The sequence below is a fragment of the Phascolarctos cinereus genome, unplaced genomic scaffold (assembly GCF_003287225.1).
Source record: "Phascolarctos cinereus isolate Bilbo 61053 unplaced genomic scaffold, phaCin_HiC Scaffold_3;HRSCAF=262, whole genome shotgun sequence".
Classification (NCBI taxonomy): Eukaryota; Metazoa; Chordata; class Mammalia; order Diprotodontia; family Phascolarctidae; genus Phascolarctos; species Phascolarctos cinereus.
In genome coordinates, this window is record NW_027555736.1 from 149264952 (window position 1) to 149409130 (window position 144179).

The window sequence follows — 144179 nt, forward strand, 5'->3', positions numbered from 1 at the left end:
TTTTATAATGCCATACATTTCTGCAAATTGGGAACAAAGGTTCCCTTTTATCTATGAGTCTTCCCTGTCTTCTAAATTGGGCAGAATTAAAAGACAGAGAGAGAAACTTTCTTTCTGAAAGATTTTTTTCTTTACTATTTCTTCTTCTCCTTCAGCTGACCAGGCCCTAGGAAAAATCTAGTTTGATTCATAAACATAAATAATATGACAGGACAAACACAAGAACATTTAAAAATCACTGTGCACAAGTAGAAGTCCCTTTTCAGGCCAAATTTATTGGTAAAGCTAGCGAGTCTTTATCTCCTCTGCAAGCAAAAAGACCCTGAATGAAGGCACACAGATCATTTTTTTATGACAAAAGTAGAAGCATCCAAAAGCTAAAAGGCAGCATCATAGATGTGAAAACTATATGACTGTCTGGAAGTTTGGAATGTAGGGCTAGCAACAACCCCTCCTCCATCTTGTTGCTATGGAAAACTCATGGCTAGTCAATGTCACAATGATGACAAATCAGACTTTCTTGAAGGCTAGTTAGTGTTGCAGAGATAACACAGCCGACTTCCTGGCATCCATCTGCATCCTTCAAGGATAAAAGATTTCCTTAACACAAGAATAGAACAATGATTAGTGGGAGAACTGGACCTCTAAACTTAGTTCAGAGAGGAAAGCTGAACTTGAGAACTTAACTCAGAGACAAAAAAACATGACTTAGTATACAAAATGTTGGTGGTGATACAGAACAGAATCAATTACAAAAATGGCGACAATATCAATTTAATTTTCTCACTTTTGAAACTTTTTTAGAGAAAGATCCTTGCCCTATATCAAAGTAATTATACTTCTGGCTGGTTTGTTTTAAATAGTAATTAGTAAATAATACTAGCAATGAAGATGATATTCCTTGTGGAATACATTAGGGGTTGAAGAAGATATCACCAAAGTAGGTCTACAATGATGTGATGTGAGGGTGGAGGGGGAAAATGAGAAGTAGAGTATAATAAAGGAAGCCCCAAATATCAGCTGGTTTCAGAAGCCAGCCCAGCCAAGCAAGTTGGGGAAGGAATGTGAAAAGGACAAGAAAAATTTAAGCTTCAAAAGAGAATCCTAGATCATAGCTTTAGAGCTGGAAGGGATGCTAGAGGTGGATTGTCAAGTCTAAACCTCTTGCATTACAGATAGAGTAGGACATGATTTGCCGTAGACAACATAGAGTATGGCAGAGCTTGTATTAGAATTGTTCCTTTGACTCAAAAACAGAACTTTCCTTAGACATTAAGCCAGGCAAGGATGATCTGTGGGTGCTTGGAGGAGTGGCATCAAAAGTAGGCCTTGCCTTTTAGAATTTTAAGCTGAAATCCTGGAATTTAAACCCAAGCCCTAACCATAGGGTTCAGGGAACTGAATGACCTGAGAATTCAGAGGGGTGCTATCAGCCTCTGAGAGGTGGTGCTTGATATTTGACCTAAATAGCAAAAAGACCAGAAGAAGGAAGGAAGAAAAACATTTCAGCTCACATAAGGGCTACACTGAATGCAGATCTGTGCTAGCAGGGGTATCTCCAGCATTGACTCAGGGCCAAAGCCAGGATAATTTCAGAGGCCTTGGGTAGAGTCCTTGAACCTTCCCCATCTACTAGCTGAATTTCAGCCAAGGAACAGACTTTTATTCCCTGAGCCCAGACCAGGCAAAATGCCCACTGGGATTGGAACTCTCAGTGTATATAAATAGTCTTTCCTGAGAAGAGATATTGGGATGGTGAGAAGGGACAGGCCACAAGCCATTTGGCCACTCCAGACTGGTGGTGATGGGGGCCAGTGGTAGAAAGGATATTCTAAAGTGGAGAAAAGGCCACCAGGGATGAACTTCACATTTTTTGAGAACAGTCTTCTCCAATGTGGGTCATGGAAGATAGTGTTGATTCTTTCCATTTCCCTGGTATAATGATAACTCAGGTTTATAAAGTACATCGAGATTTACAAAGCACTTTTCATACAACAACTCTGAAATAAGGAGGAAAGAAATTTTTCCCAGACTGTATTTTTTGTTTTGTTTTGCAGCAGATGAGGAAGCTAGGCCCAAGAGAGGTTAGGTGGCTTGCCCAAGATGTCAGAGCTAGTAAGTGTCAAAGCTAGGCCTCAAAGCCAGGGCCTCTGGGCTGGAATCCAATGAATCCTCCATCACCCCATCATATCTCACAACAATGACTCAAGTTTACATAGTGTTTCTAGTTTTCAGAATTGATTCGTCATGGCTCATTTTCTGAAGTGATTAGTATGATATGAAACCTCACTAAATTCCTAGATCTTTTCTTCCCTCCTAAAATTTTTGCTTTCAGAGTGGAAGTCAGCTCTTAGTTGGCCCAGAGTATGACTGGAGACCTAATTTCCACTAATTGTGATTAGGCACCAAGTTCTTAGTTTCCTCTGTTCAGCCCAAAGAACCTTGGAGCTCCCAAAGCTACTTTATGTAGGGCTGTTCAACTAATCAGTATTCTGCCCTCCATAATGCTTTAGCTCTGACATGGGTTTTATTGAAATACGTTACTATGTATTTATCAGTGTCATGTTGTAAAAAGAGGATGGGGACCTGGAGACCTGACGACCTTGGGTAAGTAACAATCACTCTGGGTTTCTACTTCCTTAGCTGTTAAAGGTGGTGATTGCTAAGATTCTCTCAAGATCAAACAGCCAATGATTCTGTTGCATGAAATTTAGACATCATTTTGACTAGCTAACACCACTAAACCAACACAATTCAGCACACGAGTTTTCTTACACTCAGAGTGTATGTGATATACTCCACTAGCTGGTGATAGGAGTATGGAACTTTCACAATTCAGCTAGTGGTATTTATACACTGAATGAAACAAAGAAAAAAAGATGACTGTTCATTATGCAAAGAAATAAAGTATACTTGTTAAGGAGAACGTATGTCATTAGCATCAGGAGATAGATAAGAGATGTGTCCTTGCTGGGATAGCTGATTTCACCAAATCAAAGAGATTGAATGTCTCTCTCTTTTTTTTTCTTTTACCAATTTAGTCTTTTTGTATTGATTAGAGGAGTGAAGAAAGCCACTGAAGAGAACCAGCTGTTCCAATTGGTCCTGCAATTCATGGAGGGGTTATACACAACAAAATGGTGACTATAGAACAAAATGGGGTCCATTATGTTCTCCCCAAAATTCACTTTTGACTAAGGTTAAGCCAGAAATTCTCTCATGACAACTTTAGATACAAAACAGTTGTTTCCTGATTTGGAATCAGAAGACCTGAGTTTGAATCCTATCTCAGACACTTATTAGTTGTATGATCTTGGGCAAGTCACTTAATTTTTCTCAGCCTCAGTTTCCTTACTTTACCTGTAAAATACATAGAATAAATAGGTCATTGTGAGTATTAAATGAGATGACATATAAACTGCTTTGCAAACTTTAAAGGGGTATATAAGTTATATATATATATATATATATATATATATATATATATAGTATATCATTATTATTATTATTATTTTCATTATTGTCATTATTATTTCTGTCACTTCTAAACCAGTGGCCTAGGAGCTGAGCTGAGCTGTCTTTGTTCTCTTATTTCTGGGATTGACCTTCCTGTGGCAACTGACTCCACTTCCTGGCCCTTCTAATGGCCCTTGATGTCACACTCTCCTTTAATTCTCTTCTTCCACGCCCCACGCCCACCACTTTGCTACCAAAGAGCAGCAGCTGCAGTTTGGGGTCTCCACAAGGTGAAAGGAGGGGCCAGAAGAAATTGGTGCCTGTCCCCATGTGTTTCTGATGACTGGAAAATAGGACAAACCAAAAAAATTCCTCCTGGCTCTAACTTTAATGGCTGGAGGTGACAGGGCATCATGTGTGATCCCTTTATCTTTCCTGCTTGGATGGGGCAGGGAAGGGAAAGGTTCTTCCCTGGGAGCATTGCTAAATAACAAAACCTTTATGCTGCCACTTTCTCTGTCCTATCAAAAAACAGGACTACCAGAAGAAGGAAGCACATAGGAATGCTGAAGATGGGGAAAAGTCACCTCATTCATTCTTATAAACCTCAAAAGGAGCCTGGTCCTGCCATCTGAGTTTCCCAACCATTGGCAATTGCCATTGCTACTAGATGGCATAGTGGATAGAGCCCTGGGTCAGGAATCAGCAAGACTGGAGTTCAAATTTAGCCTCAGATACTTACTAGCTGTGCGACCCTGAGCAATTCACTTGACATCTTTTTGCCTCAGCTTCCTCATCATTAAGATGGGGATCATAATAACACCTACCACTCAGGGTTCTTATGAGAACCCTGAGAGAAAATTGTACAGAGCTTAGCACGGTGTCTAGCACATTTTAAATGCTATATAAATGTTAGCTGCTACAGCTATTACTACTACTACTACAACTACTATGTAATAATAATGATAATAAATAACCAATAAATAATGATAATTAATAATAATCCATAATAGCGATAATAAATTATATAATAAGTGATGGTGAATAATGTCAATAATGGTAGTGATAAATAATAATAATAAATGATAACTAACATTTACATTGCATTTTAAGATTTATACAGTGGTTTACAAATATTATCTCATTTTATTCTTACCCCAGCTCTGGGAGATATGTATCCTTATTATCCCCATTTTACAAATGAGGAAACTGGGGTTAAGTGCCTTGTGCAGGATCATACAGCTAGTAAGTGCCTGGGGTAGGATCTGAACTCAAATCTTCCTGACGCTAGCTCCAATGCTCAATCTTCTGCCACCTAACTGCCAGTGATACTACAAGACATTTGGAAATGTCATAAGTGTCAAATGGACAGTGTAAATGCTAAGTACTATGAGAATTCAGAGGAGGGGGAAAGCTTAGTGGGTTCAGCTGGTCAGAAAAGTCTTATTGGAGGAGGTGGATATGATCCGGGCCCTGAAGAATGGAAGAGATGTTGATGCGAAGACATTCTAGGTAGAGCCAGCAAAATGAGCAAAGGCATGAAGGAAGAAGATTCTCAAGCTGGGCTTGGGGGATAGTGAAGAAAAGTCATTTTGGCTAACACAGTGAGCTTATATGGGAGAGTAAGGAAGTCACAGGGTGATATCTCTCAAGCTGAAGAGATCTTAGAGGCCATTTTATCCAATCTCATCATTGGAAAGAGGAAGAAACTGAGAAAAGTTGAATCAATCTGGTTCTCTGAACTTTTTTCCTATTGCTTTATTTTTAATTGGTCTCCCAAAGACATTTTAAGTCTCTTCAAAATGGGAACCATTTCTCCTATTCTTTCTATTTCTTCCAACATTGCCTACCACAGGTCTCTGTAGATAGGTCCCCAAATTAATGAGATAGGCTGAAGGACAACAGTTTCCGCCCTAAGTGACTGTCCAAGTACAAAGAGCAACAAGTAGAAGATTGGGGGCAGAGCCAAGATGGGGGAGTGAAAGCAGTGACTTGCTTGAGCTCTCCCCCAAACCCCTCCAAATACCTGTAAAAAAATGGCTCTAAACAAATTCTAAAGCTGCAGAACCCAGAAAAAGCCAGAGTGAAGCAAATTTCCAGCCCAAGACAACCTGGATGGTGGATCAGAAAGTTATATCTTGCTGGGCTAGGAGAGGAGCGTAGGCTGGCGTGGGTGCACAGGCCACAGCGAAGCTAGAGCAGGCCTCAGGGGACTGAATCGCGGGCAGCTGTGGCGGTTTCCAGACTTCTCAATCCACGAATGCCAAAGACAACTTAGAAGGTCAGTGGGAAAAGTCTGTTTCTGTCGGTGCTGAGACAGGAAGGTGGGGTTTCAGCTCCATTCCCCAAGAGCGTGGCCCGGGGGGGGCAGCTACTTCCCGAGCTTCCGGCCCATAGACTGAGGGGGAATCCGGTGGCTGATCAGAGAGGAACTGCAGGGATCTCTTTGCCAGTGCTGAGGCAGGAATCTATTGCTTTGCCCGTGTTTGGATCTGGGCCACAGTTCTGGGTGGCCGTGCTGGGGTGAGGAGGAGCACTGGCATGGTAGAGCTTGGAGTGGCTGTGGAAAGGAATCCTCCCTCACAGTTACAGGACAGAAAGGAATACTTGTGGTCACAGGCCAGGAAAGGAGTAAACACCTCGCCCCTTATCATACTACCTTGGAAGAACTGAAAATTTACAGGTCCCTACAAGTATCTCTGAAAACAGCCATACAAACCCTTGAAGCTTGGGACAATACATTCTCCACATTGGAAGCAGACTCTTACCTTAACAAAGAGTTTAAAACTCAAGTAATTGGCTGGGATCATGAGCAAGCAGCACAAAAAGAGTCAGACCATAGAATCTTACTTTGGTGAAAAAGAAGATCAAAATATACAACCAGAAGAAGACAACAAAGTCAAAGCTCCTACATCCAAAGCCTCCAAGAAAAATATGAATCAGTCCCAGGCCTTGGAAGAGCTCAAAAGGGATTTTGAGAAGCAAGTAAGGGAAGTAGAGGAAAAACTGGGAAGAGAAATGAGAGTGATGCAAGAAAATCATGAAAAACAAGTCAACAGCTTGCTAAAGGAGACCCAAAAAAATACTGAAGAAAATAACCTTAAAAAATAGCCTAACCCAAATGGCAAAAGAGGTCCAAAAAGCCAATGAGGAGAAGAATGCCCTAAAAAGCAAAATTGGCCAAATGGAAAAGGAAGTCCAAAAGCTTACTGAAGAAAATACTTCCTTAAAAATTAGAATAGAGCAATTGGAAGCTAGTGACTTTATGAGAAATCACGACACAGTAGAACAAATCCAAAAGAATGAAAAATTAGAAAACAATGTGAAATATCTCATTGGAAAAACAACTGACCTGGAAAATAGATCCAGGGAGAGAATTTAAAAATTATTGGACTATCTGAAAGCCATGATCAAAAAGAGAGCCTAGACATCATCTTTCAAGAAACTATCAAAGAAAACTGCCCTGGTATATTAGAACCAGAGGGCAAAATAGGAATTGAAAGAATCCACAGACCTCCTCCTGAAAGAGATCTCCAAAGGAAAACTCCTAGGAATATTATAGCCAAATTCCAGAGTTCCCAGGTCAAGGAGAAAATATTACAAGCTGCCAGAAGGAAACAGTTCAAGTACTGTGGAAACACAATCAGGATAACACAAGATTTAGCAGCTTCTACATTAAAGGACCACAGGGCATGGAATATAATATTCTGGAGGGCAAAGGAGATAGGATTACAACCAAGAATCACCTACCCAGCAAAACTGAGTATAATCCTTCAGGGCAAAAATGGTCATTCAGTGAAATAGAGGACTTTCAATCATTCTTGATGAAAAGACCAGAGCTGAATAGAAAATGGCTTTCAGATACAGGACTTAAGTGGAACATGAAGAGGTAAGCAGGAAAGAGAAATCATAAGAGACTTATTAAGATTGAACTGTTTACATTCCTGCATGGAAATATGATATTTATAACTCATGAGACCTTTGTCAGTATTAGGATAGTTCGAGGAAAAAAATTGTATGTATGTATATGTAGATAGATAGATAGAGGGCACAGGGTGAGTTGAAGATGAAGGGATCATATCTGGAGAATAAAATTAAGGGATGAGAGAGGATTATATTTGGAGAAGAAGAAAGGGAGAGGTAGAATGGGGTAAATTATCTCACAAAAAACAGAAAAGAAAAGGCTCTTACAGTGGAGGGGAAACAGGGGAAGGTGAGAGGGAATGAGTGAATCTTATTCTCATAGGATTTTGTTTAAGGAGGGAAAAACATAGACACTCACTTGGGTATGGAAATCTGTCTTACCTACAGGAAAAAGGGGGGAGAAGGGGACAAGAGAGCACGGGGATGACAGAGAGGAGGGCAGATTGGGAAAGGGGGTAATCAGAAGCAAATACTTCTCAGGAGGGACAGGGTCAAAATAATGAATAGAAGAAATGGGGGGGGCAGGATAGGATTAAAGGAAATAGTATAACCTCTCTCTGCCTCAGTTGCCTCAACTGCAAAATGAGGATAATAATAGCACCTAACTTTCAGGGTTCTGGGAGGATTAAGTGAGATGATATTTGTAAAGCACTTAGCACAAAGTACCTGGCACAGAGCAGGCACACTGTAAATGCTTATTCCCTTCCCTATCACCTCTGGGTGCAAGAGTGAATTCAAAGATGAATGAGACACAGCCAAACCCTTCAAAGAGCTTATAGCCTCATGGGGAGACATAGACAGATGCAAAAATTAAGTAACATTTTAAAAATCTAAATAATTATTCAAGGTAGCTATAAAACTAGAGACAGTGTTGTGAACTTGGTTATGGGAATTTCCTTGTTTTGCTCCATGGATGTTGTCCCAACATTCTAAAGAAACAGACTAAATTTCATCTCAGATGTTACTGCCTTTTAGAGGAAAACATATCTTCTTGACTCTTGGAGATTGTAAATTGGGGGAGGGAAGGGCAGCTGGAGGAGATGAGTGTTAGAACATGAATAAAATCATCAGAAAACATATCTGCAAATTCCTTTCCTTTTACATAGCAATGAAAACAATACCTTTCAAGCTTAGAGCATTTTTTCTTTTATCAAAAATACTTTACCTTATCTGCTCATACTCCCCTTGCATGCATAATTTCCTAAGAATTTCCTAAGAATTAGAACTGTCCAAAACTGGACTTACTCATGACTAAATTAAACTTTGTATCTCCCACAGTGCCTAGCATGATGCTATACAAATAGTAGATACTTAACTGGCACTTGCCAAATTAAATTGTTTTGCTATATTCTCTTCTTTTGCTATATTCTCACATGACCTCTGTGAGTGAAATGGGATGGAGACTATTATTCTTATTTACAGGTGAGGAAACTGAAGCCCAGAGATGTTGAATGTCCCATCGCCATTTAGGGGCAGAATCAGGGAATAGAACAAAAATCTCCTGACTTCTGATCCAGAGCTTTTGGTCTCTTCCCCCTTTCGTAGTGCCTGGAAGCCACTCTTACAACTGGAACTGGGGGTATTGTGGGTCACTGGCTGGGGATATGGACATTTCTCTTTGTGGACTCTCATGTAGGCAACTTGACCTTTAGAATCATCCTAGGGCAGTAACTCTTACCCTCTTTTGTAGGTCATGGATTCACTTGGTGAAAACTGGTGGTCTCTGAACTCCTCAAAATGTTTTTAAATTCACAAAATAAAAAAAAATAGAATTACAAAGGAAACCAATTATATTAAAATACAGTTATCAAAATATTTTATTTTTTAAAAAGGACATGATCTCAGGTTAAGACAGAGTCTGCAAGAGTCTCATACAAGGTCATACATGGAATTCAGTGTTTATTTGTGAGACCAAGATCTTTCTACCTAACAAGTACCATACTACTTCCTAACAAACACATGTTGTTGTATCCTAAGGTCCTCTCTGTTGACTCAAAACAATTCAATTTGGCAAGTGCCAGTTAAGTATCTACTATTTGTATAGCACCATGCTAGGCACTGTGAGAGATACAAAGTTTAATTAAGTCATGAGTAAGTCCAGTTTTGGACAGTTCTAATTCTTAGGAAATTCTTAGGAAATTATGCATGCAGGGTGGACTATGAGCAGATAAGGTAGAAGATACTCCTAAAAATTTGTAGTCCTACAAGCATAATTTTAAAAATTATATGCATCTTATTTTTACATCACATTTATTTCCAGGTATATACCTCCCTATTGCCCTATTCAACATGAAATGAAGAAGAAAAAAAAGAAAAAATCAATTCAACTGACCAATATATTAACCAAATCTGATAGTACATGTGATATTCCATACCCAAAGACCCCAGCTCCATAAATAAGCCCTATTTATCCCAGTTCTTTCAATTGTTAAAAGAAACTCTTTGTTTGGGCTTTTGCCCTCAATAATGAAACAAACCCAGGTAGAGAAAATTAAAAGTTTATCGTAGCACTCAAGGCAAAAGTACATTGAATGCAACCAGGAGACAAAACAATCCTGAAAGGTACATGTTTCTAAAAGGGGAGTAGCTCCTTCCTTAATACCACATCATAGAGAAATGAGACTTGAAATGAGGGGATGGGATGAAAGCACGTGGGCTTCCTGGGGACTAGTAGATATTATAGAGGACTAGGGATTGGATCAAAGTATGTGTGGCCCTTTCCTACACAGTGGCTGCTTCTACTCTAGAAGATAAGCAAGACTGGAAAAATAGAATAGCTCAGATTCCGAACAAATTTCATCACAACCTCTTCGAAAGCCTGCCTCTGTTTCTTGATACACTTATAGAATCTCTTGTAATCATTCAATTTGCTTATACTATTTGGGTAAAGGTCATGAGGCTCCGAGTCCTTTCTTCCAAGAGCCAATCTGCTTAGTAATAGAGTATACCTGCAGCTGGCCTAGGGCCTCCCACCAGGACCATCCAGCTGGGTGGGCTTAGTTAGGAGAGGGTCAGGGCAAAGAGTATGTGTGCATGGGTCTTTATGTCCATGAGAAAAGTTTGGTGGGGATGCGGGGGTGGAGAATAACAGGAAAGAGTAGAAAATTCCATGGTTCTGAGCCAACATAAATGTTTTGGTGTCATCTCTACTACATAATTATTTTTGCACTGGGGCCTTTCTCCTCTCTCTAAAGCCAGCAATGGAAGGGCCACTGAAGAATTGCCTTTTCCGTTAGGGAGACAGTGAGGCAGAGTGTTGGAGACAGCAGCCTTAGTTCAGATCCTCACCTCGTCCATCACTAGCTATGCGACCTTGGGGAAAATCTCTCCATCTCTCTTCAGGCTCCTCACCTGGACAAGGTGCTGAACAAACCAAGGGGGCCTCAAAGACCACTCCCTAAGTCAAGGAGCAGCAAAAGCTCAAACCTCAGTCTGGAAGAGCAAACCTGGACTGTGTCCCTCATTAGCACAGAGAATATAAGGAAGAAGATTTCGGGAAGTAAGCAGAGGAATCTGAAGACTGTGAGGGAACTCAAGCTGGGGGAACAAGAGGAGCAGTGGTGACAGACACAATTACAAATGGGGCCTCTTGAAAGGAAGAGCAAGTTGTGCATAGTATATTTGCAGCTTCATGTACAATCATCTTTTTTTTATTGTGCTGTGTAATGGAAATGCTCGTTTTATTCCATAAATTAAAAATAAAGTAAAATAAAAAAAGAAATGGGGCCTCTAAACTATACGTAAGGATCCTTGTAGGCATATATTGACTTAGGAACCCACATAGTAACATTATTGTTTATTTGTTTCAGTCCTGTCCAAATCTTTGTGACCTCAATTTTGGTGTTTTCTTTGCAAAAATACTGGAGTGGTTTACCATTTCCTTCTCCAGCTCATTTGACAAATAAAGAAACTGAGGCAAACAGGGTTAAGTGACTTGCCCAGGGTCATACAGCTAATAAGTGTCTGAGGCCAGATGTGAACTAAGGAAGATGAGTCTTCCTGACTCCAGGCCTGAAACGGTATCCACTGTGCCACCTAACATTATCTATGTTCTCCTGTAGTTTTATTTATTTTGTGAGTACTTCCCAATTACATTTTAATCTGATTCCTGATGTTGTCTAAGTAGAGGAACAAACTGGCATCTTGCTCTTCATTAGTACTGCCCTTGGAGTCAGGAAAACCCAGCCTCAAATCCTACCTACTTACTAGTCATGTGACCCTAGGCAAGTTATTTAACTTCTCTCAATCTCAGTCTCCTCATCTGTTAAATGTGGAAAATATTAGGAAAACCTCATGGGGTTGTTGTGAGGATCTAATAAGACTGTATGCATAAAGTACTTTGTAAACTTTAAACTGCCATCTAAATATCATTGATCACGATTATGATTATTAGAAGTTTATATACACTAACAGGTCTGGGGAAGTCAAAGCTAATAACACCAATCTTTCATCTTCTGGAGAAGCTTCAACCTTTGAGTAATACTATAAGTCTGGAGGACCATATAGATCTCTGGGGAGAAATAGGGTTCATTGGAAGGCAGCATGGTCAGTGTAAAAAGTTATAAGACATGTAGTTGATGGACCTGAGTTCAAATATGGCTCTGCTCCTTACTATCTGTATGACTCTGGGCAAATCACTTAACTTCTCTGGTACTTATTTTCTCCATCTTTAAAATGAGGAGGATGAAAAAAAAATAAATAGAGAAATAAATAAATAAATAAATAAATAGAGAAATAAAAATTTTAAAAAATGAGGTGGATGGACCTCAGATGACTTCTAAGATCCCTTCCAGCTCTAGCTTTGTGAGTCTATAAGGGAGAATTGCCTTAAAAATTCATGGGTTTGGCTGTGTGTCTTTTTGTGTTTTGCATTTCTGGCTGGCAAAATCAAGGCCATCCTGTATTTGATGCATTGTTAGCCTGAGTGCTTTCTTGGAAGCTAAGGACTTCTTTGTTTTCTTTAGAGAACTACATATGAACTCTGTTTGTCTATCTGTTTCTGTCTTTTTCTGTCTCTTTCAGTCTCTATCTCTTTCTCTCTCTGTCTCTATGTCTGTTTCTCTGCCTCTGTCTCTTGTCTGCCTCTCTCTATTTCCGTGTCTGTCTCTCTCTGTCTCTCCTCTCTGTCCCTGTCTCTCAATGAGATTTGGGCAACAGTTTACAGATGGGAAAAAAGATAAATGACCAGATGTCTTCCATCCCAATGAGAGTCCTCTTCCAACTCCATCTCCACTCCATCTCCACCCCATTCCCAAACAACAAACTGGACTTCTCTGGAAGCAGAAGCCAAGCCATTTCCTAGCCAGTAGATATCTAAAGAAAAGGAGGGTGTGTCAGTTGGCAAGAAAATTTGGTTCCTGAGATCAGCAGAACACCTTTCTTATTTGTCATAAAAATATACAAACTCACAGATATAATTTGGGCAGAGCTTAGTCCAGAGACAGAGAGAGAAAACGAGCATGGATACAAAACTGGGCCAGCCGGAACCAGAACCCATGGAGAGCAGAAAGTAAGTTAGATGCATGTTCTTTGATGCAGGTAAGCTAGGGATTTGGGGAAACCTGGTGAATGAGGAAAAGAGGAAATTTACCAAATGTATATGTGTTTGTGTGTGCATTTATGTATATATGTATGTATGTCCAGAATTAATCCTCAGAAAAATTTCAAAATTGTCAAACTCTTTCTTGAATACCTTCCTACTTCTCTTTCTAGTCCCTTTTGTGGCTCCTGATACCCAAAAGTCCACCCAGAAGAAGGGAAAGAACATGGAGTCATAAGACTTGGGTTGAATACTAGCTCTGTTACTTAGTACCTGTGTGGCCTTAGGCAAGTCACATTGCCTCTCTGGGTCTCCATTTTCTCTTTGTCAAATAAGGGGGTTGGACTTGATCTCTGAGATCCTCTCCAACTCTAGACCCCCACGACCCACCTTCTCTCACTGTATTCCCTTACCCAACATTACTTTTCCCTACTTCCCCATTCCCATCAAAACTCTCATATCCTCAGTGGAGGAAGATGTGATTTGACTAAAAACCCCTTTGTCACCTTAACCCTCTTGGTTTTTGTTGTTGTTGATTTTAATTTGGGGGGTTTGGGCATTCTGCAAGAGTGTAGCTGATTCAAAGGAATTATTCAAAGGAAAAATTGATAGAATGCCAGACATTATGATAGGGAGAAGTTAATAAAGAATTTCTAGAGAGCAATGAAGGAGAGATTTGGGGCCAAGGGGACTTCTTGACCCCTTAAATCATATCAAATAGGTAGGTCACTTACTCTATTTTACAGTTGGGAATCTGGTATGTGTGTGAAGGGGATGCAACTGGGTGCAACTGGGAACAATAAGGGCTTTGGCCCCTGGGCACTCTACCCCATGGACTAGTCTCTAGACTCCAGAGTGGCACTGCCAACTCTGGCTGCTCATTTTCTCCCATTATCTGTCAGAAGACCTGGAACTGAATTTCATCTCTACCACTCAGTTACCTGCGCAATCTTGAGCAAATCCCTCCACCCCTCTGAGTTTTAATTTCATCATCTATAAGATAAAGGAGGTTGAGCCAGGGGATAAGGACCACTGGATTTGGACCAAATTGAGGCTCTAGCACTTGTTATCTGGCTCTTCCTCTCTCTGGGCCATAGTCTGTAAAATAAAGATGGTTGAAGTAGATGACCTCTGAGATCCCTCCCAGCACTAGACAGAAGATCCTGGGGTCCCATAATCATTATAGACTACTTCCAGTTCTAAATTCTATAGTATAGTACTATGAAGAATGTTAGCAGTATCTGAAAAACTTCCTGGGATAATATTTTTATATTTTTATTTATTTCATTACATATTTCCCAACTACAAGTAGAAAAAATTTTTAACATTCATTTCAAAAAAATGAGTTCTAAATACTCTCCCTCCCACTCCTTTAGAAGGCAAGCAATATAATACTAATTATACATGTGAAGTCATGTAGAACATATTTCAGCATTGATGATATTGCAAAAGTAAACACACACACACATGCAAGAAAAATAAAATTTAGAAGTTTGCTTCAAGTTACACTCAGAATACATCTCTTCTCTCTCTGGAAGTGGATAGCATTTTTCATCATGGGTACTTCAGAGTTGTCTTGGATCACTGTCTTAATCAGAGTAACCAAGTCTTTCATAGTTGATCATCCTTACAATATTGCTGTTACTGTGTGCAGTGTTCTCTTGGTTCTGCTCACTTCCTTTTGCATAACTTCATTCAGTCTTCCCAGGTTTTTCTGAAACCATTTTGTTCACCATTTCTTGTAGCATAATAGTATTCTATCACAATCACACACCACAACTTGTTTAGCCATTCCATAGCTGATGGGTATATCCTCAATTTCCAATTCTTTGCTACCACAAAGAGTTGCTATAAATATCTTAGTACAAATAGGTTCTTTTCCCTTTTCTTTGATCTCTTTGGGATACAGATCTATTAGTGGTATTACTGGGTCAAAGGGTATGCACAGTTTTATAGCCCTTTGGGCATAGTTCCAAATTGTTCTCCAGAATGCTTGGACAACTTCACAATTCCACCAGCAGTGCTTTAGTGCCCCAATTTTCCACATCCGCTTCAGCATTTGTCATTTTACTTTTCTGTCATTTTAGCCAAACTGATAGATGTGAGGTGGTGTCTCCAAGTTGTTTTAATATACATTTCCCTAATAAATAGTGATTTCAAGCATTTTTTAATGTGACTATTGATAGCTTTGATTTTTTCTTCTGAAAACTGCCTGTTCATGGAAGGATGGTGGTGCCTCCAGTAGAAATTGGAAAGTTCAGAAGAAAGACGGGTTGGGGGTGAGAAGGACATGTTATATTTGAAATGCTTATGGCATATATCCTAGAAGTAGTTGGTGTTGCAAAATTGAAGTACATAAGACTGGGGCTGAATATATAGATCTGGGAGTCATCAGCATAAAGATGATAATTAAACTCATGGGGAATGTTGTGGTCACCAGATGAAAGTATGAAAAAAGAGAAGACCCAGGATATAACCTTGGGGACACCCATAGTTAAGCATGATATGAATGATGATCCACAGAGGAGCAATCAGAGAGGTAGGAGTAGAAACAAGAGAGAAGAAGATATCCATGAGGAGAGGGTGGTCAACAGTGTCAAAGGCTACCTGAAGAGGGATAAAGACTGAGAACAAGCTATTAGATATCTCTCTTTGGAGAGAGCAGCTTTGGTTGAGTGATTCGGTCAGAAAAAAAGTGAGTTAGAGGAAAGGAAGTGCAGGCAAAAATTATAGAAAACTTTCCCTAGAAATTTGGCTGTGAAAGAGAGGATGCTAACAACAATAACACAAGAGTAGGACCTAGTGAGGTTTTATTTAAAGTTGGTGGGATGGGGCATAAGAGGAGAACTTGAACATGTTTATAGGTAAAAGAGAAAGAAGCAATAGACAGGGAGAGATTAGGGAGAGAAGAAATAATTCTGGCAGAGAAAACATGAGGAGATGGGATCAAGAGTACACATGGAGGGGCAGCTAGGTGGCCCAGTGGATGAAGTGCTGGCCCTGGAGTCAGAAGGACCTGAGTTCAAATCTGGCCTCAGACACATGACACTTACTAGCTGTGTGACCCTAGGGAAGTCACTTAACCCCAATTGCCTCACAAAAAAAAAGAGTACATATGGAAAGGTTGGCTTCAGCAAGGAGAAAAGTCACCTTTGAACCAGAGATTGTAGCAAAGGAAAAAAGAATGGGGAATAATGTGAAGGGGTTTGGAGATCTAGACAGGAACAGGGAAAGAAGGAACTCATCTTGAATGGCCTCAATTTTCTCTCTGAAGTAAGAGACAATATCCACAGCTGAAGAGGATGGTGTGGGAAGCTTGGGGAGAGCAGAGAAGATTTAGAATGGCCTCTGTGGGGACTATGATAGAGTTAATTAAGGAAGAATGAAAGGATTGCTGTATTCTGGTGAGGGTCCAGCTGGGTTTACATAGCATGAATTTGCAGTGCACCTATGGTTGTATGACTTCTTCCAACTCCATTCCACATTACATGATTAATAGCTGTTTCTACTAGTAATTTTTTTTTTCTTTTTTAAGTGTTTCCTTGGGATATATTTCTGATAATAAGATTATTAGGTCAAAGGGTATGGCTATTTTTACTACCATTTATATTGCCAGATGGTTCAGGGTTTATAAGTCAGAAAGTCAATTTGTTTTTTTAAAATTGGTAGGAGTTATTTGACCTTTCTACCTTGTGAAAAATTATTTCTCTAAGTAATCTGTGTCTTGGAGACTCAGAGCTCCCCCCTGTACTCTTCTGTTCAAAGTTCTTCAGAAGGACATTTCTGATAATGAGATTGCATTGAATCTTCTTATCTTGGTCAAACTCCAAATCCAGGCCTGAATTGATTTTATCCTCCTCAGATTTGGGTAGGGACAGATTCCCAAGACTAGGGGTGGTATTTCTTTTGCCTGGATGGTGGGTGATAACAACTCTGTTGACCAAGATTGAGTGACCTGGGTCACATATTCAGAGACCCTCATTTTAATATAACCCCCACCCCTCAGTGTGGCGACCAATCATAGATGATTGGCACCCTTTAGAAACAACTACCCTTCAAAGGGCATAGAACTCTGTACCCCAAAATTCAAAATCAAGCCAGCTCTGAACTGGCCTCCTTAGGAGGGCCCAATTTTGAACTGAACTCCCATGCAATGCATGTCAAGCCAGCTTGAGAGAAATTAAACTGAGGACACATGCATCCTAATCTCATTTGTCTCTTTCTTAGAATAGACTATGTAATAAATTGGAGTTTGACAACCTCCTACCCTCTCCTAACTGAAAAAAAAAATAATCCCCCTATAACAAACATGTATAATCAAGCAAAATATAACACCATATTGGCCATGCCCAGTCATGCATGTTTTACTTTGGATGCCTAGTCTATCACCTTTCTACCAGGAGGTAGACAGCATTCTAACTCTGGAAGCATAGCTGACTATTGTGTCAATCAAAGTTCTTAAGACTTTCACAATTATTCATTTGTATAATGTTATTGTTACAGTAGATTTCCCCTCCTCTTGGTTCTTCTCACTTCACTGTGAATCATTCAAGGTGAGGTTCAAGTGATACATGTTACCCCTACCCCTTTTTCAATTGTATAGTCTTCTATTTGTACCCCTGATTATCTGAGATAAGTCCCAGTCCTCTCCCTTTCCCCCTTAATGTATCTTTTTTCCCCTCTCCCTTTCTTTTCTCTTTTTAAGATCATCAAAATATAACAAAAAATTACTCCAAGGCTCTCCATTTTATTTTACTCCCTCTGTGACCCCTGCTGACATCACCATTTTTAAAGGATGCTTGTATCGTCACTCCCCAATTAAAATGCAAAAACTTTATAATTGCAAAGTCTTTTCTGATTGCTCACTTTCATTTATCTTTTGTGTTTCTCTTTATTCCCATATTTGTATTTTAGTTTTATTAAATTCTAGTCTTTTCTTTAGAGGTGATTGAAAGTCTTCCACTTCATTAAAGATCCATTTTTGTCTCCTGTAAGATTGTATTTAGCTTTTCTGGATAATAATTCTTAATTGTATTCTTGATAGTAAGCCTGTATCTTTTGCCTTTTGGAATATTGTATTCCATGTTCTCTTCCTTTATAGTGGTAGCAACTAAATCTTGTGTGATCCTAATTATTGTTCTTTGCTACCTAGAATCTTTCCTTTAGGACTGTTGCAGTATTTTTTCTTTGACCTGCAACCTTTGGATTTTGGCCATTACATTTCCAGGAGTTTTCAATTTCTTTTAGGCAGTAGCTGGTAAACACTTCACATTGAAATTTTCTCTCTGGTTCTAAGAAATGTGAGCAGTTTTCTTTCATGATTTCTAGGCTTTTTTTTCAGACATCACTTTAAGTTAGTACAATGATTCTTAAATCATCTGTCTTTGATCTGTTTTTGGCATGGGACACCTTGGCTTTGTTTTAATATTTCTTTTTTCTTCCACATTGTCATTAATTCTGATTTTGTCCATTTTAATTTTCAGTGAGTCTATTACTTGGGTAAGGTTTTGTAACTCTTGTTCTAAGCTGTTAGTTCTCTTTCAGGTCTTTTCCCATAGTTCTAATTTCTTTTCCAATTCTTTTCAATTTTTCCTAGTAATTCTAATTGATCTTGTGGGCAACCTGGGTTTGCTTTTCTTGTGAGCATTTTGGAGTTTTCCTCTTCTTGGTTTATGTCTTGGGCATCCCTAATCTCATAATGGTTTTTTATCTTTTTTTTAGTCATTCTTCCAGTAATCAGCATTTCTGGGCTAGCTAAGAATTCTTTTGGATCTAAGTCTATGATCCCAAACCCTTTGGGAGATCCCTCCTGAGCTGCTGGCCCAGCTCCAAGATCAGTTGTGGGCATCTCTGTGCTATAGGCCTAGCTCGCAGTTCTGGGTAATGAGTCTGTAATCCCGGTCCAAACTGCCTCCATAATTTCTCCCTTGATCACTTGCAAATGGGCCAAATTTGTGATCTTGGGCTATAGACATGACCCACTATAATTTCTTCTTTGAAGTCCTGCTTAGTCTGGTGTTCTTTTTAGATCATTGTTGGAGTAGTTTTGGAGGGAGCTAGGCAGTACTATTTCCTCCTACTCTGACATCTTGGCTAGTCTCCCAGTCAATTTATTATCCCAGCAGTAATACTTGACCTGATGTCCAGCATTGGTATTCTGGAAAAACAGCTACCTCCCTGGAGGGGAAATTTCTTTATTTTTTTAGGGGACCAGATTACAGAGTAAGAGGCTTTTTGTCACGTATAGGATAAGTCTAACAAAGATGGCATGACCTGATCAAATGTCCTTATCCACCCAAACATTGTTTCTGTCTAAGGAACCAGTCACATAGAATTAGAGCCTCTCTCCCCAGTCAGTCCTGGAAATAGGCTGCAATTCAATAAGCATCTATTGTCTTCTATGTTCCAAGCACTTGGGAGGCTTAATAAATAATTAAAAAAAATCCCTGTCCTAAAAGAATTTGCAGTTGAGGGGATGGGAGAAGGGAATTCTATTGGAACTGGTCTGGAGAAAGGCCAGCTGCCATCTTCATATATATACATATATATATATATATATATATATATATATATATATACACACACACACACACACACACACACATATATATATATATATATATATGTGGGTGTGGGTGTATTTATATGTATATTTTATATGTATATTTGTATATATGTGTATTGCATATATGTATATTTGTATATGTGTATGTGCATGTGTATGTATATGTATGTATACATATATGTGTGTATACATATGTGTATATATACTTCTCAGGCATATATATATACACACAAGTATGTAAGCAGGTATGTATTCCACAGGGACCTTCATTTTTCTACATGTACTTATCATTACAGTGTTCCTCATCTTACCACCATGACCCTTAATTCATTTCAGCAACATTTCATGTCAGGCTACAGTCCCAAGATTGCAAATTATTTCCCACTGTTTCCATTTGAAGTTGTCTCTTTCCTGCCAACATAGAGAAAGAATATTAATCTTATCAGGAGATGCCTTCATTTCAATCATAGAATGATTTGCTTTGAGTGAGGTTTCCTGTAAATTGATAATCCTATATATAATTTGTTCAGTTTTTTGCTTGTCATAAGTCCCAGAGGATTGTTCTCCTGACTTTTTCTCTGGATTCTGGCATCTATTTTTACCAGGACCCTGTTACACTGGAGTCATAATATAAATGCTTTTGTATTTGAGGGGAGGTCTCTGGTATGCTATATAGGTCTAGGTGTGCAACAGTTCTAGTCCGAGGGATCTACTAAGGCATGGTGATAGGTACAATGGATCTGGAAGTGATAAAAAAAATTCAGAAGATCAGAAAGAATGAGCAAAATCAGTAATTGACACCAAAGGTAAGCTGTCTTCTCAGGACAGAAGCTATTTTCACTTAATTGGATTTCATATTTCTTGCTTAATTCAATGCTTGGTGCATAATAGGTGCTTAATAAAGAATCTTTTCTTTCCTTCCTTCCCTCCTTCCTTCCTTCCTTCCTTCCTTCCTTCCTTCCTTCCTTCCTTCCTTCCTTCCTTCCTTCCTTCCTTCCTTCCTTCCTTCCTTCCTTCCTTCCTTCCTTCCTTCCCTCCCTCCTTCCTTCCTTCCTTCTTTCCTTCCTTCCTTCCTTCCTTTATTTCTTCCTTCCTTCCTTCCTTCTAGCCCTGAGTCCACAAGTATTCATTGTAACCAGAAAGTCAAAGAGCAATGTCCAAGTCATAGGTTTCAAATGAAACCTGCCCCTAATTGGGGCAGGAGCAAAAGTACTTGGATCATTTGGGACCTTCTTTCTGGCTCCTGGTCCTCTTTCCATTGACAAGCCAGAAATTTCCCTTTGGTTCCTCAGTGCCATGAATGCTGATGATGATGCTAAGTGGCTGGAGTGGGTGTCACGCCAGTTTGAGACCATTGCTGGAGAAGACCGGGAAATTGACTTGCAAGAATTCAAGACAGCATTGAAAGTGAAAGAGGCAAGTGCTTATTCATAAGCCCAAGATGGAGCTTATATTCCACCCAAAGAAAAAGTAATAAAGGACTTAAGAAATGAAGGATTGGTCTGTTCACTGCTTCCAAGAAAGCTGAGGGCCCCACCAATGAAAATCTGGTGATCTTTTTTTCCTTTATGAAATGTTCCCCTTTAGGGAAGATAGATGGTGCAGTGGATAGAGTACTAGGCTTGGAGTCAGGAAGACCTGAGTTTAAATCCAGCCTCAGACACTTATCAGCTGTGTGACCCTGGGCAATCACCTCACTGCTGTCTGCCTCAGTTTCCTCAACTGTAAAATGGAGATAATAGTTGCACCTACCCCCCAGGGTGGTTGTGAGGATCAGATAAGAGTAATTTATAAAGCACTTAGTAAGCACTATATAAATGTTAGTTATTATTATTAGGTGGGAGCAGTACTAATATTCCACTTGCTTCACCTGGAAGTGTCAGGAATAGCTTGATCCTGACCTGATATATTCATCCACAGCTTTTTAGGGTAGGGAATCTGTGGCCTTGAGGCCACATGTGGCCTTCTAGGTCCTTGGTGCAGCTTGTTGACTGAGTCCAAGTTTTACAGGACAATCCTTTTATTAAGGGGATTTGTTCTGTGAAGTTTGGATTTAGTCAGAGGGCCACACGTGGCCTTGAGGCTGCAGGTTCCCCACCCCTGGTTTAGACCATGACTGGCTATGTTCCAAGTCTTTTCAATTCTTCTTTTCAACATTTTTGTTCAGCATTCCCTTCCTTCCATTCAAATTGCCTTAAGTACTTCCACATGCATTTCCTGTTTTTATCAGGCTTGATTCCTTGCTGGCTCAAGGCTTACCTAAAAAATGTCTCACATATAGAGAGTTCCTCCACAACAGTGTAATTGCTGTCACTAGTATATTACTTCTCTCCAGGCTACCATATTATCAGAAAGAACCAGAAGAAGAGATTAATTTTTTGCTGGTAACCATGTGATCAAAGTCAGTCCTGCTGGGCTTTCCATATATATTATTTGCTGTGGAGTTGCTGCAACTCGTCGGTATTAGGGGAACTTGACTTTGCATTCTGGAGAAATCCCTAGTATCTAGCAATGACCTTTTTAGGTAGTCATTTTGTGGTGGGTCACATGCAGAGATATGCTGAGCTAGCTCTAAACCTGCTACTTAAATTTTCAGTATGAGAATTTATTCCTCCAAATTCAGCAAGATAAATCAGGACTTGATTTTATTTTATTGATTGTCTAGACTTATGAAAGTGATGGAGAAAATATGAATAATGCAGATTAAACTCAAAAGTGTGTCCTGAGTACATTTTTTCAGAGCTGATTGTTAAATATTTACCAGCAGGCATGTCTCCTTAGTAGCCTATGTCACTGATCCTGAGTCTTAAACAGATTGTCCCAGTACTCTGTGTATATATATGTACATATATGTGCATATATGTGTGTACATATACATATGTATGTATAAGTATATACTCATATATATACTGTATATACTGTATGTTTTATATATATATATAAAATGTTCAGGCCTGTAAGGGCAGAATTCCCCCAAAGTCCAATAAATTATTTTCATTTATAAACAAGAGTGAGAGTCTCAGTTAGCCTTGATTCCCTAGGATGTGAGACAGTGATCTGATAAGATGTTTCTGAGGTGTCCACTGTTTTCCTTGAAATATATGCCTGGGCAAGTGAGCATTCTCTCACACAGGGATCTGAATTGAATTGAATTGAAAGGATATAATCCCAAAAATTCTGGCCAGCTGTGAGCAGAGCATCTCCACCCTGCTTATTCTAACATCTCCCTGCAGAAGGCAGGCATACCCAGTGAAAGGAAGAAAATAAAAATCAGTGTTGCCTGGGTCCTGATTGTGGACCTCACAGTTTGTTTCCTGAAGGGCTACCATATGAAACAGAGATAAAGTTTATTCTCTGTAGTTCCAGAAGACAGAGCTAGGCCTAAAATAGAAGCCACAGGGAGGCAAATTGCCTATGCTGAGAATTTTCTCATAATTGTACCTATTTCCTGTAGGAGTTGACCTCCCATTGATAGGAAGTATTCATTGATACAAGTATTCAAGCAGATTTTGACAATGGTCTAGGAGATTCTTGTATCAGTTAGGAGGACTAGGTGTTAGATAGTACAGTGGTTAGAGTACTGGCCTTGAAGTCCAGAGTTCAAATCTAGTCTCAGGCATTTACTAGCTATATGACCCTGGGAAAGTCACTTAACCACTTTCTGCTTCAGTTTCTTCATTAGTAAAATTGGGATAGCATCTATCTTCAAGTGTGTGGATAAAATTAGATAATATTTGTAATGCACTTTGCAAATGTTAAAATATTCTGTAAATGCTCACTTTAAAATGGCATGATAATGATGATGATGATGATGACGAAGATGATGTGACTTCTAAGGTTCTAACACTTTGTGATTCCCACAGTCCTTCTTTGCAGAGAGGTTTTTTGCCCTGTTTGACTCTGATGGAAGCGGCACCATCACCCTACAAGAGCTTCTGGGGGCTCTGAATCTACTCATCCACGGGAACACGACGGACAAACTCAAATTCCTCTTCCAGGTGTATGATTTGGATGGTAAGGGGCTGGCCACAGTGGCAGAATCTGATGACTACAATGGAATGATGGAAATTTTAGGGAAGAGGAAAGAAGGGTGAAATATTTTTCTCTCCCAAGGCTTTTTGTTGTTTTGTCATTTTCAGTCATTTCTGACTCTATGTAACCCCATTTGGGGTTTTCTTGCAAGTGAAGTGGTTTGCCATTTCCTTCTCCAACTCATTTGACAGATAAGGAAATGGAGGCAAACAGACTTGAGTGACTTGCCCAGGGTCACACAGCTAGTAAGTATTTGAGGTCGGATTTGAACTCAGGAAGACAGGTTTTTCTACTCTATCCACTTTGCCACTAGATCCCAGGCTACTTCCACTGTAAGCTCGATCTTTCTCTGGAGAATGAGTAACTTTGTCTTTTGGTAGAGGAATGTCAGGCAAGAGGGAGGTGGCTGGAGAATTTTGGGGCAAGTAGGGGGATTCTGTTTTCTGTGCCCTAGTACTTTTCCTTTGAGATTATTTTGTGTTGTTTGCATGTTGTCTCTCACCATTAAAGTGTGTAAGAATCACGTTTTTGCTTTTGTTTGTATTCGCAGCATCCGAGAAAGAGTAAGAACTTGATACTTGTTGACTGACTTACTGATGGTTACCTATTCTGCTTACCTATGACCAGCCCTGAGCTCCAAATGGGAGACCTTAGATGGCCACCAGGCACTTAGTAGAAGGTTCATCAAAATGCATAGGAAAGGGAGCTAATGGTGGGAGGACAGAGACCCTTCAAACAAATTTCATCTACTTCAGGATAGTCAGGAAATCTGGTCAAAATGGGTCAGGTCCACCCAGACCCCTAGGTGGAAATGGGTCCACAAAACCAGATATAGGATTCTTATTTGGGTCAAACAGGACCGCACATCATGAGGAGGGAGTGAGGAGCCTGAACCTGGGGACTGGGGCTGATTTATTCTAGTGGGGAGTAAAAGGGGGAGGAGAGGGGAGATTCCTGGGAATTGACAGGTAGTTGATATTCAAACTCTTCCATGGCAGGGAAAAGGGTTTTGAGCTGTTACTGCTAGTCTTATTCTGTCTGAGTGACTCAGGGGTTTTGAACTTCCCAAGGGCTTTATTCAGTGGTGTGAGGAGGCTAATGAGATCATTACAGATGCCCATTAGTTAACGGGAGCCAAGTCTAGCACTATCTAGAAGGCATATATACAAGTAGCAACCACTGGGCTATAAAAAGAGTCATAATTCTTATTATCTAATTATCTAATCTTAACCTCTACTGCCTCAGTTTCCTCAACTGTAATACTGGGAATAATCATAGTACTACCTCCCAGCATTGTTGTGAAGGTCAAGTGAGATACTATTTATAAAGCACTTAACACAGTGCCTGATACATAGTAGGCACTTAATAAATGTTCCCTTTGTACCCTTGTTCCCTTTTCCCCTAATTCCTGCTACCTCTTTGTGATTCTGTTTCATTAAGTGCTTTCTGTTTGACATTATGAGTCTACTGGCTTGGCCTGGGAAAATCATGGAGAAGTGAACTCAGAGCTATAATGTGAATAGGTGGCAGACCCTAACAGAACTGTGACTCTCCATACACACACTCCATACACCCAGTAAACTACTTAAGAGCAAAGTGCCATCAAAAAAAAATCTTTGTATCCTCAGCATCTAGCATAATACCTTGAACATTTTGTTGTTGAGTCATTCCAGTTGTTTCCAACTCTCTGTGACCCCTTTTGGGGTTTTCTTGGCAGAGATACTGGAGTGGTTTGCCATTTCCTTCTCCAGTTCATTTTACAGATGAGGAAACTGAAATAAACAGAGTTAAGTGATTTGCCTAGGGTCACATGGCTAGGAAGTGTCTAAGGTCAGATTTGACGTTACAAAGATGAGCCTTCCTGATTCCAAGACTGGGCTCTATCCTCTGTGCTATCTAGCTGCCCTACCTTAAACATAGTAGACATTTAATAAATGGTTGTTAAGTCGATGTTTTTTTATCAGAGAAGGTTACATGATGCCCTTTATCTGCACCTCATTCTATCAACTATCCCCTGGATAGATTATGGGATATCTATGGGAAAAGGAAGAGGGTGATAAACTTGGATTCAGGTAGAACTGGTGAATCCAGGTATAAATCAGCATTCTTCTCATTGTACCACTCTGTTCCCTTAGAAGGGAGTTGTGCCTGGCCATAGTCATTCATTTTCTTTTTGGAAGGACATCATCTAGGAAGCTGTGGGAATTTACATTGTGAGAAGCCTCCAAGTGTGAGGGTTTTAAAAATAGTGAGTACCTTGGGCACTCACTATCTATGTGACCCTGGCCAATTCCATTTTCTCATTTGTGAAATTATAATATTGGACTTGATAGACTCTTAAGAACCCTTCTGGATCTAAATTTATGTTTCTGTGGTGTCAAGAGGGACCACTCCTCCCCATGACAATTCCTACTTCTCCATGCCAGGCAGTGGGTCCATTGATCCAGATGAGCTTCGCACCGTGCTGCAGTCTTGTCTGAAGGAGAGCTCCATCTCCCTGCCAGAAGAGAAGCTGGATGACCTTACCCTGGCCCTTTTTGAATCAGCTGACAAAGACCATAATGGCTCTATCACCTTTGAGGAGCTCCGGGAGGAATTAGACAATTTTCCTGAGGTCATGGAAAATTTAACCATCAGGTACTATTGACTTCGAGCAGATGCATCCATGTTGGACCAACTGTCCGTCACCAAACGCCCTCACCCTAGCCTGAATTTGATGCTAACCCATCACTCACTGTCTACATTTCAGTTCAGTTACTATTTCTCTTTGGCTTTCTGTATATATTGTACTATGTTTATGCACGTCATTCTATCTTAGACCAATCAATCAAAAATCTCTTATTAGGCACTTAGCATGTGCCAAGCACTGTGCTAGGCACTAGGGATATTGATACAAAAGTAAGATAGCCCCTTCCCTTCAAGGAGCTTATACTCTACTGACTGGGGACCCAACAAGTAAATATGAGATACGTACAATATAAATACATAGTGACTACACAGTAGTCATACTAAGAACTGAGTCAGGAAAGGCCTTTTGAAGGAGGTCCTCATCTAGGAGTTTAGTTTAAGTGCTAAGCTTAGGGGAGGCTAATAGGGTCATTACAGAAGACCAGCAGTTAATTGGAACCAAGTCTAGCACTCCCTAAAAGGCACATGTGTAAGTGGTAGCCACTGGGCCATATAAACATCAGAATTCTTACTATCTGATGCTTATCTTAACTTCTATCCACCTCAGTTTCCTCGACTGTAAAATGGGAAGAAGAAAAATAGTGGCTACCTCCCAAGATTGTTGTGAGGATCAAATGAAATAATATTTGTAAAGCACTTAGCACAGTGCCCAGCACATAGTAGGCACTTAATAAATGTTTATTGACTGACTGATTAAGCTCCTTCACAGCAGGTACATCACACTTTAGACAGCTGTTGAACTATCAGGCCAAATACAATCAGGTTCGTAAATGAAGACTTCCTGACAATGGTGATGATCATGATCTATTCTCTTTGGATCCTCTCCCTTGGTATTTGGTAGATCATCCCTTTCATGGATTTGTGAGCTTTGTAGATTATCTGCCCCAACATTTACTAATCTTATAAATAATCTATTTTGTATTTTTCCCAATTTGTGGGTTATCTATTATGTAGACACAGTGGATAGAGTAATAACACTACAATCAGAAAGACCTGAGTTCAGATCTCACCTCAGACACTTACTGGTTGTGACCCTGAGCAAGTCACTTCACCTCTATTGCCTCAGTTTCTTCAACTGTAAAATTGAAATAATAATAACATCTATCTCCCAAGGTTGTTGTGAGGATCAAATGAAATAATATTTGTAAAGTTCTTGGCATATAATAGGATTTTAAAATATTCCCTTCATTTATTCCTTCCTTTCTTCCTTCAGCTTTTCCCTTACATGTAGACAATGCATTGTATAGATTATCCATTTTGCAGTTTACCCATTTTGTTGTTTGTTCACTTTGGTTGTTATTCATGGTATGCCAAGGTTTTCTTTCTCTTTCTCTCTTATTCCCTAAACTCACTTATCAGCCTTTCCCCCATAAGTAGGTGCCCTCTCCATTGAATGGAAACTACTTTTCCTTTTCACAGTGCAGCCAGTTGGCTAAAGCCTCCATCCTCCAAGAAAAGGCCACAGATGCCCCGCTTCCTGACCTCAGCATACTGGCATAACAACACTGGCAAGCTGGCCGTTCTGGCAGCCTACATTGGGGTCAACATCCTGCTCTTCACCCTGGCAGCCCTGAAGTACCAGGCCTCAGGAGCCAGTCTCATGGTGGCCAGAGGTGGTGGCCAATGTCTGAACTTCAACTGCAGTTTCATTGTGGTGAGGACTACGTGGACTTTCCTTCAGGGCATCATGGGAAGGTTAGATGGGAAGGAATGGAGAGGAAAGAAGAGGGAAGGTCTCAGATACAGCCTTAGAACTCCAGGATTGCTCAGCTCCCAGAGCTGAGGTCTTTTCCTTACTTTGGAGAAGTACACAGAGTCATTTACTCAAGGATGAAGGGCTGGGGATGGTAGAAAGTGAAGGGAAGATGGGGAAGTACCCCCCTAAATACAGATAATTCTCAATTATCTATGGTCACTAGAGACAGTAAATTAAGTTTTCAAAAAAATCTAACTTTAATTTGGTCAGTAGCCTCACCTCCTGTCTCAGGTATGTCTTCGTTTTGTTTATTTTTTAAAAAATTTTCCTTTGTTATTATTATGAATTTAACATGCATCAAGCAATGTTATTTCCTTATGTAATGTACAGAAAAAGAGGGTTGTATATGACACCATGAACCTGTATTATATGCAATTTTTTAACAAGTACATGTTAAATTTAACTTGATAATTCCATCACTGTCCTGCTTATCTATGTCCTCTTCTGAACTTCTTTCTATTCTTTTCTGGGTTTTTTAATGTTTCATTGATACTGTTCTGGGTTTTTTTCTTTTCTTCTCTTTTGTGCATCATTATTACTATCTACCCTCTCCCTAGGACTTCTTGTTGTTGTTCGATCATTTTGGTCAGGCCTGACCCTGTTTTGAGTTTCCTTGGCAAAAACACTGAAGGGGTTTGCCATATTTTTCTCTAGCTCATTTTACAGATGAGGAAACTGAGGCAAACAGGCTTGAGAGATTTGCCCAAGTTCAGAAAGCTAATAAATGTCTGAAAACTCAGAAAGATGTCTTCATGATTCCAGGCCCAGTGTTCTACCCACTGCTTCACCTAATTGCCTATCCCGACTAGGATTTTCCACCTCAAAACACACAAAAACAAAAAACCTCCCTTGTAACAAATAGGTATAGTCAACAAAACAAATTAACACACTGGCCACAATTGAGAAGCAAGCCTTGTTTTGTGCCTCTAGTTTTATCTCCTTTCAGCCAAGACAGTCTTCATTTTGGAAGGTGAGGTGAAATCAGGGGTAACCATATTATGGAAAAACTGTACTTCAGATGTTATAAAACAGGTTTGGGCCTGTTTCCATCTCTGCTACTTTCAGGATGACTTTGGGAAAGTCTCAAGGAATCAGTGTTCTCACCTGCAAATGAAGGGGTTGGACGAGTGGCCTCTGGGGTTCCTTATAGCTCTAAAGCTGTGATTATATGTGTGCATATTTGCAAGTTGCCTGATAACATGAATTTCTAAGATTCATATATCTTCTGAGTAAAATTTGAGTAGATGGAGAAGAGCCTTGGAAGGCATCCCAAGGAAGCAGGGTGACATGAGCAATGGTCCAAGTTGTCAGGCAGCAGTTAGGAGACCATCTTGGCTAGAATAGACATTTCATGTTGGAGAATAATGGGGTGGGGGGGGTATGGTTGGGAAGGTAGAGTGAGTTCATACCACCTGCATAGGATGAAGAAAAGCTAAGGAATTTTGAATGTCAAGCAGAATCATTTGAGTTTTATCTTGTAGATTCTGGAGACTTTGTGTCAGTCCCTGAGCAGGGGACAGAAGTAACAAAAAACAGTACTTTCAGAACCTGGCTGGCCTAGGAAGATGCAATAAGTCTATTTCCAGAGAGAATTGCAAATGGAACAGAAAGAGGCACAGGTGTGGAGCCGTCACTGATCCTTTTCTTTTTCTCTCCCCTCACCACCTCATGGCCTTCCTAGGTGCTGATGCTGCGGCGTTGTCTCACGTGGCTAAGGGCCACATGGTTGGCCCGAGTTTTCCCATTGGACCAGAACGTTGAGTTCCACCAGCTCGTAGGCTATGTGGTGTTTGGATTTACACTCATACACACCATTGCCCATGTGGTCAACTTTGGTAAGTTTCTGCTCCTAAGAACTCAACCCACCCAACCAAAACCACCCAGAATCTCATCATGAACCTCTCCTTCCCCCTCACTTTACTCTGTTTTTAAAATGAAGGTGTAACTACGTCACTGTTCCACTGAATAAACTTTGGGGCTCCTTGTTACCTCTAAGAGCAAATGTGAAGGCCTCTCTTTTGACATTTAAAACCCTTATGACCTGCTCCAAATCTGCTTCTTCAGCTTTATTACACATTATATCTACTCTGTGGTCCATTTGAACTGGCCTTATCAATATTCCCTATATACAACATTTGATTTCCTTTCTGTGTTCCTTTGCATTGGCTTTCCTCTATGCCTGAAATGAACTCACTCTGTCTTTCAGAATCCCTACTTTTCTTCAAGTGTACTTCCTTGTGAGGCTTTACTGATCTTCTCCCTTAGCTGTGCGAGCCATCCCCTCCCATCACCTTGTAGATATTCTGTACAGGCCTAAAGCCAAGTCTCACAATGACCAAGTGGGGTTTGGCTTGAGAGCAAGAGTGATTTTGATTTAAGTTATGTAAAAATGTAGCCTGGTCATTGTTTGGGCCCATATTGACTCAGAGTGAATGTAAATAAGAATTGTTTCTGTTTCCTCCAGAAACCCTCAGAATATTCCCCTCCCAGTTTGATTTTTCTTATTTTGGACTAGGTTAGAAAGGCCATTCTTTGCTTCATTTTTTTTAACCTAGCCTTAATCACTGAATGGGCATTGCCTCAGTCAAACTGAGAGCTGCTAAAGAACTTAGCTTTAAAAGGCCAAGGTCTTCCACTGCATCCTGATGTGTATCTGGTCACTGGACCCAGATGGCTCTGGAGAAGAAAGTGAGGCTAGTGACTTTGCACATCCCTCTCTCACTTCAATCCAATTCACTTGCAAGTTACGGCATCACCTCCCTGATGTCACGGTCCTCTTTGAGAAGGAAGGACAAATAATAACAAGGGGGTAGGTGATGAGCCATAGCGCATCTCCTAAGGGATGAGGCAGAGGGACTTTTCTGCATTTCTGTTATCATTATTCTTGAACAAGCTGACAGAATGCCCTGGCAGCACAATATAGCCTCAATGTAGGGTGGCATGGGCTGGGATATTTATGGAGGAGAAGAGTTATCACTGATTGCTAGCAGAGATCTCGATAGGGGTAGCCCACCCACCTTGGCTGACCTGCTTGGGAAGAAATCACAAAATTGTGACTTAGTCAAGTAAAAGTACAAAGATTAGCTGAAGGAACAGGAGAGTGATTAGCCTAGAGAAGATTGAGGAGAGAAAGGTGGATTTGGGGTGTCTTCAAGAGTGTGAAAGCTTATTATGTGGAAGCGGGGTTAATATGTTTCTGTTAGGTCCAGGGGGGTAGAACTAGGGGCAATGGGTTGATATGGCAGGGAGATTAAGCATTAAGTGTTTTTTAAAAAAAAAGCTTTGTAACAGTCAGATCTACCCAAAAATGAAATGGGCTTTATCAGAGGGGAGTGAATTCTCTAACACCGGAGGTTATCAAGGAAGTGATGACTGCTAGTCAGGGTTTTGAAGGAGGGGTGGGGGAGGGGGGTCCTGTTCAGCTGCAGGACAGACAAAATGGTTCCTGAAGTCTTTTCCAAATCTGAGACTCTATGAATCTAAGTCTGTTTTGATGCTGTCTGCCTCCCCTTTTTCTTTTGGTTGCCTTTCCTTCTGCTTTCATCTCTCATTTCCTCCCCAATGACTAGTGCCCCTGTGCTGCCCAAATCTACCCAGTCAAGATGCTAATGACTTCATGTATTCCCCTCCATTGAGGAAGGGGAGAGAATCATTTTAAAAAAGGAATCTAGAGATTGCAAGGTATTGCCAAACCCTGAAAGTGGTACAATGAAAACAGTGCTAGTTCTGGAGGCAGAGGATCGGGGTCCAAATCTAGCCTCAGACACTTATTGCCTGTTTGAACTGAGTAGTTCTTTTACCATACATACATACATACACACGTACATATATATACATATATATGTACGTATGTATGTATATATATGTGTGTGTATATAATTTCATTAAATACTGCCCAGTTACACATAAAATATTTTTTATTTTTTAATATTTTAATATTTCCCTCTGTCCCTTCCCTCCTCCATGCCCTGAGAAGGCAAGCAATAGGATATTGATTATACATTAGAAGTCATGCAAAACATACTTCCGTATTAGCTATGTTGCAAAAGAAAACACACACACACACACACACACACACACACACACACACACACACACACCCCAACACCAACACCAATACCAACAAGAAAAATTAAGAAAGTAAAAAAAAGCTTGCTACACATTGTGTGAGGATCAACTTTGATACACTTAGCTTTTCTCAGCAATATCATGATCTAAGACTATACCAAGACTCATGATGAAAAATACTGTCCACATCCAGAGAAAGAACTATGGAGTCTGAATGAAGATCAAAGCATACTATTTTCTCTCTCTCTCTCCCCCCCCCCTCTCTCTCTCTCTCTCTCTCTCTCTCTCTCTCTCTCACTCTCTTTCTTTTTCCTGTGGTTTTTCCCTTTTGTTCTGATTCTTCTTTACAACATGACTAACGCAGAAATATGTTTAATATGATTGTACATGTATAGCCTACATCAGATTGCATGCCATCTTGGGGGGGGGAAGGAGGGAGAAAAAAATTGGAACTCAAACTCTTACAAATGTGAATGTGAAAACTAAAAATAAATCTTAAAAAACATTAATTTTTTTTTTTAAAAAAAGCTTTCTTTACCCTGTACTCAGAGTTCATCACTTCTCTCTCTGGAGGTGGATAACACTTTTCATCATGAGTCCTTTGGAATTGTCTTGAATCATTATCTTGATCAGAATAGCTAAGTCTTTTACAGTTGATCATCCTTACAATATTGCTGTTTACTGTGTACAGTGTTCTCCTGGTTCTGCTCACTTCACTTTGCATCAGTCCATGTAAGCTTTCCCAGGTTTTCCTGAAACCATCCTGCTCATCATTTCTTATTGCACAATAGTGTTCTATCACAATCATGTGCCACACTTTGTTCAGCCATTCCAAAATTGAAGAACATATTCTCAAATTCTGGTTGTTTGCCAGTACAAAATGAGTAGTTATACATATTTTTGTACATGTAGGTCCTTTTCCTTTCCAAAGAGTGGTATCTTTGTACAGAGAGAGCATGTCCTTTGGTCATACCATTGAGGTGGCAACATCCTTTGCCTCTGGTCAAGGCTGGTTCAGCATCTACAGAACATTAAGAATTGTAGACGATAGACAGCCAAGGAGAACACGCGTCCTGCACATACAATGATATTTACCAGGAGGATTTGTCAACCCTTTCTGCAAGTTTCTCCTGCTTCCTCCAGCTTTAATGACATGAACTGTGTATAATCACATCTAGGATGTAGATTTTCAATAAACTTATCATCATTGTGAAGGCCTGTATTACTTTAGAAGGTGAGTCCTGTTGCTGGTAACTATATTGAGGCTCCAACAAGGGCGACCATATTTTAAAAATCTCTTTCCATTGCACTGATATGTAAGGATGCCAGCCCTGAGCTGTGCTGGAGAGAGAATGAGCCTGGACTCTGCCTTTCCCAATTTATAGGGATATTCTAGGGATTCTTGGGTGTGGTATAAACGGCCAGTGGCCACACATACTATTGGCCAAACAACCCTGCAGGTGAAAGTTAGTTTGTTTGTGTTTTCAATTCCATTTTTTTTGGCCTACAATTTCCTTTTAATCCTATTTTCTTGATAGGTTTTGCTTTTATACTACCTTCCTCTCTAAATATCTCTGTGAGATAGTGAGCTTTTCCTTGTAACAAAGAATGAAAAAGGAAGAGGTGGGAAAAATATTTCAGCAAAACTAACCAAGTCTCACACTTATTATAATACCCATGCCCGTAACATCTTCTGCAAAGAAAGGGGAGTAGCATGTTTTCTCAGCTCTTCACTGGAAGTGTGTGGTCATTATAATTATCCAATTAATTAATTAATTAATTAATTTCCATTTACATTGTTATAGCCATTGTATACATTCATAGACAATAGGATCTTAGATTTGGAGCTGAAGAGAACCTTAGAGACCATCAATGTCCTTATTTTACAAATTGGGAAACTGAGACCCAAGGAGATTACTTAAATGAGGTCATAGAGATATCAGAGGTAGAACTTGAGCCCTAGTCCTCAGATTCCAAATCCATTGTTCTTTCCACTATATCTTTCCACTAAATCTTAAAACTTTTTTATGTTGTGGGCCCTTTGGGCAGTCTGATGAAGCCTATGGATTCCTTGAAACAATGTTCTGAAATAATTGAAGGAAATGCTAAACTTCAGTCAGTCAAGAAATATTTGTTAAGTGCCTACTATGTGATAGGCACTGTACTGGGGACTTTTTTAAAAGAGTCAAAAGATGATGTCTTTGTCTTATAATCTAATGGGGTAGACAGCAAGCAAGCAAATATGTACAAACAAGCAACATACAGAATAAATTGGAAATAATTAACAGAGGGAAGGCACTAGAATTAAGAGGTTTGGGGAAAGGCTTCCTATAGAAGATGGAATTTTAAATGGAACTTAAAGGAATCCAAGGAAGCCAAGAGAGGGAAGGGAGTAGGAAAAGCATTCCACACACAGAGTACAGGGGTACAGAGAAAATGTTCAGCGCCTAGAGATGAAGTGTCTTATTCATGGAACAACCAGGAGACTAATGTCACTGGATCAAAGAGTACATGTTGGGGAATAAAATATAAGAAAACTGAAAGGTAGCAGGGAGCTGGGTTATGAAGAGCTTTGAATGTCAAACAGATTTTTGTGTTTGATCTTGAAAGAGATAGGAAGAGTTTACTGAGTTGGTGAATGACATGGTCAGATCTGCACTTTAGGAAAATCCCTTTGGTAGCTGAATAAAGGATGGGAAGAGATTTGAAGCAGGTTGATGGGAGAAAAAATATGTAATTTTTTCCCCATCCAAGTTCACATAGCCCTTAAAATCTGTTCAAGGACCTCAGGCTCAGAACCCTTGAAAACATGAAATATTTTGCTGGTTATGCTTCCCTTACTTGGTAACAATTCATATTGGCCTTCCCATGTGTCTCTTAATGTGTCAAGTTTGTCGTTTCTTATGGTGAAGTAATATTCCATCCCATTCACATACCACAAGTTGTTTGGCCATTCCCTCATTGATAGGCAATTTTTCTGTTTCCAGTCTTTTGCTACCACAGAAAGGTCCCATTATGAATATGATGGTGTAATACAGGATCTTCTTGTCTTTGACTTCTTTTGAATATATGCTTAGGAGTGGGATTATTGGCTCAAAAGATATGGACATTTTGGCACTTTTGTGTTTTAGCATAATTTGACCTAGCTTTCTGGAATGATGAGACTAATTTTCAGCCCCATCTATCTGCAGGCTTATTTTCAAAAGCAGAAAGGACAGTTGCTCATTACCGCTTGTCCCTTCTTACAGAGTTGCTGCCCCCTGCATCATGATTATTTGCTATAGTATTTTTTCTTCCAGCTCTGCTTAAAAGCAGCATTGTAGGCAGGGCCTGTAAAGAGCTAAGCACGATCAGAGTTCTTAAAAATCAGTGCTATCTAAACTGGGATGTCCCGGGCAATAGTACATTTGCCCTAATTGATGCTCTTCAAGCAGAAGCTGAACTCGGTGGGCATGTTATAATAGGAGTATGGATTCCAGTATAGATTGGACTTGCTCCAGCTATCACTCAGTGAAGATGCACTAAGAGCCTTCTTCTAAGAGGAAAACAGTGTGCTAGGCACTGGAGATACAAAGATAGCAACAGTAACAAAACAATCTTTACTCTAAAGTCGCTTACATCATATAGAGCAAGTCAACATGTACAATGTAATTATATACAAAACAAATGCATACAAAATTGTGTAGATCATTACATTCAGTTCTGGAAACCACAGGCCCCATGTGCCTTATAGGACATGCAATCAGGGCAGAAGTGAATAGCAAATCAACAGACTATGGTTACAGCCCACATTTCAAGTGAGTATGGTTTCATTCCTCCTTTTTGCCAGAGTAGTTCAGGGGCAGCAAGGTGGCACAGTGGATAGACTGTCAGGCCTAGAGTCAGAAAGATTCATCTTCTTGAGTTGAAATCTAGCTGTGTGACCCTGGGCAAGTCACTTAATCCTGTTTACCTCAATTTCCTCATCTGTCAAATAAGCTGGAGAAGAAAATGGCAAACCACTCCAGTACCTTTGCCAAGAAAACCCCAAATGGAGTCATGGAGACTCAGACATGTCAGAAAAATGACTGAACAACAAAAACACTCCTAATTCTGATAGGAAAGGCTTGGACAAAGTTTCTCTGCAGTACGGGTGGGAGGATTGAGAACTTCAACAAAGATGCCATCTGCCTGCTCAGGTTGGATCTCTTCAGCTTGCCATGGCTGGGATGCCTCCTCTTCCTGTCCTACTGTCCCCCAGATCACTCCGTGGCTGGCTGGACAGCCAAAATCCTTGCAGCTACTGGACTCTGCTACTGTAGACTTTCCATCCCTTGGGGCTGGCCTCTTTCTCCTTCCAAGCAACAGCTGCGCCATCAGCAACCAGCCTTGCAGAAAACAGAATTCTTACTCTCCTCCAATGAGCACTTGTACTCTGGGGTCCCATATCCTGAGAAATGTAGTTCTTTTTTCTCTTGGATATTACTGCTACATGTAGATAGGGAAACTGAGACTCAAGAGTTTATTCATCTTGCTCATGTTCACATAGCTATTATCAATTTTTTAATTAACTAATTTATTTAATTTTTGACTAGGTAAAGAGGCCATTCTCCAATTCAATTCTTATTAAGCCTCAGTCACTGAATGGACATTGCCTCAGTCAAATTGAGACCTGTTAAAGGTCTTAGCTTGAAAAGACCAAGGTCCCCCAGTGCATCCAGGGCCATCTCCAGTCATCCTGATCTATATCTTGCCGCTGGACCCGGATGGCTTGGGAGGAGAAAGTGTGGCTGGTGACTTTGCACAGCCTCCCTCACTTAAATCCAATTTACTTGCAAGTTATGGTATCACCTACCTGATGTCATGGTCTTCTTTCAGAACGAAAGACAGACAAGTCACATAGTTATCAAGTACCAGAGGTAAGATATGGCCTCATGCAGAAGCAATCATAGGATGAAGAGCACTGGTTAGTAGAGGTAGATGGTCTCAACCTGAGCAATGGACAGCATTCTACCAACATGCTTCTGATGTGCCCAACTGCGTTCTATGTTTTGTGAGGGATAGAAAAGAGAGCCATACTCTTTGCCCTTCAGGAGTTAGCATTCTAGTTGTGGAAATGATGTTAATACTTGTGGAACAATTAGAATATGGAAAGACAGTGCATAACGAGGTGCTAAATTAAATATAACTAAATGGAGAAGCATTTAAGTGCGTACTATGCATCAAGCACTTTGCTGAGCACTCAAGGTGCAATTGAGACAATCATTGCTCTATGTGGTCACATTCTAATTAGAGGAGATGACACAAAAAGGAAAGCTTGTGTTTATGTTCAGTTCATGGAAAATGGAAAAGTCAAGTAGAACTTAAGAAGGTTAAGTTGCAGAGCAGATAGCAAGGTCCAGATGATCTTGGAGGCAAATGGTTGTTTCACTACAGAAAGAATAGTGAGTCCCAGAGTGCTCTGGGTTATCTCTAGCACAAGTAGGGATGTAGGGGTCAGCTTCCAGTTGGCAGTGGGTGTCCTGCACCTAGCAGGAACTGGGCAGGAGGGCAGCGAGGGTTGTCTGGGGAAAGAAAAAGTCAGTGACTCCCTTCAGTGGCAGCAGGTATTGCTGGTCTTTCTTCTTGTCACCCATTGGTGGGATGGAGGCCAGGTTGGGAAACAAAATGACAACATTTTCAAGATATCCTTTTAAATATCTAAGGCAAGCCAATATATATGATAATTGGGTGATCTTGAGGAACTCGTCTTCTTCAGGTTTCCATTTTCTCACTGTAGGATTCAAGAGCATAGGCAAATGGAGGGCAGGAGGTGACCCTGTACATGCCTGAATGGTTCTTAATGGAAAAAATTCAACAAACATGTCTATAGTGTGCCAAGCTCTGAGCTGGATACTATGAGGGATAGAAGAGAGACACGTTCTAGACTACAAGATCTCCACAGTCCCTTTCCAATATTAGCATTCTATGACCAGGAATCTAAATGTTGTGTAGGAGGAAGAAAGCTCAGTGGTTTAGAAAACTGATGAGTCTACTGGTAGCTGCTGGCCCCCGGATTCCAGAAGAAACTACCTTAAGATTTTGCCTTTGATGTGCTATCCATAGTTGTCCTAGGTCCCCAGAGGGATCATCTATCTGTCTTTTTTCTCTATTCTGGGATTATTTTTTTTGTCTAGTGCGCCTTTCTCAATTGGAGGACAGCCCCTTCCAGTTCTGGGAATATCTCCTCACCACCCGGCCTGGCATTGGCTGGGTCCATGGCACAGCTTCCCTCACAGGCATTGTTCTGCAGCTTCTCATCCTCATCATGCTTGTATGTTCCTGCTCCTTTGTCCGGAGGAGAGGGCACTTTGAGGTATGACGTCCCTCTATAGCTTTCTTTCCCATTCCCCTGTAATTTACCTTCTCAGGACCATATCTGAGGCTATCTGCCTCCCCATCCCCATCCCATTCTATATCCTTTATTCTAGTTATCTCCCTTTTGCTCTTCTCTAGGGTTGTATTCCAGTGAACAAAAGACTCATGAGTATGTTTATGTGTTATTTACATGCAATTTGCATGTACTACTTTGAACAGCACTATTTTTGTGTTCAAGTAAAAATGCTTGGCTTTGGCTAGATTCTCAATTTTCTCAATCTCCCTCATCCACTCAAAATCACTGTCAGGTCCTTTCTACCTATGATAGGCAATAAAACCAAAAAAAGATTTGCAGGGCCCGAGAAGGAAAGGAAGGACAGTGAGGGTCTTTTTGGAGAGTCTCTGGTTACTTCCAGGTCAGGGCTCCCTTCTCTAGTCAGCCAGTACTATCCCCAAGAGGCCAGATAGTAGATAGGAACTGTTTCTACCCTACTGAGAAAGACAGATTGGATAGGGTCCCCAACAAGCCTTGAGCCCTCTGGCTCGTTGTGGGGATCCTCACCCTACTCCAGGCAACAAGTCAAAGAAACACTGTCTCTATTGCTACTCCTTTGGCTGAAATTATTGCTCCTAGTAATGAATGGCCCTACTGGCCATAGCTGTCCTGATTCTGGCAACCCATCAGCAAAAAGAAGTCATTGGCACTGAATAGCTGCCTGTCCAAGCTTCCCCAACCCCAACAGGGCAGTACAGGGCAGTTCATTGCTGAATTTGAAGCCAACTCCCAGTCACTATCTCTCTCTGTGTTCTTACAGGTGTTCTACTGGACCCACCTGTCCTACATCTGGGTCTGGGTGCTGCTCATTATACATGGGCCCCATTTCTGGAAGTGGCTGCTGGCCCCTGGTCTCTTATTCTTCCTGGAGAAAGTTGTAGGGTTGGTGTTGTCCCGCATGGCGACCCTATGCATTGTGGAAGTCAACCTCCTCTCCTCCAAGGTGGATTGGTCCTCCTCTGCTATACCTCTAGTCTTTTACGTACTACATCCCCACCCATCACCATAAAGATTTAAGGGAACAGAGGTTGGAAGAGGAAAGTTCAAGTGGGTTGGACTCAATGACCTCTAGGGTCTCTTCTAGCCCTAAATCTATGATATAATCATTCTATAAATAAGAGAAAGATATCGGTCATTACATAATTAAGTATTTGATTATAAGGCACAGACTACAAATGATACAGGGGTTCTCATAATACTAATAGTTTGCATTTGATAGACCTCTACAGAATTTGTGAAGTTTGTTACATACATTGTCATATCAGGTCCTCACAATAACTTGATGATGTAGCTGTTATTATTATCCCTATTTTATAGATGAAGAAACTGAGGCTCTGAGATTTCAGGGCCTTGCCCAGGGTTATGTAGCTAGAAAGTGTCTGGGAGCACATAGTAGGCACTTAACATATACCTGTTGATTATCCAGGGCAGGATTTGGATCTGAGTTTCCTGATGCCAGGTCCAACACTATCCACTTCACCATGCTCCTATCTAAGAAGAGAGAGATCAGCTCAAGCTATGGTAGTCAGAGTCTGGTTCACGAAGGAAGCATATGTTAAAAGATAGTGAAATAGTTTCAAGTCTTTCCTGAAAGGAAGTGAGATGGTGTTCTTTGTCACCATGCCCCACCTCAGTTTCTGCCCTGATCCCTTACTGTCCTTGCTCCCCATGTTTGCTTTCTCCCAGTTAATAGATTAGCATTCTCCATAACTAATATAGCACAATAGATAGAGCCTTAGATCTAGAATCAAGAAGACCTGAATTAAAATCTGGCCTTTGATACTTACTAGCTATGGGACCTTGGGCAAGTCATTTAACCTCTGTTTTCCTCAGTTTCCTCAACTGTAAAATGAAAGGATTGGGCTCAATGGCCTCTAACACCCCAAAAGTCTTCAATTAGAACACCCTCTCTACTTTCACTACTAGAAACCTCCCTTGCTTCTGTGGAATGCTTGTCTGACCTAATTTGTTTCCTCTATCCCCAGGTCACTCACCTCGTGATCAGTCGACCCTCTTTTTTCCACTACAAGCCTGGAGATTACATATACTTGAACATCCCAGCTATTGCCAAGTATGAATGGCATCCTTTCACCATCAGTAGTGCTCCAGAGCAGGAAGGTAGGACGGGGCTGTGTCAGGGACATTTGACCAGCCTGTCACCAGCAAGACTGAGACTATGCACACCAAACTTTTACCTTAAAACATTGGTGTGATTGTTTCCCTAATATGCTCACTCTGCCAATGGGAAGTTGTGAAAACAAAAAGCTTTCTTCCTTCTTAGTTGCCACTGCCTATAGAGCTTAGGGTTCCTTCTCATGGTGACCACTCTCCTCTTATCTTCCATCTCTCTTCTTCGGGCTAGCCATCTGGAGTGAGACCAGAACCACCTGATTATAGGCAGAGCCAGGTTCATGGGTAGACAGAACAGGCATCTGCCTATAGAAGGTGGTTTCAGGGACTCTGGGAAGACCTCTATGCTCTCCAGATATCTCACCTACCCATTGACTGATGTCTAAAATTAGAGCTTCATTCCTTCAACTTGAACCTAGTGGTTGTTCTCATGGAATCCTCCATTTGGGATCATAGGTATCACATACCTAGAACTTGTCCAATCTCCTCATTTATAAGCTGAGGCCCATGGAGGACTTGACTAATGTCACACAGATAATGTCAGAGGTGGTTTCTCCTAATCCAGAGCCATTGTTCATTCCATCCCATTTGGTCAGGATGCCATTTAAATTGCAAATGCCCTCTAAGAGAAGAAGCGCATTAGGCACTTAGGGCAGTGTCTAGTTCTCAAGTGCAGCCCTTTCACTGAATCCAAACTTCACAGAACAAATCCCCTTAATAAAAGGATTTGTTCTGTAAGACTTGGACTCAGTCAGAAGGCTGCACCCAAGGACCTAGAGGGCCACATGTGGCCTTGAGGCCACAGGTTCCCCACCTCTGGAACATAGTCAGTACTTAATGAATGTTTGTTGTTGTCATTCAGTCCAGCTCTTCAGTCATGTCCAACTCTACATGACCCCATGGTTTTCTTGGCAAAGATACTTCTCCAGTGTGTCCCCATTTTATAGATGAGGAATTGAGGCAAACAGGGATAAGTGACTTACCCAGGCTCATACAGCTGGTAAGTGTTGGAGGCTGAATTTGAGCTTGGATCTTCCTGACTCCAGGCCTAATGCACTATCCACTGTGCCACCTTGCTGTTCCAATGAATGCTAGTTGACTATTAATCAATATGGTAGGAAGAGGCAGACAAACCAAAATGAAGACCAGCTGTCTCCAACTACATTGTGAGGATTGAACTGGAAACAAATACTGGTCAGGATACAAATATTATGCATATAGGCAATCAGAAGGACACAGAGCAGGTTCGGCATACTATTTTGTAGACAACTCTTAATTAGCCGGCACTTAGAGATCTCTTGGTTCTAGGTCTCTCTATCTAGGTCAATTCTAGCCCAAATTCTTCCTTCCCTCGCTGTCTAAAATGTCACAGAATCACAATATTTGAGAGATAGAAGGGACCTCAGTGGCCACCTGATATAACCCATATGCCAAAGGATGCCCACTATAACTTACCTTACAAGGGGTCATCCAGCCTTTGCTTGAAGACCTCCAAAAAAGAAGACAAAACCCCTCGCAAGGCAGCCCTGTCTACTTTTGTTGTTATTGTTGTTGTTTGGTCATTTCAGTCACTTTGTGACCCCATTTGGGGTTTTCTTGGCAAAGATACTCAAGTGGTTTGCCATTTCCTTCTCCAGCTCATGTGACAGGTGAGGACACTGAGGCAAACAGGCTTAAATGACTTGCCCAGCTAGTAAGTGTCTTAGGCCATATTTGAGCTCAGAAAGATGAGTCTTCCTGACTCCAGGTTTGGTACTACCACCTGCCCCTGTCTACTTTTGGATAGTTCTAGTTGTTAGGAAGCTTTTTCCTGTCATCGAACTTAAATTGGCTTCTTTGTGACTTCTACCCATTACTCTTGGCTCTGTTCTAAGGGGCCAAACAGAAGAAGTTTAATTTCTCCAACATATAGCAGTCTTTCAAAAACTTGAAGACAGCTGTCAGTTATGTCCTCCTGGCGTCTTCTCCAGGCTAAACATGCCCAGTTCATTCAAATCATCCTTCAATGGCTTTCAGCCAATATAGCTCACCTCCTTTGGACTCTTTCCAGCTTGCCTATGCCCTTCTTAAATGGTGACATACTAAACTGATCACATTACTCCTGAGGAGGTCTGATGAGAGCAGAGTACGATGAGATGACATAACACTTCCCTATTCCTAAAAGTGAATAATGTCTGTTTTCTCTTTCTTGGTTGGGGAGCCCCTCGGATTTATTCTTCATACTTCAATATTTCAAGCATCCATGGTTTGATTGGAATTTGTTCCTCCCTTCAGTAATGCAGATCATCACTTCTCACATCTTACTAAGATGGTCCTTATGACTTGCTTTGGATGAAAATTTTCACTACCTGGCTTTTGGTGGTTGTCCTTGGACAGAAGACATTCATTCTATCTGTAGCTGTACTCAGAGCCTTTCTAGCCTGGTAGAACCTGCCAAGGCTTATGATCCATTAGAATAGCCTCAGACAAGCCCAGGCCACCTCCCCATCCTGATAAGACTTTAGAGTAGGACTTCAGTGACAACAATTTGTATTTCAATATAACTTTGTGACTTAAAAAAAAGACTTTTTCTTACAACAATCCTGTGAGGTGAGGAGAAAAGACAGTTTGAGCGAACCACTAAGATAGCTAGCTCCCTCTCTCCTTTCTCCATTTATCCTTGGTTTCCCAGCTGGATTCCCTCATTCACTCCTATTGGTACTGGAGCCTGGAATAATGATGATGATGATGATGATGATGATGATGATGATGATGATGATGATGCTGTTGATAACAGCTAATATAAATATAGTGCTTTAAGATTTTCAAAGTACTTTATGTGTATTATCTCACTCATTTTTCACAACAACTTTGTGAGGTGGGTGCTATTATTATCTCCATTTTATAGGTGCAAAAACAGATGTTAAGTAACATGCCCAGGTAAGGTAGAAAAAGCACTCACTCTGAAGTCGGGAAGACTTGAGTTCAAAACCTGCCTCAGACTCTAAACTGCTTAAATCATTGAATAGCTCTAAGCTTCAGTTTTTTCTATCCATAAAAAAATAGATAATGATGGGGTTTTTTTAAGTTCAATTTTATCGTGAGTCTTTTGGAATTGTGGTGGGTCATTGGGCTGATCAGTTACTAAGTCTTTCATAGTGAATTATCTTTATAATTTTTTGGTTACTGTGTAGATTGTTCTCCTAGTTCTGTTCACTTCATTTTGCATCATTTCGTATGTTTTCCCAGTTATTTCTGAAACCATATCCTTCATCATTTCATATAGCACAATAGTATTCCATCACATTTATATACCATGACTTTTTCAGCCATTCCCCAATTGATGGACATCCCCTCAGTTTCCAATTTTTGCCACCACAAAAAGAGCTACTATATTTTTGTACACATGAGCCCCTTTCCTTTGATTTCTTTAGGATATAGGACTAGTATTACAGGGTTAAAGGGTATGCATAGTTTAATAGTTTCTTGTTCATAGTTCCAAATTGTTTTCCAGGTTAGACTAGTTCACAACTCCACCAATAATGCATTAATATATCTGTTTTCTCAACTCCCCTCTAGCATTTTTAATTTTCCTTTTCTTCATCTTAGCCAATGTTATAGATGTGAGAGTACCTCAGAGTTATTTTAATTTTTGTTTCTCTATTAGTGACTTAGAGCATTTTTTCATATGATTATTGATAGTTTTTATTTCTTCCTCTGAAAGCTACCTGTTCATATCCCTTGACCATTTATCAACTGGGGAATGTTCTTATTCTCATAAATCTGACTCAGTTCCCTATATATTTGAGTAATCAGACCTTTATCAGGGAAAATTACTGCAAAGATTTTTCCCAGTTTTCTAATTTTCTTCTAATTTTAGCTGCATTTGTTTTGTTTGTGCATAAACTTTTAAATTTTGGGCAAACAAAATTATCCATTTTGCCTTCTGTGAATCTCTCTAACTCTTGTTTAATCATGAACTCATCCCTTATCCACAGATCTGACAGGCAATTTCTTATGTGCTTCACTAATTTACTTATGATGTTATCCTTTATGTCTATATCATGTACCCATCTTGACCTTATCTTGGTATACTGTGTGAGATGGTATATACCTAGTTTCCACTAGACTCCTTTCCAGGATTTTTTGTCAAATAGTGAGTTCTTGACCCAATAGCTGAGATCTTTTGGTTTATCTCAAACAGGGATAATAATAATATCTATATGACAGGGTTGTGGTAAGGGTGAACCAATACAGTATATAAAGGCAGGTAGATGATACAGTGGATATATTACTGAGCCTGGAGTCAGGAAAATCTGAGTTCAAATCCAGCCTCAAACACTTACTAGCTATTTGACTCTGGACAGGTCACTTAACATATTTTGCCTCAGTTTCCTCAATAGGGATAATAATAGCACTACCCCTCAGATTTGTTGTGAGGATCAAATAGATAATATTGTCAAATATTTAGCACAGTGCCTGACAAGTAGTAGACACTATATAAATTCTAGTTTATTACTATTATTATTGTATAAGGTGATTTACAAACCTGAAAGTACTATATAAATACTACTTATCATTATCAGTATCATCATTTTTATTATCTACAACATCAGATTATTTCTCAAGTTGCTGGAAATCCAACTGTCCTTTTTAACAGATATTGGAGGCCTATTTACCCATTACTAGAACAGTGACTTCAATCTAAATGGTACTAAATAGAAGTAGATTGAGGAATAATGCATGCATGCATGAAAGAGTGAATAGCCACTTAACATTTAGCACTAGGCACCATTTCTATAGTATATGGTAGTCTGACTAGCATCACCACACTGCCTTCCTACTCCCTGTCATACAGTGGGAAGCCATATAGTTATCCCTTCCACATCACATGGAATAGGGGCGCAGTGCCCCCATGATCTGGAAAATGCATGCAACATGTTTTGGTCTTCCCTGCATACCAGAGAAGAGGTCTGATTTTTTTTTCTTTTTCTTTTATGGGGTATTTACTGTACCTTCTTACAAATTTTGGTTTGATATTATATGATACTATACATATATTTTATGCATTTCTGAGTTTCTAACTTTTTCTGTGTCATCTGCTGGTCTTCACATGCTATCTGCAGCTTCCACAAAACTCCCCCCAAATTCCCATTTAATTTCTTATGCTGACCCACAATATATCAAAGCCATGATTGCAATGTGGAAGGAATTACTGTACTTTATAGTCACACTTTCAGGCCTGCCTACTTCCAGTCAATATGGTCAAAGATATTTGGGATAGTTAAAAGATGAGTTAAGGAAACTGAAGGATGGGCCAACGTGTAGTATTCCTTTGCAAAGCTGACTTTCTAGGAGTCATTGTGGTACCCAGAGTAACATCAAGATTGACCAGGGGGATAATGTAAGTTTCCTTATCTCTGTTCAGTCTCTGGACCTAGGTGAAATAAGTGACACACCTCATTTACCTCCCCAGGGCAAGAATCAGTTAGTCCACAATATGGATTGATCATGTGTTTTACGTAGAACCTTGGCCTGGGTTGAGAAATAAACATACAAAGAAGGGGAAAAAAAAACAGAGTCCACTCTGTTCTAAGGAAGGGAAACAGCTCCCAGTTTTAGGGCCCTTCTGGTCTTATTGGATAGAATCAAGAATAGGGCAGCCAAGAAAGTGAAGAGTGTTGAATCCATGTCATATGAAGATGGAATGAAGGAGTTAGATGTATTTAGCCTGGAGAAAAGAAAACTCAAGGGGCAGCTAAGTCAGGAGGACCTGAGTTCAAATCCGGCCTCAGGCCAAGCACTTGACACTTACTAGCTGTGTGACCCTGAGCAAGTCACTTAACACCAATTGCCTTAACAAAAAAAAAGAAAAAAAGAAAAGAACAATTAGGGGTAACATGACGGCTCTCTTCAAGTATTTGAAAGGCTGCTATATAGAGAAGGGATTAGATTTGTTCTTGGTTCCAGAGAATAGAACCAGGAGTAATGGGTGAATGTTGCAAAGAGACCAATTTAGGCTTGATGATATCATCATCATCATCATCAACATCATCAACAACAACAACAACAACAACAACAACAACAATGACAATAATGAGAACAACAACTTACTAACAATTAGAGCTGTCCCAAAATAGACTGGGCTATCTTGAGAGGTAGCGGTCCCTTTTTTATGATCTCTTTGAAATACAGACCTAGTAATGGTATTGCTGGGTCAAAGGGTATGCACAGTTTTATTGTCCTTTGGGCATAGCTCTAAATTATTCTCCAGAATGGTTGGACTAATTCAATCAGTAGTGATTTAGAGCATATTTTCAGGTGACTATAGATAGCTCTAATTTCTTCTTCTGAAAACTGCCTGCTCATATTCTTTGACCATTTGTCATCTGGGGAATGGCTTTTATTGTTATAAATTTATCTCAGTTCCCTATATATTCAAGAAATGAGACATTTATCAGAGCAACTTTCTGTAAATTTTTTCCTAGTTTCCTGGTTTCCTTCTAATTTTGTCTGCGTTGCTTTTGTTTATGTAAAACTTTTTTTTTCATTTGATGTAATCAAAATTATCCATTTTATATCTCATATGCTCTTTACTACTTGCTTGGTCATAAATTTTTCCCTTATTCATAAATCTGACACGTAAAATATTCCCTGGTTCTTTATTTATGATGTCACCCTTTATTTCTAAATTAGGTATCCATTTTGACCTTATTTTAGTATATAGTGTGAGGTGTTAATCTATACCAAGTTTCTGCCAAACTGCTTTCCAATTTTCCCAGAAATTTTTGTCAAATAGTGATTTATTCTACCACAATCTTGGATCTTTGTGTTTGTTAAACACTGGATTACTAGATATTGTGTACCTAATATATACATTGATCCACCACTCTATTTCTTAGCCAATACCAGGTTATTTTCATGATTACTGCTTTGCAATACTGCTTGAGATTTGGTATGGCTAGACCACCTTCCTTCACATTATTTTTCATTGATTCCCTTGATATTCTTGATCTTTTGTTCTTCCAGATGAATTTTGTTATCATTTTTTCTAGCCCTATAAAATAATTTTTTGGTGATTTGATTGGTGTGGCACTGAATATGTAAGTTGATTTAAGTAGAATTGTCATTTTTGTTATATTTGCTCCTCCTACACATGAGAAATTAATATTTCTCCAATTAGTTAGATCGGACTTTATTTGTGTGAAAAGTGTTTTTTTAACTGTATTCATATAGTTCCTGGGTTTGTCTTAGCAGGTAGACTTCCAGGTATTTCATATTGTCTGTAATTATTTTAAATGGAATTTCTCTTTCTATTTCTTGCTGCTAGACTATGTTGATAATATATAGAAATGCTAATGACTTATGTGAGTTTTTTTTATGTCCTGCAACTTTGCTGAAATTGTTAATTATTTCAACTAGTTTCTTTTTTTAGTTGATTCCCTAGGATTCTCTAAATATACCATAAAATCGTCTGCAAAGAGCAATGGTTTTATTTCTTCATTACCAATTTTTATTCCTCCAATTGTTTTTCTTGTCTTATTGCTATAGCTAGTATTTCTAGAACAATATTGAATAATAGTGGTAATAGTGGATATCCTTGCTTCATCCTGATCTTATTGGGAAGGCTTTTAGCTTATACCCATTACAGACAATGGTTGCTATTGGTTTCAAATAGATACTATTTATCATTTTAAGGAAGGCTCCATGTATTCCTATGCTTTCTAAATAGGAATGAGTGTTGCATTTTGTCAAAAAAAATTTTCTGCATCTATTGAGATAATATGATTTTTATTGGTTTCATTATTGATAAGGTTAATTATGCTGATAATTTTCCTAATATTGAACCAGCCCTGCATTAAATAATAAATCCCACCTGGTAATAGTGTATTTTCTTTGTGATATTGCTGTCATCTCCTGCTAGTATTTTATTTAAGATTTTTGCACTAATATTCATTAGGGAAATTGGTTCATAATTTTCTTTTTCTCTTTTTGCTCTCCCTGGTTTAGGTATTGGAACCATACTTGTGTTATAAAAGGAATTTGGTAGAACTCCTTTGCCTATCTTTCCAAATAATCTATATAATATTGGTATTAATTATTCTTTAAATGTTAAGTACAATTCACTTGTGAATCCATCTGGTCCTGGGGATTTTTTCTTAGTGAGCACATTTATGAGTTATTTGATTTCCTTTTCTAAGATAGAGTTATTTAAGTTTTTTATTTCTACTTCTGTTAATCTGGTTAGTTAATATTTTGTAAATATTCATCCACTTCACTTAGGTGGTATATAAATGGGCAAAATAATGCCTAATAATTGCTTTAATTTCATCTTCATCAGTGGCACATTCATTTTCATTTCATTTTATTTTAGGTGAGGCAATTGGGGTTAAGAGACTTGTGCAGGGTCACACAGCTAGCAAGTAAACTCAGGAGCTCCTGACTCCAGGGCTGGTGCTCTATCCACTGTACCACCTACCTGCCCAATACTATTTTCATTTTAGATACTGATAATTTTATTTTCTTCTTTCTTTTTAAAAATAAAATTAACCAATATTTTATGTATTTTTTCATAATAACAGCTCCTCATTTTATTTGTTAGTTTAGTGATTTTCTTACTTTCAATTTTATTTATCTCTACCTTCATTTTCAGGATTTTCAATTTGGTGCTTAATTGGGGTTTTTTAAATTTTTCCTTTTTCCAGTTTTTTTTTTAAATTGCATGCCCAATTCACTGATATGTTCATTTTCTATTTTATTGATGTAAGCATTTAACGATGTACATTTTCCCCTAAGTACTATTTTGGCTGCATCTCATAAGTTTTGGTATATTGTCTCATTGTTGTCATTCTCTTTAATGAAATTATTGATTGTTTCTGTGATTTGTTCTTTGACTCACTCATTCTTTAGGTTTAGATTATTTAGTTTCCAAATAATTTTTAATCTATGTTTTTATGGCCTTTTATTGAATATAATTTATTGTATTATGGTCTGAAAAGGATGCATTTAATATTTGGGTTTCTGCATTTGGTTGTAAGGTTTTTATTCCCTAATATATGGTCAATTTTGTGATGGTGTCTTTACAGCTCAGAAGAAGGTATACTCTTTTCTATTGCCATTCAGTTTTCTCCAGAAGTCGATCATATCTAACTTTTCTAAAATTTTATCCATCTCCTTAAATTCTTTCTTGTTTATTTTATGGTTAGACTTGTCTAGTTCTGAGAAGATAAAGTTGAGGTCCTCCACTAGTACAGATTTTGTTTTATTGTTTGTTTTTTGATGTCTCATGGAATTATTAGCTTCTATTTACCAATTCTAAATCTTCAGTGAGCTTTTGTGCCTCTTTTTCCATTTGGCCAATTCTGCTTTTTAAGGAGCTGTCTTCAGTGGATTTTTGTGCCTTTTAAAAAAAAACTATATGACTTTTTCTATTTTTTAAGATTTTATTTTCTTCACTATTTTTGTGCCCCTTTTACCAAACTGTTGACTTTCTTTTCATAATTTTCCTCATCACTCTCATTTCTTTTCCCAGTTTTCCCCCTACCTCTCTTATTTGATTTTTAAAATGTCTTTTTTAGCTCTTCCAGGAGTTCTTGTTAGGCTTGTATCCAATTTACATTTTTCTTTGAGGCTTTGCTTGTAGCCACTTTGATATTGTTATCTTTTTCTGGGTTTGTGTCTTGTTCTTCCTTGTCACCAGAGTAACTTTTTGTGGTTAGGTTCTTTTGTTGTTGTTGTTGTTGTTTGCTCACTTTTCTAGCCTTTTTCTGGACATTTAACTTTATGTTAAAATTGGGCTCTGCTCTCAGGGCGGAGACAGCATTGTTCTAAGCTTCAGGCCTTTCTTGCTGCTGTTTTCAGAGCTAGCTTTTGGTTTTTGGTGTTTCCAAGGTGGCATGATCTAGGGAGGTGTGATCACTGCTGTCCTGGCTTGTGCTATGGCTTTTACCCAGAAAGAGACCTTGTTCCTCTGTGGCTACCACTAGCATTCCTCCTGGCCTTGGGGCTGTTACCAGGCCCCTCACTCTCCTACAGCTTCAGTTGTTAGTGTTCCCTTCTGTCTTAGAACTGAGATCAGAGTCCCTACTCCCCCATAAGTAACCACAAGGACTCCTCTCCACCCTGGAACCATGACCCAGGGCCCTTCAACAGCTATAAGTCCTATTGTCCCTAGGACTGCAACCTGGAACTACATATGGGCAATACAATAGGGTCTTGAACTCAGTGCCAGTAAAGGGTTCCCTGAAATTTCCTTCCAACCAGTTGTCTGATCCCTTCACTGTCCATTGGCTGACAGCTCCTAAAGCTGCTGCTACCACCAATGCAGTCACCTCCAGAGAGCATCCTGAGCTGTGTGGTCTACCCTGAGCTCCAGGCCTGTCTGACCTCCCCTGGTGAGACAGAACTTTCCTGGTGACCTCCTAAGTTGTCTTGTGCTGGAAAATTGTTTCACTTGAACTTTTGTTAGTTCTGTTCATCCAGTATTTTGCTTGAGGCATTATCTCAGAGTTATTTTTAAGGGAATTTGGGGGAGCTCAGCTGAGTACTTCTCTACTCTGCCATCTTGGCTCCTTAAAATTTTCTATAGCATTTATCACAGTGCCTATCACAGAGAAAATCCTTAATAGATATGTGTTTATTTTATTTCTTCTTTTCTGTGACATTCAACTTGTCCTCTCTTCCCTACTGATTTCATTCCCTTCACAGGCACCATCTGGCTGCACATCAGATCTCAGGGACAGTGGACAAATAGGTTGTACAATTACTTCAAGGCTTCTGACCCTATTTGTTTTGGTGTCAAGAGGCTGACACAGAGCCTGAAGTTCAGAAGGAGTCAGAGAAAGCTCCAGGTAGGCGGCTGAAGGATAATGGAAGCTTTCCTCAAAAGCCATGGGTCCCATCCAGAAGTGTGCTGGTACCAGCTCTCTGGGCCAAAAAACAAATGAACTTATGAACACTTTCAGAATTTAATCTACATCATTAACACTTCCCATCACTTTCTTAAGCCCAGACAATCAACAAAACAATAAACCAAGCCCTGGTTTATAATGTTTGCAGATTTCCAAGGTATAAATGCTTACACTGAACATTTAAGGAGCAGGTTAGAGCTAACTCAGCACTCCTAGGCCTAGGGCAGTGACCTGAGTACTCCCGCTTCAGTCAGTTGATATCATTTGCTGAACAACAGAAGTCTGCACAGGTCTAGACTTATATAAGCTGCCTATGATGTGTGATTTCATTAGCGTTCAGAATATTCTTTGGATGATGTCTGAAATCCCATTGGTTAAAGCTTACCTCTTTGTATTAAGTCTTTATTCTCAGTTAGAAGGCAAATACCTGGGAAAGATAAGATAAACCGTTCTCAGACCCTGACACCTTAGAGGAAAGTGAAGGATCTGAAAGCATCTCCTGATGGTGAGGAGAGGAGGAAAAGAAATCATTAGGACATGGAAGGGGAGTAGTAAGAGGATGTGGAGGCCTAAGGCAGTGTGGCCCAGTGAAAAGCATGCTGGATTTGGGATCAGAGGAGCTGGGTTCAAATCCCAGCTCTGCCCCTTGGTATATGTATAACTATGGGGAAATCATGTAGCCTCTCTGGGCCTCAGTTTCCTCATCTGGTAAGTGAGGAGTTTGGGGAGGAGGACAATTCGTCTCTAAGGTCCCTTCCAATTCTTAAATCTGTGTTCCTCTGATCCTATGGCTTATGTATACAGAGGCTTATAAAATAACAGACAAAGGAGACCAGACCCTATTCCTGCCTCCCTGGGGAGTTTATAATGTTGTAACAGGGATCAGAGACATCCCATGGCCAATTCCATATCGATCATTCACACCTGAACAAATGCCCAGTAGCGTAAGATAAAACAACACCTTGTGGCTGAGGGGAAGGGGAAAGAAGGAACCAGAGCTGGACATGTCCAACCAGTCAAGGCAACCCAAAGGAGGTGACCTTCTAAGCAGGAAAGCAAATCAGAACATCCTATGCTGAAAACTCTTGTTTCCAGGAAACCAAGATCCATGTCTTGGGTGCTCATTCTGCTAATACAGCTCAAGGAGTAGTGGCCACTAGCACGGAGAACACCGTGCAACTGATGAACTACACATCTGAGAAACTGCCCCAGCAAAACAAGGAAGACCTTATTGACTATGGAAAGGAGAGAGAAGAAAAGGTTCAGCCAAGAAGTGTGAGGCTCTGGGACTTGGAGGAGGTTGGGGGGGTGGGGAGGAAGGAGACAGAGGGGCTAGGAGTAGAGAGTGATTACTTTTCTTTCCCTGGTGACTACATTCTTATACTGAGCTCTACTCCAGGAACCGCTAAGGGTCAGCTTCCTGCTAAATTGATATGCTTAAAAGTCCTCAAGATATAGGATGTAGTCCTTCATCCATTTATGGAGAAGAAGGGCATAATCCTGCCCTTTTTTTCAGCCAAGAATAAACATGGTATGGCATACCCAGGTGATAGTGAATGGGGAGGCCTGTCTATCTCGCAGGGGTAGAAGAAGAGTGGGCATCCATAGTGGAGATAAAAGTGTGTGTGTAATCCATATCACTCATGATGCAGCAAAAATCCATGTCCCCTTGTTCGTGCTAGCTTCCTGAAAAAGCGTTGCTCCCAAAGGGAATAGATGCAGTACCCCACAGCAACCCGAGTGTCCAGTGTTTGAATTTTAAAAAATCTGACCTTTTAAAAAAATACTGCTAGGACTACTCTAGCCTCCTCCCAAGTCTGCATTAGGAAAAGATTTGTGGTGGCCAAGAACAGGGAAAACAGCTAATGCGGCTCCCTGGACCAGCCCAACTTTCTGTTCCTTATAGGTCTTTCCTCAGTTAAATGAAAACCACCGATTCTGTAACATCAAGGTAAGAGACTCCAAGTGAAGAGGATATGGTGGGGAAGAGGGAGGTTGGGGAGAAGTCTTTAAAGAAGTGGTGAGCCATGTGCCCCAGGGAAGACCTACATTATCATTCTTTCCTTTTCTCTTTTCTTTGTTTCTTTCTTTCTTTTTTTGTGAGGCAATTGGGGTTAAGTGACTTGCCCAGGGTCACAATGCTAGTAAGTTTCAAGTGTCTGAGGCTGGATTTGAAGTCATGTCCCCCGACTCCAAGGCCAGAGCTCTATCTCCTGTGTCACCGAACTGCCCTCTTGTCCTTCTTTTCTAAGGATGGGGAAGACCAAAGCTATGATGGAGAGTCTATTTGGAAGGTTTGTCCCCATGGGTGAAGGAGCACTCGGTGGAGGATTAAAAGACTTGAGTTCGAATTTGAGCTCATCACTTACTCAACCTACGCAGTCTTGGGCAAGTAATAACCTCTCTGGGCCTCAGTTTCTTCATCAGAGTGAAACAGTAGAAAGATAGCTGGTTGTGAAGTCAGTAAACAGATCCAAATTCCACCTCGGTCACTTACTGTTTGTGTGACCTCAGGCTAGTCGTGTCTCTAGATATCCAGTGTCTCATCTGTGAAATGAAGGGGGTACACTGGATGATTTCTAAGGTCCCACCCAGCACTACATCTGTGATTTTATGACATTATGCCCCACTGACATTACAAATGGAAGCTGTCCATTAGGCCATGCTGCTGGATGACAGGATTATAGCTTGGAGGCATCTCAGCCCAATTTCCTCACTTTACAGATGAGGAAACCGACACCTAGAAAAATTGTGAATTTCCCAACCTCATAAGCTAGTAAATGGCAGAGCTCATATTGAAGCCAGTCCAATAATCTTTCTACTGTACTATGTATATACCCATCCGAGAGAATCCATTTTCTAGTCTCTACTTTGCCATGCATTTTAATAGTAGCTAATAGGAACTAACATTTATATAGCGCTACATAGCACCTCCTACATGCCAGGCACTGTTAGGTGCTTTACAGATATGCTCTCGTTTGATCCTTACAAAACCCTGAATAAGTGAAATTTTTATCCCCACTTTACAGTTGAAGAAACTGAGGCAAAGAGAGGTTAAATAAATGACTTGCTCAGGGTGACACAGAAAAGTGTCAGAGTCTGGCTTTGAACTCAGCCCTTCCTAATTCCAAGTCCGAAACCCTATCCACTGCATGACCTAGCTACCATAGACAAAGCACTCCCTAACTCTTAATCTGTATCTGTAAAGTGAGGGGGTTGGGCAAGGTGGATTCTCCCAGATCTAAGCTTCTGTGATACTGTGGTTGTATGACTTCTCCAAAGAGACCTTTTCTCCCCAGGAGAGTTTGGGGGGGTGGGTTTGGGGTAGGGCAGGGAAGAGGAGTCTCTGAGACCTAGGCCAGGGCTGCTCAGCAACCCAGAGGTTCAAATGTTCTCAGAGCCAGAAGAAGCATGAAATTCTACCCCTTCCCTCCTCTCATTCCAGTGCTACCTGGATGGTCCCTATGGAACTCCAACCCGACGGATCTTTGCTTCTGAACATGCAGTACTGATTGGGGCTGGTATTGGCATCACCCCTTTTGCCTCCATCCTGCAGAGCATTATGTACAGGTCAGTAGGGGATCTGTGACTGACTTGCCAGTGGGGGAATTGTGTGTACCAAATTGCTTCTGTCTTGTAAAACTGACTCTGTTTTATGACTTCAGCTTCACTTTCCTATAAATTCCACCTGCTTGCTAATCATGGAAACTGAATAACATCCTGTTTCATATCTGGCAAAGTCCACTTGCTCACTCTCCCCAGCCCAACTCCCCAAAACTCACTCATTCCTCTTCCAACTTGGAAATTCCTTAATCTCTCCTCCAATAGAAATCAGATTACTTAGTCTTGTATCCTGGTTTATATCCTGTTGACTGTTTTCTTTCAATGCATAAAAATCTGTTGCTCCCTATATTTGAGGTCCAATGCCAAGCAGAGGAGACTTGGTCCTGATTTGTTATACAATTGGCACACACTATTTAATAAATCAATATGCTCAGAAGCTTGAACCTTTGTTTCCTCAGTTATTTCAGATTTCACCCATCATACCAGACCCTGATCTGCTGAAGTCCAGAGAGAGTCTTGCCTGCTTCTCCTCTTTCTTTTTTCTTACTCCAAGCCAATCCTTGTTGGGGTTCCACTTCTGATGTTCTGGATCTCTCACTGCCTTAGGGGTCAAATAAACTTCCTGGTTAATTAAAACATATTCTAATATCCAAGGGGTACAAGTAGTTTCCAAGACAATTAAAAGCAGTTTAGGAAAATAAAAGTGGCAACAAGAAAATTAAAAGCAGAGAGCAAGGAGGTTCCCTAGGGTCTCAGGAGCTCATCGCCAAAGTCCTAAAAACTGATTTTGTGTGTACCCAAAGATTCCATAGCCAGTCCCAGGTCAAGTTACCTGGAGCCAAAGGTAACCCCAACCGTCCCAGGTCTGCCCGTTCTTCCTTGCTCATGATAGTTACAGCTGCCATTGTGGGAGTGTAGGGGGTTAACTTAAAACAACAACAACAGCTAATTCCTTCAGTATCTTGGTCCACTACACCCTCTTTCTTCCCTTCCCTTTTCTTCATTTCCCTTGTTACTCTTTCCTCCATTTTTCATACCCCGGTTTCCAATATCTCTCATTGGCCCTCTTTGTCTGATTTTACTCAGGCACCAAAAGAGAAAGCGAAGCTGCCCCAACTGCCATTACTCATGGTGTGAGAATGTCAAGGGTGATGAGATGAAGCTAAAGAAGGTAAGTGGTGGTTTTCTAAGGGTAGGGTGGCCGGGACCATATCGTTCTCTAATTATGTATAGCAACCCAAGAGACAATATCTTTCACAGAGGAAGGGGGACGAATAAGATGACTTTTTTACCTGGTGGAACCCTTGATTACTTTCCCACACCTTCCCCCAAAGCCTCTCCCAACCCTGCCTCCCCCATCCTCTTTTCCCAGATGCCCAATGTTCCATGCTGCCTTATCCCTGAGGACCTGCTCTCCCTGTCCTCTATTCCATCCACCCTTTCTGGGAGAGGATCTTCATTACCTATCAGGAAGAAACCATCTAATTAAATTAATCAAAATAGATGGGAAAGGCTGTCGTATGGAAGAAGGATCAGACTTATTCTGTATAGTTTCTGAGGGAAAAATTAGGACTGGCAGGTGTGTATGATTCGGGGAGGCAGAGAGGCAGATTTAGATTATGCATAGCAATTAGAGTTGTTATAAAACAAAATGAGGGCTTGGCTTTCACAGGATGAGTTCTCTGGCATGAGAAATATTTGAATCTTTGTCAAGGACACTGCAGAGAGGGTTCTTGCATTGAGTGAGAGGCTCTATTAGATTTCGAAGAGTCAATGATTCTAATGCCTCCTAAGTTTACATTTAAATAAAAAAATTATGTGTCTCATTTTGAAAGCTAGAAATTCATCAACATGAAGAAATGAATTTCTAGTAGGGAAAATGTGTCTAGTTCTGTGGGAGTAGGGATGGAGGGAAAGATAGTATTTCTTGGCCATTCAAATAACATTGAGTATGTGATCACCTACCCCATCTCCTTGGAGAGCAGGTCCTATTGGCTTTGGTGGTACTGGTAGGAATGCTATGGCTCCCATAATCTTTTTTGAAACTCCCTCTACTAGAGATTCTTTGGGAAGTCCATGTACTTGGATAGGAAAAAAAATTCCCCATTCTCACTAGTTTTTGGCCTTTTTTATATTTTATTTTATTTCATACCTTTAAAAACATTATTCCAAGAAGGAATCCATAGGCTTCACCAGACTTCCAAAGAGTCTGTGTCACCAAAAACGTTAAGAATCCTTGCTCTAATTCTTCCATTTTTGCAAAAGGGTTTATTCCACCACCACCCCTCACCCCTCCACATCTCTTTTGAAAAAGCCTGGACAGAGAGTATTCTTAAGTGCTGGGCTATGCCAAGGATGCAAGGTATATGGCCACGCTTTGAGCTGAGTGCAGAGGGTGGCAAGCCCAGAAGACTGGGAGCTTTGGGACATGGACAAGGACCTCCTCCAAAGTCACTCACTGCACCCACAGCAGTTTAAGATACCCTCTTTATTAAGCATCTAGGTCAGAAAGGAAACTGTATAGAGAGTTAGGAGAGACCTCATGGTGATGTGGTAAAGTTGCAGAGGTTGAAGTCAAAAGGCCTGAGTTTGAATCCTGATTCTGTCACCCACAGCCTCTCTGGGCCTCAGGTTTCTCATGTGTAGAATGAGGAGGTTCAACTTGATGGCTTTTAAAAGCCCCTTCTGGATGTAGATTTGTGACTTTTGACATTGGTTCCAGACTCAGTTCTGCTGCCAAACCAGCTGTGTGACCTTAGATAGGTTACTTCTCTTTGGGCCCTAGTTTCCTCCACTGCCAAATGAGAGGGTCCAACTACATGATTTCTGACTTTCAGAAGCCATGAATCCTATTTGCTGGCTCTGAAAGAGAATGGTCACTGACATGGCCCCATTCTACTAACAATAATAACAGCTTACATTTAGATAGCACTTTAAGATTCACAAAGCCCTTTCCTGACAACTTCTCAGTGGTTGCCAAGTATTATACTCCTGATTTTAATTCAATTTAATAAACATTTATTAAGAGCCTACTATGTGCTAGGCACTGTGCTAAGCCCTGGGGATACAAAAGGACAGCCCTGCCCTCAAGGAGCTTACAATCTAATAGGGGAGACAACCAGGCTTCCCACCCAGCTCTCCATAGTTCAAGTCTGGCACATAATACTACACCTGCAACAGATCAAATGGGCTGATCCTTACACAGAAAATCAGCCTGAGTTTCATGATGAAACAGGGCATCCAGTCCTAGATATTCCAAGGGAAGGGTGGAGAGCCAGGACATCCAGGTTTGTGTACTGGCTGTCTATTTAAGCTTGAACAAAGCACTTAATTTTCTCAACCTCACTTCGCTTATCTGCAAAATGAGCAGGTTGGGTTTGTTGATGTCCAAGGTCCTTTCTGGCTCAAAATATATGATTTTATGATCTTATGACTTATTTGGGTCTCTGTTTCTCATCTGAAAAATAAGCATAATAATCATAGATCAATGAATGTAAAGGAATCCTAGCATCTAGGTGCAGCACAGAAGCTGGAGTCAGGAAGACCTGAATTTACATTGGTCATCAGGCACTTACTAGCTGTGTAACCCTGGGCAACTCATTAGCCTCCCTTTGTCTTAGTTTCCTCAATTGTAAAATGAGGATACAAATACCTCTTGAGGTTGTGAGGATAAAATGAAATAATATTTGTAAAGCACTTTGCAAACCTTGAAGTGCTGTATAAATGCTAGCCAGCTAGCTAGATAGTAGTAGTAGCAGCAGCAGCAGCAGCAGCAGCAGCAGCAGCAGCAGTAGTAGTAGTAGGACAAGTCATAAGGAGAAAATGTGAGAATAAATGTGAAATTCTCTTCACCCAGAGCCTTGTGGGTAGTAGGTACTCAGATAATCAGCTGAACTGAAAGTACCTTAAAAAAGTTAATGAAAAAAGTTGATGGTATATTTACTAACTTGATGGATTAATATCACTAGGTGGACTTCATCTGGATCAACCGAGACCAGAGGTCATTTGAGTGGTTTGTGAGTTTGCTGACCAAGCTTGAGATGGATCAGGCGGAAGAGGAACCAGGAGGTAAGTTAAGTTGAGTCTCAGAGCTTCATATGGCCCACAAAGGAGGTAGCACTCATGTGTACCCTAATAAACAAAAATTGGGAATGGGGTAGGAACAGAAGAGGTCAAGGAAGGTACTAAGGGAATTGTGATCTGTTTTGGGGAATGCCCATACTTGTAAAACCATAAATATTTTCAAGTACTGAATTATAAGTTGATTAAATAAATTAATTTCAGAGCCTTTTCATCACTATCTGAAACCCTAGAAGGGGTAGAACTGGATCATGTCCTACCTCAGATGAACTGGACTCTCCTTAAAGTATTCTCTCTCTTCTCTTGCCCCCAGCCCATTTCCTGGAGTTGCACATGTACATGACTTCTGCCCTGGGCAAGAATGACATGAAAGCTATTGGCCTACAGATGGCACTTGATCTCCTGGCCAAGAAAGAAAATAAAGACTCCATCACTGGACTGAAGACAAGGACCCAGCCAGGGAGACCAGACTGGGGCAAAGTAAGGGCCTGGTGGCATCATAGAATTATAATACAGTTTAAAGTGATCAAACACATTAGTACTTTCATATTATCCTGTGGTTCTCCTTCCCATCTAGGAACTTACCCATAGAGCCACACCTCCTCTCTCCCAGGGAAAATAGGGATCATCCTTTCCATTTCTAAGATGGGGAAACTAAGGACCATGCATAGGACTCATAGCAAGCCTTTGGCTATAATTTAAGATCATGGGGAGAAACGCCATGGTCCCTATAAGCTCTACAGCACATGGTGGAGAAAGGAGACTATTCCAGTAGAGGAAGAAGGAGAAGACCCAGGGGTTAAAGTTATGTGCCTTGTTTGAGGGGCATGGAGTTAGTGACAGAGACTTGGTTTAATTTCTGTCTTCAACCAAGATTTCCTACCTATTTTAATCCACTTCACTTTTCTGGACCACAATTTCCTCATCTATAAAATGAGGAGGTTGAAGTAGATTATTTCTAAGTTCTCTTCACTCTAAATCTGTGACCAGTGTCCTCTGTCCCTTTCTCTTCTTTCTCCTCCTCTGCTTCAGGTGTTCGGAAAGGTGGCTGCTGAAAACAAGGGCAAAGTCCAGGTGTTCTTCTGTGGATCTCCAGCTCTGGCCAAGGTGCTGAAGAGTCACTGTGAACAGCTCAACTTCAGATTCTTCAAAGAGAATTTCTAATCCCAACTCTGTAAGCTCTTTCTTACTAGGATTTGGGAAACTGTTATTCTTGGAGGAGGAACTGAATGGTGATGTATTGTTGTTGTGAGATTTCAAAACCTGCCACCTGTGATCAAATTCTTAGTCACACAGGCTACCTGGAAGCACCAAGACAAGAGCAGAGGTATTAATGCTCATCTCCAAATTTTATCTTGTCCTGATGGAGCTGAAGAGACCAATACCAGATAGATTTCATTTGGAACACAATGTAGTAGAAAATATATTGTTGAATGTTTGTATTCTAGAACTTTGAAGGGCTGCCATATGTTTTTCAACCATCTCAGGCTGAAGGCTGACTGGGATGGGAAGGGTATATGACATATTGGTAAAAACAGTTGCAGGAAGAATCTCAGGTCAATTTTACCTTTTAAAGTAGTCTTCAGAGAGACCCTCCCCCCAAATCCTAAGTGTGTGCTTTCTAAATCTATGCTCTCTCAGAGACAGACAAGTGGAAAGATGTTTTTCAATTCGTGTGGAGAAAATCTCTCCACTTATCTGCATGTTGTTTGCTATCTTTTTCCTCTGCATCTTCCCATTTATTTCTTTCTGTCTCTGTCTCTCAATATCTTTGTATCTGTCTCTCTCCTCTTCTCTTTCTTGAGCGACAATATCATAGTGTGGGAAGCCTTTTGGACTTTCCGTCAGGAATACCTGGGTTTGAATCGCACTTTTGAAAAAGACTAGTGGTGTGACTCTGGGCAAGGAGAACAACCTAAGTCTCTGTCTCCTCATTGCAAAATGAGGAACCTCTCTTACAGGGCATTGTGAGGATCAAATGAGATATTGTATAGAAAGCCCTTTGCAAAACTTAAAACATTATATAGTCACTTCTCTTTGTCTCTCTTTCTCATTTTACTGATTGGGAAACTGAGTCCCAAAGGCTCAAAGTGACTAGCCCAAGGTCACACACCTAGTGAAATTCTGGGAATGTCCATGACCACAACATTCAGGAAAATACAAAGCAAAACTTGAAAAGCATTCTCAGAGGAGCAAATTCTGAGGGCTTTTTTTTCTGGAATTCTTTTTTTGGGGATTTTCAGATAGATGGAAGAGTCCCCAGGAAGAGTCTTAGCAGGAGAAGCTCCACCTACAGCATATCAGCACATGTGTGTACATACTTTTAAAAATCTTTTTCCTTTTTTGACAGGACCTGTGATTTAATTGGGAGTAGAGAGTTCCCCATAAGGTCCCCTACTAATGCAGTTCAGTAGCTGTTCTATAACCTAGAGTCTTAGAGGGCTACCTAGGGGCACTGAGTGATTTGCCTAAGGTCACATAGCCTATATGATTCTGAGGTGAGATTTGAACCCAGGTCTTCCTGGCTCCTTTGTAGCTCTCTCTTCACTATATCATGCTTTGTATGCCTAGATAGATAGATAGATAGATAGATAGATAGATAGATAGATAGATACATAGATAGAAAGATAGAAAGATATTTACTAGGGAGATTGAAAAGTTATTGCCTAATATTCTATCACATGTATCACAGTGTCCTTCATACATTAGATCTGAGTTCAGAACATGGGATGGAATCTGATAAAATAGCTCAAAGGGACAAAAAGACAAAAAGGCAATGGTATATAGAGAATAGAGCCTTGGATTCAGAGTAAGATGACCTGAGTTCTAGTCCTGGCTGCCATTCACTGGATATGTGTGACCTTGTGTGAGTCCTTTATCATCTCTCAGCTTTATCTGTTAATTGGTGATAATATTATGTGCCCTGCTTGCCTCACAAAGGGTTGTGAAGATCAGATGAGATACTCTATGTGAAAGTGCTTTGTAAACAATAAAGCTCTATATACGTAGGTAAAGGAAGAAAGAAAGAAAAGATGGAGGGAAGAAGGAAGGAAAAAGAAGGAAGGAGGAAAAAAGGAACAAAGGAAGGAGGAAAGAAGGAAGAAGGAAAAAAGAAGAAAAGAAGGAAGGAGAAAGGAAAGAAGGAAAGAAGGAAAATGATGCACATATCTAGGATGTGTTATATTGGGCATTTGTCAAGGTCTGTTGTAGTAAGGATTTCTTTTCTATGTGATTGGACTATATGACCACTGAGGTTCCTTCCAAACCTCAAATTCTGTGATTCTGTGGAAGCATTAAGGTTATCTCTTCTAGGCCAACACAGTGGTAGATAATGGGACTCTAGGAATTCCTAGGTCCATAGTCAGCAGTAAAAAAGATGGTTGAAATGTTGTAGTACTGATGAAAAACTAGAGAGGTAAACTCTGAGCCCAAATGGTTGAGGACCTTTCTCATCTGGAGACTAGAAAGGGACCTAAGAAAGAAACTTAGTTCAGGAGAGCAGATTATAGAGTGGGGATTGGGGGGGGGAGGTGAGTAGGAGGCTGATATCATAGGATCATGGAGAGAGCAGAAGGAATAGAGGTATTATCTAGTCCAACCTCTTCATATTACAAGTGAGGAAACTGAGGCACAGAAAGGTTAAGCAACTTATCTAGGATCACACACCAAGTAAGTGAGGTGGGTTTAGTTTTGCCTGTTTCCCAGTCCAGTGCCCTATCTATTATATTATACTTCCTTCTGGAGGGGACAGAAAAGAAAATCCTCCTGTAATAATTTATTTAGTCCCATCAGTGTAGCTATTGATTTCGTATTTTGTTGTTATATTTTTTTCCTGGTTGAGAAAAAAAACCACATTGATAATTCACTTCTTAATACTCTAAACCTACCCCCACCTCATTTAATCCTAGATTTCCATCTACAAGTTTAGCTGAAGTCCCTTCAGCTTTTAACATTGGCAGCACCAGTGTCATCTAGTGTTGGAAGGATGCAACTGCAGGCAGACGGTGTCCCAAAGATATGTGATGGAGCTGGATAGGCAATGATGCCCACTTTTCCACCTTCTGTTTTACAATGAGGTTCCCAGGAACATATTTCAGCAAAAATTAGAAAGCATCTGTCTTTGGGAACATGAAGCACCAGCTACAGTCGGCGGTGTTAGCCTGTGAGTGCTTGTAAGCTTGAGTTGAGCTAAGCTGACTAGCCAGTAAGAATGTCTATCAGTGGTCATTTTCAACTGTATGTAGCTTGTGCCCTGAAATTCCCTTACATTGTAATAAAACTTAACTGTGCTCCAAAGTCATTTATGTCTGCTAGACTACATTTGCCTACCTTCAGAGGAGAAGGGAAACTGTGTGGGTTAAAGATGCCAGAATCATGATGAAGCTTCTGTGACAGAAATCCACCTTTCTTACCTTATTGTTGAGTTTATTCTGGAGTGATCATGATGTCCAGTGGATGGTAACATGGAATGCTTCCCTTCTGGGAGCACCCTTCCATTTTTGTCCTAGCATCTGGCAGGCTTTTATTTGCTGAGTCTCAGAAATACAGGAATACTCCATTTTTTTGTGCAGGCTTATAATTTCATTGATATAGGAGATTCCCAGTACAGAAACACCCTTCCAATACAGACTAGTGATTGCTTTGTAGCTTATAGTCTTAGAGAGTGTCCTTGAGCCCTGAGGGGTACTGTCACAGACATATACATGCCTAGGGCCAATATGTCTCAGAGGGGGGACCTGAATCCAGGATATGGTGGCTCAGAGGCTGATCCTCTCTATTCCATCATGGTGCCTCTCTAAATGTTGTTGATTACTCATTTTTAAAAAATAAAGAAAAAAACAGAACTTTTGGTGAAAGAACATTGTAAGGGAGACTTGTTTCAAAGGAACTACAAATGGCAGATGTGTTCTTGGGTGGACAAAAGAGTCTTTAAAGAGACCTGAAGAAATAATGGGGAAACATGGGAATATGGCTGGGCTGGGCAGGTGCAATCATCCAGACTGCTATCAAGAGCTGAGACCAGACATAGGCAGAGACCAGAGACCCCAAGTTGGGCTTCTCACCCATTATTTAGCTCCAAATCCATTCTCCATCTGAAGTATTACACAATGTCTCACCAGTCCAAAAGCCTCATCTTACGTATGAGGAAACTGAAGTCCACAGAGGCAAAATGACTGAGATCACATGTGTAGTAATTAGCAGAGCTGCAATGAAGACAGACCCCTTTTACTCTAGCTTGGCATACAAATGAGTTTGAGTCAGAACAAGAACCAAGCAGAATAGGCTAGATCCTTGAGCTTCACTCTCCTGGCCTCCATCCTGCCTTTCTCATGTAAATCTGTCAGTAGCAAGACCAGCTGGCTTTGATGCTGGATTTTAGCCATCAGAAAACCTCATGGTCTCTCTAAGGCAGAGAGATTCTTAACCTTTTGTGTCGTCGACTCCTTTGGCAGACTGATGAAGCCTAAAGACCTAGCCACAGAATAATTTTTTGGTATCTGCTTACATTGAAGAAAATGCTAATTTTCAAATAGAGATTAGTGAAAATAAAGATGCATTTTCCTCCATCCAAGTTCATAGATCTGCTGAAATATATCCTCAGTGGTGGACTGCAGTTTAAGAACCTTTGCTCTAAAATAAATTTGGGTAGAATCATCACCAAATGAGGAACTGAGAACTGCGGAAAAGAGAATGGGGCAGGACACAGTGAGGTGGGGGTGGGATGGTTGTGCAGAACTCCCCTATGTCTGAAGGAAAGAACCCAACACCCATCTGGGTTCATTTCTGTCTGCCAAAGTCATTTGGGGCAGAAATACATGCTGTGAACTATGAACTGCTTAACATGGGAGGAGACTGAGATGCTTTGAGATCTAGCCCAGGGAAAACCACCATCAGAAAGAAGGGAGTCAGAAAAAGAGCAGTAGAGAAAAAACAAGAGGGAGAAGACTAAAATTACCAAAAACCTCATGAAGAAGAAAACTTAAAGACCAACAATGGTAACAGATAAATCAATAGGGAAAATATTAACTATAGAAGGAAATATGGCCTCCAGATCTAACAGATGAGTTCAGGCATCTATGAATAAATACTGAAAAACAAAAGAAAACAATCTGACACTTGATGAGACAGAGGAACTTGTTGAATTTGAAGATAACATGGAACTACTACAATGTGTTCCTTAGTGGTTTAAAAGAGAAATGAGAATTTTGAGGGCAAAATGTATGATCTCACAGCAAAAATAAGTGACAGAATAGAAAAACTTGAATCTGTGATGGCGAATCTCACTAAAGAAACAAAAAAAGGGGAGGGGAACAATTGATTGGAAATGCAAATATCCAGAAGTAAAGGACAATCTATAAGAACAGAAGCAAAAAAAAAAACATTAATAGAAAATAAGCTCTCTGTTGAATTAAAACACCCTTATATCAAAGACAGGATGCATAGAGACAACCCAAGAATTAGCAATCTCCCAGAAGAACATAAATCAAAAAACCTGAAAACAACAAAGCAAAAAATAATACAAGAAAACTTTCCAGAACTTCTGAATGTAGAAAATGAAATACTAATTGGAAGAAAGTCTAGATTGTCTCTAGTGGAAAAAAGTAAGACTGCAAAAAAAAAAAACAACAACAAAAGAAAAAAGTAAGACTGTGAACTCTAAAACATATAGTGGTTAAATTTAACAATTCAATTCAGAAGCAAGAATTTCTACAAACAAGTAGAAGAAAGACCTGTGAATACAAAGGAAAGAAAATTCATACAACATAAGACTATTCTGCACCCACCAGAAAATGTAGGAGGGAATGGAATAATGTATTCTGAAGATCAGCAAAGCTCAGAATATAGTCCAGGGTGACCTGACAGTTTGAAATTAATCATAAATGAAAAAAGATGGACATTCAATAACAAAAAGGTATTTGAAACATTCTTATAAAGAAAAACAGATCTGATGAGATTTTTTATTTCTTAAACACCCCAAATAAACAAAAATGCAGGGGGGAGTGAATAAATGCAGCATCCAAGGACAGCAACAATAATAGAGGGGCAACAGAGAGAACAGTAAGAGACTTCTTTCTAAATGTACACAATGAGACAGGGGTGAAAGCAGAAATCAGGGTAAGGTGACAGTGGAGAGGTAGGCCTGGGGCAATATAGACAGAATCTTATGACATCTTGACTGTAGGTGAATCAATGTTTTTTGTGGGACTATATTACAAAATGTGAGGATACATGAAAGTGGGGATTGGATCAGGAAAACAGAGAAGAGTATGTGATGTGCCCAAGTCAAATTAAGGGCTAGCAATGAGGGGGAAATGACCCTCTGTGGTCTCAAAAAAAGAAAAGTCTACAGGGAGTAAGGAGGTGGGAGGATTAGAAAGGGGTGTAGGAGGAGAAGGAGGTCTTCTTTGGTTGTAGAAGGGAAGGTGATGAATGTTCCTATAGAAAAAGAGAGGTGTTCTATGAAGGGAGATGGGGATCCTGTGCTGGATATTGTCAGGGGAATTTTTGATACTTGAAAAGGCCACTTCTCTTACGTTGGGGTGAAGATGGGAGTTGGAGCTCCTGGGGGTAACTGGCACCTTGGGGAATGGGAAAGCATAGATCTAGGGAGAAGATTTTAAGGCAAATGGGGAAAGATCACCAGGGGTAGGGTATAGATCAGTGGTGGTCTGCATAATCAGGGCTATGGAGCACGAAATATCCTACCATATGGCAGTATCCTCTCTGTCACCTACAGGAATTGGCATTGTTTTGGGATTAAGGCACAATTGTAAAGGGGAATCTGTAGGGCAAGCTCTACTAGGCAGTAACAGAAACTGCCGAGAGAGAAGAAAGCTCAAAATGGATACCTTGGAAGTTCTGACTACATGAGGAATACAGAGAATAGAGAGTGACCAGACAATTATGGAGGTCATGAACCAGAGAATGAGGATCTGGAATAGACAGAAAGAAAGGTTAGATAATGAAGAGAATAAGAGAAATCCTCTCAGTAAATGGATGCAAAAGATGGAATTAAAAACAACTAATGAACAAGACTTGAGTTGAAGGGAAAGAGAAGTGGGAATCTACTTGACTGAGGGAAAAAAGAGGGAGAAAATTAATAAACAGATAAAATCAGGAAAGAAGGAATTAATGATCAAAACTCCAAAGAGAAAGGGATGACAAATGGGAGGGAGTTTGGGGGGTAAGGGGAAGAGAGCCAATAGGAATAGGGCCACCTTAAAAAAAAAGATTAAAATAAGGTCACTGAAGGAATCATGGAAGAGAAGGGAAAGGATAACTTGAAAAAAACAACATTAGAGACAAATAAAGAAAATATAAATCTCTCAGAACTTTAGATATGAATGGGTTGAATAATCTAATAAAATAAAAAAGAGTGACAGATTGGCTAAGAAAACAAAACCCTACAATCTGTTTCTTATAAGAAACATTTAAAAAAATGAAGACATAAAATAAATCTGAGGGGATAGATTTTTTTTACTATATTCTAAATGAATCCAAAAAAGCAGGATTTGCAATCATGCTATTTCACAAAACTAAAACAAACATTCAAAAAATAAAAAGGGATAAACAAAGAAACCATATTATATCAAAAGGAGCCATAGACAAGAAACAAATATCAATAATAAACTTAAACACTCTAAATAACTTAGCATCCAAATTCATAAAGAAAATATTATATGAGCCACAAGAAGACATAAACAGTAACCCAATAGTGAGAGAAGACTTTAATATGCTTCTCTCAGTTTCATATAAGTTTGACAGAAAGATAAACAAAAGGGAAAGTATAGAAATGAACAAATTGATGGAGAAACTAGGTCTAAAAGACTTGTGATATCTCCTAAATGGACTGCAAAAGAACACACATTTCTTAGAAGCACATGGAACTTTTGCAAAAATTGACCATGTATTAGGGCAGAGATACTGCAAACAAATGTAAAAGGTCAGAGATAGTAAATACATCCTTTACAAACTATAAAGCAATAAAATATAGTCATTGGTTCATGGACCACAAACAAAAGACACAGACCCAAATGGAGACTTAACAATGAAATCTTAAATAATGAGTGGGTCAAAGAACAAATAATAGAAACAATGAATGATTATGTAAAAGAAAATGATATGATGAAACAATATACCAAAATTTCTGGGATATAGCTAAAGCAGTTCTCAGGGGAAAATCACATCCCTACAGTTATACATTAACTAAATAGAAAAAGAGAGGATTGATGTACTAAATGTGTATTTTTAAAAATTAGAAAGCAAACAAATAAGCAAGCACAAATAAACACAAAAGATGAAATATTACAAATTAGGAGAGAATTGCATAAATTGGAAACAAAATACCCTCAGAAATGATAAATAAAACTAAAATCTGTTTTTTGACTAATTTAGCTATTTTGATTAAAAATAAAAGGGCAGACAAATAAAAAATAGCAAATGAGCAAGGTGAAATAACAACAAAACTGGAAGAAATAAAAAGAATAAGGACATATTATATACAATTATATGCTAAGAAAACAGAGAACATCAAAGAAATAGCAGAATACCTTCAAAAATACAAAATTCCCAAATTATCAGAAGACCAAGTAGAGATTTTAGATGGCCTAAACTCAGAGAAGGAAATAGATCTAGCTATAAAGGAACTACCAAAGGGAGAAAAAACTCCATGTTTTGATGGATTCACAGGAAAATTCTACCAAGCTTTAAAAAAATAATTTCTATCTATACTTTACAAATTATTGTCAAAAACTGAGAAAGAAAGCACTCTACCAGAATCATTTTGTGAGACAAATATAATCCTAATACTTAAACCAGGAAAAGATAAAACACAGTAGGAAAACTATTAGACAATATCACTAATGAATATTAACTCAAAAATTATAAACAAAGTCTTGTTAAATAAGCTATAATGATTTATTAAAATAATTCATTCATCACATTCACATGAAATGTATACCAGAGCTGCAATGAAGGTTCAACATTAAGAAATCAATCAACATAATCAATCATATTAAAAACCAAAACATCAGTTCTCAGATGAAGAAATTAAAGCCATCTATAGTCATATGAAAAAATGTTCTAAATCACTATTGATTAGAGAAATGCAAATCAAAACAACTCTGAGGTACCACATCACACCTATCAGATTGGCCAACATGACAAAACAGGAAAATGGTAAATGTTGGAGAAGATGTGGAAAAATTGGAACACTAATGCATTGTTGGTGGAGTTGTGAAATGATCCAACCATTTCAGAGAGCAGTTTGGAACTATGCCCAAAAGGCTATAAAAATGTACATAACCTTTGACCCAGCAATAGCACTTCTAGGGCTATATCCCAAAGAGATCCTACAAATGGGAAAAGGACCCACATGTACAAAAATACTCATAGCAACTCTTTTTGTGGTGGCAAAGAATTGGAAATTGAGAGGATGCCCATCAATTGGGGAATGGCTGAGCAAGTTGTGGTATATGAATGTAATAGAATACTATTGTGCTATAAGGAATGATGAACAGACTGACTTTAGAAAAACCTGGAAAGACTTGTATGGTCTGATGCTGAGTGAAGTGAGCAGAACCAAGAGAAGATTGTACACAGTAACAGCTACGTTGTGTGATGACTAATATTGGTAAATTTAACCTTTCCCAGCAATACAAGGATCTAAGAGATCTCCAAAGGCCCTATGATGGAAAATGCTATCCATATCCAAAGAAAGAACTATGGAATTTGAATGCAGATCGAAGCATAGTATTTGCTATTTTTTTTCCTCTTCTGTTGAGTTTTGTTTCCTCTTTCTGGTGATTCCCCCTACTGGTTCTAATTTTTACTTATAACGTCACTAATGTGAAAATATGTTTAGTAAGAATGTGTATGTATATATATATATATATATATATATATATATATATATACACACACACATATATATATATATATATAGCCTATATCAGATTATGCACCTTCTTGGGGAAGGTGGTGAGGAGGAAGAGGGAGAAAATTTTAAACTCAAAAGCATTTGGAAGTGATTGTTGATCAACCAATCAGTCAACTGTAGGATTATATCAATAGATGTAGAAAAAGCCTTTGACAAAATACAACAATCATTCATGCTAAAAATAAAACAAAACAAAACTACAAAGTATAGGCATAGAGGGGCCTTTTTAATGTCATAAAAATCATTTATCTAATACCAAAAGCAAGTGGCATATGCAGGGATGATACACTAGAGCCTTTTCCAATAAATAGTGAAGGAAGAAAGGATGGTCACTCTCCCCACTATCGTTCGATTTAGTTTTGGAAATGCTAGTAACAGAAATAACACAAGAGAAAGAAATTAAAGATATAAAAATGGGTGGGTAAAGAAGAGATAAAGTTGTTCCTATTGGCTGGTGATATGAAGGTATACTTGGAAAATCCTACAGAATCATCAATGATACTAATTGAGACAATTATTAGCTTCCACAAAGTTTCAGGCTTATAATATAAACCTTCAAAAATCAACAGCATTTCTATATAATAATAACAAAACACAAAAAGCAATAATAGAAAGGGAAATCCCATTCCAAATAGCTATAAAATGCATAAAACATCAGAGGATTGACCTACCAAACCACACAAAAATCTTGTATAGATTTAATTATAAAATACCCCCTTTAAAAAGTAAAGAACAGCTTAAATAGCTAGAGGAATGTTCAGTGTTCATGGCTACACCATGACAATATAATAAAAATGACAATATTTTGAAAGTTCATTTATACTTTTAGTGTTATATTAACCAAATTGCCAAGAGAACACTTTATAAAACTTGATAAAATAAAAACAAAATTCACTTAGAAAAACAAAATATCTAGAATATCAAAGGAAATGATGAAAAGAAATAGGGGTGGAAGGGGACTAACACTTCTAAACCTCAAACTATATTATAAAGCAGCAGTCACCAAAACATCTGATTTTTTTTTAGAGAAGAGAGAGATCAATGGAACAGATTAGACAAGGGAGAATCAGAAACCTTGAAGCTCAATAAAACAGTATTCAATAAATCAGAAAATAGGAATTATTTAGGGAAGAACAGTTTCAAAAGAAAAAACTGAAAAGTATTCACAATCACATGAAAGAATGCTCCAAATCACTAATAACAAAAGGAATGCAAATCAAAACAATCTTGAAGACCCACCTCACCCTGCAAATTGGCAAAGATGACAAAAAAAATAATAGTCAATGTTGGTTGTAGAATAGACCACTAATACGTTGTTGGTGGAGCTGTGAAATGGTACAGCCATTTTGAAAAGCAATTTGGATTTATGCAAATGAAATGACTAGGATGCTTCTATCTTTTGAACCAGAGACTCCATTACTGGACTTACATCCTCAAGGAAACCATTTTTGTTTGTCCTTTGTTTTCAAAGAGGACATCACAAAGGTGATGTTTTGATTTGTGTGTGAATTGGATTTAAGAGAGGCAGAGTTGTGCAATGTCATCAACCTCACTCTCCTTTCTGAGTCATGAAATCCAGTGGCAGGACAAAAGTCAAGATGACTGGAAATGGCCCAGGCTGCAGTGGATGACCTTGATGTCTTTGATACCTGACCAAGCTCTAAGCACCTCACAAACTCAACTTTAGCCACCTTCATGACCATTGGAATAGATTGTTCTCATCTGCCCATTCTACTAGGGGAAGTCTTCACATGTTTGGGATTGACATCCCCCTAACTCACTGATATGTTTGAAGCCTGTTGGTTACCCTCAACCTTGTTTAGCCCATCTGCCAAAATAGTTTACTGGTGTGGCTGCTGTGTGTGTAATACCTCCTTGGAGTCATAGGTGAGAGTTGGGTGAAGATGGACACCAAAGGTGGATGAGCAGCCCTGAAAAGAGCTCAACAAGCCCTCCTACCAGAGATGCTAGTCCTCCCTGAGCACCTCATACACCCCAAGGAAGCTATTGATAAGAAGAGAATCCCCATAAACACCAAAATATTTACAGCAGCACTTTTTGTGATAGCAGAGAATTGGAAACAAAGTAAATACCCATTGATCAGGAAACAGATAAATTTGGTACATAAACATGATAGAATATTACTGTGCTGTAAGAAATTATAGGTGTGAATGCAGAGAAGCATGGAAAGACCTACATGAACTGATGCAGTGAAGTAAGAAGAGTCAAGAAAATAATATAGACAATGACTACAATGGTGTAAATTGAAAGAACAACCACATACAAAAAAAATCGAGTGAATGTAATACAATTTTAAAGATCAAACATGATAGGAATGAGAAGGTATTAGAGGACACCTTCATGGAGGTAAGGAAGTAGGTAGAAGGTGTTCCACATTGCAAACATTTTCAACATTTTTCAATGTATTTATCAGTTTGTTATGCTTTCTCCTCCTCCTATTCCTCCTCCTCTTTCTTCTTCTTCTTCTTCTCTTCTTCTTCTTCTTCTTCTTCTCTGTCTCTCTCTCTCTCTCTCATTTAAAAAAAATACTATTTGTTATATGGATTGGCTCCCTTGGAGGAACAGGAGGAGGGATCTTGGGGATAATTAAGATGATATAAAAAAGGAAGACATCAATAAAAACTTTTTTTAAGAGTTTACTATATGCCGGACTTCGTGCAAATACTAAGAATACAAGTAGAAGCAGAAAGACAGTACCTGCCCTTAAGGAGTTTACATTCTAATTTGGAAAACAAGTTCACAGATATTTATTACAAGCTTACTATGTGCTTAACACTGTGAATACATATACAAACAGAAAGACAAACAGTATGCACCTTCAAGACATTTACATTCTCGTGGGGGAAGACAACATATAAGAAGAAGCTAAAAAGGATGTAAAAGGTACCAGCACAGGGCCATAGTGGACAAAGTCTGGAGATTCAGAAATGGAACAAGGAGAGGCCGGTAAGCGGTGCCATAGATGGAGCACGGAGCTGAAACCAGGAATATCTCAGTTCAAAACCAGCCTCTGACACTACCTGCACCACCCTGGACAAGTCACTAAACCTTAGTTTCTTTATCTGTAAAAGGATAATCTTTAGCATTTATCTCCTAGTGTTTTGAGGATAAAATGAGATAGTATTGATAAAGCATTATGCAAAACATGTAATGCCATAATGTTAGCTATTGTTTATCATAAAGAATTGGCCTGGATACTTCCCTTCAGATGGAGGTTCTGGGAGAACTATCAGTTACAGAAGGGGGCTACAAAGATGGAATATACTTGAATGTGAGAAAGTCAAAAGTGATGGAACTTCCAGGTTGAGATGGCTAGTGTAACATAGTAGATGTAGTAGGAGTAGAGCTGAGTGTATACAAAATATATACAAAATGAATACAAAATTAGATTTGAAAGGGAGTACACTAGCAGCGAGGCACAGTGGAGAGAGCACCTGACCTGGAGTCAGGTAGGCCTGAGTTCAAAATCACATACTAACTGCCTGACCCTGGACAAATCAACGTAACCTTGTTTGCTTCAGTTTCCTCATCTGTAAAATGAGCTGGAGAGGGAAATGGCAAACCACTCCAGTGTCTTTGCCAAGAAAACTCCAAGTGGGGTCACAAAGAGTCAGACACGACTGAAAAATAACTAAACAGCAACACTAGCAGCTGGAGGACCTGGAAAAGCCTCATATGTAGCATTCTTCCTAAGGGAAGAATGGGACAGTACCCTGACATGGAGGGGTTGACAGTGGTACTCTCTCTCATTCATTCGTGCTCTGCTGATTTTGGCTTTAAAAGTCTATCATTCTCAATGCTTTGCTGTCTTCCAAGTGGCTGGAAAGCATCTAATAAACCAATCTCAATGAAATACTAGTATTAGTTAATAACGGAATCATATATTTAGAACTGGAAGGGACCTCAAAGGTCATCTTACACAATCCCTTCTTTTATATATGAAGAAACTGAGGCTCAGAGGTTAAGTGACTTGCTCAGGGTCACACAGCTATTAAATACCCAAGGTAGGATTTGAACTCTGACGGCATATTTTATACTCTTTCCACCAGAGCCCAGAATTACCCCTCCCGAAGAGTGTTTATGTTTGTAACGGGATAATACCTTATTCAGTCCTCAATAATGAAGCTCTAATGATGGATAATCAAATACTGGGAAAGAGTATGTAATAATCAACTGGTATTTACCAATACCTACCTTGCAGGGTGGTTGTGAGGGTAAAATGAGAAAATATTTGTCAAGCGCTTTGAAAACTTTAAGGAGCTATGTAAACGCTAGTTATTATTACCTTGTAAAATCAGAGGTTGGACTCTGATATCCAGAGCCCCTTCTGGCTCCGAATCTTTGATTCCATGATTAGATAGTCTTCCAAAAACAATTTTAGGATTTTCCGTTTTCATCATGGTACTAAGCTGCTTGCTCACTAGAGGGCGGAGTAGACTAAGTAATGATTCTAAAGCCTGGCACATTAGACGTGGCTGCCAATGACCCATCAATAACATCAACTCAAGTAGAGACTGCAGAGGAATCCCTGGGAGCTGAGAGCAAAGGACCAGAGTCATTCCTCCTCTCATGCAACCTTGCCCGGGAAGGGGACAGACAGAACCCTGGGCCATCAGAAAGATTCCATGATGGGAGTGATCCAATGAAAAGGACACTGACTCTTGAATCAGAGGACCTGAGTTTAATTCTGCTTCTAATACTTCCTACCTGTATGGCCTTGGGCTCTCTGGACCTCAATTTCTTCATCTAAAATATCTTAGATGAGGTGGCCTATAAGGTCTGGCTAGTTGGCATGGTGGATAGAGCACTGGGCCTGGAGTCAGGAAGACCTGAGTGGAAATCTGGCCTTCTGAGTCCATACTTACTAGGTGTGTGACCCTGGCTGAGTCACTTAACTTTGTTTGCCTCAGTTTCCTCATCTGCAAGATTAGTTGGAGAAGGAAATAGAAAATCACACCAGTATCTTTGCCAAGAAAACCCCAAATGGGGACACAACTGAACAACAACCACAAAGGTCCTTTCCAGGTCTAGATCTCTGACCCTGTGAATGAGCATGATGCCTCAGGCTGTCCCTGATAAAATTGGGAAGTTGGCCAAGTTCTTAATGGGCCCATCCAGCTTTCCTCTTCCATTCCCTTTTTTTCATTCCTTCACTAACCTCATTCCCTCTCTGGTATCCAGTGTCCTCATGCTGGGCCACGTTACTCTCTTTATCATCCCCTAACTAAAGTTCTATTCAACCAATCAACACCTATTTACTAAGGGTGGATTGTGTATGGAACACGGTGCTAGGCATTGGGAATACAAAAACAAAAAGAGAAGTACAAAAAATACCCCAAACCAAAACAAAAAACCCATTGAACAATCCCCACTCTCAAGCTGATAATCTGTGGAGGAGACAACATAATGAGAGCCAGCTTGGTGTGATGAATAGAGCACCCACCTTGGAGTTAGGTTTTAGTCCTGTCTTAAACACCAGCTGTGTGACCTTGGTCAAGTCACTTAACCAGGAATGGAAGTTCTGGGAGAAGCGTCCATTTAGACCTCAATTTCCTTACCTACAAAATAAAAGTTTTGGATTCAATGACCTGTAAAGTCCCTTATAGTTCTAAATCTATGATTCTATGGCCCTACATACATATATAAGTGCATATATTGTGTATATTGTATATATGTATATACATATATGTGTGCATGTGTGTATTGAGTAAACACAAAAATAAATACATGGCAGTTATGGAGAAAGGGCACCAGCAGTGGAAGAGATCAAGATAGCTTTGCATAGATGTTGATGCGTGAGCTGTGTCTTAAAGAGAGAGATTCTTCATAGCAAAGGTGGGGAGGAAGGGAATTCCAGCCAGTGTGAAGAACAGAGAGGGAAGACAAAGAGTCCCCAGTCCTGAGGAACAGAGAGGAGGCCAGTTTGTTTGGACCACAAAGTTTGAGAGCTTTAAAAGCCAAAGATATTTCTCTTTTATCCTAGAAGCAATAGGGAGCCACAGTGGACTTTATTGATAAAGATAAATGAGTTGCCCTGGGAGCTGCCCTTAAGGAAAATCACTTTGGCAACTACTCAAAGACTGAATAAGAGAGGAAAGAACTTGAGGCAGGGAAATAAAACTTCCCACAAGGATAGAAAAGACATAATGAACTCATTCACATTAAAGCTTTATAACCAAGAAGGCTTAGTACATCCTGCCTCTCCCAGGATGGATTTTCATTTGAATAGGGGAAAGTATTTCTGTCCAAGAAATGACACTCTAATGGCAGGACTTCAGGCATTGTGTCCAGGTGGATAATTTCTTCTTTTTTTTTTCAGGTGGATAATTTCAGATAGAATTCTCTAGCTTCTTCTACACACAACACAGAGGCAGATGCCTCCTCTGCTTCCTCAAAATAAGGCTGACCCATTTTATCCCTGTTGACTACCATTTGCTGTTGTACCCCAGAATCTGAACCTGAGGCCCATCAGAAAACCAACCAAATCATCAGAAAGTCTTTAGAGCATGTTCGTAAGGCTGGCCTAGCCTTCTCTGAGAAAGTACTAACCAGCCCTACTTCCTACCCTCTGGGACCACACCATCTGGGCTGAAAGAGAAAAATTTGGTCAGTTGTCTGGATATTTCCCAAATATCCAGATGTTTGGTGTCCTGCAGGCAAATAAAAACATCTGGCTGGACTTCATTTTTCACTTTGCATTCAGATGTTAGCTATCCTGTGGACACATCTGAGCCTAAGTCAACAACGCTGTGGCACGTCTAAAGAAAACAGATGGTGAAAGATCATTTGGGAAAACTACAAATCATGGCTAGATGAGATCCAGTCTTTATGGAACATGGGAGATGGTGTAGTTTAATAGAGAAAGAGCTGGCCTTGAACCTGGATTTAAGTTCAACTCTAACTCATTCTGGCTGTGTGATCCTGAACAAGTAGCTTAGTACTCTCTGCAAGCCTTTGTGGATATAGGTTTCAAAGAAGCTGTCAACCTGCATTGACAAAGTTACCTGGGAGTTCCCTGTGCTGATGAAATCCTAGACCTAGATCTAAGCCCTATCCTATACCATCTACTGTTGTAAGTATTGTGGAAGACAGGGAGCTTAGGCAGACAATACTCATATATGTGAAACAATTAGAGGTTAGTATAAGGTTATAGAAAATTAGGCATAAAATTGTGTGGCATAGCTTGTAATGGTCATGAGAGTTCAGAAGGGAGAATGACGACTATATGCTGGAATGGTCAGGGGAGGCTTCATGGAGGAAGTGCTACTTATAAATACTTCTCAAATTCAAAGGATGCTGAAGTGAGAAAGAACCTCAAAGATCATTTAGTTCAGGGGTGGGGAACCTGCAGCCTCAAGGCTACATTAAGGGCTGTACTTGAGGATCTAGAGGGCCATGTTTGGCCTTGAGGCTGCAGGCTCCCCTCCTTTGTCCGTCCATCAGATGGGGAAACTGAGGTCCAGAATGGGACTTATCCCATGCCTTTCACTGTACCCATAAAATTGTGAGGCAGTAATTGCATTGCAGCTAGCTGCAGAGGCAACTAGGCACCACAGTGGTTATAGAGATGGGCCTGGAGTGAAGAAAATCTGAGTTTTTGAATCCATCCCCAGACTAGCTGTATGACTCTGGGCAAGTCACTTAACTGCTGTTTGCCTCAGTTTCCTCAACTGTAAAATGGGGAGAATAAGAGCCCCTACTTCCCACAGTTGTTGTGAGGATAAAGTAATATTCGTAAAATGCTTAGCACAGTGCCTGGAACATAGTAGGTGTTTAATAAATGTTTCCCTCTTTCCTAATTGGCCGGCTGTATGCATTGCCTTTTATTCAGGGGGCCTAACTGATGACTTCAGCATAGACAGCTGGAGCTCTGTTGTAGCAGGGCTGCACCTGTTCCTTTACCTGCTTCTTCTGCTCATTTGTGCTGTTTTCCCTGCTGTGCTAACACCAAGATGAATACAAGTCAGTGTATAGTCAAGTGCCAAAATGATTATAATCAATAGCCCTGTGAATGTCATAGAAAGGGTTCAGAGAAAGAAAGAGACTGGCGTTGATTTAAAATGGTTGGAGACAGTTTCATGGAAGAAGCAATACTTTAGGTGATTTCTGAAGCAGGATTTGGATAAGTGGAAAGGAGAGGGTCTGGGACGGGTATGGTACCTGAAGGGAAATAAAGGCAGGGAGGCAGGAATGAGCCTGTCCAAAGCACAGGGAGGATATAGGCCTGAATATAAGAAGCTGTTTGGCGAGCTGTGGGTGGTGAGCTTCTACCATCTGAAACAGAATCAATATTGTTATTCTTTGTTTTTACATCACATTCATCAGAGATCACATCCTTGAGCAGGGGTCTTTAACCTGGAATCTGTGAATATTTTTTTTTAAATATTTTGATAACTATATTTTATTATCATTGGTTTCCTTTATAATCTTATTTATCTTATTTGATGCAATTAAAAAGGCTATTTTGAGAAGGGAGCCAGAGGCTGAATCAGATTGCCTTAGACACAGAAAAGGTAAGAACTCCAGCTGGCATATGGGAACTTTTGCCCCAGGGCCCTTGCTCTCCTGATGATAATTATCTCTCCTAGAACACTATTTCAGGAAAGCTCTTGTTCCTTCCTCTCCAGCCACCTCCTCCTTAGTCTGCTTCTCAGAACCCTTGAGTTCTTGAACCCTGAACCATAGTCAATCAACTCTGCCTTTGTTACTGGATGGATTGTATCAGGCTACTCCCCCAAGGCTCCACACTCATCATCCCTTAAGTTTTTTGGATCAAAGTATTCTTCCCTGTCCACCATTGGCCTATTTGTTTCTCTATCCTTAGAATATAAGCTCCTTGAGGACAGGCCTGGGCAAGTCACCTCTGTGTGCCTCAATTTCCTCAACTTTAGGAATAATAATAGCACTTCCTTCCCAGAGTTGATGTAAGGATCAAATGAGACATTTATAAACTGATTAATACATAGTAAGTGCTCAACAAATACTTCCTTCTTGTTTGCCTTGAGATCTATGCCCACTGCCAAAGACCAATAAAGAAAGAAGGGGGAAAAGCATTTCCTAGGCAACACATAACAAAAGTTTGACTACACATAGAATCTTCTACCTCTACCTCTTCAAAGAAGGGAGGGAGGGAGAACCTCTTCAAGAGGTCATGCTTAGTCATTTTTCCCAGACCCTCCTCATTCAGCTGGTCTCCTCTGCAGGGAGAAGATGACATTGGTCTTTTCATCATTCATCTTTGTTCCCTGGGCAGCGAGGTGGCACAGCAGAATGCTGGCCCTAGAGTCAGAAAGACTCATCTTTATAAGTCCAAATCTGGCCTTAGAAAAACTTCCTAGCTGTGTGACCCTGGGCAAGTCACATCATCCCATTTACCTCAGTTTCCTCATCTGTCAAATGAGCTGGAGAAGGAAATGGCAAACCATTCCACTATCTTTGCCAAGAAAACCCCAAATGGGGTCATGAAGAGTCAGACATCACTGAAAAAAACTGAATAAATAATTTGCCAAAACCTTTTCTAGAGGTTCAACAAGATGAGCAAAAGAGACTCCACCCCCAACCTCTGTCTTAATCACTTCTCCTCCTTTACAGGGAGTATAGGTTGGAGTAGATGATGATGATGATGATGAAAATGATGATAATTAGAATTTATGTACATACACACGTCAGTGTGCAAAGGGCTTTTCATGTGTCATCTCCTCTCATTTGATGTTATCTCCTCTCTCTAGAGTCAGTAAACCCAAACCCAAGAGCCAAGCCACGGGGTGGAAGGGGCCAAGAGATGAGGTGATTTCTGTTTCCAGCTCCTAGGAATCCTTCCCCAGATTCTCTCTCTTTCCTTCTCATCATTGGATGGGGCTTGGCAGCTGAGATTTTGATTTTTCCCCACGGACCCTGGCTCTAGAATAGAGAGCCCAGATTCTCTCAGCCCCTACATACATTGCCTGCCAGCCAAAGAACTCTATAAATTGCCATGCATGCTGTGTGTGTGTATGTGTGTGTGTATGTGTGTGTGTGTATGTGTGTGTGTATGTGTGTGTGTGTGTGTGTGTGTGTGTGTTGTGTGTGTGTGTGTGTGTGTTAGATTTTTTTTTTAAGCATTGCTGAGTGATTGATTGGGCCCCCGCAAACACTTGGTTCTGGAGTGCTGCTTTGAATAATAACTGTGAAAATTGCTCTCTTTTTTCCTTGTTCCTCTTTCTCAATTTCAGATCCGTCTGTGTCTTTAGGCAGCTACCAACATCATTCTAACCCTTGAGTGCTCTGTCAGGAGTGGGAGGTATGTAGGCTGGGGGTAGGGGCTGGGCTCTTTCTTCTTTGGTTATAGACAGAATGCAGTTGGACTCTCCCTATCTCTGCTGTCTTCTGGGATAAGAAATGTCCTCATAAATGAGAGGTAGCTAGGTGTCCGCCTATAGTGGGGAGAGTGTTGGGCCTGGGGTCAGGAAGACCTGGATTATAATTCTGCCTCAAATACTAGTTGCCTGGCAATGGGCAGGCCCCTTAAGTTTTCCGAACCTCAGTTTCCCCATGTAAAATGGGGATCATAACAGCACCTGCCTCACAGGATCGGTGTGAAGATCAAATAAGACAATTTATATGAGACACTTTGTAAACTTTGAAATTCTATCTAAATGTCACTTGTTGTGAGAGAGGGCAAGAACTAATCTGTTTCCCATCCAAAGAAAACTGAATCCTGGGGACTGAGTAAGGACAACTTTTGGTGCTCCTAGAAATTGTAGAACATGCAAATGAATACAATGAACACCTGGATGGTGAAATGTTTCCTTTATTTCTGCACTGGAAAGGCCCCCTAAACAATGCCTTTCAGATGATACCTATATTTTAAATCCTCACAAAGGGATAGAATCCATCTACAACCCTTGGACCTAGAGACTAGTTCTAGGGGATCCTTCAGGAGCTTACCCCAAGCCCAGACCTTTCCAGCCTCAGGGACCAAGATCAAAGCATTCTTTCATTTTTTTTAACACATATTTATTTTGTTAAATATTTCCCAATTACAAGTTAAAAATTTTCAACATTCATTTTATAAAATTTTGAGTTCTAAATTCTCTGCCTCCCTCCTCCTCCCCTGTCCTTGAAAAGAAGGAAAGCAACTTGATATTAATAAGGCAGGGAAGTCATGCAAAACATTTCCATATTAACCATGTTATGAAAGAAAGCACAAAGAAACACACACAAAAATAAAGAAAGTAAACAAAATATGTTTCAGTTTGCATTCAAGAGTTCATCAGTTGTCTCTCTCCAGAGGTGGATAACACTTTTCATCACAGGTCTCCTTTGGAATTGTCTTGATCAGAGTAGCTAAGTCTTTCACAGTTGATCTTCCTTACAATACTGTTGTTGCTGTGTAGTGTTCTAGTTCTGCTAACTTTACTTTGCATGAGTTCCCAGCATTCTCCTCGGGTTTTTCTGAAATCATCCTGCTTGTCATTTCTTATGGCATAATATTGAACCAGCCCTGCATTCCTAGTATAAATCCCACCTGGTCATAGTGTATGATTTTTGTGATATGTAATCTCCTTGCTAGTATTTTATTTAAAATTTTGGCATTAATAGCCATTACAAAAATTGGTCTATGATTTTATTTCTCTGTTTTTGCTCTGTCTGGTCCTGGTATCAAAACCACATCTGTGTCATAAAAAGAATTTGCTAGGACTCTTTTTACCTATTTTTTCAAATAGTTTATATAGTATTGGAATTAATTGTTTCTTAAATGTTTTGTAGAATTCACTTATAAATCCCTCTGGTCCTGGGGATTTCTTTTTTCTCAGGGAGCTCATTTATGGCTTATTCAATTTCTTTTTCTAAGACAGAGTTAGTTAAGTATTCTATTTCCTCTTCTGTTAATCTGGACAGCTTATATTTTTGTAAATATTCCTCCATTTCACTTAGGTTTTCAGCTTTACCAGCATATAATTGGACAAAAAAAACACCTAATAAATACTTTAATTTCATCTTCATTGGTGGTACATACACCCTTTTCATTTTTGTTATTGGTAATTTGATTTTCCTTTTTTTTTTGTCAAATTAACCAATGTCCATATTATTTTTTTCCCAATAAAAACAACTCTCAGTTTTATTTATTAGTTTAATGGGTTTTTTTTAACTTTCAATTTTACTAATCTCTCCTTTGATTTTCGGATTTTCTGTATTGGCATTTGAGAATTTTTAATTTGTTCTTTTCCTAGTTTTTTTAAAATTGCATACCCAATTCATTGATATGCTTTTTCTCTCTTTTAATGATTTTTTTAGAGATATAAAATTTCCCCCAAATACTGCTTTCAATGCAGGCTGCAAATTTTAGAATGTTGTCTTATTTTTGTCCATCTCTGTAATGAAATTATTGATTGTTTCTATTATTTGTTCTTTGACTCTCTCATTCTTTAGGATTAGATTATTTAGTTTCCAATTAATTTTTAATATATCTTTCCACCACCCTTTATTGAATTTAGTTTTTATTTCATTATTGTCTGAATAGTATATATTTTATATTTCTGCTTTTCTGAATTTGGTTGGGAGTTTTTATGCCCTAAAACATGGTCAGTTTTTGTGAAGGGGCTACATACAGCTGAGAGAAAGGTGCATTCCTTTCTATTCCCATTGAGTTTTTTTCCAGAGGTCTATCATATCCAACTTTTCTAAGATTCTACTCTCCTTAAATTATTCTAATTTATTTTATGGTTAGATTTATCTAGCTCTGATATGGGAAAATTAAGGTCTCCCACTAGTATAGTTTTATTTTCTATTTCCTTCTGTAATTCATTTAACTTTTCCTTTAAGAATTTGGAAACTGGGGCAGCTAGGTGGCACAGTGGATAGAGCACTGGCCTCTGAAGTCAGGAGGACCTGAGTTTAAATACAGCCTCAGACCAAACCCTTGACACTAGCTGTGTGACCCTGGGCAAGTCACTTAACCCCAATTGCCTTAAAAACAAAAAAAAAGAGTTTGGAAATTATGCCATTTAGATGTATGCTTAGTATTGGTATTGATATTACTTGATATTAATATTACTTCATTGTCTATGGTGCCTTTTAGCAAGATGTAGTTTCCACGCTTATCCGATTTTAATTAGGTCTATTTTTGCTTTTGCTTTATCTGAGATCATGACTGCTACCCTTCTATCTACTTTACCACCTACCTTTATAACCAGTATCTAGACTTAAGTCCTTTGACACCAAAGCCAGGGATTTTCCTTTAGACAGCATGGAACACAATTGTTAGGATGAAAGACCTGGAGTTAGGAAGGCATCAGTTAAAATCTTGCCTCTGATACTTAAAACCCAAATGGACCTGGGCAAGTCACTTAATCTTGGTGAGCCTCAGTTTCCTCATTTATTTTTAAAAAAAGGTAATAATATCTGTAGTATCTATATCATAGGGTTGTTATGAGGTCTGAATGAGATTTATTTAAGTGCTTTATAAACTTTAATGTGCCATATAAATGTCAGTTATTATTCTTCTACTATACTATGCTATACCTCACCGGGCAGAGAATCAGGGGTGGAAAAGGAATATTCCCACCTGGTAACATTCAGGAGTATGTGTCCACTGAGGACATCCTAGGGACCAGTCAGCCAAATTAAAGTGTTGTTGGTGGTATGGCAAGACAGGGCATAGCATTGGGCATTCATTAAGTGCCTGCTCTGTGCCAGGCACTGTGCTAAGCGCTTAAGAAACAAATACAAGCAAAAAGACAGTTCTTGCCTCCAATGAGCTTACATTCCAATGGGAGGAAAACACCATACAAAAAAGAGCTGAAAAGAGGGCATGAGGAGTTGAAGGTTGGTGAAGGTACCCATTCAGGGGAATGGTACTGAAACGAGGAGGGACATGACATTTGGCTGGCCTGGGTCTCTTTCAAAAATGGAGACCCTGGGAGGAACCAATAGGAAAAGGGGGAAGGGATCGAACATAACACAGGAAGATTTTGGGACGAGAAGTCTTCAGAACATGATTTCAGGGTAAGGAGGTCTTAAACATTGAAGAAGGTTCCAGGGTAAGATCACAGATTAGGCATGGTATTGAAGTCTGGACAGTTAGAGATGAAACCAAGAAGGAAATCAAAGAGCCAGTAAAAGGTTCCAAACACTCCTCTAGATAGGGTTAACTGAGTGGCATAGGTGTTGGAGCTCAGATCCACCGGGAGAGGTTTCTTCCTTTGATAATATCTCTCAGGAGTGTGCATGTAAATTTTTAACCACCAGCTCTCAAAAAAATAAAATGTATTCACAACATACTTTTAAGTCTAATATGCATTATCATTTCCTCTTTATCACTTATCTAATCATTATCACTTTCTTAAGTCTAGACAATGAAGATCTTTCTTTCTTCCCTTCCCTCAGTCCACATAGGGTATCATATCCTTACCAGAGGGTGGGTGCTTTGCCCAAAGGAATGTAAATTTTGATGGAAGAAACTTCTTTTTTTCCTGGCTCTCATTGATTGGCCAACAATAGGTCCCTGGCCAAGCCCCACTTGGTTATTGTTTGGGCCCCAATTGGCTCAGAGTGAACGTAAATAGCAATTATTTCTGTTTTGGCCAGAAACCCTGAGGGTCTTCCCCTCCCAGATTGATTTTTTTTTAATTAGGTAAAAGGGCCTTTCTCTGCCTCATCTCTTACTTAGCTTTAATCACTGAAAGGGCAAAGACCTTAGCTTAAAAAGGCCGAGGTCTCCCACTGCATCAGGGGCCATCTCCAGTCCTTCTGATCTATATGTCACCACTGGATGCAGATGGCTCCAGAGGAGAAAGTGAGGCTGGTGACTTTGCACAGCTCTGCCTCATTTAAATCCAATCCACTTGCAAGTCATGGCATCACCTTCCTGATGTCATGGTCCTCTTCAAGAATGAAGGACAAACAATAACAGATAATCAAGAAAACGATAAATCAAACCCTGATTTATAGCAATATCTGAGGTCTAAATGCTCACACTGAAAATTTAACAACCTTTCTAGCATTCCCCTGGCTGTATAGGAAATGCTTCCCCTCCTTTTTTCAGTTTAATTTCATTAGCCTCTCTAAAACACCGCCACAGAGAGGGTGCAATCAGAATCTGATGCAATCAGAAATAGTCCCAGAAGGCAGGCCAACATTCATCTTTGTAAATGTTCCTCTCCCACTTTTTTTTCTCCTTTTATGAAAATGAAGGACTGCAATGGAGTCAGGGTGAGACAGTATACAGAATGTGGTGGACAGAACCCTATTCCCAGACTTGACCCTATGTGAGGTGGAGAGGGGAGAAGCCTGGGACCTTTTCCACCAATCATTTGGGGATCAGAAAAGGTGATATTTTAAGAGTCTCTCCATCAGTTAGTATTTAGGATCCAAAACAAATTAGCCAGTCAATCAAAAAGAAACCAGACCTAGAGTTCCAAGAAAATGAATAATAATAATAGCTAATATTTATGTAGGGCTTACTATGTGCCAAGCATGTTCTAAGTGCTTTACAATTATTATTTCATTTGATCCTTACAACAACCCTGGGAGATAGGCATTATAATTATTCCTAATTTACAGATGAGGAAACTGAGGCAAATAGAGGCTGAATAACTTGCCAGGAGCACATAGCTAGGAAGTGTCTGGGGCTGGATTTGAACTCAGGTCATCCTGACTCAAAGCCCAACAGCTTATCTACTTTGCCATCCAGCAGATTCTATGACAAGTCTAGAACATCTCATCTCTCCTTCTGGGTTTCTGTTGGCAAAGTTTCTGTGGAACTTCATCTTGTCTTAGCCTGGACCCTCCATCCCCCTTCCCCATTCTCCACCATTCCTCAAACACACACTAATGGTTGCCTCAGTTATTTACTATATAGAAACCGAACTCTGGCCATTCTTTACTTCACTCCCTGCTTTTCAGAAACTAAGCCTCAGAGGATTTTATCCCCTGAACCCAGCCCAGAAGACTCAATATCCCAACCTCCCTACTTTCTCTTTCTTTCATACACACACACACACACACACACACACACACACTATTTCCTGTTCTGGAACCATAATCAATTGTGTCACTGATCCTGGAAAAGGTGTGTCAGTCTACTCCCTGGCAGTTCTACTCACCATTCTTGTAACTCTCCAAAACAAAATATCCCCTTCCTGGCCATGTCTCCCCTTTATTTGTTGTCTTCTCCATTAAATTGTATGATCCTTGAGGGCAAGAACTATTTTCCTTTTTGAATTTGTGTCCTCAGCATATAACACAGTGCTTGGCACATGGCAGATGCTTTATAAACACTTTTTTATTCATTATTCCATTCATTCATCCATTTCTGAGGCAATTGGTTGCAGATAACTCTGAATGGGTTGATTTGTTTTTGGAAAATTATAAAGGAGTTTGGATTCAGGAAGTCCAAACTCTCTCTCTCTCTCTCTCTCTCTCTCTCTCTCTCTCTCTCTCTCTCTCTCTCTTCCTTTCTTTCTTTCGGCAATGGAGTTAAGTGACTTGCCCAGGGTCACACAACCAATAAGTGTCTGAGGTGTGATTTGAACTCAGGTCTTCCTGAAACCAGGACCAATGCTCAAACTCTCTTTTTCTGGGTGATTTCCCTACTATTGTCACGACCTCTCTGTTGCGTCCCCTTCCATATTCCCCTCCCACCCCCACCACTTAATAAGGTCAGAAGATTAAATACTCTTTCATTTTTTGTCTTTGCACTACCATCTGTCTACCATAGTGTCTTGCATTTAATAAGTATTTAACAAATACTTGTCTGTTATTGAATTTCAGGCACTCAGCACTTTCCATTTGTAGTTTTTCCACACTCTACCTCCTCTCAGGAAAGACTTTATATCAGTTATTTACACTTCAGTATGAATTCAAAGCCACTGTGCTTCCCTCTTCCTAAGCCTTGATCTTTCATTGTCTGAGGCTCTAATTGTAGGGTTCTTGCCTCCTTGGAGTATGTAAGGGCTCCTCTCTAATGCCCAGCTAGAAATTCTGCCTCCTATTCCCGTTACCAATAAGCTAATGAGACAAAATTAAGAAATGCCTGCTTTTATTCCCATTTTTCTGACTAACCATCAGTGGGCATTCTACAGGGTCAGTTTTCTTGTTGCCTGAGGCTTTCTTCTTGTGTTGAATTCATCATTAGACAAGAGGGCAAGGAGGTAGATATGTATCTTTATCTCCATCATTGGCAGGCTGAGCTACCAAGCAGCATCAAGACAGATACAACAGCCAATCAAAACCAGCCAGCTTTATGTTGCTTGACAGTTTAGTTGATATTGGTGACCCCTATAGCTATATATTTATTTTATGGAGTTTAATGAATATACAGTTCCTACATTCAATTGTATTTGGGTGCTCTGCCAAAGATTTCAGACATTAGCTGGAAGGTAGAGGCTCCTGAAATCCTACCAGGTAGGCAGCTGCCTGCTTTGCCTATGGGTGAGGCATGAATTATTTACAGGCAGTTGACAGAGTGAATTCTAGGTGGGGAGCAGTAGGCAGTGGGAATGATTAGGAGGAGAGGAGAGAAGTAGGTGGCAAAGATGGCTAGCATAGGAGATGTTTCTACAGCTGGAGATTTGGGAACCTGCTCTCTGAGCTTGTCTAAAGGCATTTTTAAGTATGTACTTACATGCACTTATACACACACACACAGAGTGTATTGTTATAAGATCTGAGATCTGCTAGGTGGCACAGAGGATAAAGTACTGGGCCTAGAGTCAAGAAGATTCATCTTTTTGAGTTCAAATCTGGCCTCAGATACATTCTAGCCATGTGACCCTGGGCAAGTCACTTAACCCTGTTTGCCTCAGTTTCTTCATTTGCAAAATTATTTGAGGAAAGAAATAGTAAACCACTCCAGTATCTTCCAAGAAAACCCCAAATGGCATCAGAGAAAGTTGGACATGACTGAAAACAACTGAACAACAACAACACACAAAATGTAAAGCTCTTGTTTAATGGCTGGGGATTGGGTTGTTTTGATTAAGAGAATATTCTGGTTAATAGAGAGTTACCACCAATATATACATGAATGAATGAAAGAAAAACATATATACCTACTATGTGCAAAGCGCTATTCAAAACACTGGATACAAATAGAAAAGTAAGACAGTCTTTGTTCTCAAAAAGCTCACATTCTAATAGAGGAAAATAATATGTATAGGAGGTTTCAGCTGTAGATCATATGGAAGGTGGTCCTTAGGGTACGGGGCAAAGCTCATGCCCATGCATCAAATTTAGTGTCATTTGCATTAATAAAATCATATCCATATCTTACGTTGGATCCATTTGATGGTGCCAAAGACTTTGCTGTCAAGAGAGCTTTCTTTTTTGATTATTCATTAGCTGAGGATGCTGAGGAGGTAAGGGCTGGGGCACCTACAAAGACTACATTCCAGCAGGGTGGCTTCCCTGGATGACAGCTATAGGACTGCAGCTGGACAGAAGTAGGGCACATCCTTAGAGTCAAGAATGTATTTAATCCTAAAACTAAACTAAGTGCAAATGAATCTTGCTTTGATGATTCATAGGGCCCATAAGGTCTTGGAGCCTGGGTACTGGCCAAGAATCTTCCATATCTGGTAATGTGGATGAAGATGTGATAGGTATAAGTAACTGTTTGGGTTGAATATGCCCAGGGTAGGCCACACAAGTGCTTTTTCTGACACAATCCCTGATTTCCACTTGGTTTCTTATCACTAAACTCTTTCTCATGAAGACAGGGTTTCTGTACCTTGAGTTTTCTAAATTTGCTGAGTTCCAGATAAGTGGGAGTTTACTATGTAAACACATACATATACCCTCAGTAGCCCCGAGGGCCTATATATATATATATATATTTTAACTTATACTGGAAAACACACATTTGGGGCTTTTTTTCTTCCAGGCTAGTAATTTACTCTCCTCTGTTTTCATTTCAGCAAGTCTTATTCCCACTCCTACTCCAAAAGAGGTGTAAGATATGACCCAGTTTGTCCTTGGATGGGAATCAGCATAGCCCATTCATTGTTGGTGAATGTATGCATGAAGATAGGAAGTGAAGTTTTCCAGTCTGATTCCAACCAAGTCCCCAACAACCCCATTGCAAGTGGTTTGTGCGATTTTTTTTTTTACCCCCGGGATAGATTTCACCATAAAATAAATGTCTTGTCTGAATTAATCTTATTTTTAAAAGGATAGAGTCATCATATTGTAAAGGCAGGTCATAAAAAGACACATCAATCTGTCAGGAATGGCTGTTTAATATGAGTATTTGTTTGGCATAGTCAATGCTCCCTTGAGCCTAATGCCTGAATAGGCCTCAGACTTCTCACTCTCCTAAGTATTCCAACCAGCTGAATATAACGGCTTCTAGGGAACCTTTTCCCCTTCCTCCCTTTATTTTCATTATACTCATTGTACCCTCCACTGGGGTCATGTCATTTTGACAGTGATACTGGTTGTTTTCTGCTGGCAGCTTTAGGAACTGATCTTCAATTCCCTGAGATTACTGAGTTCAGCAGTGTATAGAAGGAATCCTGGGCTGGGCGAAAGGGGGAGACCCACCTGGGTTCGTGTCAGTGTGAACGTGGAAGATCAACACACCTTGACATCTGCCTCTGAGAGGTGGTCATGTGATAACAGCCACGTGAGAATTACAAGCCCAGAGACTGAGAGCCGAAAGGGACCTCAAAGGTCACCTAGTCTGATCTCCTGCTCATTTTGTAGGTAATACTCAGTACTCACCACACAGAGTGAAAGGGACCCTAGCAGTTGTCCCACCTTTGATGATTAGTAACTGTGGGACCTTGGGCACTCTGGTCCTTCAAGTTCACTGAGCTGCTGTTTTTTCATTTGCAAAATTGGGACAATAATATCTGTAGCACCTACCTGCCAGGCTTGTGGTGACTCCCCAGTGAGATACTTTATCTAATGTACTTTTCAAACATTAGAGCACTACACAAATCTTCTTCTCCTCCTCCTCCTTCTCCTCCTCCTTCTCTTTCTCTTTCTCCTCCTCTTTCTCTTTCTCCTTTCCTTTTCTTCCTCCTTCTCCCTCCTCTTCCTCCTCCTTCTTATTATTACTATTACTACTACTATTACTACTATTACTATTATCCAGCTCAGCCCAATTCTTTACAAATAAGAAAACCAAGACCCAAGAAAAGAAGCAGATAAGCTCCAGGTCACACAGCCATATAATACCAAAGCTGGGACTAGAGCCTAGGTCTCCAAATCCCAAGTTCAAGGATCTTTCTACTCTGTCATTTTCACAAAATCCCTCCCCCCCCAAGCCCCCCCCAAGGATCTTTTATGTTGCTATATCTAAGCAAAGGAGAGCGAATGAATTCTCCAAACTCAAGCTGTCTCCCATAGACCCATTCCATCTCCATCATTCATTCTCTTAACCTGGGATTTATCAATTACATATAAATATGCTGACCCACTTGTGTCTTTCAATAATCAGTAAATGAGAGGTTACCATCACCATATCTTCCATGCACAGTCACCACCCTAAAGCCACTACAACCAGGATTCCATTGCTGAGGCTCCCTTCCCTTTCTGCTCCTCCCTTCCACCGTTTTAACAAGGTATGACTTCTCAGGGAGACAGGCTATCAGAGTCTCACCCAGAGCAACTGGACCAGTGGGCAGACTTTCTTCTCTGTCACTGCCACATCTTTCCACCAAATTTATTTTTTCCTGGGTATAATAATTCCTAACCATGGCTCTGTTCCAGCCCTTAGAACAATATATGGTACATAGTAGGCACTTAATAAATACTTATTGATTGAATAAGTGCTTAAGGGTTCTTGGAAAATAGAGGAAGTCCAACTGTCTCAATTTGGGATCCTTAGAGATGTTCTCCCCTATCTGTGTATGTGCTTCTGAGTTCTGCTAGGATGCCTTCCCTCTCTGAAAAGGGTAACTAGCAGGATGTGGACCATCTGTGTCTCCTTGGCAAGTCATACACATCTGTTGCTGCATTTGTTCAATTGTCTGGAGGTCCCCGTACCGCCAGCAGCCTGGGGAGTGGTCTGTGATGAGTTATGCATTCAGGTTCAGCATAAGCTATGCACTTGATCAATGCCTTCTGAGATCACTCCTGTTCAAGTAGAGGCTAGTGTAGGATACTCTTAATTGTTAGATTCGTTTGCCTTTTCTCCTTAACTAAGCTCCTGAAATTCAATGCCTATGCTTCAATATCTCCAGTACCTATGACCTTCCCTGTTATCCTCCCTAGACCAACACTTCTGCTCTGGTTTCACTCATTGCCTTCACAGTCTTGACCTTGTGGTTTATCAGTTCTTCTCTAACTATATATATAGAATATGTAGATGATGGGGGTTTTATCCCAATTCCCATACTACTAAAAGTTGGATCCCCAGAATAAGGCAGGGGAGTAGCCTTGAGAGACAGGAGGTTGTTTATCTGATATTATGGTCCAGGAGCCTCCACCGATACACATCCCACCATGATGATCAGTTGATATCAGTTATGAATGCATAACTCAGACTTAAGAAAGGAATATTTACTAAGATGGTCTGGTTAAGGTAGCTACTCAATAGCCCCATTTTACAGTTGAGGAAACTGAAGCAGAGGTTAATTGACTTGTCCAGGGTTATACAGCTAATACGTGTCTGGTCAGATTTGAATTCAGGTCTTCCTGAGCTCTAGGCCCAGCACCGACTCTAAGTTCCATGCTGTATCCACAATACCACCTGGCTTATGGACTCTCACTGTTGTTCAGTCATTTTCAGTCCTGTCCCACTCCTCATGACCCCATTTGAGATTTTCTTGGCGAAGATGCTGGAGTGGTTTGCCATTTCCTTCTCCATATGGACTCTCAGACTCTTTTAAGTACTATTCATGGCCCTAGACCAAAGAGGTAGCTACCATGTTATGAGAAAATAGCCCATTGGAACCCTAGATAGAAGGCTTCCCAATGATTGCCAACGTCCCCTACTACTACCTACCCCCAAAGTTTCAGTTTCAGTTTCTCTTACAGAGATGAAAGCCTTAAAATCACACCTCACAACACACATCTCCTAGAGTGAGAGACTACTTTACAATGTCAGTAAATCTCAGGATACAAACTGTAATATGCTGGGCAAATTACAGGTATATAATTTCATTACTCAATTCCAGTTGATTTAAGTTAACATAATGGGTTTTTTAGCCAGCTCGAGGTTTAGGAGGAAAGGTAGAGTTCTCCATCGCTATTGTTACTGCTCCTCCGATATAACTTACACATCTGTGCCTCTCCTGTAGCACGACTTTCTCATCCTGGTACAGTTTTCCTCTTCCCTGTGAAATCATCATATTAACATTATTTCATTCTTTTTTTTTTTTTAAAAGCCTGTGTTGATAAATAAATTGCATCACGCAAACACCAGGTGGCACTGATGAACAAAGTAAGTTGAGCTATCAATCATCCACTGAGCTAGGGGACCGACTGAGCATGCTCACACAACTTGCTTCCCCTCCCTTCTAGAGGGCGACAGCTTCGCTCCAGCCACTCTCCCTCAGGGGCTTTTCTTTCCCTTTCAAGATCAGCAAGGTTTTCAGGGCAAAGGGGGGAAATGGTTGTAACTTTACTGCTTACCCACTTCTGTGGCCAGGCTCAATGTGCCAGGAGCGTCTGGTCCCAAGAGCTGTTCTCTTTGTCTCGCAAATAAGTGCTTGGCTCCTTGACCCGCTGCCAGAATTCTTGCTCCGCCAACGCTAACATATTTTATAGAAATAAATCCCAATGGGTTTTCTCTCTCCATATCCAACTCGGGAAAACACAACTGCCATGGACAAGATAGGTATCTTTTTAAAAGCAGATAGGAAGCAAGCATTCCTTAGCAGGAATTCCCTGTTCCAATTAAATCACAGATGGTATATTTTTTTAAATGAAAAAAAGAGAGTAATTGGCTCCCAAAAACCCTGCCAGGATTATACCCATTTCACAGATGAGAACACTGAAGCTCAAAGGCTGAATTTGAAACCAGGTTGCCTGACTCTAGGTCAGTGGTTTCCAAAGTTGGGGCTGGGGGACTCAGGAATACAGCCTGACTCCAAAGGATGGAATTAACTAATCAGAGAATAAAAAGATGAGTCTACTAACTCTCCTAGTAATAACCTCTTGGAGTTTGACTCCAGCACAACCACACCTGTCTTTATGCTTCAGTAACTCCTTTTCTCCAACACCATCCTCTCAAACGTCTCCCTTTCTGAGTCTCACATTGGCCCTTATAACCAAATCTCTACCTGGATACTGCACAGGTGACATCAGAAATCCCCCAAACACGCACTCATACCCAACCCTGGCCCCCTAGATCAGTGGTTATAGCAGGCATTCTTCAGAGAGGGACTCTACATTCAGGAGAGTGACCATTGAGTAAGAAACCTCTTGATTTCCAATGAGACAGAGTGAGACACATAGAATGAGCAGGCATGAATGATGCACAATAGTTTGAAGTGTTCAACATGTTATCTTTCCCCCAAACCCTCCTCTCTTTCAAATTTCCCTATTATTGTCAAGGGCACTGCTATCCCCTCAGTTGCCCTTGGGTCACGGTTTTGGTATTATCTTGGACGCCTTAATCTCCCTCACCCTATATACCCGATGAATTGCCAGAGTTCGTTGTTTCTACCTCCACATCTTTCACTTAGATCTCCCCTTCTCTCCACTTACATGTAATCTGAAAGCCTCCTGATTGGTCTTCCTCCCTTTAATCCTCAGGGTCTTCCCTCAAGTTCCTAACCTGGGGTCTGTGAATATAGATATGTATGTGTGTGTGTGTGTGTGTGTGTGTGTGTGTGTGTGTGTGTGTGTGTATATATATATATATATATATATATATATATATATAATATATATTCTGATAATATATAGGGTGCCCCCAAAATTTTAGTGCAATTTTAAATTTTAGTTGGCTTTAAAAAACTGCACCAAGACTTTTGAGACACCATGTATTTAAATATAATTGATATCATTAGGAGAAGGTTTCACCAGACTGCCAAAGGGGCTATAAGTCACAAACAAGCTTAAGAACTACTCAAGTATCTTTCCAGTCTCTAATCCATCCTCCACACAGCTGTCAAAATGATTTCCTCAAATGTAGGTCTGACCATGTCATTCTTTCACCTAATAAACTCAAGTAACTCCCTATTGATTCTAGGACCTGTTCTGGGAGAAGTCATCTCCTCCTTGAGTTCATGTGGTAGGTAACTACTGCTGCATTAATATACCGCAACAAAGAAATCATAATGGCTGAAAACCTAGGTTTTATCATGTTTAAGCACATGTTCAGGATGCAGAAAAATAGCTCTGAACAAAGGTTGGAGTTTCTGACAAGTCTTTCTAGAGAAAATTTTATCAGAGAATTTTTTAAAAAACATATAACAATAACAAGGTCACACTGGCCTGGTCAAACAGGTTCATCATCTCATGCTCCTTTCAATTAAGGTTGAACACACTACTTAGACTAAGTTACAGATTTAAACACTGAGTCTGCAAAATCATATATTTACCAAAAAAAATTATAAAGCCGCATTTTAAAGAAGCCACAATGGGTTAATTGACAAAGAAAGATGCACATGTCACAAAGGTAACCAAAAGCTTGGTGTCAGGGAAATTCTTCCGCAAATACAGTCTTTTTAGAAGGTTTTAAAGATGTTGTATTCTCTTCTTTCTCTAGTTTGTTTTTTTTTATCTCAAGTACAACAAAAGTGTTCCCTTAACACTATCATTCCATGAGTCACATTTGATTTTTTTTAGCCAGATGAAGTTAATATTAACAGAAAACAGGCTTAAATTAACCAAAATGTTCCAGGAGAAATGGCATAAGAAAATTGAATAAAAGGAAAGTGAAAGATTTCCGTCATAGACCAAATATTTTTTCATCCCTTTAAATGTCTCTTTTGTATAAGTTTTATAATACACATACTAATTAGAAGAGAAGTACATCAATAATTTATATTTAAGAAATATACAGCTATTGGTCAGGCACACGTTCAGACATTTTTCCTGATGGGATGCATGACTGACCCTTCCTCTGAGTGATCCCTTAGACCACACAGGACTGAGAGGGACATGAGGATCTAGGGACCGTTCTGAAATCCTGGGCATTTTTCTCTTTGTGGACTGCCCTTCCAATTCCAGTAAAGACTTACGGGTAAGATAACCTCCCAGTAGGGTCTTCCTTCCCCTACACTAGTCCTGAGCATGTCTGGCCCTTTGCCTTATGCTGGATTTGAGATGCTATTCAGCCAAGCTCTGAATCCTTTCACATCAGGGGGGCTCCATTCTCATTGGCTCCTTTACCACTTCCCCCCATCACTGCTGACCACCAAGCATCTCAGCATCACTGAGCTCTTGGGATGCATCGTCTTGAGTTGCATCGCCCAGCCAGCCAGCAGGTTGCTGGAATTGTCTCGTGTGTTTACATGAGCAGAATTACCTTATTTATTCTAAGAAGCCTTCGTTTGAGCTTCCCCTCCTTCTGTTCCTTTTCAAACACCAGCTAATCCTTTGATGCAAGAGTCAGGAGGAGATCAACTCAGAGCTCCTCCAGCTCATTAGCTGCTGCATTGTGAATACAAGGGATAATGCGTGTTCTTTTCTCTCCTGATTGCCTCTAAAATCTCCTGTGTTTATCAATCTGTGCTGGGCTACATCAGCCTCCGTTCTAATTCTCCTCTTCCCCAGAAGAAGAAAAAATAAATACGATTTGGGGAGATTTTAAAGCTCTAGTGGCATAGAGAAGAATGCCAACTTCCTTGTTTTTCTCCATTGGATTGTAAACTCAAGGGCAGGGACTGTCTTTCTTCTTAATACTTGTATCACGGCATTTAGTACAGTGCCTGGCACATAGTAGGTACTTAATAAATGTTTATTGACTGACTGATTCCACTGATGCTTTTTTGCCTTTCTCAGAGCTCACCCTGGCCTCACCCTTGACTTACAGAGTTATAGATTTAGAGCTGGATCTTGTCATTTTACAGGGAAAGAAGCTGAGGTTCGAAGAGGTTAAGAGACTTGTCAAGGTCACACAGGTAATTAGAAAAGCTGCAATTCAAATCCCAGAACTTTAATACCCTGCACAAATTGTATAATACATTTGGATTGATGCCCCTCCAGCCAGAGAAAGAGACCTCTGGCTCAGCTGCCCTTGCTCTCAAACCCTGGGCAGCTGTTTCAACTTCTGCTAAATGACTTCACCAGCCTCTTTCTTATCCCATTAATCCTGGACACTGTCCTTCACAAATGTGCTGAGCTGACCCTGGCTCTAGTGAATGGGCTAGGACCTCCATTTGTTAGCCAGGCAAGGTCTCTTTCATTTTGGGAAAATGACCCATTTCATGGGGCACCTATTTTGTTTAGATTCCATTTTGAGTTGGGTTTTCTTTTTTTCTGTTAAGGAAAACAGTAATACTTTGTTAGTCCTTTGGGAAGATCTCTGTTTAGGCTCACACCCTTTAAACACTGTATCATCCAAATGTGCCTTCATCTTTGTGATTCTAGATGGAAAGACTGGCCTGGAGGAAGGAAGGACCTCCTGTCCTTTTTCTCACCTAACTCTGGCCAGGCCATTGCCCAGCTTGAGAAGCTTCAGGGAATCCCTGATGCCTCTAAGGAGGCATATAAATGCTATTCAGTCTTTAAAGTCTTTCACTACCTGTCTCCAACTTATCTTCCTAAGCTGATTGTGCATTACTTTCCTTCACACACCTTACATTCTAGCCAAACTGGTCTATAGTATTTGCTATTCCTGCTTCACAATATTCCACCTCCTTCCTCCTTATACCTTGTACAAGCAGTCCCCCATGACTAGAATACTTTCCCTCTCCCCTGCCCACAGCTCTCTTCAAGGCTCAGCTCCAATGCTACTATCTCCAAGAGCAGGCCTTTCTTGATCCTCCTCTTCCTCCTCCTCCCCCCTCCCCAAGCCAGATTACTTTGTAATGTAAGCCCCTTCAAAGCAGGGACCTGTTTCCCTTTTTTGTCTGTGAATCCTCTACAACTGAGTATAATACCGGAACAGAATAAGCATTCAACAAATGGATATTGGCTGATTGATGTAGGCTATATTTACATATTATTTCTCTATCTCTAGGTTTTTAAAGGACAGATACTGTTTCCTTTTTGTCTTATCCCCAGCACCTAGCACACTGCCAGGTACCTAATAGGTATTTAAGAAGCCCTGCATGAATTACATTGAATCTCCTGACTCCAAATCCATCATTATTCCTATTTTACCACACTGAGAGGAGAGACTATTGTACTTCTGGGAAAATGAGAAAATCTAAGGGCCAAGAAGTCAAGGCTGACATTTATGTGTTAGGAGTAGAATGTAAAAAAGGAAAAGTACCTATATGTACAAAAATATTTGTAGTACCTCTTTTTGTGGTGGCAAAGAATTGGAAATTGAGGGGATGTCCATCAATTGGGGAATGGCTGAATAAGCTGTGGTATATGATTGTGATGGAATACTATTGTGCTATAATTTCAGAAAACATGGCAAGACCTTTATAAACTAATGTAAAATGAAGTGAGAAGCACCAGAAGATGATTGCACACAGTAACAACAATGTTGTAATGATGATCATCTGTGAAAGACTTGGCTATTCTGATCAATACAATGATCTAAGACAGTTCCAAAGGACTCATGATGAAAAATGTCCTCCACCTCCAGAGAGACAACTGATGAACTCTGAGTGCAAATTGAAGTATAATTTTCTTACTGTCCTTATTTTTCTTGCTTTTTTCCCATTCGAAATTTAGCTAGTATGGAAATATGTTATGCATGATTTCACATGTATAATTTATATCATACTGCTTGCCTTCTCAGTGGGTGGGGGAGGGGCTGGATGGAGGGAGAAAATATGAACTCAGAATTTTTTTTAAATGCTATACAAATAAATAATAAATTAGAATTTCTTTAAAGGAGTAGAATATAAATCCCTTCAGGACAGGACAGACTGACTCATTTTGCATTTGTATCCTAGTCAGTTAATAAATACTGGATTGAGTATGATTTGAAGGGCCTTAAGACAGACTTCTTAAATTCATCCCAGATATCAGTAGAAACCTAAAATTCTACCGTTAGAGATTTATTCCTTTAGATCAAGTATTGCTCTCCCCATCTGGGTCCTAGTTTTAAATGTAGCTCCTCCCAGCAAGGTATAAGCTTAATGAGAATGATTTTATGTGATCACTTTAATTGTACCCCTCCCCAACCCCTGCAAAGGATAACTTAAGAGCCTAAAGCAGTGGCAGGGAAGTGGCCTCAAGGCCACAAGTGCCCCTCTAGGTCCTCTGGTGCTGCCCTTCGAATGAATCCAAACTGGATGTTAGAAGTTTGAAGGGTTTACCTGAATCATCTCAGTCAATAATGCTTCCCTCCCTCCTCTGTTCTCTCTCCTTGCATAATATTTGGCTTATACCTCCTTTATGCACCAATCATGTATTTGTATTATTATTATTATATACATGTGTATATTCATAATATTATAGACATGACAGATACATGTTATATACAATGTTATATGATGCATACATAACATATGCAATGTGTATATATGTATACGTTATATCATACATGTATCATATTTGCCTACTGAACTAGAAGCTTCGTATGGGTAGCATCTGTGCTGTTTCTTTGTAATTTCTCCAGTACCTAGCACAGTATTCTGAATGTACCAGGTGCTCCATGTTTGTTGCAGTTGATTTGGGCATTTAGGAGGAGAAGGGGATGAGGGAGGGTAGAGAAAGGGGCCAAGTTACCTTTTTTTCCCAGGGCTGACCCCAAGTACCTCCCCTTTTATCTGTGTGGTATCCACTGACTACCTTAAAAGCAGTTGTCCTCAGAATGGCCCCACAGACTCACGTAGGGAATCTCCAGTGACAGAAGTCTTTGCTTGTAGAGTCTGGAACGGCAGACAAAAGTATAGGCTGTGGAGCTAAGAGGCACCTTTGAGATCATCTGGTCCAATTCCTTCATTTTACAGAGGAAGGAACTGAGTCCTTGATCAGTAAAGCGATTTTCCTAAGGTCCCGTGAATAGTAGCAGAGCCAGGACTCCAATGCAAGTCTCCTGATGAGCCCAGTGTTCTTTTCATTCTACCAAACCATCTCCCTCCAACTGACTGGACTTGCCTACTGCCCTGATCCTTGCGCTGCGGATCAAATGCGTCCCCTCCTCAGGTTATGGCTTCCTTTTATAGAAGGAAGACTGCAGAACATAATAGCTAACATAATAATTAACATTTATGTAGCCCTTACTATGTACCAGGCATAGTGCTAAACACTTTACCATCATTATCTCATTTGATCCTCACAACAACCCTAGGAGGTAGATACTATTATTCTCCCCATTTTGCAGAAGAGGAAACTGAGATAAACAGAGGTTAAGTTACTTGCCTAGAGTCACATAGCTAGTAACTGAGCTCAAATTTGAACTCAGATCCTCCCGATTCCTGGCCCAGCTCTCTAACCACTATAGCACCTAGCTACCAAGAAAGAGAAATAGTGTGGTATAATACAAGAGGGCACTTCTACATTTTGAATCAGTTAGTCAGTCAATTCACATCTATTAAGCACCTACTATGTGCCAGCACTGTGATAAGCACTGGGTACAAATATGAAAAAGAAAGGCAGTGCCTGCCCTCAAGGAGCTTATAATCTAGTGGTAGAGGACAAGCCAATGAGAAAAAAAAGCTGAAAAGGTGGTTGGGGATAGGTGGGAAGGAAAAGTCCCCTGCCAACACAGCATGATGAAGAAGTCAAGGGGAGTGTAGCCAGTAGGAAATGAAGAGATGGCTGGCGTGGGCACCCTCCTGAATGGGATCTTGGAAGAGCTTTTTCTCCACATTCCAAACAGAGAGGCAGGAGCTTCTACTAAGGTGTGAGTACCAAGGATGGTGTGACCTTGTCGGATGATGGGGATCTGAGTTTGACTTTGGGCTCTGCTACCTATGTGACCTTGGGAAATTCACTTTACTTTTCAAGGCCTCAGTTTCTTCCTATGTAAAATGAAGAAATTGGACAGAAAAGCCTGACTATCTACCTCGTTGGGTTGTATCAGGAAAAGACTTTGTAAACACTAAAGAAGAATATGAGTTGTTATTGTTATTATTATTATACTCACTTGTACCAGGAAGTCTTCCCTCATTGCACCACCTCCATCCATGCCTTCACTTAGTAATTATACGTAATATATAAATTATGATTTATACATATATATAGTTATCCCTCCAACATCATAGGGGTTAGGAATGTGGCACCCCTATGATCTGGAAAATCCTCATAAAGATTTTTGACTCTCCCTTTGTACCAGAGAAGAAGTCTGACTTTTTTCTTTTTCTTTTATGGGGTATTTATGGTACTTTATTGTAAAATTCGGGTGAAGTATTTAGTCAAAGGCTCAGTGTTGTCTGTGGTTTCCACAAAACTCCCAAAAACCTCCCATTTGATTTCTTATGCCAACCTGCGATATATTGAAACCGTGATGGAAAAGTCACAATGTGAAAGGGACAACTGTGTATATGTATGTATGTGTATGTATGTATGTATGATGTATGTGTATGTATGTATGTATTTGTGTGGGTGCATAATTTTTACCTGGGAGCATAGGATCATAGATTTAGAGTTGGAAGGGACTTTAGTGGTCATCAAATCCAACTCCCTCATTTCCCAAATGAGGAAATTGTAGCCCAAAGAATAAAAGTGACTTGCCCAAGGTTACCAAGAAGTGGCCAAGCTAGGATTCAAACCTAGGTTGTCTGACTACAGAGCTAGCACTTCTTCCACTGAAGTACCCTTAGCAATATGTGACTAGGTAAGGTTCTTGTCACTGTGCCTGTCTCCACAGGAACCTAGGTCATCTGTTTGACTAGACCCATATAAGTGCCTTCTATTTCTTCAGGGTCTTCAATACATTCTTGACTGACTGATTGACTAACTGACCTGGGAGTGTGTATGATAGAAGCTGTTTTACTGCCCATTAATCTAATTGTTTTATGTTGATAACTGCCTGTGTGTCCTCTAAATGATTGTTCCTGTCAGAATCTGTTTAAGACTGTGTCCTAGTCCTTAACAGAAGTTGTGGGACTAAGAGAGTATTTCCAAAAAAGGATCAGACAGACCAGTAATACATAAAGCAATAGGTTTTTGTTAAAGCACATTTTAGCTTACGTGTGGGAATATTGAAGATCTAAAACAAAGTATCTTTGAAGAAGAACATGGGGAAATAGGAACAACGAGGGAAGGATGCAAACAGATCATTTGCCATGATTTCCGTTGCTCTAGTCTCTAGGCCATGATAGAATGGAAGGAGATCAGTGATGGTCACTTAAGCCAAAGGCCTCAGACCTGACACAGCCAGCTCCACTGAGCCTTTAAGCACTTCCTCTTGGTTGGCATATAGGAGATTTGAGTCACAATCACATTTACTCTAGGGCAGCTTCTTGAAACCAGTGGAAGGCTGGAGGTTTTATAGCAAGGGAACACAGTTTTGCTTAGGCAACTGGGCCTACTTTCCTATCTCTCATGTCACACTAATGGAGATGTTAGGTATTGGCTAATGTGAGAAGCCTTACTGAATCAAATAGGGGGTTCATGTCTGGGTGGTGAAAGTTTTCAGAAAATGGCAGAAATAAGAGTCATGCCCAGGAGACTCATAAATAGCCATTTTGGCTCCTGAAGCAACTTCACAAAACATACTAGGGCAAGCAGTATCCAACATGTCTTCAGATCAACTTTTAAAGACAAATATAGTTTAGAGAGAGACCTTAGCACTCAGGGTCCTATTGGGGTACTATTTCACAGCAAGAAGACAAAGATCCACCTTGGCCCTATTGAAGAGACCTCAGTAGAAGGGGTAGGGAATAGGGCATGCCCTGTCCAGGATCTAGTTTGCCTAGAATGGGGATGGATGCCCCTTTCCCTCCTACTTCTGATTTTCCATATTGTCCTAACCCTAGTGTTTTTGGTCAATTGACTCTTGAGGCTATTGAATTCCTTTGATAGAAGAAAGAATATGAATAAGCCAATGTGTTATACAGTAGTGCAAAGAGCATTAACTATGGAGATAGAAGACTCTACCTGGAGTGTAGCTAAGGAGGAAGTGAGTCACCTGGCAACTTCCTATTTCAATTAATTATTCTAGGAAAAGAGGCAAACTAGGAGCTAAGCTCATTTGTTTCTAAGCTTCTGACAGAATTAAGGACTCTCAGCAACTTGTAAAGGTCAGCGCTCTGGGGGAAATCCCAAACCCCTCTCTCCCCCCACAACTCCCTATCCCCACCCAACTTATGGCTCAGATGCCTGGTGTCCAGAGCAGAGGCAGCTTGCCTCTTGGACTACCACAGACTCCAAGAGGTATGGCTGGGACTGTATGTTGGAACTTACCAATGCCCTGCCCGCAGACTCTGTACAAGTATGTTTTGGTCCAGAGCTGATTTCGTTGGCATAGGGAGAGCCTTGCTGATGGAAACTCCCTTGGCTGATATAGATCAGCCATTGCTCTAGAATGCATAGCCTTAGCCTTCTGGGGGCAAGGAGAGGTTAAATGACTTTCCCAGGGTGACATAGTCAATATGATTCTGGGGTGAAAGTTGAGCCCAGGTCAACAAGCTGATTCTTGTGAAATTATAACATTTCTTAGATTTATGAATTCCTAAGTTTCCAAGATTCCAAATGCATGGATACACTTCCAAGTCCAAGGGGGAGAGGGCCACCCTTGAAACTGTAAGAATATAGGTTTAGGGAAGATAAAAGGAAGCCCCACTTTACGTAGTTAGCAATAGCTACATAGATAGACAGACAGATAGATAAATGTATTTAACCCAGTTCCTCCACAGGTGGTGAAGGCTGAATGTGTGTGTGTGTGTGTGTGTGTGTGTGTGTGTATGTGTATGTGTGTGTGTGTGTGTGTGTGTGTGTGTATGTGTATGTGTGTTTATTTGGCCTGTGCATGTTACACACACACATTCAAAAGACTTAGCTTCAAATCATAATTCCAGCTCCTAAGAGCTGTCTGATATTAGAGAAATCTTTTAACTTCCATGAGCCTTAGATTACTTACCTACAAAATGGAGATGATAATTATTGTTGTTATAATGAACACACTCTCTAAACTATAAAGTGACATCTAAATGTACGCTAATGATTGCTATGCTAGAACCTGATAGGGAATAAGGTAAAAGGAGCTGGGTTCTAAAGAAAAGGGAAGATCCCTGGTTAAGTAAAGAGAAAAGGAGACAGTATCCAAGGCAGGGCATGGCACCAACAAAGATTCAGAGGTGGCACTGCCTTAGCATTTTCAAGTCAATGCCCTCTTCCACAAACCCTCCCTCAGACTCAATGCCACTTAATTCCTCAAGGCAAGACAACAAATATTTACTACAGTACCAAGCGCTCTGCTAGAGACTGACGATACAAAGGCAGAAGTGAAATAATCCCTGCCCTCAAGGAGATTATATTCTGCTGGAGGAAAACAACAGGGACACAGGTAAATATAGCGCAACGATTCCCAAACTTTTTGGTCTCAGGATCCATTTACACTGTAAAATTATGAAGGACCATCCCAAAGAGTTTTAAAAAATTCCAACAATGGTAGGGGGGCATTATCTATCAATATCTATCATATTAGAAATTAAAACATTATTATAAAAATATCTTTGACCTCATGGACTCCCCAAAAGGTATTGAGGATCCCCAGAGAAGCCCCAGGCCACACTTTGAAAATTGTTGATGTAGACTAGAGAAGGGTCACTAACAAAGGCAAGAATCAGAAAGGATCTTTGGTTGGATGGACTATGAAAATGATGATGGATGGGGTCTAGATCTGAGGCTTCTTCTCCTCTCCTCTCCTCTCCTCTCCTCTCCTCTCCTCTCCTCTCCTCTCCTCTCCTCTCCTCTCCTCTCCTCTCCTCTCCTCTCCTCTCCTCTCCTCTCTTCTCCTTTCCTCTTCTTTTCTTCTTTTGCCCTCTTCTCTCTTCTCCTCCCCTCTCTTTGCCTTTCCTCTTCTTCTCCTCTCTTCCCCTCTTCTCTCCTCTCCTCCTCCGGTCCTGTCCTCTCTTTTTCTTTCTTTTCCTCTTTTTAAAGACCATATTAAGGTTTCTTGATAATGGCAGTGGGAATGAGCTCAGTCGGAGCATCAGAGTTTTCTGTGCCCTGTGCCCCCTTCTCAGAGGAAGGGAACCAAGTATGAAATATACCTTCCAAGGGAGGTCTTCAAAGCCCCATCAAACATCAGGAAAGGAGGGCATACAAAGAGCCAGACAAACTTCAAATGATTTCCAGGCCATATGGCTGCAGTCCTACATTAGCCATGATGTGAGCTATTAACCTGCTAATTACTAACTAATTAGCTCAGTTCTTGGCTGCCTCTTCAGCTTTTTATGTCTCTGCTATTCACCAGTTAACATAAAGGATGTACCTACAATCACGTTTCCACCTGCCATCCAGGCCCCCCTCAGAAACTGCCATTAAGAGAAGACATAAAAAAAGGTCCCTGCTGCACATTAACTATCACCAGAGGGGTTTTTTGCAGAGCACCTTGCCCATGGCAGTGGGGGTCTAATGGTACATCATACAGCAAGGGCTGCCACAGGCAGCAGTATTTTGTGTCTTGTGTCCTAGGAGGGCTCTGGGCTCTGTTGCTAGCAGGCTATATTTTACCAAAGGGAATGAAGAAGACAGTAGCTGTGAAGCAAAGCTTAAATGAGATAAAAATGAGTTGCAGACTCTAAAGTGTTATATAAATTCCAGTTATTATTATTACTCAACTATACTGGCTCTCCATAGTCTGCCTTAATCCCTTTGGCCAGTATGACATTCCTTTGGGGACTCCAGAGAGTCCTTTCTTGTGTACCTCTTTTATTTAAGTATTTATATTTTAATTAACAAGCATTTATTTTTTTCCTCCTACCCTTCTCCCCCCACCCCTGACTGAAAGTAAGAAAGAGGGGGAAAAAAACCTGAGGCTCAAATAGCATCTTGTCTCCCTTCCTCAGTCCCCCATTACCCCTTTCTATCTCCTAATTCAAGAACTCTCCTTTGAATGAGAAGCAACCATAGTCCAGTATAAAGAGCACTGGATTTGGAGTCAGAAGTCCTGGGTTCAAATCCCTGGACAAGTCCCTTTGTCTCTCTTGGCCTCAGTTTCCTCAATTGTAAAATGAAGTGATTGGGCTAAACAGCTGATCCCTAAGGTTCTTTCTAGCTCCAAAATTGTGAATAGTCATAAAGACTACCTCTAAGACTTGTAAACAGTAAATGAAGAGGGATGAATGGCGTATGGCTGCAGAACTCAGTTTTTTCATCTGGAACATCAGGAGGTTGGTCTATATAATCAGTAAGATAATTTCCAGCCCTTGATTTTATGATTGCATTGATTCTGTGTGTATGTGTGTGTATATACACACTGTATACACACATACATGTATGTATGTAGGTGCATACACATATATAAATATATCATATATATGATCCTATAATCCATTAGATTGTAAGCTCCTTGGGGACAGGAACTATCTTTTGCCTCTTTTTATATCCCTAGGACTAAGCATAATGTCTGGCTCATAGCTTGTACTTAAGAAATGTTTATTGACTGCCTGACTGACCTAATAAATCCTCACTGCCTGGTGGGCTAGCTAACATATCAAGAATCATTTGGAAGATTAAAACTTCAGGTTTCCCTAATTCAATTTCTCCTAGCCCTTTCCAGTCTGGTCTCTCTGGTTCAGCTTGTTATCATAAGAAAAGGGCACATATATTTTTATGTAAGTCTGCTGTAGAGACAAGAGGAGGAAGAGAAATACCCACATGCCTACTCCTCTGATCTTCCCTTTCCTGGTCCTAAGCCAGCTGACTCTGTAACCAACTTAACCAGAGACAAGAAAGGGGTAGAATCAGTGAAAGGAATAGCTTTTAGGTTTGCATAGGCTCTCTATAAAAGGATCCACAAGAATTCATTTATTTATCAAGCTTTTATTAAGCCCCAACCGTGTTCCATTCCCTAGGAATGCAAGGGCTTTCTTTACTCAAGACTGGTAGTGGGAGTGAAGCTAAGGGCACGGTCTACAGAGGGAGGATAATACAATGACCCCACTTGCTGGGAGCTTCTAAGTCTCTGGTGAGAGAGATAGAGAGCAGGCCCCTAGGAAATTTCTAGTGAGCTCGTAACAAACAGAAGGGTGGAAAGGGAAGAAGTCTGGATGTGGCATCAAAAGGCTTAAGTCTGAATCCAGGCTTGGATATTTCTGTCTTTGCACCCTTGGCAAATCACTTAACTTTCTTAGACCTCAGCTCCATTATCCATAAAATTGGAATCCTAATTCCTTCCCTGCCTCATCAATTCAACAAATATTGATTAAGTGCTTACTAGGTATGATTCTAATCCTAATTTCATAGGATTGTTGTAATGATGAAATGAAAAAAAAGTTCATGAATGTGTTCTATAAATGTGGATTATTATTTTGGGAAAGAAAAAGAAAGACAACATGAGTTCTATCATGAACATGAGTCAGATACCTGAGGCTTACAAAATGTTTGTTGACTTGAAATGAAATAGATATCCTGACATCATTTGTTCATTCAAGAACATTGATTGAACACTTACTATAAGATGAACAAAATAGAAACATCTAAAGCAGATCAAGTAAATAAATATTTATTTAGTGTTAACTATTTTCCAAGCACTGTGTAAGTCCAGAAAACAAAAATACAAGCAAAAAGAAAAATATCCTGACCTTAAGGAGAAGCTTTACATTCTAAAGAAGGAAGACAACACATGAAAAGGAACTGGAAGGAGAAGATGGTATGTTAGGGAAAGTCCTAAGGAGATGAGTCAGCAGTGCAGCCTGGAAAGGAATGAAAATATGGGCCGGCCTGGGCCTCCTCCTTAAAATAGAGGTTCTTGAAGCAATCAGGCAATCAGAAGGAGAGTCCCCAGGGGTAGAATCAGGAATGCACTGGAGCCGGCTCCAGCAAGAGCAGATTGTTAAATATTTTTGTTGTTGGTGTTCAGTCATGTCCAATTCTTCATGATCCCATTTGAGGTTTTTCTTGGCAGAGATGCTGAAGTGGTTTGTCATTTCCTTTTCCAGCTCATTTTACAGATAAGGAAACTGAGGTAAACAGGGTTAAGTGATTTACCCAGGGTTGCATGGCTAGTAAATGTCTGAGACTAGATGTGAACGTAGGTCTTCCTTATTCTAGGCCTGGCATTCTGTCTACTATACCACCTAGCTGCCCATTTACACCAGAAGTTGGCAAACACTACAAACCAGGGTTTGATTTATTGTTTTGTTGTTTGTCTAGATTTAAGAAAGTGATAGACGAAATGTTAATAATGCAGATTGAACCTACGTGCTTTTTTAAAATCTGATTTTTAAACACTTATCATCATACCACTGGATGGAGAGTACTTCTAATATGAGAAATAATGTAGGGGGCTTCCAGAGTGAAAAGGTTACTAGGGCATGGTAAAGAAAGCTCTATGGGGAAGAATCAGCAGTATAGCCTGGAGAGGAGTTTATCTTTCAGTCAGATGTTAGCTGTGCGGAGCCATGTTGGAGGGTCTTGTCCCATACAGGATGCTGTGTATGGGAAGGTGGGGATGGGAGGGGAAAAGTGATCGAGACTATTGCTGATTTTGAGCAGCAGTATGAACATAAAACTATGTGCAAATTCAGTTATATTTTAATGGCAGGGAACGAAATGCTATAAGCTGCTCCTTGCCACCTTCTAAGTCTTTTCTTAGGTCCGATTTAGTTGTTCTCAAGCATTTTCTTTTCATGTTTCAATTTTTAGTTCCTTACTCTCTTCTACCCTGCCTTCTGAAATGCCCTTTCTCCTTCCTCTTTACTAATCTGTGCTTTCCCTCCACTCCTATCTGACAGAAAATTGTTAATATAATGACAGAAATTGTTAATACCAAACGTAGATACCTGCCATTCCCTGAATGATCCCAGCAATGGCGGAATGGCAGTAGCATTCCCAACAAGATAATATTGATTAGGTTGTGCTGAGTCAGACTTTCAGTCCCATTCTGAGTTCTTACCTTGTTGGGGAGCCTGACTCAAGCTGGATCTAAGCCTCTGATGTCTTTGCCCCTTTCTGTTGGGATTCACGGCACGAAGGGCAAAACAGCCAGAATGAAGTGGTTTTCCTTGCCCAGATTGCTGAGGGTGGCTAGGATCTCACGACCAGGCCTTGCTGTCTCACATTACCTCCTCTCTTTCTTCTCCTAAAGGTATAAGATGCTTTTGCATGAGTCTTAGAGTTGGGAAAATCCACTGGACGTTCCCGAGGATGGCAAGTTTGCTACCCTGTTATCTCAAGACACTTTCTTCCTCAACTCATGGCTTTGATTTATTTCAGGACTTGACATATCAAAACCTCCTCTTTCATGAAGCCTTCGTTGATTCACCTGCTCTTTCATTCAGTTTCCTCTAAACTCAGACACACTATGTTATATTTGTGTCCTCACACTTGAAAAAATGTTTCTAAGGCAAATGTTTCTTTTTTGTGTTGCTACTATTTCTCCAGCTAAGAGGCAATATTATATAGTAATAAAGTACTAGACTTGTCAGCGAGAACCAAGCTTTAATCCTACTTTTGGTACTTATTATCTAACTGATAATATCTAACTGATAATTGTGACCGTGGGCAAGTCATAACCTTTCTGAGACTCAAGTTCTTCATCTATAAAATGGGGCTAATAATAGCATCTTCTTTACAGGTGTGTTGGTAGGATCAAATCATATGCCCTATGCCAGGTGTTATATAAATGTGAATGATTATTAAGTTGAAAGATCTTAAGGACAGGGAGCAAGTCTTCTTGATCTTCTGTATTTTCCTTGGGTCCCCCTCCAGATCTCCTACACAGAGTAAATGCAGTACAATTTTTTTAATTGGGGCTGACATTTTACAGGGTCAATTTCGATGGGAGGTGTGAGATTAGAATTTCTAATGGTTCCAAAACTTTTCCTTGCCCTGAATTCTTCATACCTTGCTCTCTCACAACCCACTTGCTTATTCCTCAAATTCTTGTGACCTGGTTTCCATACTAGGTCTCAAAGTGCTTCCTCAAAGGTTGCCAATGACTTATAACCACTAAAATCTTACAGTCTTTATTTTTTTCTTTTCAGTCCTCATCCTTCTTGACCTTTTGGCAGTTTTTGACACTGTTGAGCAGTCCTGCCTCCCTCTAGATATCATCTCTTCCTTTGGCTTCCACGGTCTTACTCTCTCTTGGGTCTTGTCCTACCTACTGGACCATTATTTCTTAGACTTTTTTTCTTTTTCCTGTCCATTAAGTGTGTGGCCCCCAAATCTCTGTCCTAGGTATCTTTTCTTGTTTTTCCAAATACTTCTTTGGTGATCTTATTTGCTCCCATAGAGAATTCAATTATTTCTTCTATGTAGAAGATTCACAAATCAATGCATTCAGGCCTAATCTCTGTCCAGAACTACTGTAGAGTCTTCCACTCTTAGTGGGGAGTTGCCATCCTGCGTCTCTCGCCTTTAGTTCTCTCTGACTCAGTGTCCTGCTAGCGTCTCAAACTCAACAAATTCAAAATTAAACAAACTCATGGTCTTTCTGACTCAAAATACATGCAACACATATAGATACTACTCTATAACAAGCATTTGTAAAGTAGTAGAAGCACATGAATCTTAGAAACACATTATAAAGCTATGTGCAAGTACCCATATACTTGTCGTTCAGTCCTTTTAGTCATCTCTATGATCCCATTGACAAAGATATGCAAGTGGTTTCTGGCTTTCATTGAATGCCCAATAACAGCCCCTAGTCAAGCCTCTGCGGCTCATTGTGGAGGTTTCAATGGCTTAGAATGAGTATAAATAGCAATTATTCTCTATTTTGGCCAGAAACTCTGAAGGTCTTTCTCTTCCTAGATGGATATTTTCGTGATGGCAAATTAGGCCATCTTTTGTCTCAATTCTTATCTAGCCCTTAGTCATTGAATGGGCCTTGCTAGAGACAAACTGAGATCTGGGAAAGACCTTAATTTAGAGAAGCCAAGGTTATCCATGCATCCTGGGCCATCACCAGTCATCTTGACTTTTGTCTTGCCACTGGACTTCAATGATTCTGGAGGAGAGAGTGAGGCTGATGACTTTGCACAGCTCTACCTCACTTAAATCCAATTCACAGACAAGTTAAGATGTCACTCGTCCTCTTCGAAAACAAAGGACAAACAACAACAACAGCCATAGCAGTTTGCCGTTTCCTTCTCCAGCTCATTTTACAGATGAGGAAACTGAGGCAAACAAGGTTATATGATTTGCCCAGTAAGTGCTAGTAAGTGTCTGAAGCTAGATTTGAATTTATGAAGATGAGTCTTCCTGATTCCAAGCCCAGGGCTCTACCCATTGTACCTCCTAGCTGCCCACATATATCCTAACCCAGTACAAATACAGTCTAAGTAAAAATCTTAGAATGAAGTAACCACTTAATAGGAATGGGATAGATTATGGATGACTTTTGGAAGCTACAGGTCTTGATGGAGGAGGGGCCGTGGATTCGTAGAGAAGAAAGTCTGCAGACATTTCAGAGGCCTCCTCTTGATTTCCTATTCTTGCTCAGGTACCACCATCTTCCCAGTTACCCAGACTCCAAAACTTTGGCTCACTTGACTTTTCTGTCTTTCAGTCCAATTAGTTACCAAGTCCAATCAACCTCTATAATATCTCTCACACTCTTCCCTCAGCCTAATAGCTCCCCAGTTTAGGATCTCTTGCCTGAACTCTTCTAATAGCCTTTTGATTGGTCTCCCTAATTCCACCCCTTGACTCACTCCTTAAAGAGACCTGTTCACTGAATAGGAGTTACCTCATTCAAAGTGAGAATCTGAAAAGACCTTAGCTTAAAAGAGCCAAGGTCTTCCATTGCATCCCGGGCCATCTCCAGTCGTCCTGGTGAATATCCAGCCACTGGACCCAAACGGCTATGGAGGAGAAAGTGAGGCTGGTGAGCTTGCACAGCCCTCCCTCACTCAAATCAAAGTCAATTGCAAGTCATGTCATCATCTCCCTGATATCATGTTCCTCTTCGAGAAGAAAGGACAAACACAACAACAACCTGGGTTCTGATGGCTCAGAGTAAGTGTAAATAGCAATTGTTTCTGTTCTGGCCAGAAACTGAGGGTCTTCCCCTCCCATCAAGCTAGTCCATCTTTTGCCTCAATTCTTACCTAGCTCTTAATTACTGAATAGGCATTGACTCAGACAAACTGAGACCAGGGAAAGACCTCAGCTGACAAAAGCCAGGATTTCCCACTGCATCTGAGGCCATTGCAAGTTGTCTTGACCTATGCCTTGCCTCTAGACTACGGTGAATCTGGGGGAGAGAGTGAGGTTTATGACTCTGCACAGCTCTGCCTCACTTAAATCCAATTCAATTGCAAGTCAAAACGTCACCCTCGTCATTGGTCCTCTTCAAGAAGGAAAGAGCAACAATGACAATTGTCTCCAGGGTTAAACACAAACTCCTTAGCCTGACAACTAAGATCTGCCACAATCTGGTTTTATCTGGCCTTATTTCACCCCACTCCCCTTCATAAATTTTACATTTCGGTCAAACTGGCCTACTATCAGTTCTCCCCAATCCACTCCCCAATCCCCGCTCACATGCATTTGATCAGGTGATTCATCATCCCTGAAATGTATTCCTTCCTCTCCTGTACCTTTTAGATCCTTTTTTGCCTTCAAGACTGAGCTGAGGTGCCACCCCTTCTATGAAGCCTTCCCTAATTTCCAAGGGCTGAAAATGCTCTCTCCCTCCCCAAATTTTTCTAGACATTTTGTCTAGATCTTTTCTTCGGCCCTATCTACTCTACCTTGTATCATATTTTTCAGTATGCCCTTATATAATCCCCAAGAACCTCCTTTATAGTAGCGAATATTTCGTGTATTAATATTTGTGTCCCTAGTGCCTAGTAGGGCCTTGTATATAGCAGGTTCTTTTTAACTTTTCTTTTTTTTTAATTTTCAAGGAATAAATGGTTTTTTTAAATTAATTTTGTCTTTCACTAACCCCCCCTCCCATTAAGTATTTTTTAAAGATCCTTCAGTGCAGATCTACATGGTTTGATGAGACAAATTCCCACATTAGCCATGTCCACATGTGTGTGCTGAAGACAGAAATGGTAAGCCACTCCAGTATTTCTGCCAAGAAAACCTCACAAGAAGTCATGAAAAGTCAGACACAACTGAAATGAATGAACAACAATAACAACAAAAACAAAAAAAGTATGTCTCTTTCTGCATTTTAAATTCATCCTGTTCTCTGTCAGGATGTGAGTGACATATTTCACCTTCATTGGTTTTTGGACTCATGGTTTATCATTGCATGATAACACAATGAGTTGTAAAGGATAGGGTCTAAGGTCTTTCAATATTCTTGTTTTCTATAAGGTTATTATTAAATAAATTGTTCTAATTCTGTTCACTTTTCTCTGCAATTTCATTATTTCTTACGGCATAATATCTCATTCAATTCATATGCCAATATCTGCTAAAAAGAGGATGGGCCTTCATTTTGCAATTTTTGTTTGCCGTAAAGGAGCTGCTATAAATATTTTTGTATGTGTAGATCCTTTTCCTATTTTTTTTCCATTTCTTTTGGGTAGAAGCCTAGCAGTGGCATAAAAAGGTGAGAAGATATGCACAGTTCAGTAACTTTCTGGGCATAGTTCCAAATTTCTTTCTAGAATGGCTAGACCAATTCATACCTCTACCAACAGCATGACAATGCATCTGTCTTCCCACTGCCCCTCCAACATTTGTCATTTTCCTCTTTTGTCATCTTTGCCAATCTGGTAGGTACAAAGCAGAACATCACCGTTTCTTTAATTTGCATTTTTCTAGTTATTAGTGTTGTACAGCATTTTTTTTCATATGATTATTGATAGCTCAGGATCTTAATAAACAGAGAGATAGTATGATCTAGTCCAGTGATGTCAAACTCAAAGAGAAACAGATTCCTGAAGGCCTTATATTGTCTTTAAAAACCATAAATTAGCATTATCTGTGCTTTATTTTCATTTATTTTGTTAAACTTTTCTTAATTATCTTTTAATTTGATTTAGGGGGGCACTCAGAGGAGTTTTGGCAACATCAAGTTTGATACTTCTGGTCTAGTGAATAGGGCAGGGACCAGGAGTCAGGAAGGCTTTAAGTCACACCTCAGTACAAAGAATGAAACAATCCTTACATGCAACGAGCTTACGTTCCAAAGGAGAAGCAACAGTCTAAAAATGAGAGAGTTAGATTCAATGGCCTTTTGCAGTCCTTTCAGTTCCAAATCTACGATCCTATAAAATGTTTGTGGAATGAATTGGAGTCCAGGCTATAAGATTTAGAGCTGAAAGGACCTTAGAAATCATTTAATCTCGCTCCCTCCTTTTACAGATGAGAAAATGGAGGCCCAGAGAGGGAAAGCAATTGGCACAAAGTCACACAGGTACTAACTAAGCTAGAATTCTATCCTAATAGTTTAATTCCAAATACAGTGTTTCTTTCCAGCTCCGCTTATTAAATAGGATAGGGAGAAGGACTGTACCTAGACATTCATTTGTCTATGGAGCTCTCAGCTGAGGAAACTCTCTCTACCAATTCAGATTGGTACCTTCTCTGCAAATTATAGTCTTAGAGAGCATAGAGAGGTTAAGTGACTTGCTCAGGGTCACACAGACAGAGGCAGGATCTGAATCCAGGGCTTTCTGATTCCAAGCCATCATTCAATGGGATAGAGAGGTTTTTTAATACACACACACACACACACACACACACACACACACACCCTGGAATACTTGAAGTTTTGGCTTAGTTCAAGAACACTGGGCTGGGAGTCAGGAGACCTGGGTTCTAATCCTAGTTCAACTACTATGTGATTTCAGACAAGGACTTCATTTCTGTGAATCTGGATTCCTGACCTATAAAATGGAGGGGAGGGGCCTCTCAAATGACCTCTAACATTTCTTCTAGGTCTAACATATTTTGGTTTCCATGCTAATATGTGAAAATCACAGAAATTTCAGAGTTAAAAAGGACCTTAGATATATCTAGTCCTTATAATATGAAGGAAATATGGCCCAGAGAAATGAGGTGATTGGGGGGGGGGAAATTATAACTCAGGTCTCCATATTCTTAGTTTATTTCTCTTTGTACTATATTCCATAATTAAAAAAAAACGATTTAAATGTTTACTGGGCCCGGTCCAGGGCCATTTTTAATTTATTAAGCTCTGTTTATCCCTCTCTATCTCTTTTGAGCATAGTTCCCTTTTTAAGGAAGTCTGTTCCTGGAAAGCAAGGTAGGAAAACAGATTGGTGCATCAACTGTGTGTGGGCCAGTGATTTATTTTTAATGTGACTAAAGAAGACACACACCTGTCTGTTGAAATGTAATCACAGAATCATCAGGGACTCAGATGCCAGTTTCCACAAGATGTTATTGGGATGACAATATCTATCCATCTATTTATCTGAGGTTTGGGAGAGATGAGAGGGGGGAAAAAGCAGGGATGGGGTGGGGGGATGATTATGTTTGCAAAATGTTATCTCTACACAAAATAGGCTTTTGCATGCATGATGTAACTTCAGGGACGTGTGGAAGTTATTCAACTTCTGCCTCCCCCAGCCCAACCATATTCTCTCTCCCATCCAGTCTACTGATGCCAGAGATTTCATAATTAAAGCTTCATTTAGAGTCAACAAAACAAGGCCATGTCTCTCATTAAAATGCAGGTCCCCTAGGGAGAGGTAACACATTAAATCTCATCAGTCATTTGCATCTCAATAAGAGCAAATTTACTCTGGTACCCCAATGGGTCTATGATTTCATCAGTGAGGGTGCTCCCAGATCACAATCCATCCATGTCTGCCAATCTGGTACAACTCCTGTCCATGTTGTCCTGTAAATCCTCTATGGTGGGTCCATCCAATATGATAAACGTTCTCTTAACATATACATGGGTACCAATGAAATAATCAGCATCTATCTGTTAGGCCCCATTCCTTATAAGACTGGTCCATCTTTTTTCTAGTCATTCATTGCTGTGATGACCATCCTTTACATCTCTTTGTCTGTGTAATTCTTCTTTTATGATGTGTTGCAACCTGTTCACTTCCACCAGCTATTCTTACATTTCCTTTTGGGTAATTCTTACCTTCAATTCTTTGGAGACTATAATGTTTCATGATTCTCAGACACGCATATTCACTGGAACATCATTTTTAGAATTCAAAAGATGGGCTTTTGTTCCTGGAAGAAGCTTGGGTTCATTAAAAGAACTATGCAATTTCCCAAAAGATGAGCTTTATGGGTCACTCATCCAATTACATATCTGGGTAATTGACATTCTTCATCCATTTTGTTATTCCTTTATGGATAATTAGGCCAAATGAGTTTATGGAATCCTTTTCTGAGACCAGGTTTGGAAAAGGAAAGTTGAAAGCCACTAGGCCTTGGACCAAAGAAAGAAAACTAATGAGGGACCAGAAAGTATGGAAATAGAAGTCTGGGATCTCTGAAGATTTTATATTATGGTTGGCCTTTTCTTTCTTTCTTTCTTTCTTTCTTTCTTTCTTTCTTTCTTTCTTTCTTCTTTCTTTCTTTCTTTCTTTCTTTCTTTCTTTCTTTCTTTCTCCAGTATACAGCATAGTTCCTGGCACCTAGTGAGCACTTAATAAATGCTTCCTGACTGATTGTTCATATATAATACATTGCAGCAGTTTTATGAATTAATGTCAAAAGCTTACTAATCTCAACCATCTTTTTTTGATTTCTAAACTTGTCTCATCCTCACTCTAATTTCTCCATTCCTAGTACCTGGTAGCATTCAAAAGAAAACAAAGTAGAGTTAAGGCCAAAAGATAACTAAGGAAAAGAAGCTTTTTTTTTCCTAAGAGCTTCTTCATTTTTTCAAATATTCCTCTAAGACTGCTAATTTCTGTCTTTTTCTATATACATTTAGTTTTTTAAATAACATTTTATTTTCTCCCAATTACGTATAAGAACAGTTTTGAACATTTAAAAAAAATGTTAAATTCTATCTCTCCCTTCCTCCCCTCCCCCCTCCCTGTGATAAGAAGCAATCTGATATAGGCTATACATGTGCAATTATGTAAACATTTCCATCAATACACATTTGTTTATAGCACCTGGATCCCTCTTTTCATGTGAGCTCCAGAAGGTCACATCAAGTTCAAGGCATTCTGTGAGTCAGAACCAACTCACTATCATAACTCATAAACCTCTACCAATGTGCTTGCTTGTATCAGCCAACCAGGGTGTGTATTAGTTCAAAGCAAAGATATTTAGTCAAACAGCATAGCAGAGAGAGAGAGAGAGAGAGAGAGAGGGAGGGAGAGAGAAGACCCATGTGTACATTTTCCCACAGGTTACCAAACCACTAATGGGAATGGCATAGATGAAGAGAACATCTGATATGGAAACATGTAATAAAGTAATACATATGGGCATTATGTATAGGAAAAACATGTGGCAAGGGTATATATGTAGAGGGATGTATGTAACCAGCAAAAATTTATAACACTTCAGATATCCAATGACGTTATCACACTGTTCTCTGTTGGGTTCTACATCTGTGCTCTGTGTCCTGTCATTTCATCCCCACTACCTGATCCTTTTTCCTACCATATCCTGGAGTGTAGTGCCTAGAAAGCCTCTCCCTGACAGGAGGAGCTATAGCTCTTTTAATGCAAAGCTAAGGATTATAAGCCATCATACCCAGACAAGCAGCCCACATGACTATTGTGAGGTTGAAATACAAAAATGAATGTCTCAGCCTAAGATTGTCTATTATTTTAACCATCTTTTTTTTCTTTGTTTGTTTATATAAGGTTCTTGGTCTCAGGCGATTATATGATTTGCAGCCAGAAAATTCCTTCTTAAGTGCTGTTAAACCTCTGATTATAAGTCTACATATCCAAAAGTCATTTTGTTGACTAACCCCCCCCAAAAAAAACCTTACAAGACTGCGATGATAAGGCTCCTAGGACTCCCAAGATCTTTGATTTATACACAAATAGATTTGGGTCAAGAAAAAAAAGTCATGTTCATCAATCTCCATTCCTATTTCATACTTTTAAAAAATGCGTATATACCAAAAATAAAGTTTGTGGTCTCTTGAGCTTCATTCAGATTACTATGAAGCTTCCTGATCTCCTTAAATATCCATTCACCAAACATTAAAAGTACCTGCTATGTGTCAAGCAATAAGCAAAATGCTTGGAAGAGATGCAAAATCTAGACAACACCTATCTCCATGGGGATAGGGATGATCCTACACAGGACCTATCCCTGTGGAGCCCACTGTCTAGTAAGCACGCAACAAGAAGAGCTGGTGTCTATACAGTGCTTTAAGGTTTGAAAAGTTTGAGTCTCGCATTATCACCATTTTATATATGGGAGAGTAAGGCTTAGAGATGTTAAGTGACTTGCCCATAATCTCACAGCCAATAATTAGCATAGGCAGGATTTGAACCCAGATCTTCCTGAGTCCAGCATCCTACCCACAATGCCACACAGTTAGGACACTAACCCAGATAATTTGAAAACACTCTATTATGTGGTCTGTGTATCATGTTTTCAAAAGATAGGAAGCTAATAGAGAATTTCTGGCCATGGCAGTAACTGGATGGTGAAAAGCAGCTGGTGAAAAGACAAGTGACATGACTGTCTTCCCTATGCCCTGAGAACACATTCTTACTTGTCCTCTGTAAGTGGCCAAGTGCCTATTTCCGAGATCAGCCAGGGTGCCTTCATAACTTGGCCGGAACCCTAATGGAAGACTCTTTTTTTCTTCTCCATTTTCCCTCCTCTCTCCATGTTCTTTTTGAAAGCTACACAGCTCTTCATATCACAAATACAAATGCAGCTAACAGACAGTGCCATGGAGATGAGAGCGGCAAAGTATTTAAGGTTTAGAAAAGAAGCTTTGTCCAAATGTCAACACCATTGCTCATTTTCCTTCAAACCAGAATGTTAAAGAGCCCTCTGCCTTTTTCAGCTCAACTAGCAATGACATCAAAACCTCTCAATAGAGCCTCATCTCAAGAAGAGGGGGGGGAAAGCAAGAGGCAGAGGATGTCACCCAGGAGAACAGACAGGGTCCAGTGACGGACATTTCCCTCAAAGCTAAATCAGCCAGGTCTTGGTGGGAAAGAGAACCTCAAAGGTTAGGGGGGTATTTATCAGGGCTGTCTACCTTCTTTCCGTGGGATTTCCCACTGTTCCAACTGGGTTGTCTTTTTTCAACTGGCCTTTAAAGCTAGACACATAAAGTTAGAGAAAGCTTGAAGCCTTGGAAAATGTTGTTTGTTGTTTTTAAAAATAGGAATGAGGTGAGGGCTGAGTCAAGGCAATAAGAATATACACAAGACATTTTTAGTGCCCTTTACCAATGGAAAAGTCAGGAGCAAAACCAAATTATATTACGGATAATTCAGTTGGCTCATAAAATTAGCATGCTGGAATAGTTTCAAATTTGAAAGCTTAAGTTTTTTAAATGGGAAAAAAATCAGGGAGACACTGACTAGGGGAGCAAAAGGCAGAGAGCAAGCAAAAAAGAAAGGGTCCGGACATAGTCATTTCTCTTAAATCTATGTCACTCAAATCTTGATGGGGGTGGAAACTTGAAAGGCCAAAGGATAGAGGATGGGGGAGCTGAGAATTATTTTCTGAATTTTACTGTTGGGTTTGTATTTTTCTCACAAGTTTATCTCTAACCAGGTTGTAAGCAGCAGCTTGGATTTCAGGTTTGGATCAAAGGAGTTGTTCAGCTTTAGGCTCTTATCCTATTAACTCCCCAACCCTTGGCCCCTGGGGCTGAGTTACTGACATAATGTGCTGTAACAGAACTCTGGGCTTTATGCCCTGCTCTTCCAGTTTCAAGCCAAGTCCTGAGGCTGCCTCACAGACAAGAAGCTCCAGGTAGGTAGTGTATGTGAGACAGACTAGCAATGAGGGTAATGGGCATTATGTCATATTCCCTGAAGATCCGTAAGAGTTGTCTAAATAAAAATCCTCAGTGGATAGCAGACTCTGAAAGGACCTGAGGCAGTCAAAGTCTGAGCTCCACAAGGTCCTAATATTCCTTTCCCACTTTTCCAGCTGAACCCTCAGGGCAAGATTTATGAGGGACAATAACTAAAGACTGAGTTGTCTGCAAGCTTCTTGTTGAGGCAGAGCTTTGAGCCAAAGGCTCAACTAGCTTTTACTTTGATGCTGCTCACAAAGACAAAACTCTTGTGTGCTTTGGGTTGGGGTTTGGGAGATTATTTCCTCCATCCTCTTGCCCAGGAATGCCTATAAAGCAAAATCACGAAAGGCAAAAAAGAAGGTATTTTCTCAGTCTCCCCATTCACCAGCATGAGGCCTCCAAGCCTGGGAAGAGCATATATGAGGTAGAATAAAGACAGCAAAAGTCTCAGATTGCCCAAGGTTTCCTGATCAATCCCAAAACAGTTTTGTAGGCAACTGGAATTAGTGACATGAAGACCTGACTTTAAATTCTGCTGTGGATACTAGCTGTGTGACTACAGGGTAAAGCAATTGACTTCTTTCAGTCTATTTCCTTGTCTGTAAAATGGGGATGATAATAAAAGTTAGCTTGCTGGGGTGTGTCTCCAGAACCACCTGGAAAGTTAAAGTTTATTAGCATCCCCATTTTATGTAAAATATACATATATAGAAACTATATAATATACACATATAGCATTTTGCAAACCTTAAAGTGCCATTCGAAGTTATTGCTATTATTACTATTATTATTATGAATTATTGTAGCTATGAGCCTATGGGGGGAAATTAGATAGGAGTAATAAATAATAGAATATTTAGAGAAGTACATCACTTTTCCAAAAAGTCTCAAGTCATATGCTAAGGTCCATATGGTCGGTAAGAAAGGCAGTTTGGAGGGAATACACTGTATACTCCCCAGGTTAGATGGAATCTTTGGGATCATCTAGTCTGGTGATCTCCAGGGGTACGTGTGTGTGTGTAAATCCCAATCATCTTTTTTATTTTTTATTTTTAGGCAATTGGGGTTAAGTGACCTGCCCAGGGTCACACAGCTAATAAGTGTCAAGTGTCTGAGGCTGGATTTGAACTCAGGTCTCCTGACTTCAGGGCTGGTGCTCTATCCACTGCACCACCTCGCTGCCCCATAAATCCCAATCATTAAAAAATATTTGTGCCTCCCTAACAGGGACTACATAGAACATAGAATCAGATTCAGAGCTGGAAAGGCCCTCAGAGATCATCTAGTCCAAACTCTTTTACAGATGAGGAAATGGAAACCAAGAGCAGTTAAATGACTTGATCACGGTCATTATCTTCAGTAAGGGTCAAAGGTGGGATCTCAACTCACATTTTCTGGGTCTGGAGCCAGGGTTCTTTTGCCTGTACTACCTGATTCTCTTAACCTAAGCACATAAAGTAGTATGTAGGGCATCGCAGTCCAGTTCCACCTAGCCCACTGTGGGCTGGCTCACTCCCATAGACCAATATTTCCTATCTCTAAGTGCTATACTGGGGAGGTGTGGGTAGGAATGGAAATTGGAAGAGAGATGAAAATGCTGAATATAGGTCTCAAAACAAGGGCCAGTCATGGGTAGGTAAAAATAATCTTCTTTCCTATTTATTAAGGGGCCCTGGTAAGAGAGTTAACTAACCCAGACCATACAGAATGACTAAGTGCCCAAGTGAGTAGGGCATCAGAGTAGCTCAAAAGTCTTTCTCCTTATATCCTAGAGATGCCCCAGTTTCTGAGTATGCTCAGTCCCCCTACTAGTTATCAAGGAATTATGATATTACCTTCTACTTTTCCCAGTTTTTGCAACTACTGGGAGTATCAGTGTGACATATAACCATCTGATACAAGACCAAGTGAAAGTATCAGTGTCCATTTACATAGTAAATATTAATAAAACAATGTAGTTTTACAATTTTAGATTAAAAATGAAGAGAAACAGAAGCTTTAATATTTCCTTCTTTCACCTCTTATATCACCATTTACATGGTACTGGGGTACATGTACTGCACTTTGGAGACAACTGGACTTGTATATCCCCTGCCTCTTGGCAAGATTGCCTCCAAACATTAGTAATAATAACTCACATTCATGATTCCCTCAAAATAATTCCCATGAAACAGGTAGGGCAGGTAGCACTATTCCTACTAAATAGACAAAGAAGTTGAGGCTCATTTAGGTGACTTGTCCAAGACCATATATCTAACTAAGTGTTAGAGTTAGGATTTGAATCCAGATTCTGACTCCTGAGTCCTGTATTCCTTCCATGCCCTCATGCTGTCTTCCCACGACAGGCCAGTAAGTGCTACCTTTTTCTCAAATCTCCCAGGTCTGTCTGTGAGAAACCACTGTGGCTGGATAGATCTTTTCTCACCTATATTCCCTCCTCTTTCTCTCTTGCAACTAGCAAAGTGGCAGAGGTAGGGAAAGGAGTAGTTTAGCTTCCTACTGCTTTTCTTATTACTTCTCTGTCCCCATTTTCCCAGCTTCTTACATACTAAGATAGCTAAGCAGAAAATAGGGCACTGGGCTGCCCCCAAAGCTTTGATCCCTGAGAGCTCTGCCCTACCAACAAAATGAGGTCACCCAGTCAAGAAAGAAAGAGTGGCCAAACTCAGTCAGCTGCAGGTGAGAGGGATAAGCAAAAGGAAAACACCAGAATGGATGAGGGGGAGCTTTGACATTATTCAAGGAAATGAGATGGCCTGAAATTTGGGGAAAAAAATGAAAGGTACTTCCCCCAGTAATTGTTCATTCACTCATTTGGTATGCATCTACTTATGTGACAAGTTACTGTGTGCTTTAGTCTGCAGGGCATCATAGGGTGCCTAGGACATGGTCTCTGATATCAGAAGAAGGAAGAAGGGTTCAAATCCCACCTTTGCTACTCAATAGCTATGTGACCATGGGCAAATCAATTTCGTCATCTGAAAAACAGGGACATTGATAACTATAGTACTTGCTTCTTTAACAGGGTTATTGTGAGGCTCGAGTGAGGTAAAAGCTATAATCCTAACAAAGTCCCCTCAATATGGGTGGTAGAGGGGGTGGGGGGTAGAGTTCCCAGAAGGGAAATTACTATTCTTACTCTCAGGGCTCTAGGGGTCACCTTGGAGGGATATGTTTCTAGTACTTTAGCTCCTGAACTCCCACAACTATGTTCTGCATCAACAATTGGCCAATAGCCTCAACTAGATTTTGGAGAAGACATTTACAAAGAAGGCATAGTAACAACAGTTGGTACAAAATAGCATTTCTCCCCACCCACCCAAGGCATTCTCCCCACAAAGAAATATAGGGTTTGTGGGGGAGAGTCCATGGGAACAAACACAGTATAATGGTAGTGAGATGCATGTATAAAGATCACATGTGGCAAAAGGGTAGCTCACAAATCCTGCATTAGAAGTAGAATCCTCAGGAAGTTGCCCTTAGGTATAATTACTCTTTGATGGACTCCAAGGGTCAGCGGCTTTTTGGATCTATAGCACACATTCCTCTCTGTTATGAGGGGTTATGTTCCTTGAAGCTTCCTTTCCTCTGGTGACCATTGCCCCATGTCCATTTGTCTTTTGTGTGTCTTTCCACTTCCAATGAAGACACTTCTGCCATCAGCCTTAGCCACTCCAGTAGACACTGCCACCGCTGCTGCCATTTAGCTCCTACTACCGATAGGAACTCTCATGGTACTTCTGTTCCTTCCAATCTTATCAAGTCGCCTGGACACTTATATACTGGAATAATCATTCACTTACTGTCAGGAAAGAATAAAAACGGAAAGACAGAGGTGTTAATGTGCTCATGACTACTATGGCTGAGGGAGAGAGAGGGCAACCAATTTTCCTCTCTCCCACCCCACTCTTGGAAGCAGTTCAAATTAGTCCCACTTCTTACAGCCACAAAGGAAAAAGGGCCAGGATTAAAATGGCTGCTTTGGAAACATAAGGGATAGACTGGATATGAATGATCTTATGAAGGAAGAATTAACAAGACTTTATGACTGAGTGTTGGACAAGAACAAGAAGAAGGAGGAACCAAAGATGACTCAAATTCCAAGCCTTTGTCACTGCAATAATGGTGATGTGGTTAATGGAAATATGGAAATCAGGAGGGGTGGCTGTCTAGGGAGGAATTTAATTTTCAATTTAATTCAAGGGATATTTATTAAGTGCCTACTATGTGTTAGTCACTGTGCTAAGTGCTGGGGATACAAATAAGAAAAAGAAAGACAGTTTCTGTCCTCAGGGAGCTTATGATCTAATGGGGAAAGGCAACACACAAGAGGAAGCTGAAAATCAAGGGTTGGAATGGGTGAGAGTGAATGAGAGGGAAGGGCACTTTGGAGTTCAAATCAAGCAGACCTGCAAATGGAAAGTGAAGAGTGAGCTGGAAAGTCCAAATCTCTGTCCTCTAAAAAGGAAAGCTTTGGGAGTTTTGTGCTCCACCCTCCAGCCCTCCAATCAGAAGGAAGAGGAAGAGAATGAATTTAATTTTAGATATGAAATACAAAGGGCAATAGGATTTTCTGAAGAATTCCCAGAAAGGACTTTTCCCTTGACTCAAAGTTATAAAATGGAGTTTTAAGAATTGAGAACTGGGACTGTGATTTTTTTTTCAAGATCAATGACAGAAGAGCTAGGGAGAAGCAATTCTTATGAATTTGTTCTTCAGAGGCTCCTGTCTAAGAAGAGCCAAGGAAATGGGAGGGACAGGGGGCTCACATGGAGTAGAACCCAGACTCTAGAATCAAGATCCACTGTGATGCCATAAGGCAAGGAGTCCTCAGATCCTTTCTGCCCAATGGCACTGACTCTGGGACCTGAAGTTTCTTCCATTAGAATCATTCCTTTAATTTAAAATCCACTTCAAGGGAAAAATATTATCTGAGAGCCACTATCAATCAGCCTACAACATCTTAATTAAATTAGTTTATCAGATTTGCTTGTCACTAAGCATAACCCTGAGAGAATGGAACATGTATGTAACCCAGGTACATTTAGAAGACAGATGTGAAAAAGGAAAAATCCAGAGCAAGAATCTGGTAGGGTAAGGGTGGGAAGTATAAAGACAAGCTCAGTTAAGTTGCGTTAGCTTGGGATTCCTAGGGAATCCCACTAGACACTAGATTCCTAGAGGAGGAGGTTGCGATGCTTAAAAAGTGAAGGGGAATGCTTAAATGGGATGTATAGGTGTCAAAGATAAGTGCAGAGTACTCGTTAGAGTTGGAAGCGATCTCATAGAGCACCTAGTCCAATCCTACATTTTACAGATGAGAAATCAGAGCCTTGGAGAAGTAAAGGCTGAAGGCTGACCAGTGTAACACAGTTGATATGGCTTAGATAAGAACCCAGGTCTCCTGACTGATCTAGCTTTCTTTCCACCACCATACTGGTGCAAACTTGTCCAACAATAAGTAGCGTTACTCAGTTCAAGATGGGGCTGAGTTACTGTGCGCACTCCCTCTCCACCAAAGGATCTGCATGCTCTGGATCCAAGTATGTCACCACTAGGGACCAGATTGGGTTCAGGCCTATAATGAGAGACATTAGGCTCCTTTTTTTTTTTTGTCATATTCTTCATCTCATTACATCCTCACCCTGCCCGGTATGGATGATTTAATTAAATCTAATTTTGGGCTCATGCCAAGGTTCCCCCCAAAAGGAAAAAATTGAAAGGTATTCAATGTAAAGTCTGAATCAGGTGCAAGACAGGTATTTACTTCCTATGCACAAAAGAAATATTAAAAACAAAGTAAAAAGACCAAAAATAAATAAAATAATTTTAGATATCTCATAGCAAAAAATAACCAACCCAGAAAATTGGTTGAGGTACAATGTAAGAATCACTGGACTACTGAAAATATAAGCCCCTAAAGAGCCCAAACATCACATTTTTAAAAGTCATGAAAGAAAACTTTCCAGATCTTTTTAAAAGCAGAGGACAAAGTAAAAATAGAAATGAAAGAAAAAACCTACTGATCACCTCCTGAAAGAAACCTCAAAATGAAAACTCCGAGGAACATGATAGCCAAATCTAGAGCTGCTGGGTCAAAGGGGGGAAAAAAAGACCATAAGCAGCCAGAAGAATGAATTTAAGTATGGAAGAACCATAGTCAGTATCATACAAGATTTAGTAGTCACCACTATAAAGAAAGAAAGAGTTTGGAATACAATACTCCAAAAGACAAAAGATATAGGCTTTACAACCAATAATAACTCACCCAGCAAAACAGTATAATCCTATGGGGGGGGGAATGGATCTTTAAAGAAATAGAGGAATTCCAAGCATTTCTGTTGAAAAGATCAGAGCTAAAACTTGAAAGACATTTCCAGTTAATTCATGAAAGTGCCCATATGCAAAATCCAATATCCTCAGGCCACATTAGATCTGGCGCAGGATATCTCACATACATATACATTGCTATTGCTTCCAGGATAAAATAGGAATTCCTCCAAGGGATGTGTTCATAAATAATCAACAACCAGCTCTCCAGGGGAAAAAATATATTCACGACATACTTTTAAGTTTAATTTATATTAATAACACTTTCTGAACTGGTTTGAGCTGGATCCAGCATACTCTTGACTCATCTATTTGGCTTTTAAAGCTAATTGCAAATTAGCTCTAGCATATCTTTCCAGCTTTATTAGACACTACCCTCATTCTTGTGCTTGATGGTCCACCCAAAACGGCTCTCGTGCTGTTCTTCTCACCTAGCATTCCATCTCCCACTGTCCCCCATACCTGGCATGCGTTCCTTCTTCATCTTTGCCTCACAAAGTAACTTACTCCCATCAAGAAACAAATTAAGCACCACCTTCTAAATGAAGCCTTCATAGACTCTTCAAATGCTAGTGCCCTCCTTCCCCAATTACCTTGCCCTCAATGTCCCTGTACTTACTTTGTATTTATTCACACACATGTATATATGTTAATATAGACATTTATGTACAAATGCACATATAAATATATATGTGTGTGCCTATTATGTGTGTGCATATAGTTTATATGTTTTATGTGTATATATATATATATATATATATCACATACACATATATAAACAACATATAAGCATATACATTGTCTCCCTTAGCAAGAATGTAAGCTCTTTGATCCTAGAGACTGACTGTCTCACTTTTGTATCTGTATCTCTAGAGTCTATCCCCGTTCTTGCTGTTTAATAAATGCTTATGGATTACGTCTATGCCCTGCCACCTTAGAGACTGTATGCTTCATTACTTGTTATTGGCCCTCTCATGAATTTTAAGATAGGTAGGTTACGTCTCCAACAAGGGCCAGGTCAGAAGGAAGTAGCCAGTATGGCAGAAAGAGGCAGGTGGAGAAAGCTCTTCATTTTCTCTAGCTTTTAATACGATAATAACAGCCACAAAAAGAACAATTTATACTTTTATGGTGCTTTAAAGTTTTCAAAGCTGTGCAGAAAGCAGCATGGATATGGAGTCAGACAGCTTGGTTTTGAAACTCAGTTCTCATACTCAGTATCACAGGAGAATAGATTTAGAGGTAAAGGGACCAGAAAGGCCATCTAGTTCAATCCCTGAATTTTACTGATGAAAAAACTCAGGCCCAGGGAAATTAAGTGACTGTCACCCAGATGGTGTCAGATCTGAGATTCAGACTCAGTTCCTCTGACTCCACAATCTGAATCTCTGAATTTGGAGAGTCTTTCTATTACTTTCTGTTATTATTACTATTACTATTAAAAGTAATATCTAGCCTTAAAGTTTGCAAAGCACCTTACATAAGTAATCTGATTTAGTCCTGACAACAACCTAGGTACTATTATTCTCCCCATTTTACAGAGGAGGAACTAAGGCCGAGAAAGATTAAGTGATTTGACCAGGGCAATACAATTACAAAACATCTGAAGCAGTATTTGAACTCAGGTCTTCTAGATCCCAAAATCAGCACTCTATCCACTGCACCACTTACTACTAGCTGTGTTACCTCAAGCATGTCACAACCATTCTGGATTTCAGTTTCTTCATCCAAAAAATGACATAGTTAGAGTAGAAAGACTCTTTGGATCTTTGTAGCTCTAAATCCCATGAGCCTAAAGGCCTCTACATATAGCATATCATTTAATCTTCTCAATAACCCTATGGAGCTGGGAATTACAAATATTATTACCCCCATTATACAGATAAAGATCGGAGAGTTTCAGTAATTTGTCCAAGGTCACACAGCTAACTATTAAAGAATAGAACCAGGACTCTGACCTAGGTCCTCTGATTCCGGAGATATGGTGATAAATGCTTAAAAACTAGGTCTCAAAAAAAAAAAACGATACTGACACACTTTTAAGTTTAATCTGAATTAATACTATTGTCTCTAGCACTTTCCTATGTCTAGACAACGAACAAAAATAAAATAAATCAAGCCCTAAGTTATAGTAGTTGCTGATTTCTGAGATGTCAATAATCACACTAAAAACTTGGCTCCTGAGAGCCCATACTTGCTGCCTCCAGCACGTCTGCTTCCCAAGGCCAGCATTCTTTCCATTGAATGGGGCTCCTCACCTCAAGAAAACAGAAAGTGCTTTTATATTCTCCATTTATATTTATATTCTCCACATCTGGCTGTTTACCACCTGGATTAACTCTGCCAGATCACAGGGTTTTAATAATGTTTGCAAACTCCTTGTGAATGGAAACATTTTCCCTTCAACCTAGCACAAATTTTAATTTCACTGTGATCTTGGAAATTATGAGGGCTGGGAACCCACGTGTCTACTACCCGTGACCAGAGCAATGCCATCAACAGTCAAACTTTTGTTGGTACTCCACATGCTAGTTCTCCAGCGAAGTTTAACTAGGATATCTGGGAACAGTTCACTTCCAGCTTTTCCAAGAGACAGCCAAGATTAACAGCAAAGGGTTGAACAGAAAATAAAAATGACTTTGAAAATAAGTTGAACAAGAAGCAGAAAATTTCTTCTGTGATGAAATGTGCTGCATTTATTGTCCAGACTTAAGAAAGTGTTGGAGAAAATGTTATTGGTGCAGATTAAACTTTAAAGTGTGTCATTAGTACCTTTTTTTTTTCAAGAGCCAGTTGTTAAGAATTTCTCAGCACATCCTTAGAAGCAGACGACCTAGGTCAGAGTTCTTTAGTAGTTAGTTGTGTGACCTTGAGTAAATTATTGAAACTCTCTGATCTTTATCTGTAAATTGGGGATAATAATATGTGTGATCCCCACCCCATAGGGCTATTGAGAGGATTAAATTATATACTATATATAGAAGGCTTTAGGATCATGGTAGAGCTGTAACTAAGGCAGAGTGACTGAAGCTTTTTCCCAGAGTGCCAATATTTAGAGGGGGATATTTCCTTCCCAGCCTCCCTGCCCTCATCCATAGCACCATCTTTTTTGTCCTTTGCCTTAGGCCCAGGTTGCCACCCCCTGGATAGCCTCTATGGTACAGCTAAACTGTCTTTCCTGCTATTCTTCACAGATAGTGTGTCATCTCCCTTTTCTGATTCTTTTTACTGACTGTCTCCCATAGCTGGAATGCACTTCTTTCTCACCTCTAATTCACAGATCTTGTCTCTTCTTCAAAATTGAACTCCAGGGGCAGCTAGGTAGCACAGTGGATAGAGCACCAGCCCTGGAGTCAGGGGGACCTAAGTTCAAATCCGACCTCAGACACTTGACACTTACTAGCTGTGTGACCCTGGGCAAGTCATTTAACCCCATTGCCTAGCCAAAAAAAAAAATTGAACTCAAGCACCATCTTCTACATGAAACCTTTCCTGATCCTCCCCCACCCCACAAATGCTAGTTCCCTCTCTCCCCAAACTATCTTGTGTTTACATTGCATATACTGACTGATGTGTGCGCTATCTCCCCTCCATAAACTGTGAGCTTCTTGAGAACAGGGGATTTTCTTTATGTCTTTGTTGTCACACATCTTCCCCAAGCTCCATCCCCTGCCCACTATTCCCCCTCACCCCACTGCATCTGACTGGCTCCCAAGAATGCTTATGGTCTCAGGCTCAGAATCAGGCTCAGACAAATATCCTGTCTCCTACATGCAGCATAGTCAGGGTCTCAGAGCATTGACTTGGGCTACCTAGCCTCTTGTCTCATATCAGTCCTTGGGTCACCCTTAGAAAAGTCCACCATATTCTCAAGTTTTCATTGGTTTTCTATTTCACAACCTCTTTACAAGTCTTTTCTCTACCGGGGAACGTCTTGCTTTTTAGCAATATAATTCTCAAGAGCTATATTTGAATGACCTCCTAAAATCAAGACTTGTTGGAAAAGAGACTAAACTGTGTTTTGTGATAGAAAAAAAAAGCAAAGCAAAGCAAAAATAAACAAAATAAAAACCACTGGAAACAAAATAGGTGATTGGAAAATTGTGGTATGTAAATGTAGACTAGGGGGCAACTAGGATAGAGCACCAGACACAGAGTCAGGAAAATCTGAGTTCAAATTTAGCCTCAAATGCTTGCTAGCTGTGTGATGCTGTGTGCGTCACTTAACCTCTATTTGCCTCATCTGTAAAATGGGGACACATTGGAGAAGGAAATGGCAAGCCACTCCTGTATCTTTGCCAAGAAAACCCCAAAACGCCATGTAGGGGATTTATTATTTTAATGAGTAAATAAATATCTTTAAAATGTATCAGTAATAAATGATTAAATGATAAATTTTAAAAATTATCAGATGAGGAAAATGAGGCCCAATAAATATCAATAGATATAGCTCATATATTAAAAAAGCTCTTTGGGGATTCTTAGTAATTTTTAAGAGTGTAAAGGGGTCCTGAGACCAAAAAGTTTGAGAAGCTCTACTGTATTAAATCAGGTTAACACCTTCTCTGAAACTTATGGTCATTGAGAGCTTCCCGCAGCAGTGAGAGTTTGAATGACTCCTCCTAGGTCACATAGCCAGGAAGTGTCAGAGGCAGGAATTAAATGACGGTCTTCCTGGCTCCAGAGGCCAATTCTCTATCCACTAAGATATGTTGCCTCTTACATTATGAATGCAATAAAGTACTACTGTGCCCTAAGAAACTATCACGGGCTCTTAGATTTAGAGCTGGGAGAGAAATTGAAGGTCACCAGATTCAAGGCCTCTACCTTACAGATGAAGAAACTACAGCCCAGAGAAAGGAAAGTGACTCCTAAAGCCATCCAGGTAGTAAGTAGTAGGGCTAGAATTTGAACCCAGGTCCTCTGACTCCCAATCTAATACCCTTTTCAGTACACCCCACCATCTGCAGGATGGAGAGGGGGAATATCTATATGAACTAACACAGAATAAAGAAAGCAGAAGCAGGAGGACAATATTCCCAATGACTTTAATAATATAAATGAATGCAGCATTAAAAGATACCAGAATTTAGATTATACATCATGTTTGATATTGATCACAGAGAACTGAGAATGAAATACACTTTCCTCCTTTTGGAAGAAAGGTGGTGAGCTGTGCATAGTCACTTGGTCTGCTTTGTGTAATTGGTTTTTATTAGTTATTAGATAGGATTCTACTGCGGGAGTGAGAGCTTATTGGGAAACAGTGTAAAAATTTTAAAAATCAATAAAATGTGAAAACAAAAAGAAAAAAGGTCAAACCACTCCTTACCCCATTTCTAAGCACACATCCTTCAAAGTGTTGTTTTCATAGTAAGTGACCAATGGGAGAAAAGGTGGATTGGCGGTTTTTAAAGGCAGCTATGAGACAATGTTCTGTTGTTACCTACCCTTGGGAGGGAGGGTAGATAAGTTGGGAGGTAAGATTCAAAGACCAAGGGGAAGAAGAAATGGCTCAATCAGAAGGATGATTTGAAATGTTCCAGGAGAGCTACTTGAGTAATTGTATCTGTAAGTGGAGGGAGAAGATATAGGGAGGGCAAGAGAAGAGAGTGGGGAAGTCTCTGAAAATAAATGATGAATGGAGCTGACTGGAGAGGCAGTATGGTATGGAGAAGAGAGTCCAGGACTTAGAGTCCCCATTTTACAGATGAGGCAAGTAGGGGTTAAGTGACTTATACAGCATCACACAGCTAGTAAGTGTTTGAGGCTAAATTTGAACTCAGATTTTCCTGATCTGGGTTTGAATCCCACCCTGGTCATTTATTAGCTGTGTGAATATGAAAAAAATCACTTGGGAACTCAGTTTCCTTATTCATAAAATGAGGGGGTTAGTTACCTATCTGTAAGACACCTTCCAGACTTCAGTTTATGATTTTCTGGGTGTACGGAAGGGGAAGGACAAAACTTTGCCTCAAAAAAATTTGCCTCAGCTAGTTTCAGAGTGAGACCACCTTGCTTTCTTTAGGCCACAAGGGGCTTGGCTGATACCGTTAGCTTATTATCAATTGCCTTGATCCAATGATCAATCGCCTTTGTTTACTGGAGGCAGTTAGATTATACAGAGGTTAGAATACAGGACATGGAGTCTGGAAGGCCTGGGATCAAATCCTGCCTCAGACAATAGGTGGCTGTGTGATTGTAGATAAGTCACTTAACCTCAGTCTGCCTCAGTTTCCTCATCTGTAAAATGAAGATAACAATAGCTCCTACCTCACAGGGTTGTTATGAGGACCAAATGAGATAAAATATGGAAAGTGTTTTGCAAATCTTGAAGTGCTATATAAATGCTAGCTATTATTATTATTAATTATTCAATGTCCTATTTCAGTGTTCAAATGGGTCACTCAAAAGTCTGGAAAGGATACACACCATTACAGCAAATTGTCTCTGTTACTTTCATCAAAGGTGAGGGGAGAGAGGGTGAGGAGAGGAAGGAGCAGAACTCAGCTGATCGATCCCTACCACAAATGTTGATCAAGCACTTTGAAAACTTGAAAACAAATGAACTATTGTTATTATGGTGAGCAGAGAAGAGGAAAAGGAAGGAAAGAGGTATTTGTATGGTATCTACTATGGGCCAAGAAGAGCAGGACAATGGTCTTCAAACATTTCATAAGATCTAGGATTTGAGGGGAGTTTTGAGATCACTCAGCACCAGACAGGTGAGGAAACAGCCTAGAGAGAATGTGACTTGCCCAAAGTCACACGAGTAGCATGGAGAAGAGCTGGGATTCAGACCTAGGACTTCTAATGCTGCATCCACTACACAGCGAGAGGGTTCTTATGGGGAAGAATGGTGAGGTATATTTTCTTATCCTCAGACAGTGGCGGAAGCACAAATGGGTGGAGGTGACAAGGAGGCTGATGACTTTGTCTCAGAAAAAGGAAAAGCTTCTAACAATGAGAACTGTCCGTGTATGGAATCTGTTGCCACAGGACCTGATGAGCCTCCTTTCACTGGTGATGTTTAGTGGAGGCCTGGATGACTTCTTGTCACAGAGCTGTAAAGGCTATTCATGTTTCTTGTATGGGTTGGACCCCTGGGGTTCTTTTTAACCAGGGGTATGTTGTTAAATGTTTATATCCAGGCAAACATTTATACAATATATGTGTACATAGAGTGTGTGTGTGTGTTTATATACATATAGCATATATATTGTATATATTGCATATATACAATATATGCAAAATATATTATGGTATAAATATATTGACAAAAGTATAAATGTATATAAATACAATAATTAAGTAAAACATATAAATAAATCTATATTTATAAAATATAAAAGATATAATTATAAATTACAAACATACAATAAAGCTATAAATACATAAATATCTGAATATATTATGCATGTATAGATCTAAATATATAGATAAATGAATAAAATATTGAAAATATATAATAAAGATAAAAATATATAAATATGCAATATATAAAGATAATGTATGTAAAATATAAAATAAAACATGTACAAATATACAAACAAAAATATTGAATATTTCATGAATCTACATGCCATCCTTGCACAGAAGCAATGTAAATTTTCTCTTAGTACATGTGCTGTTAAAGCACATTGTATATTTGTATAATTGTATATTTGTGATTATACCTTTTGAAGTAAATAATTCTATGTAAAAGCTTAAAAAATCTTATTACATCTTCTGTGCCTTTATCACTTTCATTTCCAAACATATCCATCCTCTTTCCCTACTCATCAAGTTATCCTATAATAATAGTAATAATAATGATAATAATAATAACGATAACAATAATAACAAATATTTATAAAGTACTTTAAGGTTTGCCAAGTACTTTGCATATGGTAGCTCACTGGATCCTCACAACAACCCTGGGAGGTAGAGGCTATTATTATCTCCATGACAAGGAAACTGAGGCACAGAGCATTAAGTGACTTACAGAGGGGGGTGTCACTCTACTAAGGAGAGTTTGAGGAAGTTTTGAGAATTTGCATTTGAGAGTTTTGATTTTAACTTGGGTCTTCCTGACTCCAAGTCAAACACTCTACCAACTGCCCCACATAGCTGTCCTTTATAACAAAGAATTAAAAACCAGGTTAGCAAATTATGTTTATTTTTCAGAAGAACCTAGAGAGGCCAATGCTCTAATATAAAGGAATTAATTTCTAATGTTGGAATTTCAGGCACCACAGCATCTGGGTGGGGGAGATTCTATGGGCTCTAAGAGCCTGTTCGCTGGACTGGTGGTTGAGACCTGATTTGAGGCTCCCCTATTAATTAGCTGTGTGTCCTTGGGTGAGTCACTTAAACTCTTTGAGATTCAGATTCCTCATTTGCAAAATAAGGATGGTAATATTTACATTACCCCATCCCAAGGATGTTGCAAGGAGCCAACGAAGCAATGGATGTAAGGACTTTTGTGACCATAGAGTGCTAGATAAACGTTTGTTGTTATTATTGCTGATAATTATATCAATGATCGTGCCACCTAGGTATTAATGGAAGAAGTTTCCTGGATCACTTAGATGATTCTGCTTCAGATCTGAGCTAAAAGATGGCAAATGGTACACCTGCCCCTTAGGAACCAGTCGATAACCCCTACCTTTGCATCACCTCTGGTTCCAGGTAGCTTATATGTCCTAGACAGAGAAACAGGAAGATATGGCGGTGAGGGGCGAGGGAGAAGAGGTTCATTCTCACCTCTCTAGTGTTTCACCTTTGGAACACAGCACATCACAGTGAAAAGAGCTCTGGATTTGGAATCTAAATCCAGGACAAGGCTTCAAATCCTTAAACTCTCTGGACCATGGTTTCCTCAAGTATAAGATGAAGGATTTGGGTTTCCATCTCTAAATCTATGATCTTAAAAGTACATAAAGCATTGCAATCATTTCTTCATTCTATACATTATTCTTAATATATGAGATTTGTTAGTGTGTTGTTATAAAAATACTAATAAATTCTCAGTTTTATTTGCATAAAATAATTATGTTATTTCCCTAGATTGTTTTGTAAAAAGTGAGGAGGAAATGCAAATTTTTTTTGGTTTTTTAATGAATTTTTTCCAATTAATAAGCATTTATTTTCTTTCCCTCTCACTTCCCCCACCCCTTTACTGAGAAAAGAAACAAAATTTTAGTGACAACTTTTTGAGCAACCAAGTAAAATAAATTCCCACCTTTTTTTAAAATTCCCTCCTTTTTTGTTCAGTTGTTTCAGTCATGTCTGATTCTTCATGACCCTATTTGGGATTTTCCTGGAGAAGCTATTGGAGTGGTGTACCATTTCCTTCTCCAACTCATTTTACAGGTGAGCAAACACAGTAAATGACTTGCTCAGAGTCACACAGCTAGTAAGCGTCCGAGGCAAGATTTGAACTCAGGAAGATGAATCTTCTGACTCCAGACTTGGCATTCTATCCATTGCACCACCTAGATGCCCCGATTCTCACAATGACCATGTACAAAAATGTGTGTCTTGTTCTGCAAATGTGATCCATTCCCTCTCTGTCAGGGAGGTGAGCAGCATGCTTCATCTTTGGTCCCTTGGAACTGAGGTTGGTCATTCTATTGATCAGAGTTTTAAGTTTCTTGAAGTTGTTCATTTTTAAGACATTATTATTGTAGAAATTGTTCTTGTGGTTCTGATCACTTCACCCTGCATCCGTTCATGCAAGGTTTCCCAGGTTTCTCTAAAGCTATCCCTTTCATCATTTCTTACAGTCCAATAATATTCCATCTCATTCATATACCATATTTTGTTCAGCCATTTCCCAGTTGTTGGGCACCCCCTTGGTTTCAGCTCTTGCCATCACAAAGGAGTCGCTATAAATAGTTTTGTACATATAGGGCCTTCCTCTTTGTCTTTGATCTCTCCAGGGTATAGGCCAAGTTGTGGTATTATTGGGTCAAAAGATGTGTGCACAGTTTAACAACTTTTTTAATATTTTTAGTAAAAGAAAAGGGTGGGAGAAAAGCTTCGCTGCATCAAATTCTGCAGCCAGTGTTTGGAGGTCTCAGCCTGTCTCTAATGTACTTTGGCCCTAGCCAGCTACACATATCAAACTCAGTGAGTCCCAAGGTAGAGATGCTTAGCCCTCAGGCCTAGTCCCTGGGGCCCTCATCAACACTCAGACTGGAGTGAAATGAAGATATCAAGGCTGCCTATAAGGAAAGATAGAGGGTGGGCCTGGAGTTGGGACCAAATTCCCACTTTTAATCTTGATATTTTCTTTATTTCTCTTTCCCAAGCCCAGCAATTGCTTTTCTTGTGTAGAAATGCCCTAGGGCTTAGCATTGGCATCAAAGGAACACCAAAGAGACACAAAATGTAAAGCAGCAGGAGCCACTGAAGATGAAAAAAATTCCCTCTGGTTAGGCCTGGATGCAAAGGCTGGCAATGAACCAGAAGCTGCTCAGAGTGGGTCACGGTGGGCCTGGGAAGGTGTTGAGCTGTAAATAGATGAAGGCATAGACAGAGGTACAAATATGTTAAAATGCACATACACATATACACGCACACAAACACGCATATATGTAATGCATACACATTCGGGGTGCATACATGTATGTATGTGCACATGCATCACACATGCATGAGCATGTGCCCATATATATATAATTACACTGCATCACTTAGCTGCTTGTGCATATACACAGGTAAGTTAACATATACTTATACCGACAACCATATTCATACCCATGCCTATACCTATACCTATACTTATACCATGAATTCACAAGTCCAATCCCTATCCTTTTTATATACATGCATATGTGTGTTTGTATGCATGTGTATGTATATATATGTCTACATGTGTGTACATATACAGATACACACATGTACAGATATACAGATACATGCATGCGTGTGTGTGTGTGTACACATACATGCCACTCAATTTACCGATCATTTGTCAGGAACCAAGGATGTCCAAATCCCAGTGTCAGATGGTCCTGGAGCTATAGAATAAGCAGTAAGGTGTGTAATAAAAAGACCCATATACTTTATGCTGGAACACCTGAGAAGAAGACTTTGGTTTGAACCTTGGCTTTACCACTTACGCAATTACTGTATAATCTTGGACAAGTCACTTGACACTCCTCTTGGTCTTTCCCCTGTGCAAGATGGGGGAGGGGTATGGGTGTGTGTTAGACCAGCTAATCTCTAAGGTAGTGGTGTCAAACTCAAATAAAAACTGAGGGTCACTAAACCCTGCAAGCTGCATATTGACTGTTTTATTGTATTTTTAATTTATTTTTTATAAACATTTCTTAATTCTATTTCAATCTGAGGGTGCTGGGAGGGGTGAACCATGCAGCCTAGGGCAAAGTGTTTGACACCTCTGTTCTAAGGTCTCCTCGAAGCTTTATTATTCTATGACGTAGAGCCTGGATGGATGGGGGTGGGGGAGATAAATCATACATAAACTCATAGTATGAAGAGTAAAGAATTTAGCAAACATTAGGCCAAGGGTTCTTATCCTTTTTGTGTCAAGGACCCCTTTGGCAGTCTGGTGATATATATGGGCCCTTTCTCAGATTAAACTTTTTTCTTCAGTAAGTTTTTGTACCTCTTTTGCCATCTGAGAATTCTGCTTTTCAAGGAATAATTTTCTTTAGTATCTTTTGTACCTCTTTAACCAAGCTATTAATTCTCTTTTCATAATTTTCTTCCATGGCTCTTATTTCTTTTCCCAACTTACCCTCTATCATTTCATCATCATCTATCATCATATTTGATTTTTCAGATATTTTTCTTTCTCTTTGAAAAAAAAATCGTTTCCCTTCTAGGAATTCTTGTTGGGCTTGTATCCAATCTCCATTTTCCTTTGAAGTTTTGCTTGTGGATGTTTTCAGTCATCTTCTTTTTCTGTGCTTGTGTCTTGAGCTTCCTTGTCACCATGGTAGATTTTATGGTCAGGCTCTCTTTTTGTTTGTTCATTTTTCCAGCCTCCTTCTTGACTTTGGACTATATATTAGTACTGGGTACTCACTTTTGGTGGGAGTGTCTGGCCTGAGCCATTCTGGTCTTTTATATCCTTCTGCTGTTTTCTTAGCTCAGTCAGGTGGCCTATAAGTAGTGTTACCAAAGTGCTTTTACCTGACAGAGGTCTGTTCACCTTTTGCTCTGTGCTCTACAAATTCCTGATTCATTTTGGGTCTGTTGGCTTGTGTGTGATTAACTTTATACAGACTGCTGCTGGACTCAGTTACTGTTAGCTGACTGGGAGGTTCTGCAGGTTCAGGTTCTGTTGCCCCCTTGGTTCTGGTCTCCTGTCCTGGCTTATTTCACTGCAGCTTTATATGCAAGACCAAAAGTTAGAACTGAGTCTCCTTCGATCTGCTCTTAGGCTCAGAGCCTCACAGCTCTGTCTCTGAAACTTATTCTTTGCTGCTTATGTGGGTAGAGCCCCTTCTCCCTCATGATTGCAACTATTTCTCTCTACCCTGGAACTGTGACCAGGAACTGGGTAATGGGTGACAGAGCTGCCAGATGGCACGTATTCCTGCTCCCAGTGCTAGTGCAGGGATCCCCTAGGATCTCTTTCATCCCAGGTGTTCAGTACCTTTACCATCTCTGGGAGCTTGGCTGCTCTGATACAGACCTCTGCTGCTTCATCTGCTGTGATGCTGCTACTGCTGCTCCCTCTGCACTTCTAACCAGCCCCAACCCCAATGTCCGCAGACCTTTCTGTCTATCTTCTGAAGTTCCCCTGGGCTGGAAAAAAAAATGGCTCACTGTGACTTTTCCTTGGCTTTCCCGATCAGAATTCCGTCTGGCACTTTTCTGGGTTTTTCTAAAGGGGGTGTGTTGGGAGGGCTAGACAAAAATGCTGACTTTCACTCCACCATCTTGACTCCCTCCCCCCACTCCCCAGCAGAATGATGTTTTTTTTTAAGACGCCAAATAAAATGCATAGGACTACAAAGGACCCAATTAAATTGAAATACAGTTTTTAGAATATTAAAAGAACAAGTTCACGGACCCAAGATTAAAAGCCTCCGATCTAATCAAATCCAACTCATATCATAGAGATGGGAGCTGAGGTCCAAAGACACAAAGGCATTTGCCCACCACCACTCTGAGTGGCTAGTAGCATAACTGACTCCAAGTGCTCTGACTCCAAAGGTAACATTCTGCCATGACATGATGCTTCCTTTTCCAGCTCCCCTTCTGCCCCATTCTCTCTTTCCTTCCCCCCTCCTCACGGTCCCAGCTCATTTGGTTTTCAGGTTAGCACTGACACTTCAGAGTCCACAAATGCTATAAATCAGGGCTTGATTTATTATTTTGTTGATTATATAGAGCAGAGGCGACAAACAGCTGCCCAGTGCAGCAAGAAACTCCCTAGAACCAGATTATAATTGGGAAATATTTAACAGAATAAGTAAAAAATACAATACAATATGGATAATGTTAATATGTGATTTTCTAAAGTCTGAAGGGGTCATTATGTACAGCATAGTGGCCCCATTTCTATTTCAGTTTGACACTACTGGTCTGGAATCTGGACAATCATCCATCTAAACTGTCTGAAGTCTAGACTTTAGATTTAAGAAAATGGTGGGGCAAATGTTAATAATGCAAATTAAACTTACAAGTGTGTCTTGCGTACCTTTTCCCCTCAGAGCAACAGCTATTAAACACTTAACAGCACATATGTGTGCACACATACATATACGTGTATTCATATATTCACGTATTTAGATCCATTTACCCACCTGCATTAAGGTAGCCACATGCACAAAGAGGTGCCTTTTGAAGAAAAAGAATTTGCTCTCTGAAATGCCTAGTTATGTGAAAGCCTCAAGCCCAGGATGAGGGAAGTGAGGGAGGGGAGAAGGAGGGAAAAACCAACCTTAGATTTTTAGATGTCAGAGGAGAAAAGAAAGACTTTATCCTGAGGCAATGCTGCCAGTATATAACATCTTCCAATAAGTGCCCAGCTTGTAGTTGTTGCCATCCAGGGGGCTGCCCAGAGCAAAGAGAAACATGGCCCCTGCCCCCTAGATGCTTACAGTGGGACAGTTTCATTGCCTTGGAACGGAAATGCATGATAATAATCTGTAATTTTTCAAGGCCTTTTTCCATTCAGGTAGAATGGATGGATATCAGTAATTGAGAAGGAAAGGAAAGGTATTACATAAAGATCCTTGGCTCTGGAGTGAGAAAACCCAAGTTTAAATCCTGCTGTCTCTGATGGTTGTTATCTGGGTAATACTAAAAAAAAAAATCACTGAACTTCTCTGAGCCTCAGTTTCCTCATTTGTAAAATGAGAGGATCAGACTAGATTGTCTCTGAGATTCCTTTCAGTTTTAGAAGGGTGATCCTCTGAAACAAATGAGTCATGATGAGTTTGAGGTGTTGGTAGGCTAGGTCTGTGTAACAGGAGGATTGGCCCTATAAGGGCCCAGAACCGAGGAGCCGCTGCTAACCCTGAGGGCTCTTCAGATGAAGCTCATAAGATCTTTATGACTCAAATCCCCTTGTCCTTAAAAATGTGAAAGAATAAACACAACAGAGACAGAAGCAATAGCAGGGCCATGTGTTGTTCCTAACCTTCATGGTGGCAGCCTGGGTGGTGAGGGTCCCCACCAGGAGTCCCACGGCAATTCTTGCCTCGATCACCACCAGGGAAGGAAGCTATCAATTTGGCCCCAGTTCGTGTCTTTTGGGGGCATTCTTAGTTCCAGTTCAGTAGCCAATGAAAAAGCATTTCCTTATCTTGCAGTAAGTGAATGGGAAACAGCAATAGAATACCTATATATGCTCTGAATCAGAGCACATACTCTCCATTCGATGTCGTCACACAATTCCAGAAGTCAACTCACCCCTTTACACATGTTTCCAGAACTCAGAAAAAAGGTCAGGAATACACACACGCACATACACACATGTATATGCATGTGTATGCATGTATATATGCATGTATGCAGGTGTATAACATGTGTGCTCGTGTATATGCATGTTTGTATATGTGTGTAGAATGTGTATGTATATGTGTATATAATGTTCTATGCCTATATGTATACTGTGTATGTATATGTATACATAATTGTGTGTGTAAATTTTATTGATATCTTTTGTTTTTATGTCTCTTATTTCTGAATAGATCTCTTCTACCTGGGAAGCTAGGTGGCACAGTGGATAGAGGACTGGAATTGGAGTCGAGAAGACCTGAATTCAAATCTAACCTCAAATACTTACTAGCTGTGTGACCCTGGGCAAGTTACCTAACTCTGTTTGCCTCAGTTTCCTCATCTGCAAAATGAGCTGGAGAAGGAAATGGCAAACCATTCCAGTATCTTTGTCAAGAAAACCCCAAATGGGGTCACAAAGAGTCAGACACAACTGAAACCAGTGAATAATAATAAAAACCTCCCTTACCCATCAAGCCATCCCTTGTTACAAAAGAATAAAAAGGAGAGAAGGCAAAAAAGCAAAATTAAACAACATATCAACTAAATCTGACATCCTATGCAATGTTCCACACCCATAGCCTACTACCTCTTCGAAGAATAAAAAAAAAAACAACTCCATTTTCCCTGCCTCCAAAAGGTAGGTTTGTAGGTCATCTTCGTAGAGGTACGAACCAGGAGTGAAAAGATTGCCAAAGATGAAAATGTAGGGGAAAAAAAATAGGAATGCTGAGAACAGAGCTTTGAGAAACAGTCATGTTAAGGAGAAGGCACAGAAAGTGATAGGATAGAAGACTTTGTTGTTTCTAAAGCCAAGGGAGGAGAGAGTGTATAGCTCTAAGGAGAGGTCAACAGAGCCAAAAACTACAAAAAGGTAAAGGTACGAAGTCTGAAAACAAAGGCAATGGATATGTTGATTAGGAGGTACGTGGCAACGTTTAAGAAAGAAGTTTCAATAGGATGGTGAAGGTAGAAGCCCAACTGGAAAAGACAATGAGGAAGTGGAAGCATTATGTGCAGACAAGTTTTTCAAGAAATTGGATAATGAAGTAATTTTCTCTGGGGACACTCAATAGCCCTAGAGCAGAGGGGTAACACAAGACTTTATTTTTTAGAATGTGAGAGACTCAAGCATATTTGTAGTCATATGGGAAACAGAGGTAGAGCTAAAGACAAATGAGAGAGAGAGAGAGAGAGAGAGAGAGAGAAGAAAAAAGAAAAAGGAGAAACAATGATGACAAATAAGAAGACAAAAAAGACAAAGAAGACGAAGATGAAATCGAAGACGAAGAAGAAGAAGAAGAAGAAGAAGAAGAAGAAAAAGAAGAAGAAGAAGAAGAAAAAAGAAGAAGAAGAAGAAGAAGAGAAGAAGAAGAAGAAGAAGAAGAAGAAGAAGAAGAAGAAGAAGAAGAAGAAGAAGAAGAAATGCCCAGACTGCTAGGGTAATAGTACAAGAAGACTGATGAGACTTAGGGAAGAGTAGGGATACCTAATCTTTTGTGAATGAAGGGGAGAAAGTGGGCTGAGAAGAGGAGATAGGCTGAGGAAGTTCAAGTTGGATGGCTTCATCCTCTTAGTAAAATGGAGAGCTAAGTCATCAGTCATAAGTGTGGGTGGGTTGGAGTTAGTGGGGACAGAAGACAAGAAATGGCTTAGAACAGACACTTAACAGAATTAGATAATAAATAAAGATAGAATAGTATTGTCAAGTAGCAGCAAAACCCTAACTGAAGATATATAGCAGATGTATACTAGATGAAGTCAGCTTAATTCTGTAATTTTCTCCAATGATGCTCAGTAGCCCTTGAGGAAGAACAGGGAAATTATATAATGAAAACTCCCCAGGAATGAGGATTAAGATTTCAAGAATTTAGGAATGTCAGGGGACAAGGGAGTCTAGAGTGGCAGTTAATAAAATATTAAAGTGGCTCCCCATGAGGACAAGGGAGGCCATCTAACATTTTGGCCAATTATTCTTGCTAACAAGCTTCAATGCTCAGTCATTTCTAGGCCTCTGAGTACATTGTCAGTGCCCCCCCAAATTTCAGTGCTAGGGATAAAGCCTTTTGCCATGCCTTCATTACATTTCTATTGGTACAGCTTTCCACCCGTATTTTCCTAGTATAAACTGTGGGTCACTAGGAGAAAAATCATTAGACTTAGAGGAAAGAGAACTGGGTTTGACTTGTGACTTTAGCACTAACTCACTTCACAATCATAGACAAGTCACAACCTTTTGAGAGCCTCAGTTTCCTTATCTGTAAAATGATACTACAGAGGCTGGTTGCTATAAAAACATCAAAACAATGTGAAATTAGTTATTCTTATTAATAATAGTCACTGACTAGTGTCCTCATGGGTTGCTGTTAGCATAGTATCAACATGAAGAGGCAGATAAGAAAGTGCTTTGGGAATAAACAAGCTTTTGTTCAGTTATTTCAGCCATGTCTGATTCTTCATGATCCCATTTGGGGTTTTCTTGGCAAAGATATTGGAGTGGTTTATTATTTCCTTCTCTGGCTCATTTTGCAGATGAGGAAACCGAGGTAACCAGGGTTGAGTGACTTGCTTGAGGTTACACACCTAGGAAGTATCTGACACCAGATTTGACATCAGGTCTTCCTGATTCCAGGCCCAGCACTCTATTCATTGTGCCAACTTAGCTGCCCATAAACATGCTAGAGAAATTATTATCTCAGATCAGGGCTAGTCTTGAACACATGCAAAAAAAATATAAAGTTTTGTGTGACAGCAAATCTGTCCTCTAAATCTTTCTCATCCACTATAACTCCCCCCACTACTCCTAGCCACCATGCAGCTTACTAACACCTGGAGATAAGTGAGATGTACCCTGAAGCTGAACAAAATCCAGTGTGAGCACCTGCATCTGTGCTAACATCATTTCCTGGAGGCAGTTGACAGAGCGTGAGTCTGACTCCAGGGTCCTGGGTGATCGATGGAGCTGCTGATGACCTGGCCTGGGCCCAGCATGTGAGTGACAGATGATGGATGGGGATGGAGCTGAGAGTGCCAAGTCACTTGGCCAATACTAAGGCTATAGTGAGACCTTCGGAGCCAAGAGCTAATTTAAAGAAGGACAGGGAAAAAGCCCTCAGAGGCTGATATAGTTTCCTTGGCTGATCAATTAGCAGAGAGATCCGTTGGATACTAGAGCTTAAAAAAAAAGTCATTGGAGTTGTAAAAAGAAAAAAAGTCCCTTCAATCATATCAGTCTTCAAGGCTGCATGAGGATTGTGGCAAAGATAATTATACCTGTCCATTAGCTAATGCTATTAAATCCCTAATGCCCCTCCCCCCAAGGCCATGACCAAAGGAGAGCCAGTTGAGGAATCTCAGCTTTGATTGCTCCTAAGATGAATGGACTGAGGCTGGAATTGTGGTGATAAAGGTTAAGAAAGCAAAGAACGAAAGGAAACACCAAAATCACCAAGAGGGTGGAGAGCGTGAGTGGAGATTTGCGCTCTTAACGCTGGAACCTCAGATCAAGGACGTTCCTTGAAGCATGGTGAATGAGTTTTTAAGACAGATAAAGAAAAGTCATGATTGTACTCTGAAGTAAACATATGGTTCTCATTCCCTTCTGAGGCTGTACAGATTGAAAATATAAACAAACGTAGGAAGGGTTTGGATCAAATTCTGGGGAATGGGAAAACTAGACAATGTTTGAGGGAATATCCCTGACTTATGTGGAGGAGTGGAAAAAGGGTAGTTCTCAGAGTCAGAACTAATCTTGAGTATTGGTTCTGACGTGGAGTGTATGACTGTGGATAAGTTACTTAACTTCTCTCTGAACTTCAATTTCCTCTTTTGTAAAACAGGCTCATACTACTT

The 144179-nt window shown here is 40.1% G+C and overlaps 1 protein-coding gene and 1 pseudogene across 2 annotated transcripts; one reads left to right on the forward strand and one right to left on the reverse strand.

Annotated features, from left to right (window-relative positions):
* Positions 1 to 12401: 12401 nt before the first annotated feature.
* On the forward strand, positions 12402 to 61694 carry NOX5 (NADPH oxidase 5). Of its 2 annotated transcripts, none has more exons than XM_020982325.2 (17): positions 12402 to 12889; positions 20777 to 20900; positions 23348 to 23498; positions 25943 to 26153; positions 27624 to 27858; positions 29642 to 29795; positions 38184 to 38362; positions 39180 to 39362; positions 40405 to 40537; positions 51236 to 51378; positions 52534 to 52698; positions 53345 to 53389; positions 54884 to 55008; positions 56089 to 56173; positions 58971 to 59070; positions 59396 to 59562; positions 60115 to 61694. In XM_020982325.2, exons 1-17 carry the CDS (start codon positions 12840 to 12842, stop codon positions 60244 to 60246), a joined length of 2382 nt encoding a protein of 793 aa, XP_020837984.1. In that variant the 5' UTR covers positions 12402 to 12839; the 3' UTR covers positions 60247 to 61694. The 2 variants fall into 2 exon arrangements, with proteins under 2 accessions (XP_020837984.1, XP_020837969.1); XM_020982310.2 differs by having other exon boundaries at positions 12403 to 12889; positions 52534 to 52713.
* Positions 61695 to 132911: 71217 nt separating this feature from the next.
* On the reverse strand, positions 132912 to 132999 carry LOC144456415 (U6 spliceosomal RNA; annotated as a pseudogene).
* Between the last annotated feature and the right edge of the window lie 11180 nt (positions 133000 to 144179).

Coding starts and splice junctions, on each gene's coding strand:
- NOX5 (XM_020982310.2), top strand. CDS start 12,840: ATGGATACAAAACTGGGCCAGCCGGAACCAGAACCCATGGAGAGCAGA. Junction 26,154..27,623: donor ATGGAAAATTTAACCATCAG/GTACTATTGACT, acceptor TCCTTTTCACAG/TGCAGCCAGTTGGCTAAAGC. Junction 40,538..51,235: donor TAGTGCTCCAGAGCAGGAAG/GTAGGACGGGGC, acceptor TTCCCTTCACAG/GCACCATCTGGCTGCACATC.